Consider the following 143,100-nt stretch of genomic DNA (forward strand, 5'->3'; position numbering starts at 1 on the left):
CTTGGATTCTGTGTAAACTTACCATTCAACATCAAAATGAAAACTTTATGAATAAGAATTCTTCTAAAATATGTTCCATCTTATTACTTGGGGAAAGGATAAGTGGTATATAAAGTAGTGATAGCTTTATGCCTACCCCATGCGCATTTAAAATCCCTTATTGTGTCAGCGTCTACCACGTCTGATGGGAAGCTGTTCCATTTATCTACCATGTTCCCAGTAAAGTAAAACTTCCTTACATTACATCTAAACCGCTAACCCTCTAGCTTTAGAATACGACCTCTTGTTCTCCCCCTTTTTCAAAACAAAAACTATTTGAAATCAGGGCATATACCTCGTTTTTTCCCTTCAGTTTAACACGTTGCTGTCAATTAATCTCACATGTAAAAATTCTAATGTACGTGTGAGACGTTACTATACATACCTAGGTAACAAACACTGTACGATAAAGTAAAGAAGCCTTTGTTGGTTCATCAGAAGCACACTTTAACCATGGATGTGCCAGCCTTGTTTCATGCCCTTGTCAGCAGGAGGCTTGGAAACTCATGTGAATGTTTGGACCTCTGGAAACTAGAACTCCTTTTTAGCTGCACCTATTATCCTTAGCCAAACTCCAAATTACCGACTTTGGTCTGGTATATCCTATAACAGAAGGTAATGTGTTGTCTCAGACCCTGTAGATTTGATTACCATAGAAGTTTACATGGTATTTAAATGCTTAACTATACTATTAGCGTGATGGGAGTTGTAGTGTCACAACAGCTGCAGGACTGCCGGTCCCCTAACCAGCTCTAGAGAATACAGAGATGAATACAACTCAGTTTTACATCTCAGTATTTATAATCTTTCAACAGCTTTCAGGCCAACATAGGCTGTTCCTTGGGGGCTTTGATTGCAGGTTGGCCACAAGTGTTTCCTACACCTCACTGTTACTAGCAGCGCATGAGTGGGAACTGCTCCAGGACAGGTCTGCAGGTCATGCATAGCAAGCTGGAGGAACAACATCTGGAGAAGTGTTCTCTATTCCCGTCTGACATAAAGAGCACAAAAATTAGAACAGTTGGGCTGAGCAAACCTTGTGGACGGTGCAGTGGCATAAATCTCTTTCTTGGATTGTTCTTGCAGAGTAGATTTAATAGATTCACATGCTTATTCTGTAAGCAAACGCACACCTCCCGTTCTACCTCCAGTACTCTTGGGCACTCTACTAGAATTACTAACAGTATCCTTATTATGATGTGAACGGCAACAGCCATCTTTATTCTGTATCCAATGTAATCAAATGAAAATGTTGCTGTATGCTGTGGTAGCGCTGTGTATTTAATAAGGAAAGTATTGTTCTTTGATTACCTAACTAGTGTTTGGTGAAGTAGTGTGTTTGAAAACATACTTGAAGTTTTTCATGGGTGTCCTTGCTTCCTGGTTTAATCCATGTGCACAGCGATCCAGCATCGCCTCATCCATCCAGACCACAGACCAAACACCCTTCTAGAACGTCAGATGCCCCTTTTGTGAAGCTGTCGATTACCAAAAGTTAGGCTGAAGTTTGTAGCCGTTTTGGCAATATGTGGCTTCTGTGTGGGTCATCTTACACCGTTTCCATTCCCTTGTGTGTTAATTAATTGAATAACTTGGCTATGGCTTACGGCCGAATTCTGGATGAATTTCAGAGACATTGGAAGCAGGACACATTTATGGACTGTCACAATCTAACACTCCTCGAAATGCTGTGAAGCTGCATCTCGTGATGCATTCCTCATGATACTCAGCCATAGCCCAGTCTATTAGCATTACTGGATATCCAACTTCAAGTCTAGTGACTTTAAATACACCCAGTGAAGATAACGTAACCAGCGAGAGGAATGCCCTCCTGCATAAGTCATTTGTATAAGTAGCACCTGGAATGTTACTACCACTTCCTGCTTTAAACACAAATGACATTTCCCATCAGAAGGTAGGGGATTATCATACTCCAATACACAAAAGAAAACAACAATTAATCTTGATCTGATGGTCAAGTGCCTGCATAGTATATTCTGACAGTAGTACTAGACATCAAAGGTTCTTCACATTGAGGAGGACTACGCATGTTCCCCTACTAGGGATGATTTGGCCTAGAATTATGCATCAATCAGTGCAACTTTTTGAATGTCATTGCAACAATCCAATGAACCACCTGGGAACTCTCTCGATTTGACCCAGAGTCTCCAGGTGAAGCCATGTTTGCTTTGAATATCAAATGCAAAGCTGCAAGCTGTCACAATTTTGTAGGGACAGTCATGACAGTGGAATTTATGTCCCTAAGGCTGCCTGACCAGAGGTAGGCAAAGCATCTGAACATGGACACCAGTGTTGGCACAATGGATAGTGAAATTCATCAGTGCATATGTGCCCCTTAGGGGTGTCAGCCATAAAGCCTCTTGCTGTCCACCCCTGCTCAATCGGTGTCCCAACTGTGAGCCCAAACGTATACACACACTATGGGCTTTTATATTACAGTAAAAATTAATTTAATCCTTTCATGTAGTAAACCATTGATCTGTAATGATAATGAAAATCAGATCAGACCTGTTCTGTTAATTTTAAAATATTACATTTTTGCTACTACCATAACATACAAATAAAAATATAATGGCATTCACATGAACAGGCACATGATCGATTCTGCAAAATGTATCAGTTGGCTGATTTACAAGGAAACGGCCATTAATTTTATACAACTGCTATACTTAATACAGCATATTGTTGGTTGTTTAAGTAGTAGTAAATTGATATTGAGATATGTGTTCAGCAGCACCCCAAAGGAGGAAAAATTGCTCCTGCTCTCAGCACTCCCAGAGTGATTAATTACAGCTGGGAGTGCACTAAATACAAAAATTTAGCTTTACCAACATGCAATCAGTTTTAGTAGCTTGTCAGATCTAAGAGGGGTTAAAAGCACCCGGCTTTATATTTTCATTTTATTTGAAATTCCACTGAAACATTTTCTTTCCCAAATAAAGACTCATGACACTGTAGCGCTGATTGTATTTTTCTCCTAATGGTTACAGCAGATGCAATCTACTTGGCAGCTTTGAAAAGCACGTCCTTGAAAAGGTCTAGTCGCTCGCAGCTATCTCAGTAATTTGTACTGATGCCCACATGTGTCTTAACCAATCTCACAAATCTATATTATTTCAATCAGGTTAGTTACTTTAATCATAGGAGCCTTACTAGACAAGTGGATTGTGCTCAACGAATGAAGTGTAAAGAAGGCCCGTTCTGATTGTAATAAACTATATGATTAACGTAGGGTTCACCTCCAAGTCATGGCAGAACCTTATTGTACACTGGCATTAGAATATGAAATACTCCATGCTACTCATACCTTCCGGCTCTACGAACTGGAAACTAACTCAATACCATTTGACTTGGAATATCAAAGCTTGATAGCAGAAAACTACAAAAGGCTCTTCCTATTCACTACATTTTACAATGCTTCTAAACAAGACTTCTCAAAGATTGCCCTTGTCCTTTGAAATGCCCAAACTTGCTTCACCTCCAATAACTCCTCATTATCTAATAATTGTAAACGTCACTTCAGTATCTTCAGTTCCCTAGCACATCCCTTAACGACCATCCCTTCCACCAACATCACAGCTTCTGAATTTACAACCTACCTTAGGGATAAAATTGAGACATTAAGAAATGTCATTGCTTCCTCCAGTTCTCACTCTCTCTTTGACTCTACCTTCTCACACATCATCAACTCACCTTCTTCCTTTACATTAAGCTATTTCTCCTTTCTTCTCATCCAACCACCTGTCCCATTCTCTCATGCATGTACACAAGACTTCTCCTATTGTCTGTACATATGTCCATTAATGCTATTTATTTCATCAATGTTTAAGCTGAATGACATCACAGTGATGTCATTTAGTAGAAACTACAAACTACAGCTTTACTTTGTACTTCCACTTTAGTGACTAAATTGCTTTTAGGTGAGCAGAACTTTTTACAAATGCCAAATGTTTTTTTCCAATAGACGAAAGTCCCTCCATTATGTTGGGATATCGCAGAATGCACTTATGGAAACTAAGAGAACCTTATGATGTTGAGGAGCATTAGCTTCCAAGAAAGGTTGGTACCCACTTAGACTACTAGACTTGGGCGCTGGCAGAAAATGTGTTTGTTTTTAGGGGAAAACTTTTCTTAGTATTCAACGCAATACGTCCGTCTTCCTCTATGGACGGACTTCGTCCAAAATGTTCGTTTTTGGAAATCCAATACGTTTTTCCGGTTGCCATGGAAACAAGAAATAAATGCATAAAATGCATTAAAACGTTGAATAGGGAATTTGAGACGAATGGATGGAAGAATGAGGGTCAAAATTAGCTAAGCCCTATAACTCTAAGGTTAAGGATCGTAGTGGACTGGTAAATGATCTTAATTAAATAAAAACGTTAGAGTCTTAGACACAGTGAGATGACAGGCTGAGGCTCACCAAGTCTCACACAGAAGAATCTCCCTCTGTAAATGCTCAGATGCAGCACAGAAATGAATGGATCCCCTTCCTGCTCTGCTCTTATATAGGCTCTCTTCATTACTAGCCTGCTTTTTTTTGAAAGATGCAGCACAGCCATTGGACAAGCCCTCAGCATGATGTGACAGGAGTGAGCTGATTAGTGCTGACAAAACAAACGAACGGAGATTTTCTTATTATGCACATTAGTTTTCCGTTTCTTTCGTCCAATGTTGCATTCATTGGTTCGTTATTCGGACAAATGGACAAAGCGGTAAAATTCGTCATGAAAACGCATTTGTATGAAAATAAATCTGCATGCCTAATAACTTTACATTTCCTGAAGGAATAAGACACACATACTGAACATTTCACACATTCCCAGGTATCAGGTGCTGGTCAGCATGTGTAAAATACAGTATAAACAGTAACCCCCTGCAATGAGCATTGCTTTCCGTCTCTGCTGTAGATAGTGATACGCTAGGTGTCTGGTAATGTACGTGCAGCTGTATTTAGGACTGGTAGACCCACCCAGATGGTTTCTCATAATTTTGGGGGACTTCATAAAGAAAATTTCCATTAATGGGGTGAACGATTACTGATTTAATTAGATATGGGAGTGGGGATGCATAAATCACTTGCACTGCTGCCCCTTTGGGTAACTGTCAGATTTCTAAGTATAAAAGCAGATCGGGCTTACTTTATATATTTGGGTGTGAGCTGAAAAAACAAAATGGAGAGACAAGCTGCGCCACAAGCAGACTCTCCGGGTCAGTACGGGGAAACAAAGGGGTTGCAGCATGCCCCGCTCCTCCATTAACGATAGCGTGTCCCCTGACGCCAGCACAGCCTCCTACCCGCATCTCGCAGGTGTGGCTCCAGGTAGCCGGAGCCATAAAGTTCAGTCACGAACCTGAACCCGCATGTACATGTAAAATACCAGTAATGGCCGAAAAGCATGAATTGGTGATTTATTCAAGAATCATATCTGCAAGTGGGTTTTTAATTGGGGCTTTAACTCACTTTTTGATCAATAAAAACCATTATGTAGCAGCGTAAAGCATTTCATTTGTTTTATTTACACAATCCATAAGCATATTTTCTGCAGTTTTTATACTCTGTATATTGACTTTTGGGGATGCAGAGGATTGTGATAAATGTACATAGCGGGCATTATGAGCATCTTGGAAATGGGGACCTCGGAGGCACGAAATATCTGACAGCAACATAGCCGCCCCTACAAATCGTTTTCCATTAAAACTTTTAAGATTGCTGGGCAACCTGGTCTTTATGGTAGAAATGGCTATCCACAGGTACGCAGGCACTTCCTCACAGAGCACGCCGCCAGTGACAAACCAGATGTAAACAAGCGTTTGCTCCCATGCTACGAGAACCGGAAACACGTTAGAATTGGTTATAGAGCTATAAGCACCAGAGCCCGCGACTCTACATTCGACTTTCTTTTGGGTCTCCAAGTCAGCAGACATTTTAGTGGAGTATTTCCCCCATGTCCAGCGATTAATACTACGGAAATATGGCCGCTTACTTGCCCTTCTCTGAAGACATTTCTCACGGGTAGTTGTATCTCATGTGATTACACATGTGTTTCCAGTCACCAACTGGCGGCTCGATTCGCACCGCTTGGCTGGCACAACAGCAGATGGTCGGACATGGCGGGTAAGTTGCAATTTGGAGTGGTGATATTCGTGTCGTTCAAACATTAATAAGAGTAAGGTGACATGCTTATAGCTGTCTTAAGCGGAGAATGCGGGTAGCAGGCTGTCTCGTGTGGTCGAAGAGGGTTAAAGTTTCCCGCGACATCCTGTTCGTCTTACACCTTGTCCCAAAATTCCCGCCAAAATCCACGGAGCTTGATACGTGAGGCGGTAGAAGCTCTGCGCCCCTACATATTGTCAGCTATCAGGCCGTGCCTTGTGCTTGCTCTATACAGGGCTCAGGGCTGAAAGGCCAACCTGCTCGTGATTAATCGGGTCACAGAGGTTTCAGTTTCCTTTTGTCTGTATCTATTATTTGTAACCTGAGTTTCTAACATGATTTGATGTAATAATATGACAACCATAATAAATAAAACGTGGGGCAGGAATAGGCCATGGAAGTCAAATCATTTTCCTGGATGCGGTTCCCCGATTATATGATATTTATCCACCGGCCAACACAGGGCCCATGTATATAAAACGGATTCTGCTGCAATGTTTGATCAGTGGATTTATCACCATAGCAACCAATGGCACAATCCAATCACCAAGACCCCTTTTCATATATTGCACAAGAATCGCGGTTTATATCACCCCCTGCTGATACAAAGCTCTGCCTTCCAAGCCATATTTTCTAATATTTCATATTTTCTTAGGTCTCAGTGCTATGGAAAAGAAATTAGCGGAGTATAAGTGTGATACAAATGAAGCCATCAAACTAAAATTAGGTGAGTATATCTTGGTTTATGAACTTCCACACTGGCGCAATCGACAGCTTTATTTTTACCGTCTTTGCTTTCTTGTGGAACCTCTTCAACTATTACTGCCCTACATTGTTACATTTTATTTCCTCTGTTGGCCCCATTTTTAATCAAGTATATTAATTTAACCCCTTAATAACCAGTGACGTCATGAAAACTGGTCCTTGAGGACCAAAGCTGTATCTCCTACGTCATGGTTAAATCCACCCGGTGAACAGGAGATCAGGCTGTTAAATGGTCTGCCTTTTGACAGCGTGGGCCAAAATTTGTGGCCCCGAGCTGTCGGATCAAATGTGACAGCGCTCTAATTGAGCGCCATTACATTCTGCAGGGATTTAAATGCATGAACAGAAGGTCAGGCATTTCCTTCCAGAAAGATCTTCACTGATGTCGGCGAGGAGTCCTCTTGATGCGATCGGATCTCCTGTCACAGCATTTCGGTGACTGATCGTACAGTGTCCTAGCAGCTATGCAGTAAGCACTATGGATGCTATGATTGCTGTGCTAGGGAACCCTAACTGGTGACATCACAGGCTTTTCCATGGGCTAATAGAGATCCCCGGGGTCATTAAAGACCCTAAAGTGGATCTCTATACATTGTGTGCTGCTCTCTAATAGATGGTAAAATAAATGCCGTTTAAAAAAAAAAGTATACATATGAAAGAGTTGAAAAAATCCCATTGTACCTAGCTCTATAAAAAGTTTTTAAAAATCCCTTTATACTCCTTACAACACTCCTCGGTTACCTAAAATAAATAAATTTCAATACACTTGCTGTCTTCTTTTTAGGGGAAAATATGGGGATAATTTGAATTTGGGAGGGCAGCTAAACTAGCTTGGGGGATACATAAAGTCGCAAAGTTTCAAAGAGACTGGAGCTAAAGTTGCTGCCTGAAAAGTAACGTGTAGCTTTATGGGGTTGTTCCTGCTATGTTATTTCTGCAAGCACCTCTTTCATTACTTCTACTTGCATAATGTAAATCTTATCTCATACTTATCTTATTATTTGGAAACCATTTAAATAAGAACAGCTTTGCAGATATCAGACACATATGTCAGTAACAAAGATTCTGTGTAGCGACTCCCCTGTTGTGAAGACATCGCAACTGGATGCTAATTGGTGTTGTAATTTTGCCACCTTTCGGTAAAGCTCTTGGCTTACGTAAGGTAAGTGTGTCTGTTACTAAATTTCCGGACCAATTATAGCTATATAACAAGGTACCCAAACTATTGGTAACTAATGAATAGGTCTTCTTAAGATGTAAAGGTGATTGTTCCCTTTCTAACCTTGATGTGCATCAGTCTTGAAAGCTTCTATAGGCCTGTAACCTTCTTTCTTGTCAATTTAGTGCGCTTTCCAGAAGACATTGAAGATGACAGTGTGACCTTCAATCCAGAATACAGCCACCAGTTATTCGGGGATGAGTAAGTGACAGTTTTTTCTGTGTTTCATCCTAATGTTGTTGGGCAGCAGCAATGATGTGAAATGTAGCCATATTTAATAAATAAAGAAGGGCAAATTATTAGCAATGAAATTCAAGTCTGCAGATATATACTTTAAATAAGTGTAAGGCTTTAATACTGCATTTCAGGACATACGCTCATACGTTGGAGGTGAGTCCTAACTGAAATACAGTGTTACTAAGCTAAAACAAATGTGTCTGTGGTAGGAAAGAAAGTTTTATATGCCTTACATTTTGCATATGGAAGGTCGTACGAATTTTATAGTATTTAGTCTCCTGAATAAAACACTTATCTGATACCGAGTTATCGTTAAGAATACCAAAGTGCAACACATATTTGCAAATAGTAAGAAAAAATAGGACAGTTTTCCTCAATTACATTGTAGGTGTGTATTTTTTCAGTGGTAGTGTAGCTTCTTAGTTTGTGTTTGTTAGAAACTCGCACCTTAATCGTATCTTTATTTACTAATATTTCATCTTTTCAGTGAGGTGGCATTTGGATATAAAGGTCTAAAGATTCTGCTGTACTACAGTGCTGGAAGCCTGTCCACAATGTTTCGTGTCCAGTACAGTTCTAAAGTGAATGACAAGTTTGACTCTGTTCAGGTAATGTACTAACATGTGTTTTTACTAGTACATTTTATGTAAAGTTATAGAAAAGTGTATGTTGCCATGTTGCTCCCTAAGGGCATGGTCTTAAGAAGATTTGGATATCTTTTAGTGGCTAAGTGTTCATCTTCAAATGTAATAAGGTATTTCAGCAAATCTTCTGAACCTTGTGCAACCTTCAGCAAAATCTGTGACCTAATTTTGGCCTGAACACTAGCGTATAAATTTTTATACCTAAAAATTATTATTGCTGCTCAAATACGGTCATGTAGAAAGTACACCATCTTTGAATTCTATAGTTGTACATATCGGGATAAATAACAATCATCTGTTCCTTAGCAGGTCTAAAAATTAGGTAAACAGAACCTCAGATCAACAAGACATGACATGTTACACCATGTTATGATTTATTCAACAAAAATAAAGTCAAAATGGAGAAGCCATGTGTGAAAAACTAAGTAGCGGACAGGTGCTGCTAATGAAATGCCCTTGATTAATTGATCATCAGAAAATGTGACCACCTATATAAAAGCTGAATTTTTAGCAGTTTAGAGGAAAGACATCAGCAATGATCTTGGGGAAAATTATTGCTGCCCACCAATCTGGGAAGGGTAAAACCATAGAATTCAAAGAGATGTACTTTCTTTTTCACATGCCTCTACATTTCATCAAGCAGGAGCTTCACAACAAGGCCGCCTTTCTTTAGATTGGTTAAAATGTCCAAATATGGTTTAAATCCAAGGCTAGACTTATATATGCAAAGAGCAAACTTTCAGTTCTAAGAGGATTGTAAACAGTAGGAGAGAGAACCCTTAGAGATATGCAGGGTGGCATCCTAAAGGTGTCTTACAGTTATTGCTCGACAAAAGTTTCAGATAGAGCCCTGCGCGGGACTGCTTTTTACATCCGGCTGACTTTTTTTTGTCCAATCCCGGCCGCTCCCGCTACATGTGTGTCCAATCCTACCCACTCCCGCCACATATGTGGTCAATCACATCCCCACCGCCTTACCTGAACTGCAGATTTCCCACACAGTCCCGCAAGTCTTCCCTCGCGTTGCTCCCTCACAGCGTCTCATCTCTTCCCCCGCCCAGGAACAAGGCGGAGTCACGGGAAGTGACGTAAAATCACGTGACTCTGCTGTGTTCATGGACGGAGCAAGAGAAGAGACACTGTGAGGGAGCAACGCGAAGGCAGCCTTGCGGCACTGCGCGGGATTACTGGGACCCGCAGGTACAGTGCCTGACCGCCAGCAAGACCACCCGCGTCCGCAATACGGTCCTCTTGTTTGGGAGTGCAGGGTGATGTTAACCAGCTGTTGAGCAAAGGGCAGCCTTTTCTTACCTCCCAGTGCAAGTCTTGCCTATCTAAGTGTGCAGACGAGATGTCAGTTCAAGATGGATATCTTATGTTTATACTTAAATGCTAGTGGCTGGAGATGGGGAGACCCTCTAGGTACCAAAGTACAATATGGAATATATGTGTATATATATAATGTGTGTTTGTGTGTGTGTGTGTGTGTATATATATATATATATATATATATATATATACATACATACATACATACACTCACTGGCCACTTTATTAGGTACACCTTGCTTGGACTCCCTTTTGCCTTCAGAACTGCCTTCATTCTTTGTTGCATACTTTCTACAAGGTGCTGGAAACATTCCTCAGAGATTTTGGTCCATATGGACATGATGGCATCACGCAGTTGCTGCAGATCTGTTGGCTGCACATCCAATGATGCGAATTTTCCGTTCCACCACATCCCAAAGGTGCTCTATTGGATTGAGATCTGGTGGCTGCGGAGGCCATTGGAGTTCAGTAAACTCATTGTCATGTTCAAGAAACCAGTGTGAGATGATGTGAGCTTTCTGACATGCTGCATTATCCTGCTGGAAGTAGCCATCAGACGATGGGTACACTGTGGTCATAAAGGGATGGACATGGTCAGCAACAATACTCGGGTAGGCCATCGTGTTTATACGATGCTCAGTTGGAACTAAGGGGCCCAAAGTGTGCCAAGAAAATGTCACACCTTTTGATACCGTTGATACAAGGCAGGATGGATCCATGCTTTCATGTTGTTTACTACAAAGTCTGACTCTGCCATTTGAGTGTCGCAGACCAGGCAACGTTCTTCCAGTCTTCCATTGTCCAATTTTGGTGAGCCTGTGCGAATTGTAGCCTCAGTTTCCTGTTTTCAACTGATAGGAGTGGCACCTGCCACTTCTTCTGCTACCGTAACCCATCTGCTTCAAGTTTGACGTGTTGTGCGTTCAGAGATGGTATTCTGCATACCTTGGTTGTAATGAGTGGTTATTTGAGTTACTGTTGCCTTTCTGTCATCTCGAACTAGTCTGCCCATTCTCCTCTGAAGTCGCTTAAATCCCTTTTCTTCCCCATTCTGATGCTCGTTTTGAACTTCAGCAAGTTGTCTTCACCACGTCTACATGCCTAATTGCATTGAGTTGCTGCCATGTGATTGGCTGATTAGCTATTTGTGTTAACAAGCAATTAATAACTAATAAAGTGGCAAGTCAGTGTATATATAATGTGTGTGTGTGATAAAACCTCATAGCGGAGGGTCATGAATGTCACTTTTCCGGTCCTCTAGGGCAGTAACGCTCAGGAACAGCAGTATTCTAATAAGGTGTGCCCGGAAGCTGCAGAAGTTCATCGGGAAGTTTTTTTCAGGGCCGAGTCTCTGAGCACACTCTGTCCCCCCGATCCTCCACGAGACCGGGAAACACCATGCGAGGGTGAATGACAACAAATTTTGTTTATGAATGTCCCCTTCAACTTTCATCCGAAACGAAAGGGCAGGAAACGGAATTCGTTGTCCGAAAAAAGAATGGACCAAAAATGAAACTAATTTTATCGCACAGCTTTTCATATACCTGCTTGAATGCAGGTGACTTATTAAATGACAAGTCAAGGTCTCCATGAGGACAGTGTTAGCTATATAGACTCTTTACAACGGGCTATTAAAGAATTAATATTTCAAGAGTCTTGGGGTCAGCTCATTTAGAAAGTTCACATATGCGGGGTTCTGCAGCACCCCAGCATGCATTTGCAAAGTAAAAATTTTAAAGGACCTTTCAGCTGGATTCTCCCTTTCAAATGTTTTAATACACTAAGGAAATGGCTGGGGACCCCGACAGCTATTTATTTACCAACCAAAACTTTTTTCATTCATATTCATTGGATATGATTTACTTAGTCGTGTACAATCAGCGCTAGAACTCTAGCTGCAAGTCGATGAGCGTTTCCTTTCGACAATACTGAAAATAATTAAAATTAAGAGCATGTGAAGCATGGCATGGGTACACGCTGGAGAGTTTTACATTTATCAGGGCTGCTCAAATACCAGGAGAGATGTAACGCTAACACTTCTTACACTGACCTTTGGGGAAGCATTGCTACCTGATGCTGAATGTTATGTTGTTAAATAACAATTTTTGTATAAAAAGTTGGTGATCGTCTGATCGCTCTGAGCGCATCTATTTCCGGCTAATTTGTAAATTCCAAACTAGTGCTTGCGAGCATGTATACCAACACATCCGGATGCATTTGGGCCCTGTGGCTATCCTGATGTCTATGTTGGGGATATTTCATGACTCTGTTTACAATTTCACGTTTTCTGCAAGGTTTAGAAATGATGCGGTCTACCTCTGCGTTTTATACAAGGGCCGTATATCATCTCGTGTAACCTTTCCCCTATCTGAACTCTCGTCACTCCAGCCGTTTGTCTGGTTTTCTGCAGCACTTGCGTTCTCCGTCTATCAATTCGACATCACGCTTAATTGAAAGATCCCCTTTTTTGCAGAGTTTTCACACACGTCTGCATGTGGATACCTACAGTCCTGTAACACAACCCAACACTCCAAGGACCTGATCAGTCACGGGAATTAAGATAATTTACCGTGGATTAGATACAGTCAAGCCAAGAGAAAACTTTCATGGAAGAGACTCAGTTTACCCTTTCAGGTCGCATTGAAAAATTCTTCGTACATGTCACTTGCAAGGTTTCGTGAATCAGATGAGGGTTTGATAACAATTTGATTGCGGAACTAAAGAAGAAACAAAGCTCTATTTTGCTCACATTAGCTTGTACTCCATTGCACAAGTAACTGTTCTTTTCGTTCTCACCCTTAAATTTTTTTTTTCTACCGAATTTAAATAGTACTGCAAATTGCTGTGGAATATATATTTTATTTATTTGGTTTGTGGGGACATAACCAATGTGATACAAAGCAGGAGGTGATAACAATAGAACTGTGTATGTTCTTAATAGATATACTGATATATATCATGATATCCCCTTATTGTTAATATATCTTATAAAGACTTCTTAGTGTATTTTGTTTGCCTGTGTTATTCTTCCTATTTTTTTTGTAGAACCTAGACCCCGTACATTTTCAAATTCTCTAGCGGTTTCAGCACATCTCGCTGTAACAGGAGCTGTTATAAGAAAACGTGGCAATTCCTGTCATCACTTGTAATTTTCTAGATTTATTTCTGTCAGAATTAAATGAAAGCGTTTCGATCGATGGACATCATGGCGATTGAGCGATAAATAAAATCTTTTTTTTTGGAAAGAATGAGAAAGAGGACAGTTACTAGTGGTGTAATCTAATCGTATCAGTATATCTTCGAGGTCATACAGGTGAAGAAAATAAGTGAAAAGCCTTCCAAATGTACCAGCACGTGAAAAAATATGTGGTCAATGTCTGGCGGTCTGTTGGCTTTATTACTAATTTATAGGGCTGGGAAAATCTGTGTGTGTATGTATATATATATATATATGTCTATGTATGTATGTATATATATATATATATATATATATATATATATATATATATATATATATATATATATATATATATATATATATATATATAATATAAATTTTACTTTATCCAAACATTTGTTCCAAAACGCACGCGGTTAGCTGAATGTCGATTAAGTGCCATTCATCTGCAGGTGCATTGCTCCAGCTAGAGGGATAATGCTTGAAAGGACAGGAATTAGTAGCGTGTTGTATTAGCCTTTTGTAGCGTATTTTGTCCTAAGCATCTTAATTTCCCTGTTTTGAATGCCAAGTAGCGAGAGTCTTGGTTTTGAACTAATACTCATCATGCATGTAAACGGTGTGAAAGGGCTGCTTAGTAAGTTAACACAAAGTGTTCTTGTGTGAGCCCTTGTGGAAATAGATACAATACAAACATTCTAGCCGAACACACTGCAGACTCCATTGAGTAAAAACCTGGTTTTATTGTCTAGCCGCCCTCCCTACGCCAAGAGAAAGGAAGGCACTGAATGGGATGCAAGCGCGTTTTGTTGAATATGTTGCTTGGCTTTTATGGACTGTATTGAGGGGGGGCGCAGTTTTTTGTTAAGTAGAGACCAATTCATTACGTTTTATTGCCTGGTGAGAAGCAGTAATATGTTATTGTGAAAGTTCATCAAATATTCATGGCTAAAGACAAGTATTAAATGTAGTCATTCAAGTGGCCTTAAGGGATTTGAAAAGGAGCATGGAGTCTGCTCAGCTGACAGTCTGCGGGGTGACGGTGCTTGTTTAACAAGCTTACGTCTAATCTCCGATTATGGTTTGTCTGACAGGATTTCCTCTTTTATTGTTGGGAATCTGCATTAAAAAAAAAACTGTTCACAAAAGTTGTAATTCCTTGTAATCTTAAATTGAGAATCTTGACTGAGATCTTCAGCCTCCGTAATGCTTTTCTCTGTGTATTTTATGTGTAGGATTCTGCTGGATGCGCTGTTTTTACGTTATAATCCCTGTACTGTTATTTACGTCACCAGTCACGAAACGGGTGAAACGTCTCTGCTAAATGCTGCTTCATAATAAAGATCAAAGCATATATGACCCTATCCCCAAAAGTATTGTTGGTAATGGCCTCTATATATTATACATATTCTGAAAATGTTTCCTTGGCAGTCAGAACCGATTATTCATGTTATGATAATGTCGGACTGAGACCTGTACCATCTGTACCTTTTTTAGGTTGGCAAACTATGTTTAAAAGGATTTTACAAACTTATAACACCGCGTGTTATCCCTCGTTCTCTGGGATGTTTTGTCTATGTAGAGTGTAGTCTTGGGCAGAAACCTATTGATTGCACGGCATTAGCCTTCTTATGTATTAAAACAAAAAACATTTTTTTCTGGTATTTTTATTGTGATGCAGAAAGTCTTAGGGACTGTGTACAGTACAGCAGAACCTGAGAGCCAAGATGGCGGGATGGATGGTATTGGGTACCATATAGAGGCCCTTAGGGACCAAATGTAGCCCCCTGTTCCCAGTTGGATAACCCCTAATAACCTGCTTGTTCTCACCTCCTGTATAAGCTGAAGTTACTGGAACGTTACAGTATCTGATTGCTTTAATCTTTTGTCTGAAGTATGTGAAGCCCTACTTGTTGTGTCCCGTTTGCATATTTACATGGCTAAAGATGATATATTAAGTAAATACAAAACCACTGCAAAGGAGCATGTACCCTCATCAAAAATATATTTCAGCAGCTATGTCTACATGAAAAACAGGGGGATAAAGAGATTTCACCGATCTGTTCCGTTTTTGGTAACAGCGTCTTCTTAACAATCTTAATGTCATTTAATGTAGGATAGTTATATATCCATTTGAAAAATGCTCAAATAGGACGTGTGTGTTTATAGATAGATAGATATATAAATGTGTGTCATGGAATAAGTGCCCCCCCCTTTTTTTTTAGGCAGATGATGTGGAAAGCAAGGTTCGAGAGATAATACCTGCAGGTTTTTGTACCGGTACTGATGATTTCATATCTTTGCTGGAAAAAGAAGTGAATTTTAAAGCCTTTGGAACAATATTACACACATATACCGTACACAATGAAGACGCTGGTGAAGATATTACGTATCAGATATGTAAGGTATGGGAATGGTTACTGGCGTGTAAGTCCATAATTACATGAACTTCCCCAGTCCAAATAAAATCATTCATTCTTAATGCATGAAGATAACAAAATCCTGCTTTGTGTCACATGACATTTCAGAATTTCTGGCCCAAACTATGAATGAGACAAAATTTAAACAGGCATGATTAAATAATTTTTTCTTTGAAGAGTTTAGTTATTCAATACTATTAGGAATAGTCTGTCTAATTTGGTTACAATTTATACAATATACAAACAGTCCTGAAGTTGCATTAGTCGACACAACCCATCAAATAGATTCAAATTGCTTCACTTTGTCCATTTTGTTGTTTGTGTCAATACCAAAATGTGCACTTTAGTCCTCTCAATGAACAGAGTTGAAGCTGTAATCGGCTTTATATGTTCGTACAGTCCTAGACCCTAATTTGAGCCAATTTTTATTGAAATCACTTATCAGGGATGTCCGCACCCTATTTCCATTGCTGATGATCAAATCTTTGGCCCTTTTTAGACTGATATGACCTGTCCAGGCTTCCGGGACTACCATGAAAGACTCCAGACCTTTTTGATGTGGTTTATTGAAACCGCTAGCTTTATTGATGTGGACGATGAACGATGGGACTACTTTTTGGTGTAAGTACCATCCTATGTCAACCTTAGACCCTTCCCATTTCAGCAAAGCTTGAATTTTAATTGATGGTCACCAATTAATCTGCAACATTATAATATTTTTCCCAGGGAGAGCAAACTATTGTTTATAAGGTTCACCGTTTTCTCCTATTATGTTTCTGGAGACCTTCAGAATAGCACTGAATTAAATTCTGTTGTGCACTGGAACACTGAATACAAGCTTAAACAGTTAAATGAGCTTTGCCTGTGTTTCTTTTTACATGTCGTCCATTCATACAGACAATAGGCAAGTGCACTGAAGTGATGCAAAGAGGTCTGATTTACCCAAGTTGCAGCTCACCAATTAAGTGAATTGTACATTCAGAGTATAGCAGGTGTACCCATCGGGCCCTCGCCGAGGAGCTGGCTGACACTAGAAATTCACTCAGAGAATGGCTAAAGAAAATGGACCCTGCATGGGAGCGCGACTGTAATTGACCCACTTGGCTTTCTGTTTTATCTGCAGATTTGAGAAGTATAATAAGGACGGAGTTACGCTTTTCGCGACCGTGGGCTACATGACAGTCTATAATTACTACGTATACCCAGACAAAACCCGGCCACGTGTAAGGTAATTGCGGTGTAACACGTGCCCCTTTTTTTTTTCTTTCTCTTTTTCCCTTTTATTTCAGAAGTGAATCTTACTGAAGTTCCCAGTATTAGCTTTAATTGTGTTTAGCTTGTTGAAAGCTCCAAAAAAAGGGTCCTGTTAATTAGGGCAGCACTACTATTTCTTTTGGCACACTAAGCGCAGTGACGTCTTATTTTTGTAAGTGTAAGTAGCTGTCTTTACCTCAATAAAGGAAAAAAAACAACTTTATAAACAGATATTTTTGATGTATTTCTTGCTGTTCTGACGCCCTGAGGGTTAAACGGGTATCCCAAAATTGTTGTTGTTTTTATTTCGCAATAATGGTCTTTTCTAGCTCTTATTTAATGTGTTTTAATGAAAATAATTGGGAAAAAAAAATTCAATAATTTAATTGTAGAGAAATAATTTATAGAGTCTAAAAGGATACCTTTTATCTAAAATCTCAGTGATTCTCTGTCTGTAAAAGTAAAATTGTTTTATGTTGGAAATCTGTGCCCACTGGTTAGAAACTAATCTCTGCTATGCTTTCTTATTCAATTAAAACTGACATTAAATGCGTTTGATATCATGACAACACGTTTCCAGTAGACTTGCTGTCGTGGTGCCGACCAAACACTTGCTCATAGCCTGGCCTAATATATTACAGAATTACGTGGCGGAAATCATTATTGAGAATTATAAACGTTTATTGAGTATTGTAAACATATATTGGATTTTCCTTCATGCTCTCCCTCATCCTTAGGTTAAGTTAGCATTTACAAACAAAGAGAAAAGCTTATTGGCATTTTCATACATTTTCACTTATTTGATGTTTATGTAGATGCGTTTCTCTATTTTTTTTTTTTTTTCCGGGGGATTCTTTGAACATGCTCTTTTAAACAACACTCTCAATGTGCATGCATTAAAAAGAAAGCAATGTTTGATCCATGCATTGTTCAAACAAAATGTAGAGAATGTTACCGCAAAGCTTATATTAACTTTTCTACGACTCCAGCCGGCTGCCGTAAAGCTTCTAGGCTCAGCGGGCAGGCTAAGCGCTAGCAGTCAATGGAGAGCAATACTTTTAAAATGAAAACATCCCTGTGTGTAAGAAATCCACTTATCCCCAAAAAAGATTTGATGAATCCTAAATTCACGTGTATGACGGTATTTTTTTGTAGTTATACTTATGCATTCTCATATTGTTTTTGTCATGCTGTGGCAAGTTCTAATATCTGTGCGCTAATCTATGCTGTAACATTTGTTTTCTCTTCTCCCTTCGCAGCCAAATGCTGATTTTACCTCCGTTTCAAGGTGAAGGGCATGGGGCCCAGCTTCTGGAAACCGTTCACAGATACTACCTTTCCTCTCCAAACATCTTGGATATTACTGGTATTGTGGAATATTTTTGAATAACAAAAGATGTTGCCCCCCCCCACCCCTTTACCTAAAAATGTAAACATTCAGTGAGCTACTGCCACACTTTGACATGCGGTTTGCAAAGGCAGTTTTACAGGTTATCAACAAAAGGGAAACATTTTTTTTCAGGTTCTTGTGTTTGCCATAATCTAATTAGGTTAGAATTTCCCATTCTGCATTTAAATATTTAATACCCACCACCAAAGGTGTACATAAGTTATCTTAGAATGATCCTCTGACAGGCTGCACTATTATTTCTAGACCTATGTAAGTATGGCTTACTTTCTTAAACGCCAGAGATATTCGCCACCGATTGTTGTCCATGATGGCTTAGCATTGCCCGGATAGCATGGGAAACCTTGAATCGCTGTGAAGTGTAGAGATTTATAGTTTGTATAACTCTCTGTCATCTGCAAAAGAGGATCAGAGTTTTCAGCAGGGGAGAACATTAGCGAAGAGGAGTATGACATAAGCAAAGTCCTCTTGTATGTATCCTCACAAATGCTGGTCAGTGTTTTGGGTTTGCTGATGGGGTCTCTTCAGTACAGGAAGAACTTGCCAGAGAGTTGGGCTTCAACCCCTGGACTGCACATTATGAAGGTCAAAGCACAGTGGGCTTCTTCCGCAGGAAGAGTTTGGCTGGCCGTCTATAATGTCTTCAGTCTTCTTACCTATCAAGATATGCATTACGCAGGGTCAGCCCAGCCCTCCTTGCTTGAAAACAGTAACCAGTGTTGCCCTTTCACAATGAATATTAAAGTGGGGGCTTTAAAACTACTGCTTTCCATTTAGTCTAAAAACAGTGCCTACTCTGAGTCTTTGCTTCACTCACATGTTCGCTTATTTTCTCACGCTTTCTTTTGATTATATCTATTTCTCCAGATGTGAAACCTATCCATACTTAGTCCGGTTGTCTGGGTGAACACTCTGTTTGAAATACTGCTCGTCAAATGGCTATTTCTTTTTTTTTTTTTTGTTTTTTTTTTTTTTACTTTGCCCCTTTTTTTTTTCTTTTTTTTTTTTTAAACCTACGAAATATATAAATGCAAGTCCCGATAGCTGAGTTTAATTAACTTGATTTCTTGCTTTATAATTCTGCTTGTGAACTGACCAAATAATATAGGGCGTGTTATTGAAAGATGAACAGAAACGGTAGTATTGTGAGGTTCATTCAGTGCACTTAACTTTTCTACCAGTTTCAAGGTGGTCAGTTTCTCAGATGTGCTTTTTTAATCTGTTGAATGTTGCACGGTAACCTCTTCTGTTGAATAGAAGTCTATTATATGCAAGTGCAGCAGCCCATAGAGGGCTTTAATGTAATTAGAGGGTCTGTGAGGATTTCTAAGGACTTACTTTGGAAGGAGATTGAACTTTCTGTAGTGCAGGGTATTGAGGACATTGTGGCTGCACGCTTACAGACAATCGCTTGTTTCTTCATTCAGAATGAACCCAAAAACTGTAGTAGTGGCTGTGTACATTAATGCTATTGCTAAAGTGTCTAGTGACACTCATTGCTTTTAATCGCATCTCCTATTGTTTAATTGCCAGAGTAAAAGGATGCCTGAAAGCAGTTTTTCCAATGCACTTGTTTCTGTATGAGTGCCGTCGTATTTTCTTACTGCTCTGCCAGGCGCGTTTGGTACGTACGCTTTTTGTACGTGGTTTTGTCTTCTTGGACCCGTGTGTCTCAGGAAGGTTTTGAAGCGGTTTAACACTTTCATTGTAGTTTTTCCTGCCCTTTGACCGCAGCAGGGACTTGCGTTTTGGGGATCACCTTTCACGCTGCTGCTTCGTAGGGACTCCTGTTCTCATAGGATATCCTACTGTATAAAGTACTGGACCTCGGTGTATTTGTAACCCACGGGGCAGTAATTGGCAGTCAGGAGAAGCATCAGTGCAATAGCTTTCATTTTAGTTTTTCTGCATTTTTAAACACTGAAAATATTTTAATCAGAATTCACCTGGTATATGTGTTCTCTCTGCTGATTACTTGTTCCTCATAAGTTGAAGTTTAAAATGTATTATTATTTTAGTACATAGTTGAGTCAGTTTCCCACGGTGTTCCTAAGTCATTGGTATAAGAAAAGGAGACTGCAGTCTAGTTTACCTGATTCCCTGGCTGCCTTTATGGCGGTAGAGTGTACTTAAGTACACTTCCCGCTCATGCCCTGTAGCCCAAATCAATGGGAGTAGTGGCAGCCAATCACATGGAAGCTAGTTGAATGTAAAGATTCAGCTAGCGTACATATGATAGGCTGCTGGTACTCACCTTTATTTTGAATGGCAGCTCATCTACTATTGAAAGAGTAGTTAAGTATGCTTTTCTGTAGAAGCAGCGGGGGAGATGTTTAAACAAGGCAAAAACCTCATTTTCTAACTCCAGTTACTAGAGAGTAATACTAATACAGTAAAATGAATTCAAATTCATGCAAAATGGACTCTGATGTGCATTTTAATTGAAAATGGGGGTGAAATGTTCACTAAAGCAAGGAGTGCCACAGACATTGATTTGACTTATCTTGGCGCAGGCCAACTAGCTGGCAGGTCCAAGAGGACGGCATTCTCCGGTACAAATCCCCTTCCATAGATCAGACAATGTCAAATTGGATTTGTTGGCCTTTTTTTTTTTTTAAATGCATTTGATTTTATATCAGAAACACATTTTAGCAGTTAGCTTGAAATAGGATTCCGTGAATTTTTTTTTTTTTTTTTTCCCTTTCTTAGTTTTTACTCTTTAGTCCTTTACTAACCACAGCTTATAGAAATCGGCAGTAGCTTCCATGCACCTTCTGTGTTCTTCTCCTGTCTGTCTGAAATCTATCTGTCTCGTTAATCAGGAAAGCCTGCTTTAAGAAAATAAATGTTTTCCAGATCACATTTGAGTTCATTATACTATTACGGGTCCTCCCTTTGAAGTTTTGTTAGTCTCGTGTATCGGATGATCTTAAGTTTTTCACGTTTCTTTAGAGAAGTAAATTTACTTAAGGGTTTCGAAGATAAGATCTACCCCTACTGCTGGAGAACACGTATCGTTAAACGTAGACATGAAAGCTCATTTCCCTTTCGGCCTATATGTGTCTACATGATTCTGTTAGTTGATATACAGTGGTTGGATTAAGTGTTCTACCTTTAAAGAGTGCATTATTATTAGTTTCTACATTTCAGCAGAGCCACCTTGTACCTTCTGTCTCTAGAAGTCCAAGTTGGTTAAGACATTAAGAAGTGCATTGCATGTTTACCCATTGTACATCTCTGCAGACTATGACGGCGCTGTAACAATCAATCATTATGTATGTCAGCATGGGGAACACTTAAATACATTTTTACATTTTGAAAGGTGGAGGGTTTCTCCTCCAGTAAGTTTTCAGCCTACATTACTGTTCCGGAAGCCCCCACCCCAATAAATACCCCTTTCAAGATTGATTGAATTACCCTCCAAAAAGCACTTCCTGTTCTGAGTTAAAATTATTGATGTACGGAGGAGAATGTCTCTTACTGGGGTGGTCTTCCTTCTGTAGAACAGATGTGTTTTGTGTTGCTGTTTTAAAGAGATAGTAAGCCAGACCCCCGTTTCTAGCGACAGACTAATTTCTGAAAAGTGATCCATGAGGCTTTCAGTTGATAAGGGACTAAGTGCTGTTCCTTCATTAAGGAAGGCAGACATTGGTGCATGTTGTATGAAAGAAACATAAAGACATTTAGACCCTCACAGACATCCATACAGTCGGCCCCTACAGCAGTCCAGCTGCCAGATGAGATTTGTACCCATGTACTAGAACTGTAGGGTTGACTTTACTATCGCTGTTTATGAGTAAAGCCACCTAAGGCCTGAAACGTGTTAAGCTTTGTGTTACGGCGCGTTCTCGTTGGCACTTCATTGCACATTAAAGCACTTTACAATTACTTACCGGAGTGCGACGCTTGTGTATGTTTTCGTTCATGTTGGCTTTTCTATATGTTTAGGCAAGGCCTAATTGACACATTTAAGTTTGTGTGTGTGTGTATATATGTGTGTGTGTATATATATATATCTATATAGATATAGATATAGATATGTTTCCCAAAGGGGTTTTTCGAAATTTACACCACACGGTTCTTGCTCACATTGCAATTTTATGCCCCATGCGCTTTTTTACACGCCGTTTGGAGTATTATAATTTGCATCATGGTGTACTTGGGAAGTATATAAGTAGACTTGCTGTGTGACAGAATAAACTTAATTTGAACTGCAAACATTGGAATGTAATTTTTTGTTGGAAATACACTTGTTTTATTCTGCTACATTTATTATTTGAGTGAAGGCTTTGATTATCTCCCCCCCCCATACTGAGATTTAAAATGCATATATATCTTATGTACTAAAGAAGCTTTTATTTGAATGTTTAGTTTTCAGTATCTTGGTGCCACTTGTAATCATTACTTACCCAACCCGCGTGTACATCTCTGTCGGATCAAAGAGTACAGATTACTCGGACCGTCCCGCCACCTTAAGAGCTTTCTTTGCTTCAGCAGGGAAGAGATCTGTAGGTTAACATTGACAGAAACCTAGCTCTTTGACTTTCCGTGCAGAAACACCACGCTGAGCTGATGCTTTATGGCAATGCTAATGAAGTCTGTTCCTCCATAGACTTTCATTACACAGAATGTCTGGCTGGGTTAATAAGACTGAACCATTTTATTATTTACCACAGGCTGTATGATAAAGTCTCAGGGTTCATCACCTGAGCCGAATCGACTATACAGAGCAAGAACGCATACAAATAGCTATGATGCCCCAGTCTGAAAACACATTTTATAAACACTAGACTCTTAACTTTCCAAAACTAGGGTGCTGTTTTTTTTTGTTTTTTTTTTAATAGAAAGCTAATAATAGAAGTTGGTGGGAGTTTTGTAAAAACAAGTTAAGAAGCTTTGCTTTTTGGTCCATGCACAATTTTTAACATTGTTTCCTAATGTCTGTATATATGCCATCTGCACCAAGACACAAGCATAACCTATAGGTTTGAATGCACCAAGGTGACCATAAAACACACAGCTGTAGTTTTCTTTATGGCACCGCTTCATTTTCTGCTTGCGTCTTCCTAAAAGTGTTAATCCTTCCAGCTAATATTAGATGTGATGGTAATTAACATGGAGGTGAGTTTCTCCATTTCTATGAAATTCTATCGCAGCGCTAAATGCTTTGTCGTGGGCTCCGCGCTTTGGGTTGTAGGCTGGATTGTGCATTTCTTTTTGGTTACATCATGCTGCTGACGTGATATCCGTATGATGTAATCACACACATGGAAAAATAGCACTAGGATACGCAGGCGTTCGATCGCAGGATGAGATACACTCGGATTTTATAATAACATGAGCTGTGTGTGATTTCTGTTTAAATGTGACCTAAAGGTGATTTAAATAAAACATTTGAAAGGGCAAGAAACCTTTCTATAGACTTAGTTGAAGAATTATTTATGTAGAATAGATGCATGCAGTGGGCCTTACGAGGAGCTCTGTGCTTAAAACTGCTTCACTATATGTAATTTGTTTAATCTATTTATTTACCAGGGTATACTATTTTGGAGTTTATTCACTAAGGGCAGAGTTGTGTTTCAGCTTTTTATACATTATGAAGATCCAACCCCATTGAGCTTCTCCTGTAGGAAGAGCTTTAAATGGCCTTCATAATATAAACTTAAATCACGTCTTCAGTCTCCTTACATGTTAAGCTATGCATTATACGTAGATATATATATGTATATATATATATATATATCTAATATTTCTGTGCAGTCGTACATGAATATTTAGATGTTCTAGCACCTGCATGTCTGCCCCGAATACCTCCTCCCGACCAGCATGTTTTTTTTTTTCCTTGCACAATCAGAAAAGACTCTTGAAACCCTTCCCGTTCTCTTTGTGTATGGATCGGTTTGAATGGCTTTGTGGCAGCGTGCCCCCTATACTTTACAAAGTGGGGAGTGCCTGCACCTTTGGCCGCCAGCTTGAAATGCAAGGAAGGAGAAGAATAGCATGAAACACGTTGAAATTCTGCATATGCTTTGTTGCAAAGGTAGAACCTTTTTGGAGCGATTAACATGCATGAGCTATTTTTATGCACATTTTAAGTGCTACTTAAGTGTTTATTACATATCTGAATGGCCAAAAGTGGGGATTAGATGCATTGAAAGAGGAAGGCCTCAAACATTTAGCTTTACGTCTGAGATTTTTTTCTTTTCTCAGGGAAAGGATTTGTTTTACAGTTGTGATAATTGCATCCCCGTTTGCCCATCATAAAAAATACAGTATATGGGATGAAAAAAGGCAACCAAACGCTTCAAGTAGGCCTTTTCCTTAAGATACCAAACAGATCTATTTGTAATTCGTACATTTATATATAATACTTCCCAAATCACAGAACAAACACAGCAGCACAATGAGAATCAGACCCTTTCCAATACTTACAATTAAAGGGATGTTAAACATGTTAGTTTTGACACTGAGTTTGTTTTTTAATGATATGTATGTGTGAGTGTGTAGTAATTAATTACATGACCGCTATATTGATCAATAAATGTGTGTATATGTATGTATGTATGTATATATATGTTACTGTGAAAGACCGAAATTGGTGAATGTCGACTTTCACCGGTGAATGTCAACACATACCAAATACGTTGGTGAAAGATCGAATATTTCATTTCATGATATGATATTCGGACACTCACCGGTGAATGTCGACAATCACAGATATGCTCTGGTGGAGGTCGAAAAGAGTACATTCGGACCCTCACCGGTGTATGTCGGAGACAAATAGGCGACTGGCTTTCTCCCGCTGCTGTCAGTCCGTATGCCAAATCCTCTGTTCTGCTGTCAGTCCGTATGCAACTCCCGCCAAATCCTTTGCTCTGCTGTCAGTCCGTATGCCAAATCGTTTGTTCTGCTGTCAGTCCGTATGCAACTCCCGCCAAATCGTTTGTTCTGCTGTCAGTCCGTATGCCAAATCCTTTGTTCTGCTGTCAGTCCGTATGCAACGTTTGATGGTGCGAGTAACGTTTTCTACATTTTTTACGACACCCTTATTTATAATCAATGGATACCGCAGTGAATCGTGATCTTTTTCTTGAAAAGTTAAATGCATTAATTGCGGAAAAACGAGAAGACAATTGTTTTTATTTTTCTCAAGAAAAGTACTCTAAAATACTTTCTGAAGTGGTTTCTGCTAAAACTAAGTGCAATACACCTTTGGATTACAGACGATTAAAACGTTTTGATGTTTTAAAAATTAATGATGAAGAGAAGTTAATTGTACCATTAAAACAAGGAGACACGAATATCCAGTATTATGTTACCAATGAGGAATTGTTCAGTATACTATATGAAACTCACACCAGAATAGGCCACGGAGGAAGAACACGTATGCTGAAAGAATTGCAAGTTAAATACAAAAATATTACGTATGAAGTTGTCATGTTGTATTTAAATTTATGCAAACAGTGTCAAATGAAACACAGTGCACCTAAGAAAGGTATTGTTGTGAAACCAATGGTCAGTTCTGAGTTAAACTCAAGATGTCAAGTTGATCTGATAGATCTAATTCAGTAATCAAGTCACAACATTCACATAGTCGCTTGGTGTATGTCCAGTAATCCAGTATGTCCAGTATGTCCAGTATGTCCAGTATGTCCAGTAATCAAGTCACAACATTCACATAGTCGCTTGGTGTATGTCCAGTAATCCAGTATGTCCAGTATGTCCAGTATGTCCAGTATGTCCAGTAATCAAGTCACAACATTCACATAGTCGCTTGGTGTATGTCCAAAATAATTGCTAAATACCCTTATTTCTTACTTACACCGGCCAATGTCGACATTCACCAAGTACTAATGGTGAATGTCGGAGATTTCTATTTTCTTCTCCGTATTTCAGCGGCGATAAAATATCACAAGGGTGATAATAAAAGGATTCAATTATGTGATTAGAAACTTATTTATTGCAACAACTGAAACAATTATGACATTTTGAATTACACAGAAGTCCCTTGCTTTTGCAACTACATTAACTTATTTATTGCAACAACTGAAACTATTATGACATCTTGAATTACACAGAAGTCCCTTGCTTTTGCAACTACATTAACTTATTTATTGCAACAACTGAAACTATTATGACATTTTGAATTACACAGAAGTCCCTTGCTTTTGCAACTGCATTTATTTGTGGAACACTTCCTTTTGCAATGACAGCGTGTATAGCCTTGCCCGCCGCTTCTCGAATTAGCTGCAGCTGCTTCTCTCAGCGAAATTTCTTGAGCCGAAATCTCATTTATGGAAAGTAACTTTTCTTTACAAATTACGAACTGGTTACGTGTGTAAAGCTGCTTGAGGGTACCATTTTTATTTGCCAGTTTATAGAAGTCGGAGTCTTCTATCCCAACAACAACCGCTAACACATTTCGGCTATCTGTACGACCACGGTCGACATCAGGCACTTGTATTCGTACACTATCGCCAATTTGAGCAGGAGGAAATTGTTTTTGTGAGGTGCGTAACATTTTGTTTGCTTGCAGTACAAGATTCTCTTTCGCGGCCGCTCTTTTTCTTGAAATTAACTCGTGTTTTCCAGTTAGAGCTTGATGTGGAAACGTAGTAGAATGCAGGTCCTCTTCAATATTTTTCCTTGAAATATGGTTTTCCGAAAGACCACCGCACAAATTTTTTTCAGAAGTATCAACAGTTTCTTCATGCTGTTTTTCGGTTTCACAAGTATTGGCAATTTCTTTGAGTTGTTCTTCGGTTTCAATATTTGCGATTAGTTCGCTAGGCAAAAAAGACGATGCTATGCCTCTTTTAGCCTTAACGCCAAACATGGCTTCATAAGGACTTTGGCGTATTCCTTCGTGGTATGTAGTGTTCTTGGCAAATTGTACAAAGGGTAAACCATCTGACCATTTATTTGTATCGTTATCGTTCATCCATGCGGATAGCATATTCTGTATATCTTGATTGGCCCTTTCAACTGAGCCTTGTGTTTGACTGTGACGAGGCTTTCCATGGACTATCTTAACATCTTTCCACATAGCGCATAGTTCGGATATGACTTGATTACTGAATTCTCTACCATTATCTGATTGCAATATTGCTGGAGCACCAAATGTTAAAAATATTGAAAGAACGTGATGCGCTACTTCTTCAGCTCTCTTAGTTTTCAAAGGTCGTAGCTGGACAAACTTAGTTAAATGATCTTGGTAAACCATTATGAATTTATATTCGCCATCGCTGTTTGACTGTAGATCTATCAGATCAACTTGACATCTTGAGTTTAACTCAGAACTGACCATTGGTTTCACAACAATACCTTTCCTAGGTGCACTGTGTTTCATTTGACACTGTTTGCATAAATTTAAATACAACATGACAACTTCATACGTAATATTTTTGTATTTAACTTGCAATTCTTTCAGCATACGTGTTCTTCCTCCGTGGCCTATTCTGGTGTGAGTTTCATATAGTATACTGAACAATTCCTCATTGGTAACATAATACTGGATATTCGTGTCTCCTTGTTTTAATGGTACAATTAACTTCTCTTCATCATTAATTTTTAAAACATCAAAACGTTTTAATCGTCTGTAATCCAAAGGTGTATTGCACTTAGTTTTAGCAGAAACCACTTCAGAAAGTATTTTAGAGTACTTTTCTTGAGAAAAATAAAAACAATTGTCTTCTCGTTTTTCCGCAATTAATGCATTTAACTTTTCAAGAAAAAGATCACGATTCACTGCGGTATCCATTGATTATAAATAAGGGTGTCGTAAAAAATGTAGAAAACGTTACTCGCACCATCAAACGTTGCATACGGACTGACAGCAGAACAAAGGATTTGGCATACGGACTGACAGCAGAACAAACGATTTGGCGGGAGTTGCATACGGACTGACAGCAGAACAAACGATTTGGCATACGGACTGACAGCAGAGCAAAGGATTTGGCGGGAGTTGCATACGGACTGACAGCAGAACAGAGGATTTGGCATACGGACTGACAGCAGCGGGAGAAAGCCAGTCGCCTATTTGTCTCCGACATACACCGGTGAGGGTCCGAATGTACTCTTTTCGACCTCCACCAGAGCATATCTGTGATTGTCGACATTCACCGGTGAGTGTCCGAATATCATATCATGAAATGAAATATTCGATCTTTCACCAACGTATTTGGTATGTGTTGACATTCACCGGTGAAAGTCGACATTCACCAATTTCGGTCTTTCACAGTAACATATACATACATACATACATACATACATACATTATATAGAGATAATATATTACACATACATACATCAGGCCATTTTAGCATCTGGTCACCATACGTTTTCTTTAAACATAACTAGACACCGTAGTATAGAAGATGGATCTATATAAACAGGTTTTAATTTTTAAGACTGGATGTGTAACAAAGTATTTTAATAGATATGTAATCTATTAATGTTCATCCAGGGTGAGTGATACTGCTTTGGAGTAGAGAAGGAACCTTTTCCCATTTTGGGATGACATTACTGACTTTTGCCGCTTTCTGGATCAAATAATATGGGTTTGTGGAGTGGTTAAACCTGATGGACTATGTCTCCCCCCCCAGTCTATTTGACTATGTAATATATAGTACTATTTTAGTTGCTAAAATATTTTTTCCAATGAAAGAAATTTTAAGTAATAGAGATGACTTTGGCGCTATGTAAAACAATAATTAATAATATGTAACAGTAAATGTGAATGATATTTTTGGCCTCTATTAAGCAGTCAAATGATATAATTTTTTTAATAGGTTGCATGATACAGGTTGCATGTTTTTTTTTCTAGCTGTGCTTTGGTTGTAAACATATTTAGCCGGTGCTGTTAGTCAGCATTGATTTAAAAAGGTGTTGCAAGGGTTAAAATGTCCAAGAGGTCCATAATAACTTGGCAGTGAACAAGTTCGGGCTTTCTTTGAACAATTAAATCTTTTGTTTCCCTGCCTTTGAAATTGGGGGTATTTATGTGCTTACAGTACAATGGAGTGGCTAATGATTTGGAATAATGCTAGCCAGACTCGTTTTCCCAGGCAGCTGTGTCAGTGGGTCCTGCCTATTATGAAAGAGCCCATTACATATATTTAATGGGGTCTATTCTCATTTTTCAAAACTCTGCATCTATTAAAACACAGCCTTATTTTTCTATTTCACTTTTGATTTTGTATTTTTCTGGTTTCTCGAAAATGGCTTATAAAAAGTTGGAAGAGCTGTTAGAGCCGTAGACCAATAAGTTTACAATGTATAGGTATAAAATGCTGACGCCTATACGTATAAATATGTCTACCTAATTAACTCCATAAAACCTAAAGCAGGCAAAATGACTGCTCAGTGAAATTATTTTTTTTTCACCCAAATATATGGTGCACAATTGCGACTTTGAATGTTTAAAGGGATTATTTTATACCTTTTCAATTAGTAGACGATTTGTACATCTTACTAGTTCATATATTCCTCTAAACTGAAACGGGTGGGCTCATAATGTGTAACTGATGGCTGTTGCGGTCGGTACAGGTCCACTCCTGTGACCCCAGTTACCTAATAAAACAACCAAGGTAAGAGACTAATCGCCTAATCCCGTAATACTTACTGCCAAGGCAAACAAATAGTAAAATTAACTAAAATGCTCATATCATATACACTTCAGTGGCGAGTTGGACCATTAACTCATTGTCGCATCAGATATTACCTCCAGGTTGGAGGCCACTGGTCATTGTATACACCCCAGGAGGCTGATCCCTGACATCTCTGCTGCACGGCAGCCTATAGGCCGTTTTATGGCCCAGGGCTATTTGGAAAACCAAATAATTAGGCGTCAGACTCCCCACCAGCATTCATCAACAGGCAAATGAATGATTTCCAAACCCACAATTTATGACATATATTTGCAGAGGTGAAAAAGGAAATATTCTGGGGGACCGTAGCAGAAACGCTGGCCTTTGCCTTTAGTTTTTACTTTGCCGTTATTAGATGCTCGTACGTCTCACACCTGTCTCGATAGCAGGTAATATGATTCCACAGTATGTTCAGCACATGGGCAACAAAACATACCGCTAACCTGTTTCTGTAGATTTTGTTTTGGGCGTTATGGCCTCTAAAGATGAAAATGTACATATTGGTTTCCCATTTAATCTGCATGCGGTGTAAAACCACTCCATATGCTGCTGCTCTTTTAAAAGGCAGTGATTTTGGTTGGATACTATATCGAAGTCTGTTCGCCATCGTGCCCCCCCAATGCTTTAGGAACAAAAAAAATCACTCTTTTCAATAAATGCATTGCTGAGAAATTGATCACATCCTTCTATTAACTCAAAGTGTGACGGCCGATCCAAAACCTGCCATGAATCCAAATTGATTCATTGACTGGGCACTTTACAAAGAAAACGAATGATTTACCTCCAAAAAAAATCACTTTGCATTTGTGCCTTAGAGGCTATGAAAGAATTGGTTAACAGATTAGACAAGAGTGGAAGACGGTGAGCGTGTAATTTAAAAGCACATTTAAACCTATGTGTATTGTTTTATTTTGAAAAAGTAAAAGCACAATTTGTCCCTGTGCTCTTCGTTGCAGGTAAGACCGATTCAGCCCATCTAGTCGGCTCATTTTTCTTGCTGTAACGTCTCAGACCTAAATCAGTCCTTGGTCTTGTCTTAGATCAAGGATAGCTTTATGCCAATCCCATGCATGGGTAAATTCCTTCACTTCTGACGTACCTGAACGTCCTTAAAACCTGTCGGATAAAGACAGATGATAAGGAGCGACGGGCTGTCCCTGATTAGTTTTGCGGTATCTAAAGTGTTTGAAATAGAGGCTTTGTTTCCACAGCCATGCTTCATCTAAAATATTTTCCCAAAAACGTTAAAAATTACAAAAAGTAAAAATGTAATTTTTTTTTCCTTCGCCAGCTGAAGACCCTTCAGAGAACTTTGTCCGGCTCAGAGACTACGTCCTTGTTAAACTCTGCCAGAATCTGCCTTGTTTTTCCCCGGAACATCTTCAAAGTGGGTTTAGCCAAGAAATGGTGACTGAGGCTCAACAGAAACTCAAGATAAATAAGGTATTTTATTCTTGCTGTGATTGCCGAGGACACACTATAGTGCGTTTTATATCGCCATACTGCTGACTTGGATAAATTCCTTAACGCTTCTAGTTTTCCAGTATACCCCCGGACTATTTGGCTTTCATGGGAATTTGGTTCTCATTCCATGAAAAGTTTGATACTTAGTGGAAAAGACATAAACACACATTCAGGTGTATGTTAATATGTATTATGTTAAATATGTGTATGTAATCACATACTCTATATTTTAGTCAAGCTGAAGAATTCAAGCACATTATCGATACAGTATATAATATACTATAACCTGAGCAAGTAAATAAGTCGTGGCATCTCCCATAGAGCCTCTATAAATGCCACGCGATATAACCCACTCATGAACCAAAAGGAGACTTATTTGTGTTCCCTGCTGCTGTCTGAAAAGAGCTTCTATGTATAGAATATTTCACGTTCCACAGTGACAGCCCTTGGTATAACCCAAGGGTATTTACAGACACTTAGGATAACTTCCCAATGGCATACCACCTCATCCTTTATTTTGATCCAATTTTATTATATTTATTAATCCCCCCAATGATAATAAAAAGACCTCCTTACCCCATTGGTCTTTCCATCTCCAGTTTTCTTCGAGTTCCAAATTGGTGTCCCTGCTTTCCGTGTGCGGCGTATGGACATGTACAGATATGTTTTGCATGTTTGCAATCAGTGTAGAATGCTAATAGGGTTACATAATCACTCGTTTTATTGATTAAAATAATTAGGAAGCCCTGAGCCAGTTTCAGTTTCAAAACCGCTTTAAAACTCCAGGGCAATAAAGAAACAGATGCATATATTTCAATCCTGCAGTATGTTTGAGGAGATAATTTGGTAAAAATCTAGCATTTTCATGTTCCTAATTAGTCCTGTTAATGACCTACTAAAAGAAGCAAATTAAGGACCAGCACTTGCTCATCACATCTTGTCGTTTTGATTTCCTGTCTATAAAGGAAAACTATGTACAAAGAACACTCAATCAGAAAATCCACAACAAAACTTGACTAAAACATGCAGAATTACACAGAATTCTACCCAGCAGAAATATAGCCGCATTTCGCTTATCCTCTCTCAGGGGGACAGCCACCTTAACAACGTTTACACGGCATACGTTTAGCAGGTTTACGTGCAGCTTGCGTGTTATTTGTAATTGGCGAAAAAACATTATCCAGTCCGAGTGTTTCGATATTATGACAAACGGCTAGTTTGTGGCATTTTTGCTTCATAGATACTTGAACGCAACAGACACCCAGTTTTTTTTATATGTAATTTCTTGTTACAGTTTTAATCATTTACGGTACTAAGTGTGTCTGTTTGTTAACTTGTCCATCAGCTTGACCAACCCCAGGCACCAGGTTGCCATGGTGACAAGAAATCACTTCCTGGTGCCTAGGGTCTTGCAGGGGGGGTGCACTGTACTTTGTGTAACAGGGACCCCTGCCCAGAACCGCTGGCCCACGCTCCCTCAGTCCCCCCAAGCAGAATGAGTCTGAGCGTGAGGAGATGACGTTATTTCCCAGCACTCAGACGCAAGCAGCGTGTGAGCACCATGAGGGAGCGGGACCTGAGCCCACTAAGGGAGAGGTACCCTTATACCTACATATAAACCAAATGTGTCAACCCTGCAAATACCAAAATTGATGCCCCTGATCTTAAACTTTCTATTGGCTATTTGCACAACCAATAGGAAACTGCCATTCTCCCACTAACAAAGGAAATGCCAAGGCCTGTGTGTAATTGTCAATAAGATAAGGATATATACATTTTTGATTAATTTAGATGATGGAACCTCTTTTAGTATAACAACTAAATAAAAACTATTATTTTATTTTCAGCAACATGCAAGACGTGTTTATGAGATCCTCCGGTTACGTGCTACAGATATGAGTAATCCTGAAAAGTCCAGGGCATACAGACTCGAAATCAAAAAGAGACTTGTTGGGCCGTACAAGGTATAGTCCTGCGTTTTCAACCTGACACTTGTTTGCGCCATTTATATATATATATATATATATATATATATATATATCCTACAGGAAAAATAGCAAGTCTTAATACAGAAGATTGTTTTAAGATTTGAGAACACACACCTGCGCGTACTGTATCACACTCTTGTGCTTAGACCATGACCACCTCTGCTTTTGGATTCTCCAGCCTTTAAAATCTTTGCAATCTGTCTTGTAACTGGTATTGAAATTAGAAAACGAGGTCTGTCTGTGTGACCTAAATTTGATTTGGCGTAATGAGCAGAATTGAATAGTTTTAGAAATGGATTTAGTTATCTCCTTTTCCCAGAACACTTCAGAGGAATAGTAGTACAGGATAAGTGTTTTATCCAGTACATGCACAACCATCATGATGTGGTGTTTTTTTTACGTTTTACAATCTTCTTTAAAATTGTTTTCTTTTTGAGTACAGCCTGTGATGAGTTGCCATGCTAATACCGACACAGCAGTGTAGAGCTGAGATGCTCAGTGCTGGCGGTGGCTGAGTGTAACTGACTTACTGAGGCTGCAAACAGAAGAAAACAATATAGCCGTTTTAATAATCTGTAGATAGACCCTTTATGGCATTAAAGGCACAGCCGTCGTTGCAAGGGTAACTGGTTAGTCGCTCTTGGGCTGTTATGCTGAGCATCCCACCATGCTTCTCTTTGAAGGGTTTGCTGTAGTTCAGGAGATGAACGTTCCCCTCGTTGGTACTGATGCTGATGAGAATATAACAAAGATCTTACAACTTTCCTAAATGGTAAAGCGAAAACCACAATATTAGTCCATTAGGACATGGAAAACATTACAACCGCATCAAGTCTATGCCACAGTCATCAATCCAAATGGGCTCAAGATGTCTTTAGGAAGCCCTTTCTTTTATCTAAAGCAGAGAACCCTCCAAAGTTACACTCCTGTAGTTTTAAAATCCAGGTAGAACTCAGAAGCTACATAAATACCGGATCTCCAAGATCCAAATGTAACGGTGTCAGGACCAGCACCGGAGCTTTTGAAAATTCTCATACAAGCGGTCTTCAGATCTGAAACTCGGACAGGACTGATTTTTCCTATGTCTGTCTATTCCTCTGTAATCTGACCTTTAATGTTTAATAATCTCAATCTTTTTTTTTTTTCTTTTTTTTTTCTGTCGACAGAAAAATCAAAGGGAGATGGCCAAGATGAGAAGATGTCTAAAACCAGAGGAACTGACCAACCAGATGAACCAAATAGACCTAAATACTCAGCATGAACAACTAGAAGAAAGCTATCAGCAACTTCTTTCAGAATACAGACGGATAGTGGAACGGCTCGCTCAGTCATAACGCATTCCATCGCTCTGTACGAAAGTGTTCAGTATCTTTAATATTGCACTTCTACACAGTTTAGCCTTCAATTTACTACCAAATTTAAACGCATTCTCTTAATTCTGTTACAATTCTGTGGAAACTCTGAGACGCTGGTCGGAGATGTCCTTAGAGCACGCAGACTGGAAACCCAGCGCAAGGTGATGCCTCGATTTGGCTTAGAATTAGTGAGTACTCGGGAGGGGAAAGTAGTTTTCCTTTCAAACCACTAAGTGGTATTGTTGTTAAGATCTCTGATTAATCGTGTTTAGGCTATTTAAGTCATTTTATATTCCAGATGGATTGGACCATTACAGAAATGCTTGGAAGGGGAATTATATCTAACATAATATGTGGATCAGGGTAGTGTTTTAAAATGTAAACCAGGCCACCAAGGTATGCCAATCGCCATCTATTCCGTTGGCACTTTCTTTTGTACCGTTTCTTGGGTTTTCTTATATGGCCTCCTAAAGGGACACTCCACCCCATTGTATGTTTCAGTGCACATTGAATTTTATTGAATTCCAGTTGGTGCGGGTGCTTTTATTGCAGTGAAAGATACCTCTGTCCCATATTTCTCCTTCCTGTTTGCTTCTACGTAAGCAGGAAGCGTATGTACATGCGCGCGGCATACTTAAGTATGCTTTCTGGTTTTCGGTAAAAGCGGGCAGGTGAAGAGGAAGGTGAACACATGCGCAGATCTGCATGCAGTAAAATACAGTCCATCGTAAACGACAGAGATGTGCATTAGAAATGAGGGACTTGGGTGTCCCTTTAGCAGTCCTGATCCATAATGCATATATTTATTTAGCTGGTTTGTATTCGCGTTGAATCACACTTCTGTTTTCCATACATAGACGAAGCAGTTTGTATGCATCCAGTAGCACTTAACTAACGTGGAATAAACAGTAGTAAATTGTGTCTTGTGCATTTTATTCGGTTGCTGATATTTCTGTGAATTCTCGTCATGAACTATTGCTTTTTTTTCTGTCTCAATTACATTTTTAGAGGTTTTTTAATTTTTTTTAGGGAATTTTTACAGGGAGTAATGATACATTGCAGTAACAGATAAGGAATTTGGCATAATGCAATGAGGAACCTCCCAAAGATTCAAACTGCTGTTAAAGAGTTTTTGGGGTGGGGGGGCACGTTCTAAAAACATTTAGGGCTGCAGGACACCGAGATCCACTCACACCCAGCAAGCTCTTTGAAATTATGGGAAAATAGGGACACTTGGGAGGTACGCAATGGAAAGGTAAAAGGGGCTTCATAACATAATTGTTCTGTTAATTTTCGGTAGTGTTTGGCTCCTGTTGCTGAGATCCGTTTAAATTATAAGGTCAGGGGCCACAGATCAGTGTTACGGGTTCTTGTTATTCTGCGCGTGGTTGTTGGATAGATAAAAAAATAACAGATTATCTCCCCGTATATTAAAATGATTCAGACTCTGATCTGTAACGGCAGGTACTGCGTTCACTGAACTAATTTTGACTCCGTCCCTCTCCGTACTTCAGCAGCGCCAGAATCGGCTCGCCGCAACCCGTTTACTTCCGGCAGGCACATTCGGCCAATCACATTCTCGTTGTAGCGGTCACGTGAGCTCCAATGTGGCCGAACCCTCTCGCGATGCCGGGATTGAAAGTATTTAGCTGTTTGATACGGTCAGGTAAGAAGTGACGGGAAGGCTGTAACGGGGTGATCGGCGCTGTACGTGTGCTGACGCTTGTTAGTGCTCAGTTCTGACTTTCTGTGTTAATATACAGCTTCTCGGAAGTAACGGTGAACGTAACTCACAGAGCCGAGTATACCCCGTGTCACCGATATAGTGCGTTCTCAGTCGCAGGAGCGGATGGCAGGATTACTAATCGCTTGCCGTCTGTCACTCTGGATACATCTAGAAGTATCTGCTCCCTCGGGCATTGGATGTTTGCCTTGGCCAGTGAGCCTGGCACTCTTATCATTCTCAAACACATTAGTCCAATCAGCACACTGCTTTATTACCCAGCCGCTGTCTACCTGCTCTCCCTGTTCAATAAAAAGAATGAAAGGTATTGCCAGTTCTGGATTTTTCTGTTTTCTGCATATTCAATGAGTCCAGAAACCATCACGGTCATTGATTATACAGGTATAAAAGTACCTGTCCTCTCGGTAGCGTCCGGCTTTCCGGTTATCTGCAGCCATCACAACCTGGCAGCTTTCCATACCCATGGCAATTGTGAAGTGACGTGAAACCCATTGTACAGCTCTATGGAATATGATGGTGCTATATAAAACAAATAATAATACAGATGAGGGAAACCTCAGAACCAACACTAGTGGACTTATTTGAGAATTAGCATTAGGAAATACAAAAACATGATTCCACCATACTGATTAGCGCGAGATCACGTCTTACAGAAGTCCAAGGCTGTTTAATTATGTATGGCAGTGATTATATCCATGAAACTACATTGAAAATATCACACGTTTGTGGGATGCTGACTTATAATCAAATTTTATCCTACTTTTCTAAATTATTGATGTGGGTGACCTCTCCTCCATTGCTCTATTTGCTTCCAAGATTATACTTTCTTCAATACTGAAACAATACAAAAATTTCAAACAAAGCCTCCTTTGTTTTGTTCAGATAAAGAGTCTCAAGTCTGCTTGTTACTCTCATGACGTTTATTATAGGTGCTCCAGGAACGGGAGAGGAATATAGCGCCAGTACGTGATTGTGCTATCCAACATCTGTGCGAGTGTATGCGCGAGTCTGTGTGTCGGCGTGCGGGCATATGTACCTTCCACCATTTCCCAGGGCCACTTGTATTTGGGGGGTGTGGACAGGCGGTGGGGCTTTACCAAGGCATTTTGTGTCACTGTTACGTATTGATATATTGTTATTCATATAACCCAGGGGTGTAACTAGAAACCGCACGGCCTGGTGCAAAAATTGCCCCTTCCCGACTTTACTAAGCAAAGTGTCCCACAGTGCCAGATTTGCCACCAGTTTGTCAGCTCCCAGACAGCCCCAAATAGCCTGTCTTTGTCCCCAGCTAGCCTGAGCCATATTTGTCCCCAAGCAGCTTGGTTTTGCCATCTTAGCCTCTAAGCAGCTTGCCTGTGTCTCTCTCCCTCTGTGCAGACTGATCCAGTATTCAGGAAATGGATGTGATGTCACTTCCTGCATACTGGATGAGACAGTGTGCAGGGAGAGAGTGTGAGAGAATATCTTATTGGATGGTCACTACACTCTGTTACCTCCAGTAAGTGGCTTTTAAAGGGGTGGTCTCAGGACCCCCTAGAGTGCCGGGCTGGTCATAGTTGCGACCCCTGCGACCGTGATTGTTACACCCCTGATATAACCTATAGCGAGAATGTTAGCCTGTAACCATGGCAGCATTTAAAAGAAGAGTGATGTTTTATTTACACAACTTACCTTATAGACCCATGTTCTGCTATTTATATGCCCATTATTGTGGCTTTTAGGACTGTAGAACACGGTGATACCCTCATACCCAGCAAATTTTGCGTTACTGTCCCTGACTAAAGGGGACACTTGTGAGATATGTGTGTCACCATCTTCACCCAACTATTTTAATGTTCTGTGACCGGGAACAGGCAGCTGTAATTATGAGGGCGGTCAGAGTCCAGAGCAGCTGGAATTCCAGGGATTGCGCATGGTTCTCGCCCATCTGGTTGTTTATCTGTAGCTATAGCTTGCGGAATCTTTGCCGCCGGCTGTTTTAAAACTTTTTTTGGTATTTGTGACTGCAGCCAGTGCCATGGTCAGTCATGTCTAATTTAAATAAAAATACCCCCGGTAAAAGTTTAGTTTAATTCTCTGCAATTAATCTTATGATTATCTGTTGCTCGCAGTCAGGACACAGCTATAGAAGCCACCGTGCTGGAGATGTGCACCAATAATGTTTTAAGGAATACAACTAAATGGACACATTTGACCTCTTTTCCATAGGCGTGTCAACCTTAAACACAAGTGTTTGTTAAAATAATTATTGGGTTGTGCCCAAATAAAATAGCTTTGTGTTCTTCATACAAAGGAGAACAGGACGCTTTTTTCTCCATGAGCTATTCGTATGGATCTATAGATCCTCTCTCCTGTAGGTCCAACACGGAAAGCAAAGATTATGGGATATCCTAAATGCAACCCTTCCATTTTCCAGTAGATTTAAAAAGGAGACAGCCATTGCCTGATATCATTAAACCCCCCGCATTGTCCTTGAATGACCACCAACATTCTGCAAACCTAGAACTCTGAGGCTGTGTGTGATCCTCTAGCATTGCTTTATGCAACTGAGAACATTGTAAAAAAAAAAGTATGACCATGTTGAAACATCCTCTTTCATATCATGTACATGTCCAACAACGCCATGTGGGTCTGTCTCAGAGGGAAGTACACAGGGGGGACAGCCTCCCTGCAGAAGTGGTAAAGGCTAAAACAATAAGGGAGATTAAAAATGCATGGGATAGGTATATGTCTATCCTGAATCTAAGATGAGACCAATGACTGATTAAGATCTTTAAAGCCATCGAATTCTTTTTTTGCTCTTGTTTTGTTATCCCAGGCTGTACAATAGTTCTATTCTTCTCCATCTACCTTCCAGCAATATAATTGGTAAAAAGAGAATAAATTATTTGTCCACAAGCATTTAAAATAAAAGCACTGGACCAACCTGTGGATTTATTTTTTTTTTTTTTTGGGGGGGGGTATAAAAGGCTTCTAACTGTTGAGTATTGTCTCCTTAACCACTTTGCATATGCAGTTTGGACCTACCTTATATTTATGTTTAAATAATAACCATAATGGAAAGCGATAATATCCTAGATTTATTTTCTTGTATTTGAGTGCCCTTTTTCGGGCACCCATCGAAATAACGTGTAATATATTTGTAATTGTTGATGGATGTTTATATTTCTTATATCTTTTTTTCATCTATTTTGTAGCATAAACCATTATGTGCCCAAAGGGAATATGTTAAGCATTGCGTTGGAACATGACTACCAAACCCATATTGATTTTATCACAGTAATTGGTGACTTAATTGTTTGATTAAAACTTCAAACAATTCGTACAGCGCTGTCTCAACAATGAGTTACATACGATGGAAATTGCTCTCGTTTCATATATAATTTTAATTAAGATAATTGGTAATAGAAGCTGTTTTCATTTGCTAAAAGTAAAAGTTACCTCCACGTTTGTTGTAAATTCAGAGTTGATAAAACTTTCCCTCTCGTAAATGTTGATTATCAACAAATGTCAGATTTTGGCTTGGAGTAAATCATAGTCCTGTTTGGAATCTGTTTTTACATTTTTTTTTATTTTTTGTTTAGTTCCGTGGCTGCCAAAGGGTTTAATAGTAATGAGCATAACATTATCTCCCGGTTGTTAGGTTGATGGAGAGGGCATCATTTGGTTACCCAGTAGATGGATTTCGGTAGGGTCTGTGTCTGTCATCACAAGTCTAGTTCCGTCGATGATATTCTTCCTAAAGGGATTTATAGTGCTCGGTCAATCAGCAGCACAATCACTGTTACATGCCTGTTCCCATTTTGTTAGAGCTGCAGAGCTATAAATCTGGGGTCCTTTGTTTTGTTGAAGGGGTTAGAATTCCCAGATCACTTGGGTCATGACATTTCTTAAAGGACCCAATGTACTGGAGTGCCTGACCTCTCACGGGAGGTTTTTATTCTTTACCTAACATATAAATAGATAATAAATTTTGACCAGACATCAGGGTTAAGCACCCCACCTACAACACAGGTGCCCCCCTTAAGGGTTAAAAGGCATTGCAGTCCCACTGATTTAGCTCCATATTAAGCAATGCAGCCATGGGTTAGATAGGACTTATCAAAATTGGGGTACTTAGTGGTGGGCTAAGCAATATATGGCCATATAGTGTGATGAAATCCCCAATATTTATGTTTACGTATTTAAAAAAACAAACTTAATAAACACCAGACACACAAGACCCTGCTTTGCTCCGTTGCATATATATATATATGTTTGGGGACTGATTGTTGGATCTGAAGTTGCATATATATATATATATATATATATATATATATATATATATATATATATATATATATATATATATTACGGTTGGGTTTGTAGTCCCCGTCTCTTGAAATATTTCATTTTGGATCCTTTATAAGGAGAGCGGTCTTGTGTTCGGTTAGGGAGCGAGTAGGGAAATCTAAGAGCCCTCACTCTATATACATGGAATGGTCCCCGTGGGCTGCCTCCGGTCTGGATTATAACGTTTTCCAGTTTGAAATGATATGTGTGAGAAGATATTAAAAGTGTACAGGTAGCGTACTACATGTATACTTCATCAGGTTTACAGTTATTACAATCTGCAGAAAGAAGTGGCCTGGTTACCGTGGTATTTTAATATCATTTTTTCGTTTTGAGTTACACCTTACTGGCAGCCTCCCTGGCCACTACTGTTACCTGATGGCGCCTATGTTTCATCAAGCTTAGACAAGCAGACTACCTGGATCGTGGCCCAGCTGAACTGTTGATGCTGATAAACATGATCTCCCCTGTTAAGGAATTCTAGACCTTCTCTTGCAGGATTCCCAAGGGATTTCAAAGAAAGCTGTGTTCAGCCTCTGAGTCCTACTTCATGACAGTCCCCTCGACTGTGTTTCCACGTCTCCCGATGCCCCTACGGCTAAAACACCACCTAATCAGCAAAACCTCTTTGATTTAGCGGTAATTAGAATCAGATATTTTTTTAAGATAACATCCCTTAAACAGTATGGTAGCAGGGAATGTTACCCGTGGTTATTGCTGCTGCGTATGACAAAGACCAGCTGCAGTTATTCTAGAAAGCAAGAATACAAAAGGTGAGCATTCTGCAGTAAAAACTTGCTACTTCGCATTTGGACTTTCGCATTCAGATGTGTATTGGATTCACATAGAAACAGAAGATCTTTATCTGGTAGTTGTTTCGATGCCAGAGGAGTATGCAAGAAATTGTTGGTACCCTAAGGGTTAAAACAGCCAAGCCCAATACAACTATGTACAAGACACCAGGAGATACTCGGCAGTATTACGGATGCAATGCTTGCTAACATGCTATTCTGTGTATAAGACAAGTTTAAGTTATAAGTATAAGTTTGCTGCCCCTATAGTACATGTTTGAAAGCACCCATTTTTACTACACCCTAACTACATTTATACAGTAGCTTCTTATACATGAATCAATAAAGTGGCCGAAAAACTGCTTAATCCTTTTATTAACCCTCTGTGTGTCTTATATATATATATATATTTTGTTTTATCTTGCTGTCTGTTATTTCCCTGAAATTATTTAATGAACAATCCTTGCAATGCAAATAGTAAGATAAAACAGTATTATGTTATACATTTATATATATATATATATATATATATATATATATATACACACAGTATATTAATCATCGCAGGTTCTCTTTTTGTTTTATATCATTTTTGTCATAGATTTCTCTCCAGCCTTGAATACAGCCCAGTGTGTCATAAAAATGAAAGTACACCCTCTCTGAATTCTAGGGTTTTACATATCAGGGCATAACAGTCATCTGTTCCATAACAGGTCTAAAAATTAGGTAAATACAACCTCAGATAAAAATCTGCATATGACATATTACACAGTGTTACACAGTAAAGCCAAAATGGAGAAGCCATGTGTGAAAATGTTATGATTCAATAGCTTGTAGAACCACCTTTATCAACAACAACTTGAAGTAACTGTTCTCTGTATGAGTTTATCAATCTCTCACATTGTTGTGGAGGCATTTTGACCCACTCTTCTTTACACTGTTGCTTCAGTTCATAGAGGTTTGTGGGCATTGGTTTATGCACAGCTGTCTTAAGGTCCCGCCACAGCATTTCAATCGGATTGAGGTCTGGACTTTGACTGGGCCGTTTTCAGCCATTCTGTTGTAGATGTGTTGGTGTGCTTGGGATCATTGTCCTGTTGCACAACACAATTTCTGTCAGTCTTAGCTGTCGGACACATTTGACTCTAGAATACTTTGGTATAAAGAGGAGTTTATGTTCGACTCAATGAATGCAAGATTCCCAGGTCCTACGACTGCAAAACAAGGCCAAATCGTTACCCCTCCACCACCGTGCTTGACCGTTGGTATGAGGTGTTTGTGCTAATATACTGTGTTTGATTTTCGCCAAACACGGCCTTGTGCATTATGGCCAAACATCTCCACCTAATTTTTAGACCTGCTAAGGAACGGGATGACTGTCATTATGTCCTGATATGTAAAACCATAGAATTCAGAGAGGGTATATTCTCTTTTTTCACAACTGTAGAATTTAGGAAATCCCTATAAGTGCACATTTACATGGATGCCTTCTGTCCATGTAGGGAGAGTTTAGGTTTCCACCTACTAACAAATCCAGACCCGGACTGACCATCTGGCACACTGGGCAAATGCAGCCGTGCATATCCAGCCGTTGGACGCACCTGGATCATCAGTCATTCGCATGTGCAAAAATATTAATGGAAAGGTTACATTCAGCAATTATATGCATTAAACTGCATATCATGGCTCGGTGTGTACTTTATATTGGGTTAGAAATTGTTATTGTTGAAACCTTGTTGGTTTGATATAGTTGCACCCACCGAAAAATAGTATGAATAAATATAATTATTTTAAAAATAAATAATAATAAAAATAAAAATAATAAATCGTTGCCCATTTATTCCTTGTATTTTTTAAAATAAAGCCTATTTATTTACCTTCCAAATCCAGTGCAGATTCAGAAAGTGGAAGGGGCGTTAAACTGATCACACAATGGCACTGAGGAGCTGTGACAAGCTCTGTTATTAAACAAAATAGTGGAAAATAATTAAAGTAGTATATAAACTTATTACGCATTACTTAAAACGATACACAACCAGCAGCCATATGTTATGACAAAGTTAAGCTATTGAGTGATAATGTGCATTCATTTTCTATGCTTCTCGTAAGCCATTCCTAATCTAAATGTAATTGATAATATGGTTTTGTATTTTTTGTCATGACTATTAGATTTTATGATGTGGACTAAGTATTATCGATAATAAAAATGACTATAATTAGTATCTGTGTTTTTCCAGCACAAATCTCTTGTCACTTCCTTCCTTGAGGCACAAATAGAGCAGGGATTATGATGTCATGATCTGTCCTGGGGCAACACCAACCACTGATACATTGGCTCCCAAGGAATTCTTTACTGTTTCATGTTTAAGGATTATTAAAAATAACTGTAACTTCGTCGTCTCATTTTCCAGGTTTAACGGCTGCTCAGAACTGACTGTTGAGCTAGACTGAAGTATCAAATCAGATATATTGAATTGCTCCCATGATCTCTTCTGTATATATATATATATATATATATATATATATATATATAAAATTTATTTTTTAACAAAAAAAATACAGGTACGCAATATTCATAGTACTAACATGTACCTAAGTTATTTGAATTGCTTTCAATAATTGCTCCAGCTTTAATTTACACTAAAATTGCTTGTTATAGAATATTTTACCTGCTAGAAATTGTCTTGCATTTTCACTATTGTACTACTGATTTTTTGTAAAATTTTTCTCTCCCGCATGACCAAATAATACTTTTGACAGATTTTAATAATAGTCAAATTCACTGTTAATTTCCATAATGAGAGCCCTAAAGACCGCCACCGTTTAAGCAGAGAAATCAGTGAACTACAAATCAATGTTTTACACTATTAAATTATAAGTAACCGAGGAGGACATCAGCGATAATCATAGTATAATTTATTAAGATATGCAAATGTAATTGTCAACCAGTAAGAAATATAAATTTGAACACAGTGTTTGTAAAACAGACACTAATGAACTGCGAGGTTCAGACATGTAATAAGAAAATTCAACCTCCTGTTTATTAAGCATAAATGTTTTCCCTGAAAGTAATTAACTGCTTACAAGTTAATAAGGAGTTATCGCATTTCTTAATTCCAGCTTGAAGAAAATAAATTAATACCCCTGAGTTTGCCTCGCAGACAAATGGCTCAGAGTTCATTGAATTGTGCTGCTGAGAGGTAATAGTGTAAAATCACTGTCCAAATGATTGAGAATGGAGTCTTTACTTAAAGTGGATACCTTTTTGAGGACAAAATAGACTAATCTGTGATTGGCTTTTGGGACCTCAGAGGTCTCATCTATTAATGGAAGATGAACATACCTTATGTCCCAACCTTTGATCTCCCCGACCGGCCGACTTATGCCAAGGAGGCTGTGCTGGCTCAGCAGAAACTCCATTGGTTGCATTAAAAGGCGCTGTGTGCGTTAAAGACACAGGGCGCAGTCATATGATGGGGCCTTTTAATGCAATCAGGATGCCGGCTGCAGAGGGGGCAGCTGGGGACATTTCCCTTGGTTGGGCCTAGGGCAGCACCCAAGGGAAATACACCACTGAATAAATATACTCAGGGGGAGGCCTTTCTAGTCTCCCAGTGTATCCCCCTGTGGGACTAAAGCCCTCTGAAAGGCTATAAAGTATTAAAAGGTATAAGCCAGCTGGCTGTATGTTTTAAATTACTGCTCCATCCATGGATGTATTGTATGTGTGTGTATTTGATTGACTATAAGACAAGGTTTGCTCTGAAAAATACCCCTCATCTTATATTCGAGGTCGTCTTATAATCCGACCTTAAATAGAGGTCCAGGGGAGCTGGATCCTCCTCTGTGTCAGCTGGTGAACGTCTGCGCGATGCGTGTAGACAACCTCCGCTGCTGCCCAGCACTTCCCTCAGGGCTTCTATGAGTGCTGGTGTAACATGACCTTCCGGTGCTCTGTCATAGAAGCCTTGGGGCAGATGTGCATAACTGGGGAGCAGGTTGGCAAGTAAAAGGAAATAAAAACAAAAAATGCATGTAAAATTTTTTTACATGTGAATTAATATTTACCAGTAAAACTTTTTTTCCTGTAGGATAGTCTTATATTCAGGCTTTTTCTTTTTTTCCTAAATTAATATTAAAATTTTGGGGGGTCCTTATAAACGAGCAAATACGGTACTATGCTAGAAGCTCATGCACAGCCTGTAGGCGGCGAACAACAAGAATGTTACAACTTCCTGTCTGGCCTGACATCATCACTGATGGGTCATGGGAAATGGTTTAAAATTCGCATTAAGTGCCCCGGGTATTCCTTTGGCAGCAGCAGATGTAATGTGATACCTGGAAAATATATGTCAGAATAACTTAACATTTAAATACGAAGACACCTCATGGTTATAGCTCAGGTGTTGCAGTTCCTCTTTAAACATACAGGGTGTAGAGGATGACCTGCATTGCGTGGTTACGCATGTGGCAGTTGTTTGGTGACAGCATAAGCGAAGAGCAGAGGCCTTGATCTGAATGAATTACTTTAAAAAAACTAGCTTTTTTGTTGTTATTTTTCACGTGAAGCTGTCAGATTCCTCCATTGTGCATTCTGTGCATGTCGCTTCATAAGACTTCAGATATAAATCTGTGAGTCACTTGTAATTGCTTGTTTAGTTATTTATTATTCCAGTAATTCACTGTTTAGTTTAAGCCCTCCGCGTTTTACACTCCACTCGTTGGCTTATGTAGATTCCTCTGTGCGTGATTGGCAGTGATTGAGTAATTCTTTTGGAATGCTTATTTCTTTTTGTCATAAGTGATGTGTATTTCTGGTTCTGAATATGTAAACAAGCGCTTCCCTTATCACTGCGTGATAGCCATGCCTCGCACCCACTGAGAAGGGATAAGCATGTGAAGCTTGTGTAGATGCCAACGTGTTTAAATAATTTCCATGGGCATTTGCCTGCTGGGCAGTCACATCTCAGCTTGTCACTAGGTGTCCGTAGTATACAGTGCAGGATGAATATGGAGCTTCCCTTCTGTATCGCAATGGACAAGATACCCCCCCCAGCGCTACATGGTATATACAAATAACAGCATGATTCAGAATACAGTTACCCAAAGAAGTAGGTTTTAAGTTTGCTTTGTGGATTACTGGCACCATGGGTTGGTCCAGGATCAGAAGCCTTGCTTGAGATGATGAAATCATGTCATACCTCGTAACCTTTTTATTTGACCAAAATAAGGACACTTTTGTTTTTGTGGTGTGGTTTGAGGCAATGGCTAGAGAACAGGGCTTTTCCAAGACTTCTAATATAACATTGTGGCTTGTTGCTGTTATTTAGATGAAAAAATTGGAGATTTTTTACACACATTTGTATTTTTAAACAACTTTTCTATTCTTTACTATTTTGACTTTGGTATTACATTACAATAGTTTATACAGTGTGAGCAGATTCCGTAGTGCTTTTACAATCAGAGTCAATAGAATAATGTAAAGTCAAACCGTAACAAACTGGTACAAAAGGAGAAGAGGGCCATGTTCCTGCGAGCTTACAATCTATTCGGTGGTTGAGAAGGAAGTGAAACAGTAGGCGAGGACAGCTTGGATCAGGATCACTTGGTCGAGTCTGGATAAGCTGAAGACATTGTTGAACGTTCCAATGCTGAGGGACATCAGGGAAATACAGATTTGAACATCAGTTTATGACTGGCCTTCTAAAGAGCAATAATTGAGAGGCATGCATCTGATATTCAGAATAATGATTGGACCTGGAGTGGAAAGTGGACTTTTATAGGAGAAGAGTGGGCAAGTCTAGAAAGGGTGTAGTTTGTAGGTATCCTGACATGAGGTAGACATGATTACTGAGCCTGCCAGAATGTCAGGAAGATTCATTTTGGGATTAAAATCTAGTTTAATGTAAATTTTAATTCTGTTAGGAGGTGGTGGAAAGTAAATATAGGCTTGTAAGTTTGTAAATATATGGCCGTCTGGGTCGTGAAGTTGCAAATCAGTGGTACAAGGAATGCTGTGAAATATGATGTTTTAGCATAACTATAGCATAACACAGCATGATGTGTTCCCACAATTAAAATTCCAGATGAACTTAGTGTGAGAAACATCTTTTCTTTTAAATTGGACCATGCAACACTGCCATGCATTTAACCAACCCAATATAATTTGAGGATCCAAATGACAAAAATTTAGCTATTTAGTATAAAGATTTTGATATATAGTGGATTGATTCAATAACTTGTGGCAAGGGCCCACCAACATTAGGTAGGTGCTTTATCGGGTATCTGGAATATCTCTTTCCCTCGTAGAGGATACTAGAGAGTAAGAGGAAATTGGCTTGTGGTAACCGGTGAGTGGGAGATCTAAATGTGGAGTGGTCAAAGTCTGATGAGAAAACCTAGAATATTGTTTTCCATCTTGCGTGTGTGTATAGGACTATCACAGATTTAGTATCTGGAAAACACAACCACATCACACTGTTGTAAACCATCTGGACTGTCAAGCCAGCATTTTTCAGTGAAAAATTACCCTTCCCAATAAAAAAGCCCATATTAAAGCTTGCTACCTAGCGATCATCAATCATAATAACAGCAGTTAGTTCTACATTAACTATTTACTTTTTTAGGTATCACCATGGAGTTAGTGCAACAGATTGTTTCATATTTTCATTATTTCTAAGAGGTGAAACTAAGTGTATTGCAAAATTGGTCACAAACTTCCATCATACGATTAAAGTTTTCACTTCCAGGCATAGAGGATGCTGGGGGGGGGGCAGCTTTTATTGTGAAAGTGTCAGCCAGTGATTTGCTAACTGTGCATGAACAGTATTTTGTTTAAAGTCATCGTACACATGCCACCAGCTTCATCTACTGAGCGATCAGGCCAGTTGTGACAAGTCAGTCGAGCTGGGGGTAAGCTAGACAATAGACTCGACTCATGGAGCAGCATGTGAGCGTAGCTGGACTTGTCTTCTACATAAAGACACTCTATGGACATGCACAAGGACATAAACACTAAACGGGAAGAGACATTTGAGCCAGCTCAGCCCTGGTTGGCCATTCTGCAATCTCTTGTTGAGCCAGACGTGCTGTTTGCGCACACATAATTCCGACGTTTGGTTGTGCCACATTGTGATGCATTCACATAAACCAAACATACTGAGCTTCTAGAAAGGGACACCAGGGAGTAAAGATGGTCATCATGGATTTGGGATGGAATGTATGTGACCCATAGATGAATTGTCAGGTGCTGGGCTGAATGTTAGTGACATGAAAGTAGTTTTTATATATGTTAAAGGTTCCGCTAGTACTAACCACTTATATTAAAATGCAAACTAAATTTCCAAAATAAAAATTGCGTAGCTCTCAAGGAACTCTGTTTTTTTTACTTCCACGCTGGGTTAGTATTATTTCTATTAGCTGTTTTTCATTTTACTTAATTTTTAAATAAACAGTTATTACAGAATACTAATATATTCCAGGTACAAAACACAGTTTAACCCTAAACAAATTTCACTAACGCTGGTCACCAAAGCCTCTACATCTTTTCTTTTTAGATGGCAAGCTGATATTGTTTTCTGTTTCTTAATAGGTGACAATAATGACTTCTGACTTATCAGAAAGATCGGAGTTTCCAAAGTTTAAGCTACAATAATTTTAGATCAGTTTGGACAAATTGCTCCCTTATTTTGTTCTTCAAAAAAAAAATGAGAGAGCGAGAGATGGGAAAATGTATGTACAAAAAACTTTCAGTTCTAGTGGACTTTGGCTTCTGGTTTTGATTTAGATGTTTTTAGAAAAATTCATATATTTTCCTCATAGTAAAGTGTAGTAAGCAAATAGGAATGTTTCTTTTGCCAGTTTTCAGAAGTTGACATTTTCCAGACATAGTGTAGAAGCAAAGGGGCTTTATTCCCTTGGTGAAAAACTGTGTGAGAAACTCTTAGCACAGCAGTAACCAGGGCACGGGTCTGAACTCACTTTGTGCTGTTGTGCTCGAGCATTCCATATTCCGCTTTTTATGTTTTGTAGGTTTTTAAACTGCTTATTATTACCTTACAAAAAAAAAACTTTCAATGTTGTACTCGGATCTAAATGTACTTTCAGTAATTCCACCCATGTTGTACATAAGAGCTTTAGATGGACCTATAATAAGCAACACCAAAAGGTAGAAATAACAGAATTATTCTTTTATGGTTTTTGTTTTTCCTTGGAAATTAATCATCTAAAAGTATATTCCATGTACAAATGCTGTCTCCTCCTGAAATTGTGTTCATATATTCATAATAGATCTCCATTTTTTCATAAAATAAATACATTGTTTTTTGTAGTTATTTCTTCTGGGTTTAATATTGTTATATTACACAACACCTTTAAGTAAAACATCAACTTTATTCGTGTAGTAGTATGAAATCCTTAGTTGGCCTGAGATTATTTATCAGACCACTTTGCAGTTTAAGAATCTTCCTCTGGGTTTTAGATTAGAAAAGACATGTGTACCCTCCTTGTAGCATGGGGTTTTATTTATTAACCCATGAGTATTAGTTTCTGCTAGAGTTAAACACATAAAGGTTTGGGTCGTAGAAAACGGTCACCTTCAGAGCTTTAGGTATGACTAAATTCAGGGCCATTCTTAGTGCCAGGAAACTCAACAGTTGCCTGGAGCACCTACACTTGGGGGGGGTCAGGCTGTGAACCCCGAAAAAGTCTCTAATGTGTGGAAATAGGTTTGGAACACCCCAGGGGCACAATGTATTCTCAATGAAACTCACAGATACATAAAAGAGGTCTATGCCTACATTTTTGGTTTTTCGAAATGAAAAGGCATGGCTCGTGTGCGCAGGAGAAAGATGGGGTGCTATTTGGTCAGAGACGAGCCCTGGCTATATTAATTCCACAAGACTACCTATAGCCATACCTGGAAACAACCCAAACGCTGTGTCTTCTACTCCATATAGTGTGTGAGTTAATCAGGTGAGGCTAGCAACACATATGAGCACATCTAGAGTGGTTAGGAAGTGGGTGCAGATATCTTCCCTGTCCTGTTTTCAGGGATTGCCCCCAGTTTACTTTAATAGGAACAGGAATGCCCACAATGGACTCTCCACTGACTCTGTAGAAAACCCTACTGCCAGGGGATTACTTACAGTCCAAGTTCCAGGTTCAACCAAGTCACATAAATGAACCTTCCAAGCAGTGATAGTTAATTTGTTTTATATTTTTTATTCAGAGATTGGGCTAAAAGATTACAATTGATCACCAAGGTACAGAGGTGGGACAGAACATTATGTATAGTGTGTAACCAAACCTTTGTTATGGATAACCTTCTACCACAATTCTAAAAACAGCTTAGGTTACTTGGGTATTTCAATAGTGGTCAATGTATAAATATTAATTCCAAGAAAGGGCAAAGAGTAAAAATGTAACTATTTTATATACACTGTCTCTAGAGAGTCTGTATCCATCTGCATAAATTACATCACTTATTCTTCTCAAGTATTTGTTTAGTTTAAATTCCTGGGTTTCTTAAGATGTGATAGTTTTAACTGTAGTCCCTATTGGGGATTTCAGTAGAATATTCCCCTGTATTTATTCTTGTTTTTATCTTAACATAGTTGATTTATGCCGGAAATTTATTATCTTTTGCATTTTGATATTTTATTTCTTACAGACTGCTCTCTTGCTCTAAAAAGTGCATTAATCTTTGCAGACTGTTAGTCTGTATGTTTTGATTAAAGGGATATAGTATCCAAAATACATTTGGATTTAATTACCTTTTTAAAAATGTGTTTGTCTTTAATATACCATTCTTCTTAGAAGCGCATGGGTCAGCTAGATGATATTTGTAATGACATTGCATGAAACAGCATAGAGCGGATGATCTCTTAGCACTGAGGGTACATTACATGGTTTCTCTTAAGGGCTGTACTAATCTGTATTGGCACTTAATACAGGTCGGCTTACATAAAATAATTGGACAGAATAAATAAGTAATAAGGTTTTCTTTTCTAAAAATTACAGCCACTTTTTTTAAGTATTTCTATCATATTGAATAATTGAAGCAATCTCTGCTAAATGTTTGTGGAACTTCTAGAACAGAGTTTCTCAGTAAGTTTGAGTTTTCAGGATGTTCACAGATAAACACGGTGGATTAACCAGTGTTTTTTTTTATAGACCTGTGGTTATTGTATAGCCACCTGTGCTCATTTGAGTTAAAACAGAAATCCTACATTTCTGTGGGTAATTAAGGACCAGAATTTAATGTCCTGTTCTAGAGAATCCATGTGACTGCTCCCAGGAACCACCTTTTCTAACTTAAATCTTCAAATTATTAGAACTCCGCATGACAAAAAGACCAGTAAAATAGGATTTTAGTTGATCATTTTGAGAAATGCATTTATTTGTAAGGAAACGTTGATGAAACTTATTCTGGAAATCAAAACTTTCTGAGAAACCATTGCTAAGTCAAGTTATGAATTGCACATTATCGTTGTAAGTATTGGGATGATTAGGACAGATGGAAATTGGTGTTTCACTGCTCAGTATGACCAGACCTCTGCGCTCAGTTATTTATCAGATATCTAAATGATACCATGTTATCTCCACTAATAATCACCATATCCAACACAGTATCATAACTAAGATTCCACACTCTATCTACATCGTTGATTCAAATTAGACACCCTTGGTAAATATATATGAGCAAAGAAGATTGTGAAAATTTGTCTTTATAGTTAAACCTTTTGATCTTTTCTTAAAAAATACCCCAAAATACTGTATTTGCTTGAATATAAGACAAGATTTTTTTCAGAGCAAATGCCTGACTGCCTCTGCCAGAAAGCATACAATGTGTTGTGGTTGGATCTTCCAGCGAGGCAATGATCCAAAACATACATCAAAATCAACACAAAAATGGTTTACCGACCATAAATTAAAGTTCCTGCCATGGCCATCCCAGTCCAGTGACTTGAACCCCATAGAAAACCTGTGGGGTGAATTGAAGAGGAAAGTCCACCAGCATCAACCTTGACATTTTGAAGGATCTGGAGAGACTCTTTATGGAGGAATGGTCTCAGATCCCTCGCCATGTATTCTCCAACCTCATCTGACATTATAGGAGAAGACTCATGGCTGTTATCTTGGCAAAGGGAGGTACAGAAGATCAAAAGGTTAAAAAAAAAAGGTTTAAAGAAATAATGCTACAATGCTGTATGCATTATTTATCAAAATTAAAATATAATTTTAAATGAAAAAAGATGGATTTTATAACTTCATTTTGGATAGTAAATTTTCAGTCTAAGTTTTTAATGGGCAGCTGAGTGGCCCAAACAAGGGACCATGTTCCCTAGCTGTTCTATTTGTTTCCATTTTCTATATGCTCTCCTGAACCACCACTGAGAAAAAAATGAAACGGTTGAAAATGGTTCTCTAAAAACCTCTAGTAGCCGTGCCTAACACAGAAAGACAACAGGATTTTGCCTAATGGCACAGTAGCAACAGTTCTACTCTCCATGGTATGTTCACTAAGGTCAACAGCTAGTTTTTTTTTTCACTTCATGGAAGGAAATAAGTGCTTCATCAAGTTGAGGATAGAAAATAAGTTCAAAACATATTGGCCACATAAGGTCTGCCAACTACTGTTTTCTGAGTAGCTTGATGAACCTGTGATTCAGAAAAATAATAAAGAAAAAACCAACAACAATGAGCGGTATCATTGTGTTACATAACCTCTCTGGTTCAGTCCTTTTTTAATAAACTGTGATCATAAAAATCAATTTTCAGATCTGCTTCCGTAGTTGTATTGGGCTGGCCTTCTGTTAGATAAACACAAGCATTGATAGTGAACTGTAGGCTTGCTGGGTCAACTGAGTACATTGTGAGTTCTCTGTGGTCGCTCACAATACAATGTACATCACAATACGGTTCTCAGGTATACACATGACATCAGTTGTTACTCCAGAGATGGAAAGGGACTTGTACTGCAAATAAGGTGGGTTTCCAGAAGGAAGCTGCTTTACGTTCATTTTAATCCCCCTGTCCTTCTTCTGGGGACCTTTTATAAGTTAAATTAGTGTTAGTTCAGAAAATGAACATGTATCTCTACTCACTGAGAGAGTGTAATGTAGAATCTCTCCAACTATTAGCAAAATGTACCACATGACAATTTTAAGAGGCCACGCAGCTATCATATGCATTAACGTACATATGCTAGCTTGAGTGTCCTGTTAAAAGAGGATGGGGAGTTGGCAGAACTTTGACATGACTAAAATGTCACTCTATCCTCCTGGAGAGGACACCGAACCAAAGGCCCAGTCATTCGCTGTGATTTCTGGGCCTTTAATTAAGTCTTTCCTTAAATTAATGAGTTGGTGGCTAAATTCAATAAAGCATTCCACCTGTCTTTATTTTACCTAGCAAAACGACCACTAAATAAATAAATATGTTTTGCATGTCCAATGTGTTGCAGTCAAGTGTTCTTTGCCTACCCTTAAGTGTAACACACAGTGTGGTTATCTATATATACTGTATATAAATGTGTGTGTGTGTATATATATATATATATATATATATATATATACTATTTATATAATTAAGTTAAAAAATCTCAACTATAAATTAAAAAACTATTGTTTTGGATATCAATACTGATTTTCATCAAAATCTTACTCAATAGCTAGAAAAGCCTAAAAACTAATAAATTCTCGTCCTGAGAATGTTGACAATATTTTTTATAAGGTTTTTCAAATCAAAACAAAGAAGAATGATCTGTTAAGAGGCTATTGTATGTTGACAAATGTATCTTTTTTTATGCCTGCTACTACCCGTCTTCCCCTATGTGAATACCTGCTTGGGTAAGCAAGGTATCTTGGGTCAGATATACATAGTGGTCTAGTGGAGGAACTTAGAGATGCCTCCTTTCTACTCCAATGTAAAGATCCATGGAATTGGGTTATGATTGCCCAAATAGTGTGAGGTTTCTTTACACGTTTGGACCAGAAGCAGAACATATAGAGAAGCCGGTGTAAGTGGAGGCATGAATGTTGATGCTTCTCAGGTTCGCTACCAAGTCATGGGGTTGCAGAGTGGATGGGCAGCCAGTGTCTTGGATCCAGTCACAACTGTCACAAACACAACACTAGTGATAGATGATTTTGGAGGCAACAATGTTAGTGAGATTGCATTTGAAGCTTAAGGACAGGGATCAGTAGACTTCTCCCAAGACAAAACTTAAGGTGGAATTTTACTTGATGAGGAATAGTGACTGGGAAGATCTTCTCCCAACATCTACAGCAGGGCTGTATAACTCCAGTTCTCGGAGACTGCAAACAAGCCATAATGTTTGTGTATCCCATCTTGAGCGCGGGTATCTCAATTAAACTACTTGTTTTCTTGTATGACTAAACGTCATGACTTGGTGTGTTTTGCAGCCCCCAGGACAAGAGTTGGACAGCCTTGGTCTACTGGCAATATTTAATGATTGTTTAATGTGTGGTGCATGTGGTGTTTTGTAGGCGAGTGATAAGGTGCATGAATTGGAGGTGAGAGTTATTAAAGTCCTTTGGAATATTGGTATAGGCTGAAGATTCAGATCTTGTGTCCTGCAACACCATGCAATCAAACATGCGTTTGCACGAACACTCTGAGGCAAATAACTGAGTGTTCTTCAATATTATATCAAACCAAGTTATGTTTCTGTCATTTCTTTTCACACAAATTAATCTAATTTTCTCTAATCTCCCAAACGTGTTAAGAGCCCTCTAGTTGAAGTCTAGTTGTGGTAGACTGACATCCTGATCGCTGCCCTGAGCATTCCAAAGCATGCTTTCCACACTCAGAATGGTAGATCTGCACATTGTAAATTGTGTGGAAACTATTTGAGGGCGCATGGTTAATGACAGGACCACCAGGAAAGCCCACATGCTTGCCCAAATAAACCCACCCACTAGTAGTTGTTATTTCTTAAATGGAAACTAAAACAGGTCGGATAGCTGTGAAATGTCCATGTTACTCGAGACATACAATCGAGGTACTAATACATTTATTAAACAAGTAAACAAGCTTTATACTTCACACTTCAATACATATTTTCTTAATACTGATTTCTGAAGAATGTTTTTTTTAACACGTCACTGTAAAAAGAAATATGTTATCACAAATGGTCTTTGAGCTGGAAGTAACTCGCATCATGCTTCTTCCCATTCTTCAGTATTCTTTTATTTTTGGTATCTATGACGTTAATTTGGAGATAATACATACTTTAGATATATTTAATGGTCACAAAATCTTCTAGGTGGCATCTTTATAGATTATCTGTTTTTGTATTATATAAACTGTATATCTGTACATAGACTGTAAAACACCAATGCTAATTATTATGTTTATTTTGACCCAAAAGAAACTTCTAAAAGTAAGAAGGTCTAAACAGGAATGGAAATCTTCTCTCGATCAGTGGCTTACACTGAAAAAACAAGAGAGGTAAAAATAAATGTGATTTTCGATATGTTCAGCATTGAGTAACGAGGAACCTTTCCCTACTTACTAGTAAGGTGGCCAGTATTTAAAAAGATTACTTGGGCCTGACAAGAGGACCCTGAGGCTGCCTTGGCACTTTATGTCCAGCAGCTGTCTGATGACGTAGGTGCAGCCGATAGCTGGTTATGCGAGGCCGCATGCTATGTTTTTATGCTCCCGTTATATACATGTATATACACATTATATGTTTTATACTCCAATCTGTTGAGTATGGGGCACTGATGGCCAGCAGCCCACCGAGCGTAGCCGATGGTCAGTCTTGGCCTGTTTCCAAATAATTTCAGAACGTATGGCCCAAGTTAGGTAAAATGTGTGTATCGTGACTGTGACAGGGTTTACCCCTTGCTGTTACTGTATCCTTACCTAATATGACAATCGAATCCTCATTCTCTGCTGTGTACAGACATGCCCTGGTATCACCATTCACATGCACCCATAACAAAGAGCGCCACCACAAAATACAAAGGCAGTCAAGTGAACTGCGCCCTGCAACTTCCACAAATATAATTTTCATCCGTGATAGCTTTTGAACGAATCTCCTGCTGGCAAATGACATACCTTCATTTTATTTGGCAGGAAAAAGCTGTGAAGCACATATTTTGTCAAACTGATAATTTCAATTCTAAAATTGCATTTGTTTTAGTGCATAGTTCCTGTTTGTTGCAAAATAGTACTCCTCGTTCTTAATAGATTTGGGCAAACATTACTTATCTTTAATGGAAAGGCTGAAATTATTCCGGTGTTGTTTTTGATGCTGGATAAACCTGAGTCCTGTTAACTTGCGTTACCATCGGTTGCGTGTGTTCAGGTAGCTGCAAGTTGCTTAGTGCAACCTTTGTTAAATGTCGCAGCTTTGTGTGTATGCAGATTGTGTGTCCCCCCCCCCTCCATGGGATGAAAATCACTGATGTTATTTACAAGTGCCTTTTTTCCCTTCTCTTTGAAGACCCCTAAGTAAGCTTCAAAATTGAGTGTGTCCTTTCAGTGTCTGCATAATTATATGCTTTTCCGTGGATTTTATTTGGCTGTCTGAGCAATTAACCCCTGGTAGTAACGCTGGAGATAGTGTGTCCAGCACTGGAGCAAAGGCTTTGTAGATATAAATGCACCGTTGTTCTCAGTAAGTTTGTAGTTTAGAACTCGTGACACTATCGTTCAGCTGATCTTGAAAGCCCTTGCATGTTAGATGATGATTACAATTGCTTAAAGACATCTCCTATCCTAAATGTGCAGATGAAACAGGTACGGGTCACCTACAAAAAGAAAATTCTTTCATGTAATCAGCGTCTGTCAGTAGAATGAATTTGCTTTTGTTTCTTTTTGAAGGGCACTCGTCTGTCCATTTTGTTCAATCATTTGCTGCTCCAGCCCAAGGCATATCGCTGGATTCTATCATTTCAACCAATAAACAGGTTTTTGCCCTTAAGATGGGAGCTTTTCTGTACAAATCTGTTCTTAAGACATCTTACTCCTTACCCACCATCATCTGCGTTACGCAATCCCTATACAATTGTAGAATGGTTATTTTTAATCAGCCACACTTTGCTTGACTTTTTATTAATTTGCATATTGTTTTCCTCTTTAGAAAGCATGCATACATTGGTGTATAAAAATTCCCGTAGAAAGGCTCCCTACTGTGGATCAAGTGCTAGTTATCTGTTCTGAGAAAGCAGATCAATAAGTATTGGAGCAGTTAGACAGGGTTGGTTTATATACCAGAGCAGGTGGGCGCCACAGTCGTGGCAATTACCAAAACTTACTAGTGTTCGGCACCAGATAGCCTGCTGAGAGCCACAGTGCAACTCACAGCCAGCAACGAATTTGTGCAAACAGCTCCCCATGCAGGTGCTCCTAATGCGTTCTCCATATTATAATGGCTGTTCGTAGACAAAGAAACACCAGGCTGTGTATTCACTTCGGCAAATATAATGTAACTACCCAACAGCTGGCATCACTAATTATGGAGAAGATTCATATTGTTTTTAATGCACCATAAAAATCTACAAAATCACTAAATTCGGTCTGACATTTGAAAGGATTGGAGAATGTTTAATGTAAAATATGATTACATTGTTTCCCGTGATTGATAAGTTAAACCAATGTCCTCGATACTCGATCCTCGCATAATAGTCACAGTTTCTATATTAATATAAACTTTGGAGCAGAGGGGTGAGTTGCTTTATTTTATGTCAGGCTACCAGTCTATTTTTTTTTACCAAACCTGTCATTATTTTAATCAATGGCTATTCAGCTGGGTAAAAGAGAAGACCAGCTTTCCGAACAGAGATGTTGCCCAGTGAGCATGATGGCCGGTCCAGGCCTGGTTATGATATCACTCAAGAGGAAATGTTGTTAAACCAGATCTGTCACATTCCTATATCCTACATTCTATATTAGAACCCCCTTATGTTTGGGATCAAGCATCATAACCTCAAATTCTGCTGGACTATTCCTCCCTGTTATATTACTCTTCCCTATTTAATAAAATCATGCCCTACTTTGGTGGCTCCCATTTTGAGCAAAGATAAATGAGAAGACTTCAGAACAAAAAAACGATTTAATTTAGTTTCTTCTAGCCACCCTACATACCTTTACTAAATATGCTGCTTTACAGCTCTAGAAAGTTTTATTTTTGTAAAAGGGCTTTTTATCACATGTATACCTTGTTGTTCCCGTTAAATTTGATCTTGTAATATCGCCTGCATAAGATTGAGACGGTCATATTCTGTTCTGTCATATTCCAACGGATTAGTAAATAAGAGAAAACTTGCTAATTAGAAACCTGGAGATGATGCTGTCTGCTAAGGGATATGGTTGAATAGCTGGCCTTGGAGAAAACCTCAAATGGGTATGAGTTGGACACAGAGAAGATGAAGGGCTTTCATTAAAAAAAAGGGGACGCAAAGAACCGGATACATAAAATACATTTTATTAACAGTACAAATGCCAGACATGATGAAAAAACACTCTTGTGTATGATGCCATGGAGCCTTCTCTGAGGAAGAATAGGCTTATTCATGGTAATCGCTCCCATTCACCACTCCTATGACTGAAATATGTATCGCACCAAAGGATTGTACGAGGTTTCCGCTGAATCGCCTTGCGTACAACCTGTGTAGTGACAGCTGTTTTGTAGAAAAACATGTAAAATCATTTCTTGCCGTCCACAAAAGGCAATTTATTCATGTTTTTTTTGCCAAAACACAAATGTAGTTCTAAAATCCAATGCTTCAGATGCAGATCACCAAACAGAACGAAGATCATTGCAAGTGATGGCGTCCTGATTGTAAAATTCTAGACGTTGATCTTACATCAGTCGCTGCCTAATGCAAATGTACTGTAATCTCTAGATGACCTCATAGTTCTTTGTTTTTGTCCCGTAAATAACAAATCTTACACAAATCCGAGCTTTACGAGGAGGCTTTGCAGAGCAAAAGAATGTACATAAAGTATCCGCTCAAGTGATTTGCTTTGATTGGCCCCAATAAATAGATTTGTGCAGGGGGAAAAAAATTAGACGCAAGACATCCTTTACTCAATGAAAAATGAAATGTGTGTTCGCATAATACACTGGAAGATTTTTCAAGAACACTTCACTCTTATGAAAAGATTACCATAATGCTGCCTACTATGGTTTATCTGCATAGATTTTTTCCATCTTAAGTACTGGAAGCACAGATTGAAATTGCCAGGGGACGAATTTAATGGCTTCACCTGAGCACAATGGTATATATTTTTTTTTTGTTTCTGCTTGGGGGGGGGGAAATCCAACTTTCTGTTATATACTGTACCTTAGCAAACCATAGTGCCCAATTTCTGCTAATGTGTTTATACCCCAGTATGTGTTTCTAATTAATCAATGGGTAATGTATATGTAAAAATATGTTTATTGGAATTCTATTAAATAATGAAATTGTTTTGTTTAGCGAGCTAAAAAAATATTACGTGACAGAACAGTATTACAAATTTCCTTTTGTTTTAAACAATATTCTCTTAATTCCTGATTGGATCTGCTTCTTCTGAAACAGTTTCCTTAAGTATGAAAAAACATCTTTTTGTACTATTCTGTGCTAAGAAATGCAATGGGGCTAAAACGAGTAAAAAGAGATTATGTTTAAAGTGGTCTTGTCACCATAGCAACCAGTGGAATGTCCCTGCTGAATGGATCGTTTCACTGGTTGCTATAGTGATAAGAACACTTTTAATACTTTGCACCAGAACTGTTTTAAACATACAAACCCTATCTTGCTTTGGATATTAGGTGGGATTTACCCTCCAGGTGTCCTTAAACGCCAAGACCACCGCTATACCCAAACAAGCAAACATTACATAACAAATTCTGGTGGAGGGGCAAATGCATAAAAGGAGACGGTGTAAAATTATCAAACTACTGGCAGGAATTGTGTGTAGATCAGTTGAAATACAAAGGATCCAATAACCCCAAGCATTTTGCCTCCTGCAGCCCACTGACCCCGAAAATGCCTAATTTGTTCTGTGAGCATGTGGTGCAATTCTAAGTAGAATACTGTATCTTTCTTACACAATTTAATATCTAAACACATTTTCTGTGGTTTCTTAACATTATATTGTGAGTTTTAGGGCTGCGATACACTCAATGTCCATCCACATTCTGAGCTCCTAGAAAGAGGAACATCAAGAGAGGGAAGAGGGACTATCTCTCCTAAAGGCACCCAAAGAGTTACATGAGACTTTTTAGTAACTTGGGACCCACGTAGGCTTCTGTGATTGTATACGTAAACGCTGGCTTCTTTCCTGATGTGTACAAATATCCTATTCAAGGTATGGATTTTTTGGCCCACGCAATACCTTCCCTGAAACCCACTCTTGACGGCACAAAATAGTAAGTCTTTTCAGGCTTCTGGGAGTTCCGCTAACGATGAACCTAGCTTTAAACAGTTTAGACTTGATGATATCTGAGAAATGAAAAGGATTTATTAAGCGATATTTTTCTTTTCACATCTCTCCTTGCAGGTTATGTGACTGGCTGTCATAGAATGTTCTCTTCACCAATCAATCATATCTACTTACACAGGCAGTTAAGCATTCAACAAAGAAGATATTTATTTTTCCGGAGACAAAGAAGCAATGCTTATAGTATAGTTTGGCCAGGTACAGTTTCTCCGGCTCATCATGTTCCCGAGGTAACTGTCATTTTTATTATCTGATTCTTTTCCCAGTCAATATAAAGCATGACTGCACTACTGATCAAGTACATTCACCCACTGACAGCCGGGGACTGAAATCCTGGTCGTATAACCTGGTCTAGGATTCGGTCCCGAGCACCAGAGCCGCATGTTCCCAGCTTTCAGGGAGACAATGTTATGAAGAATAGATAATCAGATTTTACCTGAGCCAAACCTTCATTTAGATGGATACATGCAGTCTACGAAATGATCAGGGCACAGCCGGTGGGCATCAGCGCTAGAAAAGTGGCCAGCGAAGTCCCAAAATCTTCCATAATGTTTGTAAATGATTTAAGTAAATACGATGTTTTTCTGTTTGCTGTCTGCTGGTGCCTTGTTGTTAGACGCACTGTTGTGAATCTGATGACTCTACATTGTAGCTGATGTGGCTTCATTTGAAGAAAAGAATAAGCTACCGTAATACATTTTTTTACTTGGCTATTACTGTCTTCTTGAACTGGAAAAACAGCCTGCTTGTGATAATAATATACCTTGTTATATACTGCTGGCAGCAGGCGCTGCAATATACCTAACCCTACAGCAAGCATGCAATCATTACCCAGCGGCAAAAACTTCCAACGTAATTGTACATAAAAAGTTACAAAGGTTGTTTTTTTTAAAGGTTTTGGTTTTTTGGTAAAGTATATTAGAAAAAAAAACTTTTAAGTTCATATTGCAGAGCAAGCATACATTAAATTACTCTTTTGGGTTCCCTTTTCTGGGATAAACAACAGCCCATGCAGGGATCCATATTACATTGGCGCTGTTGTGATGTTAGCACACTCCACTGTATTACATGCCTAGTTTAAGCAATGCACAGGTTCTAGGCGTACTAAGGACTAGGACAGGTTAGGATAGCTGACTGGTTGTCAGGACTGTCCTGGCCAATTTGGGACAGTTGGAAGCTATGAAATCTCTCTATTATAAATGTGTAAGAGTTTGTCAATCTCCAGTGCGATGCAGTTTGCAGCAGTGTACCCATCCTTGGTTGATTTGGGTCACTTTTGTCACCGTGAATGTCCCCGCTGGGTCACTGTGATACACTCATGCGCACAAAACATTCTGAGCTCTTACAATGGAGTGAGATCAGGGTAAGAAAGAAGGGCACTGGCATTCGGATCAATAAAGTAAAGCAGCCCAGGGAACGCCACCACCTTGGACCTGCATCCCTATGAAAAACTATACATTTTCTCTATAGCACATAAAGAAACGTGCACTAATTTTAGAACCATTGAGTAATTGCAAATAGAATGGGCAGACGGGATGTCCCACAAACATGTCATGTGGTCTAACAAAGAATTAGCCTAGACTTTCTGGTTTTGTGGTTTAGTCATCTCTCTGACCTCGGGGGCCAATCTCCATGAGTTTCTCCTGCAAGAAAAGCCAACTCACTGATTGATTGTCTTGCAGGAGAAACTTGTCGGGTTTGGCCCTTCATAATGCATAGAGAAGTCTGGGAGGCTATACAAATTTAGAATGTATTATTATTATTATTATTTAATTATGCAGCGCTTCTTACGGTCTTACAGTACAATCTAGAGATGCAAGAAACCTTTCGAAGGTAAAGTAGGATGAAGCCAACACTGAAACCTTCCAACTAACAATCCCAGCGACAGCATTTCACTGCCTTCCCAAATAACAGGAATATTTATTTAATATGTTTTCCCTGATGGCAAGAATCTTGAATATTATAAGGAAAAAAAAAGTAGACAAAATACAAAATATACTTCAACAGCAATGACAGATTACAGCAGCCTGGCTATTACTGCAATCCTTTCAATAAATGTGCCCTTTTTGTTTATCTTTGACAATAAATGTCAATTTAATGCTTAAAAGGAAAAAACCTGTTTGTCATTGTTTTTTTTTTATTAACAGTTTCTGTTATTAAGATGCTGCCAAGCTGGATGCTGTTATTGTGGAGAGGGCGAAATCGGTGAAACGTATTTTTCGGGAATTTTTGTAATATTTTTAACTTTGCGACAGAGAACCTTTTTTTTTTTTTTTTTTTGTTTTTTGCTCTTCCCTGGTTCAAACACTTTGTATAAGTTGGTTGTAAAAGGCTGATGTTAAGTTCAAAAGGGCAATTGAAGGAATACTGAAGCAGCCTTGAGGGTTGGCTTGGTGGCTTATGGAGGTCGCTCTTAGAACTCAAAGGGCAAGATGCATGAAGCAGGAGGCACTGTCTGAGAAAAGGATCCCATTGTCATGCTGTTTTCTGATCTTCATTCCCAATCCTTTTTCTTCCAAGCACATAATGAAGCCAGACTATGTGACGACAGGCATTGTGCCTGACTGGGGAGACTACATTGAAATTAAAAACGAAGATCAGATTCAAGGGCTACGTCATGCTTGTCAGCTGGCCCGTCATATTTTGCTTATGGCTGGGAAGAGTCTAAAGGTAAAAAGCACTTAATGTACAATGAATAAGATTTATTTTTACACCAGTTTTTTTTTCGGGTTACATAACCTTCAAAATGGTTTATTTACAAAAACTGAAATCCTGAAGCAAGAAGGAACATTCTTTAAGTTTCCACAGTGACTGCTCCACAGTTAGCACTCTGTACCAGACTTGCTGTTGATAAATATGGGCCATTGAGTCATATTTACCTGAGCGTGGAGTAGTACAAAGCTCTAAATGTAGATCTTTGTACAGAACGTTGTTTAGAAACCTGAATTCGAGAATCCCTCAATGTACAGAAACACTCCCTTGGTTGTACTGGTTATTGCTCTAAATTTAGCACCAGGGTAAATATTGCCATCATTCCTGCAAACCAAGAGGCAAAATGAATAAAAACTGTGTTTTATCCCATTTGAGGTTAACTTTTAAACACATAACTAATCAAAAGAGGGCAGAATAGATTTTGTAGAAGGAACTCCATAGTCCTCACAAGAAAACCTCAACACTCAACAGTTAGAACTGATTATTTTTTTGGTATTTATTCTGTTTGAATTTTTCCCCCATTATAAGTAATTTGACATGCTGTAGATATGAACACAACACACTGTGTGAATTACGCATAATATGACATGTTTTCTTGCTGTTCTAGGTTGGCATGACAACGGAAGAAATAGATTCTTTTGTCCATCAGCAGATCATCAGCCACGATGCCTACCCATCTCCATTGGGCTATGGCGGGTTCCCCAAATCTGTTTGCACTTCTGTAAACAATGTTGTTTGCCACGGAATTCCAGACAGGTATTCACCTTTTATTGAGAATGTAGGTTGTGCTGGAAGTCCAACTATTTAAATAAAGAGAGCTTCACCATATTCAGCGCTACAGTCTATGGGGCAGATGTAAACGATGATGTAATAAAGTAAATACAATTCATCATCACCCATGGAGGTACCTTATGTATATATTTTCGGAAGGTGTGTCCTATATAGGCATGACAAACTATTTCGTCCCATGTCTGATTTTGAACTGATTATCTACTTAACTAATATCACTAAATGAATAAAACTGGGAAGGATGCTTTATGGCTGTCCCCAGCAGTGACCTCCACTTCAACTTTGCGTATTCCTTATTATCTTCAACCAGTTTTACTACATAAGCAAAGAAATATCTCTCCATAGCAAAACATGACATTTACAATCGGCCGCCTTAACATTTTTAATGAATTCCTTAAAACATTTAAAGTAAGTACTTTGTGTTGTTTGTAAATTATCTCATTTTTATTGATGAATGATTATTTCCCATTTGGCAGTGGTAATTTTAAAGATTTAAAGCGAATGAATGATCTAGTAACATCTATCTATCCCGATACATCTATATGTACGTGTGTATCTCTATCTATATTCACTACCATTTAGAAGGTTTTCATGAAAAACAAGGACATTTCTAGCTATAACATTATTGCAAAACGTTTTTTAATTAGCCTTTTAAACTTAAACTTGGATTAGTGAACACAATGTGTCGTTGGAACACAGGAGTGATGGGAGTGATGAAGGGCCTCTGTAATATGAAGATATTAAAAATCAGCCATTTCCGGCTACAAGAGTCATTAACAACATTAACACTGTGTGCGCTGGATTTCTGATCCATTATTATAATGGACAAAATTTGGACATTTCTAGCTGACCCCCAAACCTTTGAATGATTGTGTATATTGTAATAGTAATTACTTCATGGAGAGCATAACAAAATGTTGTTTCCATGGTAGATTTTAGTTGAAGCTGCCCTCAGCTTTCATAATTTTTAAAAATGTCAATACCAATAACGCTAAGCAATGGTTCTCAAATGCCAGTTTTTTTCAGTGTTAAATTACCCTTTCTGTTTCTTTTTTTAAAGCCGACCTCTTCAAGATGGAGACATTATCAACATAGATGTCACAGTAAGTCATTTATAGTTAAGTATGTTAATTGAATGTACGCCACACAGATTCGCGGGGTTATCTTCTGGCCCCTAAACATTTCGGTGACACTGACTACGCCTGGGTTTAAGCTTTTCTTTCCCTAAATATGAATATTTTTCTGTTATGTTTTCCATGAGCGGAATATCCGTGCTTATGGAAGAGGCTTTATAGGAATATTATACTGATTTGTTTTAAAGTCTGCAGCTATAGGACTCGGCATGAAAAAATCAATATTTACCTATATCAACCTGAAGCAGCAAGGCATTCTGGATCAATTGACTACCCTTTTCTTTGTATTTGCTAGAATATGTTTTTTCTCTTGCCAATTTATGGCATTTTATTGATTTCTGTATCAGGAAATAGACACTGCGTCTTCTTTTTAGTAGTTATTGTTCTGGTTAAAATTGATTCTCAGACTCACCAAGCCAGTGACTCACCTGTGCTAAAGCAGAGTCTTTCAGAACATGTTATCACTCGATGAACATAGAATTTTTAAGCACAAGCAGATCATTTTAATGAAAAACTCAGCAGCCGGAGATTGTGTTGGTTAGTTAAGCCCATTCTTAGTTGTTGAAAAAGTAAAGGTTTATGTATAGGAGTATTATTGGATATAAGCTGGTTTCTCGCCTAGTTGGCAGCTCCGTTAGTGAGTAGCTTCCAAAGATCAGCCTTGTTAAACAAATAGATGTTCTTAAGACCATAAGATCCTCGGTGCATGCAGCGACGAACAGCTGAAAGACGATTTGTGTTTATGTCTCGTGGCTGTTTTTCTAGTTTTGTTTTTGTGTGTTTACATCTTTTATTTATTATTTATTTTTCCTTTTTTTATTTTTTTTCTTTTATTTTTTTTGGGTTTATTCCAAGTCGAACCCGGGCCTGACATGAATTTATGGCTGGAATCAGAAAAACTGAGATCGATGTTGGCCTAAGTGAAATGTCAGCCCGATCCTGCTATGTGTCATGTTGTTGAGAAGGTGTAATTGTTATTGATCCTCCGTGTAGTTAATGCAGAGCGCTGCAGTACTGAGCAGCTGCCGAAGATAGATATGTATGAGATGAGCTAACGTGAAGAAAGCCAGCATTTTTCTTTCACTCTGCCGAGATTGATCTTCCTCTTCCTGCTGATTTTGAGTAGGGCCTGTCATTATGTTACTCTGTCATTAGAGGCTACATTGGCCTGTGTATGTCAGTCTATTTGGACAGCAACTCTTTTGCTAGCAGTGTTCCCTACATTTATTAAAATCTCCGAAGATAGTGTTGTGCTCCATTTACGGCATGAGAACGTTAACCCTTTGCTGCCGAACAAAACGTGGGACCAAAATACTCATCAAATTCGAATCCCTTCTCGTATCAAAAGGCGCCCCAATAATATCAGGCCAAACACCTGCAATTTAAAGTTTTCTCTACACTATGAACACAATTGAGGCCTCAGATGTGTTATGTTAAAAGGACTGATCAGTTTTGTGATCTGTGCTTTGAGATAATTGTCTTAATTATGGAGATCATTGCACATTTAGAGAACCCATCCAGACCCAATGGAAATCCAAAGGGACGGTTCTGAACCATAGCTTCTTTTATTCTGCTGTTGGATGAATATATACCAGCAATATTTTGGTGGTGTTGCATTTCTGTTACATAGTTTGAAAACCCTCTGATGGGACAGATACATGCTGGGATAAAATAAATTATTTTGTTTTGTATAGTATTAAATTATATGCAGAATTTCAAGAAATAATTTCTTTGGTCTATTAAGACCTCCCTATTAAGTTTTTAGTTTATATTTTGATCATCAGAAATCAGTAGTGGCTCACATCATGAAAAATCAACTTGGATGAGGTCACGTTGGTGTCATCCCATCAGAGCCAGCTTTGCATGTAGGGCACCGTGACTCTTTAGGGTACAGGATTCCGAAACTCATGCAGCACCAGCCTGGTGTATATATTATATATTATATCCCAGAGAGAAAAACTATTTAAAACATGTTATACATGTTATCCATGTATAATCCAAGTGCCACGCTAATTAGCAAGGACCTTGTGATAGTCTTCTTTAGTCCAGTTTGCAACCTGTTTTTTTTTAGAGGCAGATTGGGAGCATTGTTTGATATGAAGTGAACATTGTGCTGACATTCCGAAATGATTCTTTAGCATTATTACTTCTCTGCTATCTTATACATGTATGTATTTGACTTTTATTCCCAACCACATGTTAAATTAGCTCTTTCCCCCCCAAAAAAATATACTTGAATGTTGCATGACGCATCTTTTTACGCCAGCTATAATTAGTCTGATCATCATACTTGGCTATGTTGTGTGGTTTTCCACATCTGGTTCTTCGACCCCCCCCCCCCGTCCATGTGATCGCAAAAATAAAAAAATGCAAAGGACTCCAAAAAAAAATTCTTATTACATCACTGGGCAGAGGTCAGAGCGCTAGGCTACCTATTACACCACCAAAAATAAAATGGTTAAGAAAGATGGATTAGATTTTTTTTTTAACTTAAGGGGAAGCTGTGATTGCCTTGGTTTAAAATTCTCCAGCCCGTAGGTTGAATGGGATATTTCAGGCATCGGAAGTGATTTTGCCTTTGGTTTGATTAACAAACTTTGCCTGTGGCTACATTAACTCCGGCCCGGCTCGTACAAACAAAGCTTCCTTATATCATTGCGATGGGAAGGCTGCTCAGGATGTTTCCACATGTGCTGGCCTTGCTGGCCATTTGGATTTCTAAGTTAAAACGTACCCCCTAGACTTGATTTATGATCTGCAAATGGCTTTTAAACAACTGGATGTTTTATCTGGCTTTAGATTGATATTAGTCTGTCCTCTGATATATCCATATTATTAAATACATTGATCTTTGTAAGAACGTTTACTTTAGCAGACGAGTCACGTCTCTGAGTTAAAGATGTTTTTGTCTTGTTTACAATTTGTCCATGTGGCAAAATAAATTTCAATCCTACGTGAAGGTTTCCTTTGGTGTGGTTAGGCTTCAGGGCAACCGATGCCTTTCCTACTTAAGTATTTTCCAGCAAACATACTTTAGAAGACAAGCTATTAACAAATAAACAATTTATTTAAAAATGCCTCTACCTTCCTGATACGCACCGCCATACCCCACGGTGCTGTACAGTTGGAAGATAATTTGAAACAGAACGACACATGGAAACAAATTGTAAAGCTAGAAATGCATGCGGACCAAAAGCCTGGATTGCACTGATCATCGTAGAGGGTATTGGATGCTCTTCAGCCCCTTTACATTAAACTACCCCAAAACAAACTCTCCAGCGGGACAGACTACCCCATGTTAATTCATTTTGTTCTGTAGGATTGTGAATCTTTAATTATTAATTGAGCCTTGAAACAAAAACTTTTAAAGTTCTAAAAAGGCCAAAATAACTACTAATGTACACTACCTGACCACAGAAAGCAGGCTTGGAGTCCCAGGACAAATCCTGGTTTAACTGTCACTGGTTTAACAAATGCCTAAATTGCCCCATGGTGAGTCCTAACCCCCCGTGTAATTTGTTTCTTAGTTTTATTTGGACGAACGTCTTACAGAGTTAACTGCTGTGACGGTCACTCTCGTAGATTTTTCTGCTTTTCAACTGTGGTACCCTTGGCTGTCTGTCTGTTGTAACTATATTCATGTCCCAATGTTTCCTAAAGGAAAACATATCACAGACAGAGCCCATATTGTTCCCACCATGAACTAAGCATGACATTCTTAAATTACACCACCGCACTCATCCAAAATAGGCGTGTGCTGTATATCTCTCTGAAAAAAAAATATCAGAAAAGACAATTTTCTCTTACTTTGGAAGTATCACAAAATGTAGCCATTCTCCCAGCATTTTTCACCAGAAGTGATTCTACTGATCATGCACTTTTTAGTATCGTGTCCTTGTGCAGCTCTATTGTTAACGTAGATTTCTTTACTCACATCTGGTTTTCTAAGAAATTATGGAAAGTGTGGATATTTTATACAAGTTCCTGCAGGGAAAAACACACTTTGCACCCTATGTTGGCTTTGGACTGTAGCCCAAGTTGTTGACTTTGAGTCATCATTGATCGTCCTTCCTCATCTTTAGAGCATATATCCAATCGCAAACAATATTTTGTCCATTACATAATCTAAATGCTTCTGAAATATGAAGGCTTTTCATATAACATTCCACTATGATATTAGAAACCTCCTTGATGCCTCAAGCCAGACAGCGATTACCCGGACAGCTTTTCTTATGTTAGTATATTAGTATGTCATATCACATGTTAACTGGTGGAACATATTACGTCTACTCTTAAAGTCCTCTAAGTCTCTCTTCAAAACTTAGGACAACTCAAACCATTTGGAGAAAAAGATCTGTAGAGACTATTTTCACTCAAAACCAGTTCTTCTGAAAGACTTTACCTGTCCATTCACATCATTAGATACTTCTACTTTACTCACTTTTTTAATTACCGGTATTTTATTGTCCTCAGGACTATATGTTGGCATGTTGGCATTGATTGACTAGCTTTTCTTAGTAAAATGTTATGTATATAGTGCTGTGCGCTCTCTACGTATGTCCATGCTCCACAACAACCTCCAAAAGCGTCATAACTTTGGACCCTCAAGTATCTATTTTATAGAAACTTGGTCCTTTTCCATATAAAGCTCACTTCATCTGACTTTTGGCATACAGGGCTAGCAAGTTGGGTCTGGAGCTAAACATTGGGTCAGCTCCAAAGTCTCCATCGATACTCCCCTGTGTGCCAGAACGACATGTATGTAAATGTTTCATTAGATACAATCATTCTGACTTAACTTTGTTCCAGTGAGTGGGACGTGTCAGTCTACATAACAGGAAAAAACAACAATAATTATATTCATAGTAATGATGCGGACTTTGAGTGTAAAGTAAAATGTCCCAACAGAGAATAGCCGTGTTAGTTGGAGGAGAGGTTATGTATAGATGTTAGTTGGGAAGTTGCAGGCACATGTATAATTTATATAGGTTGTGCTTGCAGTGGCCAATGACGTTTGCAGTTCTCTTCCAGATTAATGTTGCTGGTCATGTCGTTTGTTAGGTTGATACAAGCACATAACAGATGGAAACATTTCTGATCCTCACTCAGACTCGGCATGATTGATATGTATTTTGTGTAGTTCACAAGTAAAATAGTGAATACAACTATTCAGGATGCTCCCGTTGCAATTGGATTCACAATCCGTTATCGTCACCATAACAAATAAAAACCCTTTTTGTCAGCCTTTAGTTTATTGAAAAAGTATAAATAAAAGTAAACATAACAAAAATAGTAAGAAGCGTTTTATGCCAATCTGCAACTCTCCATTGGTCGTACATCGGTGACTTTAGAGTTAATTACAGGGGCACCCGATTAGAAAAGCACCTAATCTAATATAGATTTGTCTTTTTCCGTGTGTTAAGAGGTTCCAAGATGCCCGTAAGAGATCCATATTAAATGGAATATCAAGGCTTTTCCTAAATTCTTAGATATCTAACCCCACCTTTAGCAGCGATATAATATAGCACCTCTAATAAAAATACATTCCCTCTTAATCGCTTTAACAAAACCATTTTATTTTTAAATGGATGCCTATCTTTTCTTGAGTGAAATTATTTGATAAAAAAATGTTTAAAATATTCTGGTACTGTAATTTTAATAAAAAAATATTATCCTATAATCCTGCGGCTTTATGTGTAATAATGTTTAATAGTCTGTATGCACAGTTCTTGTTTTACCTCTACTACCTTTTTTAATATTTTTTTTAAAGTTTGTTGGGAATCATTCTCTTTACGCAATCTGTTCTCGCCAGGTGTACAGCGGAGGCTTCCACGGGGATACCTCTGAAACCTTCCTGGTGGGGAACGTGGATGCAGCCGGTAGAAAGTTGGTGGAGATAGCGAGACGATGCAGGGATGAAGCGATAGCAAAGTGCCGACCGGGGGCTCCTGTCTCTGCAATTGGAAACACAATCAGGTAAGCGGTTGCAGCGACAAGCGAAGGAGCGGCTGGCAGGGAGGACAAAGGTTATTGGTGGTTTGGTGGAAAGCTGATGACATGTTTCATGGTACAGAGCCATCATTTGACTGATATCAGTACGTGAACCGGAGGGCTGGATTGCAGTGCTCTGGGTACGAAAAAGGGTTTTAAAAAGTAAATTACATTTGGGTCAGCAAAGATACCTGGATCAAGAGAGAGAGAGGTGGGAATGAAACAACTATCACTTACGTGCTAAGGCACTCCGAAAACAATTTCACACGGGTACGAAACCATAATATACAATCACGCATCCACCATAACAGTCTGACAGCTGCATTGTAACCGTTGTGCATCGCTAAATAAACCAGCTAAAGAAGGAGGACAACATAAAACGCAAGTGCTTTGTGAAACCAGAGTTTTCTTCTTTATAGCTATATTTCTTGGGCGTAATATATAATCGTGTGGAGATCTGTATTATTTACACACACACACATTTTTACTTTACCGAGGAGGTTGTAGATAAGTGGAACAGCTTTCCAGCAGAAGTGGTAGAGGCTAAAACAGTTGTGGGATAGGTATGTGGCTCCTGGATCTAAGATGGACCGATTAAGGACTGGGTCTTTACAGCAACAATGGGCAGGCCAGATGGGCCGAATGGGCCTGATTTGCTGTGTTTCACACCGTGTGTATATGTTGTGTATTTCGTATTTCTCTATACGCTCTGATTACAAAGAAAATTGATAAAATCCCCTCTAAACATATCTCCAGAGAATAAATACAAATATGTATTTCTGAGGGGGGGTTATTTTGGTGCTATGTGAAGCCTAGCCTTTTCTCAGAGGTTTAGCCCTTTTTTTCCCATTCCCTTTATGTATTTTAACCATTTCGATACCGCAGCAGCCGGCAATATGCATTTCCGACAATGGATGCGAGTGGTGGGATGGGCAGCATTAAATGCATCATTTATATGTATTTATTGCTATAGAAATGTTGTAACTGAATGCGAATCAAACTTTTGCAAAACCTCTTTGGGTTATATCTGGGAAGCTTTTATTGTAGACCTTGCACAAAATTGTGTTTTTGACAGTTTTAAATTATAGGCTAACTAGCATCGGAGAAAAAAAGGATAGTGTCTTTTCTCTTCTTTTATAGGAAATGTTGAATCAGACCCCTACTGGGAAAAGAAATTTAATGCATATCTCACTATCTTACTATCCACGACTATAATAGAATGGAATTCAAAATGCAGTTTTATTTTTGCAAAAGGGATGAGTCGATAGGTGCGCCTCGTATTTTCGAGCACCTAGGGTTCAAACAAATTTGCTGGTGGTGCTCTTGCATTTTAACAAAATTTATTCTTGTGTGGAAAAGGCCAGAGAGTACGAAATTCTTATTCAGGCATTGGAAGGCGCGCTGCATTCATAGCTGTGTCTAAAGGGCATGTCAGCCTTTGATTCTTTCTGAGAGGTAATTATCCTTTTCCTGTCACGAAACAACAAATGATAGCTAACTACACAGACACATTTGCGGTAGTCACATTCATCAACTACAGAAAAAAAAATTCAATTTAATTGTACAACCCAGCTGCACATGAGCTTTTCAACATATCTGTCGCTTTTTTTTTTCTTTTTTTCCCCCTATTTCTGCTCTGAGATCTGTATTTTTTCCCTCTATCTCCTCTCTAAACTTTTTTGTTTCCTCTCATCTTTTTTCTTTTTTTTCTGTTTTCTCTTTCCCTCCTTTTTTCTTGTTAAAGCGATTTTCCTTTGTGTGGCTTTTTTAAAAATATATATATATTTTTTTTTTTTCTTCCTTTTTTTTTTTGTTGCCTCTCCCCCCCCCCCATTGAAGGATATGAATGTAGAAAATTATCACAATTACTCATATAATTGAGCCTCTTTGTAGCAAGTGCAAATCCTGTAGCCTTTCTCCTTCAGGAAAATGGTTTCATTATAGGGTTTTTCATATTCCCTGACACCATCCACACAGAGGAACGGGCGTGCAGATGAGATGTACTCGGAACACTGCAGATCAGTAAGGTCACAGTAGGAATAATTAGCTCTGCTATGGAAAGAGCTTGTAGGCCTTTTTACCGCTACATAAATGTACTGTCCGTGGCTTTTAGTCACAGAAAAAAACTTACTAACAAATGGAACTCCCGCCTACTACTTTGAAAAAAAAATTTGTATCAACACTACAATTTTCTATCATTAAGACTAATAACACAGAGCCTGCTATACATCAAGAGGAATAAAAAGAAAAATCTTGCATTCAAGTGGCGGCTGGGTGCTGACCTTTGTTCCCTTTTTTTGTGGGTGTATGTGTGTACGAAAAAGAGGGACCCACACATGACGCCAACACCCAGCTGAACAGTAACTAATGGCATTATATACATAAATATATATATATACAATATATGTGTGTGTGTGCTGTGATGTTATTTTTATTATTTTGTTTTTATTATTTTTTTATATTTATTTTGTTATCTCTAGGATGACAATAGTATTAAATTAATATAATAATATATTATTATTATTATTTTATTTATAAAGTGCCAACAATTTACGAAGCGCTTCTTACAATGCATACAATCAAAGGGTATAACAAAGCAATCATTAATATATATATATATAAACCAATTGTAGAAAAAGCAATTGTAGAAAAAATAGCACCTCCAAAAAAAAGGTATCCAAACTAGCCCTCCCTTCAATTTGTATAGAATGGGTACAAACACAATGCATTTCTTTAATGTCATTGTCTTAAGAACCTAAATGTTTTTCTTGTGTCATCTAATTGGAGCATCTTTCTAATGAATACCATTTATCCCAATGAATTGTACATTTGGAAACACCAAAGCAAAGGACAAAAGTTTGCCTTCCCACTAGTTCATTGGTCTTTGTTATTATTCATTAATAACAGGTTAATTTCGATGCCACTTTTCAATGCAAAATCATAATCTTATGAAAATGTTCATGAAATTTGGATTCAAGCAGAAGACCATAGTGTTGTGTATAGTGCATATTACATAAAAATATATGATCTTGCACATAGCAGGGTATATATAATTTACATTGCTTGATTTTGTCTGGAGTAATGTATTTAAGCACTTAACTTTATTAACTATGATATATTAATTTAACTAATATTAACTTTTTCTTTCCCTTCTGTATGTTTATGTATAGCTTGACGTATCTATCAGGAGTGATACCTAGTTCATATCTATCTATCTATCTATCTATCTATCTATCTATCTATCTATCTATCTATCTATCTATCGATATATATATATATATATATATAGTTTTAGCTTGGTATAACACAATCTTATGTAGGCTATATTGATCAATAATAACGTTAGACAGGTTAGCAAAAATACAAGTAACCCCTGAATGAAACAAAAATAAAATTACATTAGTGACAAAAAATATATATCAAAATGTCCATTTAATTTAAAGCTGAGTGTTGTTCTTCATCTAGCTCGGGGAAGCAATTTTCCCTTGCACTTAGTGTCTTGAGCATTTTTTGAGCAGTAGTTATTATAGTAATGCATAGCAGGAAGTAAATGGTGCAAAAGACAATAGCTTCCCCTGAGCTTTCTAAGAAAAGTGCTCATGCAATTTGACATTTGCTATATTCAGTCAAAACATGGAAGCCTTTCCAAATTTATTTCAGAATGTTAACCAGTGAACTGCCATGGAAATTGGTTTCCTGTTCCTTTTAAACCCGGACTTGGTTAGTTACATTAAAGTATAAAACTTGAACGTAACGTACATTTCAAGACCCTAGTAATTTAGGTATATGCGAATGTATTTGTTTAATAACATGAACCATATTAACACCTTTAAAAAAACAGATAAAAAATGCGAATGTCACTTGAAAGTGTAGGGCAGTTTTGTTGATAAATACGTGTTTTTATGTTGATTTAGGACAATGTAAGGCAAGTCAAATATAACATTTTCTGTTATTTGATTTTAAACAATAAATCACACAAACAAATTAAGTCATTTTAATGTCATCCACGATACATTACAGTTGACAGTTACTATAAATCCCAATGACTACGCTTTTCACAGTACCTGAGAGTATGCAGCGCCAGAAATGAGCTTTTATTTCAATCCATCATTAAAAAAAGAGAACATGAGATAAAAGTTCGGCTCCTTTGCAGGGGAATCAGAGTGATTTATATTCTGTTTGTAAATCAAAAATGTCTCATTTAATTAACACATTTTGACTTTGAAGAAAATTTGAGTTATATTAAAAATAGATTTATCACAATTAGATCATTTTAGATTGTAATTCAATAAGGTAGATTTTTTTTAAGTTTAGTTCATTTAAGCTACTAACTGCAACTCTTGCTCGATCCACCCCTGGAGCCGGCTGGCAGTATATACCGTGCGTATATTCGGCTGAACTAATCTCCTGTAATAATTTATATTCAATAAGATTGATTTCTTTTATTAATTCAAGTTACTAACTAGTGTTAAAATACACAAGTCAAAGGAATACATGAAACAGCTTTAAATTCATTGTTACATTTTTCAATTAAATACGTGTTTGCTAAAACACTTAACAAAGCCAAAAAAAATATCAATAATAAAGGCGTGTAAGCAAAAAATATAGAATATATATATATATATAAAAGAATATAGTGGGCACAATAATTAGTGTTGTGGTGAATTGTGACCATGTCAGTTGGCAAAATTACGTTATTTATAACATTTAGATGACTGAGTTAATAGGAAAATGTTTTTATGTTTAGCTGTTAACTTGTGAGACTTAGTGAATCGTATAGACCCTTTTGTGTGCATTTGATTTAATTAATGAAATAATTGAATGAAATAATTTAACTCATCATAAGATGAAGGCCATAATGGGAAATGTATCTAATTAAAGTTAACGTATTTATATGCTGTGTGACTGTAGGTTCACTGCAGATGATTTTTCTGATAAGCTAACTGGCATTGGGAGGAAATTACATCAGAAAATCACATTGAAGGCAGCTGGTATCTATGTGGTTTATTCACTAAAGGGAGACTTGTCTGGAGCGTTGTGTTTCAGCTCCGATACGTGATGGAGGTCCAACCCAATGAGCTTCGGCTGCAGGAAGAACGTGGCTGGCCCTGTATAACATGACATTTCTTCATGTGACAAGTCTCCTCTCCCATTATGTTATGCATTATACAGGGCTAGCTCAGTGTTGGCCATTTACAGTATAATGAATAGTGAATTGAGGGAGCTGAGACCTCCATGTGTTTATCCATCTACCAACCTAAGGTCTGTTGTCTGTTGCTTGATCAGAAAGTAGGGTATAAAATTATGACGTTATACTACGGTCTTCCCTTTTCCCCATCTTGATTTTCCTTTTGCTCATTTTTTTTTTGTGATGGGACACAAATTTCCCATTAAAAATGCTAAAATTAGGGCCACGTTTGATTTTCTGACAAATGTATGAATTGTGGTGTTGGAATCTTCATTATTCCTGATTACCATATAAATCCTCTAGACAGTGATACAAATACATGCATCATGTTGGCACCTGTCATGGAGAACTTAATTATGGAACTATTCGCATTCCATTTTTTTTCCATTAATATTTACAAAGACCTTTTTTTGCAGCCACATACCAGGAATCTTATGTCACTTTAGATAAGTCCTACAAATTAAATGTATTATTATTTTATATAGAGCCTTCAGATTCTGCAGCGCTGTACAAATGGTAGACAGGACATAAAAAGTAGTAAATAGCATAACAAGATGACATACAGAAACAACAGGTGAGGAGGGCCCGGCTCAAATGAGCTTACAATCTACCTATTCAAATGTAAGTCAAGCTAATGCCTTTTGTGGCCACTTCATTATAGGACATATCCCGCGATGGATCGGGTTGACCGACATTAACTATAGACTACGCAGGGCAACTCGGTTTCTCTTGTAGGAGGTCACAGGGTTGTCCTTCATGATGAATAATGAGATTGGGGGGTTGAAATGTTCATCCTACCCAAAGCCCATAATTTAGTGAATACCCTAAGTAGGGTCATTGGGGCAAATTAAGTACTTTGGTTACTTGTGGTGTTTTGCACCCAAATTGCTCTAGTTTTCTATTTTTTTTTATAAGATTCTGTATTTGTTGGCAACATACATTTTTGTTAAATAACCATAACTAACTGTATTTTTATAAAACAGCTGAATAGTTTTCTAGGAAAATACATATTTTTTATGTCAGAACTATACATTTTTTTCAAGGCAAATCCTAAATTACAATTCATTTTTCAATGGATTAAAATAACGTCAGCGTAAAACAAAGCATAGGCATGTGGAAATATTTATTTGTTGCAGGTCTAAATACTACGTTTTGGTTGCTATGGGTAATTTTTCTCATACAGAAATGAAACAAATTCTTGCCTTTTTGGCATTTTTCTCATATGAACTGTAAATACTGAAATTAAGCCAAAAGCCGTCATCACAGACTCACCTGGAGAAAGTGTTATCGTCCTGATGAGGGAATGTCATGAAACTGGAAACTTATTATTGCTCCAGCGATGTGATCAATACCTGGTATTTTGTTGAATTATGGTGTGTGAGATCGTTCTTTCCGCTTATGATTCTAGATCTTGTGTTCAGTTCAATTCATAGTCCACATTCTTTTTTTCTGGTAGATTAACAACTTTGTAACAACTGCCACATCTGCCACTGATATAAAACGCTATCCTTTATGTTGCAGAATTATTTTAGTGTTTTAGTTTATTTGTAAATAAAAACATCCTCGCCCTTGCTTTTCTGTGCACATATAGGGACTTAGCATGAATGTATATTTTGTTTATTTTGTATAACTGGTTTAAACACATTAACGTTCATACCTAGCAAACGCCTTCTGCAGGAAGGGACATCTTTTCCTTTTATAATTCAAAGTTAAATACCTCCCAAGTGTCTCAGTTCGGGGGGGACAGTTTCTGGTGGCTCTTCAGGTATAGTGGCCCCGATCATCCCCCTCGCAGGTCTGGCTGTGCCCGTTCTGAGTCTATCCATACCCCCTCCCTGCCTCTACCCATACACCCCAACACAGATGTCCTGGATTGGACATCTAAAATGTTGGGAAGGGGTGTAGAGTTAAGATGGGGAGACTTCTTGAAAGTCATCTCACTGATTTAGTAGTTTTTGTAGTGGACAACTGTCTCGAACCTTTATATTTCATAGCGCTATCACAGCGTTAAAATGTTAAACTCCCAGAGAGAATACACCCTACTGTCTGCATCCAGTACAACTCTAAAAGACATTCCCACAGAACTCCTGCTGCACCTGTCCAAACACTGGGATATCGTACAGCATTCATCCTTAAAGAAACCCTATAGCTGGATGCGGAAAGTAATTTCACATGTGGAATTTAAGAAGCATTAATAGGAACGATTTAAGATATGCATAGTTCTTAAAAAGCAGTTTCTTCATTCAATGGTAGAGGAAAAACAGCAGCAGTTTCCAGGTAGCCTGACCGAACCCTACTAGATAGTAAGCTCCTATGAACAGGGCCCTCCTCAACTTTTGTTTCTGTTATGTGATTGTTATGTGATCCATTGCGTCTGGTCTATGTTATGTGATGCATTGCGTCTGGTTTATTGATTGTACAATGTTGTGGAATATTTTTGGTGTTATATAAATCAATAAAAAAAACAATGGACAATAATCCCAAAGAGAGGAGAATTCAAAGTTGAAAGGAACATTAAAGATGTTGGAGGTTCCTACACCTTTGCGTAACTCCCCTAGGTATAACTTTTAGATGAGACATTAAAAAATAATGTGTAATGAATGCAAGTCTGGATGATTCACCTGCTGAAAAACAAGTCAAGTACCTGTGTCTTTTTGGGGCATCTGTACCTTGCATGAGCCATGACACTTTGTCAGTAAGTAGCCAAAGTGGATTTGGCCTGATTCCAAAACAAGTTGTATCTCTACCCTCACTTTTGGTATTCTGTAGCCAGACCGCCACTAAGAATAGAAAAAGAAAAACTTCTGTTGCCTTTTGGGTGTAAACTCATCTTTGTGACATTAGATAAGTGGGAGTAGGAAATCTTCATCAACAGCGCAATGTAAACACAGCTGAGAGGTGTTCCGGCCCTCGCTATTGTATGTGCTGTGATATGTTGGTCCATTTCATTAACCAGTCACCAGTATCTTACATTATGTTTTATGCCTGTTTTGTGTGGCATCTGCATATATTTACTGCTATACCAGACAATGGTAACCGTCTGAAGCTAGGTGTAAAGATAACATTTTGAATTGTGTTCATCGACCTGGGAGTTTGCAGGAGAGTTCAACATTTCCATTCCCTGATTGTCCATTAGGAAAGGCCAACCTCAGCCAGCTTCTCTTCCAAGAATGACTGAGCCGGCCCTGCACAATGCATAGTTAATGTATGATTTCTTAAAACTCATCTAATTGATTTAACTATGCATTACCCAAGACCAGCTCATCCTTTTATGCAGAAGGAGCTCATGGGAGCTTGGCCTTCATAATGCGAAGTAAAGCCGGAGAGTTTAAATGCAAACACCCAGGTCATGGGTAAAGAGTGCATTGCAAACATGTTTCCATATTTATCATATAATCAACAATAATCTGTTTGCTTTTTATGGCACATGTTTGCTTAATATGGAGGCATCACCTTTCTCCAAAATGCTCAGTCATTTTTGTACAGAAGAATTATAAAACCCCTTGCCCACAAAATGCTTCTTTTTCAAAGTTTTAAAAATTATTATTATCATGGTTAATTTAAAATTAAGGTACTTTTTATGCTCCACTTTTGTTGTTACATCTATTATTCAAATGGCATTGTTTTAGCAGCATTACTTTACATATTGTATTTGGGATTCTTGTGGTGCTATATGGTATTCTGTAATGGAAGAGGAGTATGGCTTCTGGAGTCAATCAGCTGAGCAGCATTGGGCGGCATAACTACAGGAGACGCAGCAGCCGCAACTGCAAAGGGGCCTTCCTCTTTAGGCATGATGGCACAAACAAGCTATTTGTGGCAAAGATAAACTGGGGGCGCTGACAAGCTGGAGCAAACCATGTCACAGGCAGGCTGTTTGGGGGCACTGATAAGCTGCTTGGGGCAAATGTGGCACTGTGGGACATGTTACTTGTTGAAGTTGGGGGGGCCCTGGGCAATTTATGCACCAGCACTAGATACACAAAGCAGCACATGTACTCTCACACACAGTATGTAATATGCCAGTAAACTAAACAGTAAATATACATCTAAAAGATTTCTCTGGTTTAATCTAAATGTTGTTGCTCTGCTTTTGTAATATAGAAATAAAGGAAGAAGCTGGGCCCAGAATCTGTTAAATATTTAATTATAAAACACAATTTAATCTGTTTGTGTAGGGAGCCCTAGAGCTTTACAGAGCTATAAAGAGCTGAACCCACCATGTTGGTTATTAACTGGGCAACAATGGGTTAAAAGAACAGCACATGCATACTATTTTTGTTAAAGCCACGCCCACTTTTGTTCATAAAGCTCAGTGTATCATGATAGACTGGAGCCACACCCACATTACCTCATAAAGCTTGGCCGTGTCATAATAGGCTGGAGCTGTAAAAGCAGGAGCCGGCAGTGTGTGAGCTCAGTTAGGGCAAAAGAGTCCCGAGTTATTTAGACAACCAGCGACTGCAGTTAGTGTTTGGGGGATCCGTCCGTCTCGCTCTCGGGCAGCACAGCTCATTATCAGCTCTTGATGAATGTTTGTGAGGATCTGCGTTCCCTCTTCGATCCGGGGACATTTTTTGGTTACCATTTTATTCTGTTCTTTAGTGTGAAACGAGCCGATCGCCTATTCAAGGGGTCAGGAAGAAATGTTTTACTTGGAACAGAGACAACCTTTTGCCCCCAAGTTTTTTCACCTTCCTCTGGATCGCTAGGCAGGAAGTTTAGGATCAGGCTGTAGGTTAGTGGTGGGGTCTACAAGGATTTTTCCCATTAGGGCTGTTTGCCCTAAAGTTTTCTTATTCTCCGTTGTCAATATGCTGTTTTCTGTTATAACTTAAATAAACTTTTTTTTTTTTTTTTTTAAATGTAAACTCTTGTGTGTGTTCATTTGAATCTGTCCTTAACATATCAAAAAATGAGTGTGAATGGAACACAGGGCTAACATTTTTATGATGTCATAGCACTTTGGCATCAAAAAGAGAGATTGTCCAAATATTTTCACTGCTATGGGGAGGTAATACATAAAGAGTGTGAAGAACCATCAAACTGGTCGGATTCGAACAGCACAGAAGAAAGAAAAAAAAATGCCCCAGCGAGTTGGATGCGGGGTTAATGGGGAAGGTACTCCTGGCAGATACTAAACCAGCAAAGTGAGATAACTGCTGTGATGCAATCGGCACTCTCATCAAAGGAAGGGGTTCAATAAACCCAGCTAAAATCTAATATACACTTTTTGCTTGATCAAAAATGATGTTCATTTAATCCATTTAACTAAATGACATTAAATTCAGATTCTTAAATGTATTTAAATCACCCGGAATCAAGAAAAAGTGTTGTAGGCGGGACTAAGTCACCCTCCAATGAGATCAAAGCTAACACCTTTTATCAATATCATAAAACTAATGGCTGGGCTAGATTCAGGAACGTAACACCTCATGCAAGTCAAAAATGTTTAAAATACATTTATTAAAAGATCCTTAATACTTTCTTTATACTGATTTCTGAACTAAATAACAAAAAATATGAGGTCACCCCTCCTAATTATTGAATTTAGGTGTTTCCACCTATTGCTAAAAGGCGTATGAAATCAAGCACATAGGCAGCCTTATCCATAGACAAACATTGGCAGTAGAACGGGTCGTACTGAGGAACTTTAATCGTCATCGGATGCCACATCAGATGCCACATTTGCTATAAGTCCGTTCCTGAAATGCCCTGCTGGATCTGCCCCGGTCCACTGTAACTGCTATTACTGTGAAGTGGAAGCATCTAGAAGTAACAGCAGCTCAGTCACAAAGCGGTAGACGACGCTCCACACAAGCAGCAGCTGGAGGGGTGTAAAGCGGTGCGCCACTGGATTCTGGAGCAGAGGAGACGTGTTCTCTTGAGTGATGAATCCCACATTACTATCTGGAAGTCTGACGGATGAATCTGGGTTTGGCGGATGCCGGGAGAACACTACCTACCGGAATGCATAGTGCCAACTGTAAAGTTTGGTGGAGGAGTTCTTAAGGGTTTGACCTCACAAATGTTCTTTTGGATGAATGGGCCCAAATACCTGCAGACACACCCCAAAATCTTGTGTAAAGTCTTCCCAGAAGAGTTGAAGCTTTTATAGTTGCAAGGGATGGGGGGCAACTCCGTATTAATATCCATGGTTTTAGAATGGGTCATATAGATGTGTGGGTTAGGTTTTCTCATACTTTTGGTCATATAGTGTAATTTATGTGGCTTGCTGTGAGGAATACATCCATGCAGTGGGCATAACTACAGGGTTCGCAGCAATGGGAAGGGGCCTCAAAGCTGCCTGGAGTCCCCAGTGGCTTCACAGCCGACAACTTAGGCACATGGCCTGGGAACATGTAAAATCCAACTTCTCCCCGTTGGTGTCCTGTTGTCTGCAGTACCTAGTATTTCTTATATTTGCTGGATGTTTTGTTGCTGACCTCGGATAGTCTTTGATTTGCATGTTTGCCTGTGGCCCCTTGACCTTGGAACAGTGTTATCCTTTTTATGTTACCCTTGACCTCAGATTGCTCTAACCTTCACTTTACATATGTGTGCCATAGTGTATGTTGGGTGGGCAAAAGGCAATGATGGTAAAGACAAGCTGTTTGGGGCAGAGATGCACAGATAAACTGGGGGCACTGACAAACTGGAGCAAATATGACACAGGCAGACTGCTTGGGGGCACTGATAAGCTGCTTGGGGCAAATGTGACACTCACAAGTTGTTTCAGTGCAACGGAGATACTCACAAGCTGTTTGTCGGAAAAGGTGGCATTGTTGGACAGGTTGCTTGGGGAATGTGGGGGACAGGGCAATTTTCGCACCGGGGCCCTATCGTTTCTAGTTATGCCACTGGCAGCATTAGAAAACACCTCAGAATGGACAAGATGCAAGAAGCAGGCAAAGGTTGGGTGGGACTATAATGCAGTCATCCCAACCTCTGGAGCCACTGCTGTATTTCCATTAGGGATAAAATGCTATAACTGGAACCAGTCTACCATGGAATGAAGAATGCATGTTGTTTAGTTATGGTGATAATTTGGTCCCTTCCCTGTGTGCAGCTGTTAGACCAAGGCTGTTGGGTTAGACTAGGCCAAAAGCATAAACTGTATTAAAATATAACACAGGTGCAAAAAGAATATGTAATAAACCCATATGTAGGGTAGTATTTTGTTAGCATTTGCAAAATAGGAATTTTGATTATATCTGGTTACTGGTATCCCTAAACAGTAGGAGTTACATCTGGTATACTTGATGATGTCACACTTAGGATTAGAGTATCCTTATAATGGTACACACAGGAGGAATTAAATATTACAATGTATCCCTTTCATGCATTAGCCTTCAAGGTTTTTAAAGTTCTGTGCTCTGTCAGTAAAGAACAAGCCGTAGGTTGGTGTGACTTCTCCAACTCATTTTTAATTCCGCATAAATTATAGCCAGTGCCATTTATAGAAATGCTGTATTTAGTATAGCGTTATTTCCCCAAATTAATTTTAATAGATCCTAATGAATAGGGCATGCTTATGATAACAGCGCATCTGCATATGATTTGCATTACATTTGCAGTAATCTCTTTCTAATGCTGGGCTTTCAATGTGATGTTAACCTATGCTAAAGTGCATTACTTTCTGAGGTTGTAACATTTAATGGCCTATCGAACCTCAGTAAATCTGGCCGTAAATGTCTTCCCTTCCGTTTAAGTGTTAACAGCGTTCAGACTGTATGAGTGTCTGGTGCCAGAGATTGCAACATATCACAATTAAAGGAATATGTTCCAGACTCTGCGTTCAGTTGACCCATAATGCCTCCATAACTCATGATCTGTGCTAAATGTATTACTAGAGTTTCAAGCTTCTAGATTATGGGTTGAGCTATTTTATTTATAACATTTTAAGCTTTTTATTTGAATATTTTTAGTAGTTTCTTTAATGATATCATATTTTTATTTATACTCCATCCTTTCCATAAAGTTCAGGTACACATCATGTTTTTAGGGTTAAAGCGTTGCTTTTTAATGCACCGCATAATTCATTGCTGGAGACAAAACTTGGAGACCCTGATTAATAGGGAGAAATTGGAGAAACGGTTATGTCAAGTAGAAATAAAGTGACATTTTCTTTTATTCAGGTAATAGAGTATATGTGTACGTTCGCAGATTCAGCAGGCCATCACAAAAAATAAAACCTCTGCTTTCATAAAACTGTAATTTCCAGAATATCTGTTAGAATCATGTCAACTCAAAAAGTAACATGTAATGCAAATAAATGCTTCGGTTCCCAGCACTCACACTTTTCTTTATACCTGTGCATCTTCTCATTTATAAAGCCGGATTGCCGAAGAGAACGATTTACGAGTCTGCCCTCATTTTGTTGGTCACGGAATCGGTTCTTTTTTTCACGGCCATCCAGAGATTTGGCATCATGGTAAGTAAATATCATTGTAAAGTCAACCACTTCAATAACACAATGTGTGCTTAGAATGATTTCGGATTAGATCCAATTATTTCCCATTTTTTATCAGTGGTAACAGAAATTAGACGTCCTTTTTTATTATTTTCACAGTGCAGATAGATAAGTTTGATGAGTTTACATAAGTTTCTGTTTTCAGCGCCTATATATATGTTGTCAGATAACAAAGGTTAGATTAGAAGCTTGAATGAATATTATACTAATCTTTAGCATTTATAAAGATTTTTTTAATCATTTTTGTTTGTTTGTGCCTAACCTGAAAAAAATATGCAACATTGCTGACTATAGGTGAAGGGGAAGCACAGTGTATGGACTGTACAGATACCCAAGATGGATATCGGCAGGAACATGTATTGCAATGCAATAAGAATTGTTATAGTTCCTTTATAAAGCTCCATAGTCTAATTGTTTCTGTCCATTTAATTTTATTTGTGTACATGAAGAGCTCTCCGCTCCAGTTTGCACCAGATCACATTAATTTACAAAATTGTCGGCAAGTGTTCTTGGGGAGCGTTAGGCGTTGGTGGGCTCCCAAATGCCTATAGACTGCATTAAGGTAGATCTCAAGCTGGTCTGAAGTGACTGTGGTCACTACCCAGTTTTGGGGTTTTCACATAAGAATTTGAACATTCTGTTTCGATGTTGAATTTAGGAAACTATTGCCAAGATGTTTTGTAATGACCTTCATGAAAAACCGCTTTATTGTTCCATTAATCAGGATGGCAAGACCCAAATGCCCCCTCCAGGACCTACCTTGTTGAAGGTGATCCCCATGCACTCAGTGCCAGATTAAGACCCTTTGGGACCTCTAGGCAGATGGCTTTTGGGATCCCTTGGCAAGACATAAATGCACACTCGCACTAACCCTTCCCTCCCAGACACCTGACTTCTCCCCACAATGACTATAAGCTGCCATGCTAGTACTACAGACTCATGTTATACCCAGCCGAGTGCCCACCTCACCAATAGCCTGGCTGGTGGCACTGTGGCAACTGGATTATCCAGTAATGCACCAGGGGGCCACCAGATCTACCAGTGACAGAAGAATATGTTCTTCTTATTCTGTAAAATCTACAATAAGAGTGTATATTTTTTTAAATGCTCTAGAACCATCTTTTATTACTGCAATCTGATCTGAATGCCATTTCTTTATCATGCAGACCCTGCTCAGAATCAGCCGGCCTACTTCCCCTTCTCTTCTGCGTTAATTATGAAATTCCCCTCCTGCCATTCATAGCTTAACATTCTTCTGCCTGTACAAACTGCTCTAATCTTTCCTTGAACGCTTCTCACTTTTGCTATCTATAAAGATTTCCCTTTCTGCACCGTTTTTTCTTAATGCTCTCACGTGGCTGGGGCCATTTAATTATGGCTTCCCAGATCTAGCAGTCCTCGTGTCTGAGCCTCTCCCCGTGTTAATGGCTGATGTTTGTGTAGAAATGTTAAGTGATTCACTCATGCCGCTTCTGCACCTAAATCTACACCTTCCCTGGATCCGTCCCTGTAATTGTCTCTTGGGGTAATTGGACTTATTATCACTGTTTACATTTTAAAACAATTTCTTACTTGTGTACCCAATCCAGGTGTTTTATGAACGTTTTATGCACATCAATAATATAAATAATAAAAGCAAAAAATAACTAAAAATACACAAGGATCAAGAAGGATATCAAACAAAATCACATTAAATATAACCCGATATTTCCATATATGCGCTTTATTTTGGTGGGGTTTTTTGCACAAAAGACTTATACATTAGATGCCTCTTTTTTTTGGTCTTATTGTTGATTTTTTTGTACACAGATCTGTGTTTATTAATACTTTTTAGAATATGCAAACAGTCCATCATTCTATCATCTTCTAAGAATTATTATTATTTATTGTTTTATATAGCGCCATCATATTCTGTAGCGCTGTACAATGGGTAGACAGGATATAACATTATATAACATAACAATTTGACTTACAGAAGCATACTACCTGGAAACAACGTTATTGTACCCAAAGTTTACTCACATTAACAAAAATACAATACAGACGAGAATGCGTTCTTATTTTTATAAACAGTTTATTGGTTTTTAAGCTATACCATTCTGTCTACTGTCCTCTCACGCTTAGAACACTTTCCGTCCCATGACATTAACCCTGTGTGTGCATCGGTTTGACCGAGTCTGGAGGCAGAAGCATGATTTCTTTCCGCTGCCTATTAAAAAGGGCCAGAAAATGTTGTGTCTGTTGGACAAACTCATACCTTGCAACATTCCTTACTAAGATGAAGGTCGCCTCTGGCTTTTCGTTGCATCATCAATGCCATCCCATGACTGTAAATGAACTGGTGATGACATGCGCTTTAAAAGGTTCGATACTCATCTCTATTACAGTCCATTGGAGTTAATAACTCAATGGCCCCCATGCCTTGCTTTGACCATTCCTCCCCCTACTTTTCTAATTTAATCCAATATATTATTATAAGGTTTGGGCTCGCTGAGAACCTCCTCTCTCCGATCTATCTATGCATTATGAAGGACCTACAGTGGTGAGTTGAATCTTTGAGAAAAGTGAAGTTGGCCCCGCATAATGCATAGTTAAATGTATATAACCATCCCATCAGTTTAGCTATGCATTGTGCAGGCTTTGGGTAGGAGGATTTCTTCAGAGTGCGTTCTTCATAATACATTCTTAATTTGTTGAGATGAAATGTTTAAATTTATCTCAAATGCAACTCGCCCTTTAGTGAACAAACCTCATTACCTTCTCATACAACACATGCAAATGTTTTTTTATGAATATTCTAATTGGTACGTGTCCGTATTTTGTTGAAAATAATACAATAATGGCCTCTTGACTATTCTACTCAACCAGCAGTGTAGGATGCCACGTTCTAGGTGTGCCAGTCTCCTACCACCTTTAAGAAGAAGCACAATGAATAGCGCCAGTGTATATAATTATACTGGTTTTATAACGTTCAACATATCCTGGTGGCCAGTTGAAGACGACTCTTAGAACTTATTGTTGGGCCAAAGAGGAGGGCGACTAAAATGGTAAATTGCAAGATATACTAACAGATCTTGAGATTTATAGTTTGGAGGAGAGGAGAGAGACAGGGGGCATGTGATAGAAGCAGTTAAATACTTTAAATACTAGAGGGATTTAACAAAGTACAGGAGGGAGTTTTATTTCAGAGGCCATACTCTAAAACTGGAGGGTCGGAGGCTTAGATAAGGACCTTTTATTTTACAGAGAGACTGGTAGATAATGGTGGTAGAGGCAAATACAATGACTTGCATGGGCACATGACTATCCTGACTCTATGGATCTGAGTCTCTACATTGGGAAATATGGGCAGACTAGATGGACCGATTGGTTCTTGTTTGCCTTCAATTTTGTTTGTTTCTATGTTTCTTTTAGCCTCCAGTGCGCTTAACAAAGGTCCTTCTACAAGTAAAATATTGCATTTTGGTGGCGTGATGCATTAAACAGCTTCATTTCAGACTCAGTTAGATCACTCTTTGGTGCTCAGGAATGAGCTGTTTAATGATTGTTGGTTCGCCTAAACCTGATATTTGTTTCTGTTAATCAAGCTGATGTGTCTGGTGATGTATAGACTTGTTGATTTTTGCATTAGAAGACAACAGTCCCACGGTTGTAGACACTAATTTCTGCTTTCTGTGAGAATGCTATAATCAGCAGTGATAAGCCACACAGTATCTATAGATTTAGGGTTCCTATACCATCACAACATTTCCAGAATTCAGCGCCTCCTAATACAGTTTGCTTATGGCAATGCTTGCAGCCCAAAATATTTATCAGAAATTCCATTTCAAACGTATTCAAGTTTTTTGCTCTGATTGGGGGAGGGCGAACGTATTCATACATTTAATCCCCCTTCTGGCTTTGAAATAGTAAAGTTTCCTTTTGGGTCATTTTGGATACCCAGCGCGGCTATGTCTGACGCGAATGGCAGGAACGTCATATCACATTCTGACACGTTAACCCAACAACCCGATGGATATTTGCCTGGTCTGGGAGTTGCATCCTACTAGAGATAGCGCAACTTGATACACCATAGATGTTAGCATATAAGAAAATAAGGGGGTTATGTATAAATCTGCCCCAAGGAAAAACACATAAAATTGCAGTCCTGCCAATGTAAATAAAATTTTGAAGCAAAATGTTATAGATTGCAAATTCCATGCCAAAAAATGATTAAAAATGGTGACAAATAATAAACAGACTGCACTAACCACCAAATCCTAAACGGTAATCTCACATCACTATGTATAAAGGTCATTTACAGGCTTACCTTTTTTGACATAAAACTGCATTAGAATATTAAAACTAGCTAGAGCTTTGTGGTTTTACTTTGAAGTCAATATAATTGCTTTGGATATATTTAGTTTACATTTATTTTACTACAAGGAAACAGATCTGTGGCAAAACTAGCATATGAAACCTCTCCTTTCTCCTCCCTCACCCTTATAAAGGAATAAGGTAATGGGGAGGAATAATCCTGCAAATTCTTGAGAACATGAAGTGAAGGTTGCTGCTCCCATGGTATGCTTGGTTTGGAAACATCATTACATAGGTTAATAGTGTAATGTAAAGTAACACGTGGCTTCTCTGCCTTTTAAAGGTATCCACTTCTTATTTTCTTTCAGCCAATGATAATGATTTGCTCATGGAAGAAGGAATGGCGTTCACTATAGGTCAGTATAATTATTCAGCCAAGTGTTTTGTTTCCTTAATTATGCCTTGAGAAACTGTGATACATGGAAGCCAAACATACCATAGTCATGTGATGTGTTTACAAACATGGTTTCTAAAAATAATGCCAGACATGGGATCTCTGCATGAGAATAGCCATCCCAAAATACTTGGGGAAAGGGAGGAGGATGATGATGATGATGATGATGAAGTACACTCCACCTGCAGAATATCTGAATGCTTTCATTCTTTCTGCCTCACCCCCTTTGAGTATGAAAGGAGTTCCTGACCCATCTGGCATTCAGAGATGTAACACTTGGCCCACATTTTGCAGCAGGTATCTGGCCAAATGTGTTTGCCTTCAAAAGAAAGGCCAGCTTTAAACATTTAGCAGTGGAAGTCCCAAGACAATTTATCCCAACTAACCTTTGACTCTTCTGGGTTGGACCAAAATCAGGATACCCTTTCTACATTTTCTCCTCTCATCATATGTGGCTTGGTTATTCTGTTAACCCATACATTGCAGAACTCATACTGGATCAAAAACAAATTCAAATGAGGAGTGTCGGACAATCAAGGGCTGACAGCCTTTTCTAAAATGATGTAAAATGTATTATTATTGTTAGAATTATTATTGTTATTATTGCTGTAATAGTAATAATAACGATAACAACAATAATAAATATTACATTTAACATCTTTGGAAAAGAGGCTGCCAGCCCTTGAATGATTTTGATTAATTTGATCTATACATATTCTGCTGTTTGCTGTACAAAAAGTAAACAGGACATAAGTAGAACATCACATAAAAACTTGGGCTCACACAAAATGTGTGGAGGGTCCTGCCCCTAAGAGCTAACAATCTAGAAGCGTGGGTTATAGCACAAAAGTGTTTTAGTTTTTATTTTAAATTTAAAGTTAATATTGTTTATGTCCAACACCAAGTACACTGGTGGCCGGTATCTCTTTGACTAAGCATCCTGTGCAGTCTCCCTTCATTTCGAATCTGGTGTATTTTTCACGTGTAATTTCTCTCCAAAGCCTTAAGCTTTGCAGGGTTCAGATGCATTAACCCCGTGATCGCTGGCTTCGCTAAAATGGTTACGCTGATATTGCATTAAATGTCAGTCTGTATCCCAGAAGCGGTAACCGTAAATTGTCGGTGTCCGTTCCCGGTGTCCGCGCTACGGCAGCTTAGAAATTGGGAAAAACTTACTAACGATTACTGAGCCAGATCGCTTTTCTTTGTTCTGCGTACGGTCCGTGTCTGAGCAGCGGATTCGCGGTGTGCGCAGATATCCCGCCGGAGGATACCGGGGATTCTATATTCACACAAAATCACTGGCAAAAAAAATAAGATCGTTTCTCTTTTTTTTCTCAATCGCATTCCAGAACCTATTATAATGGAGGGGTCTCCCGGGTATAAAATCCTCAAGGACAAATGGACCGCAGTATCCACAGACGATAAAAGGTGACTACAGTAATATTCAGTATACAGTATATTATATATATATTATTATATATATTATTATATATATATATATACACACACAATATGTTCCCAGGTAAGGTTTGAGTATTTTTATTTTCCAATTAAATAAATAGGAGATTTCTAGACTTCTGTACTATCCACTTGCTGGACTGTTACCCCCAGTAACTATATAATGTATATTTCAGATCAGCTCAGTTTGAGCATACCATTGTAATTACATCAGAGGGAGCGGAAATCCTCACCAAACTGCCACATGAATCTTAAGGACTCGGAATCATCTTAAGGACTCCCTGATATTTCTTAGCAACGATTGGAAAAAAAAACGGGGAAAATCCCTGATCAGAACTTTGCTGACACCGGGGACAACGGTGCGACTATCCGGCAAGAGGAAGCCAAGGCTGGGCTCCCATAAGCCTTATGGATACCGAAATCACATATTACTCCGGAGTCTGCTCTGTTATTGCCCAGATCGCAGCCCTGGCTTTGCAGAAATGCCCCGGGTCAGGGGCCACAGAACCTGTGTATACATACAGAATGATTGCTGTGCACACCCTCTACAAACACTCTGATACTGATGAAGTCTCATATAATATCAAAACCTCTCTAGAAAACATTACACATAAGCACTGATTTACCCGAAGTGTAATAATGTGTCTATTATTTCTTAAATAAAGAGCAACGAATAATAAACTCGATTTTATTGGATCACACAATTATAAAGTGCACTATGTATATACATTGTAATGCGTGTGTGTGTGATATATATTGTCTGCAGGCATATGTAATAAAGTGTTAAGTATGGTATACATATAATATTACCATCACAAGTTAAACACGAATTATATATAAATATATATATATATGTCCCTTCCTGGGAGGAAGGTGTTATTTTTACGGCCGGACAGTGTATGCTATTTGAATAATCTACAAAATAATGTCATGATAGACAGAGAGATGTTCATACCAGAATAGATGGGGAGGAAAAAAAGTCGGTTCAAGACAGTGTTATTGTGGAGGGAACGCGTGTAATGTGTAATTAGGAAGCAGCTAATCAGCTGCCGGAATGTGAGCTTTTAATTTGGTTTTCAGACTGTGGATCCCCAGGCACTGGGCAGGCACTGGGCAGGCACTGGGCAGGCACTGGGCAGGCACTGGGATTCAGTCCAACAGCAGCAATGTGCAGGAGCGACACACATGCCCCAGGTCACAGTGATCAGCACATACACGGTAACCATCACCCTGACCACCTTCTGCTGGCTGCCATTCTCTCAAACTATCTCATCTTTACTGGGAAACAAATTAACCCTGTAGGGAAAATGTATTTTTAGATCTTGACTTCAGAATTTCTAATTTTGCTTTGTTTTGTCTGCATGGGGGAATCTAAAATTTGACATCTGCCTATTGTGGATCGTGGTTTATTCGTAAATTACAGACACTAGAAATGCATTGACAATAGTAAACAAGCCATTTTCAATACTTCTATTTTCTTTCCTGTGCACTAAACATTTATCCTTCTGATAAGACAGAAAAGCATGACTTCTCAAATTATAGTCCATAGATTAAAGGATTAAATACAATAAATTCAAATAAGATCACAACAATCCCCCTGCATTAGTTACTATAATTACTAATAATTATTTATTTGAGTTCCTTACGGGATAAACCAGAGATCCATACAAAAATTTTTTTAGCAAAAGAACATTTAAAATTTTAATAATAAAAGTAAAAACCGTGATATTATTTGACCTGGTTTAAATATTTTTCTGGGAAATTTATTTTAAACAGTATCAAAACCCTTACACATATATCAGAAAGGCAACATTTATATGATATATGCCAAGGCAAATATGTTTGATTATGTTGTGTAATCTGATTAATTCGGTAAAATCTTTAGGGTGTGTTTACAGAGGTTCATCAGCAATCATTTTATAAAGACTGCAGGTTTTTACCAACTGCTGAGGTAACAAGCTGTTTGTGGGGCAATTATAGTGAGGTTTTAGTATTTATTGTACTCATTTATAAGCTTAATTATGAACGTGGGTAATACATCAGGAAGCTTAGTTTTATTACAGCTAATAATAATTAATTACTGGGGTTTTATGAATGAAGAAACCAGTCCTGTCTCTTTAACCCTTCCTTCACCTACAAAAGGGATTTAAAACAATAATAATAATTAATAATACTAATAATACTATAGATTAATGTTTATACAGTTTAACCCTTTGCTCACATAGATACATGCAGTGAAATATTACCTCTAGCCGACAAGAGATTGATTGATTTGGATATTTCCCTAATGAGTCAACCCTCATTAATATAGTTACGGATATATCCGTGTATTCATATAAATAGATTTCATAGATCGCTTTTGAAAAGCGTTTCACTCTTTCCTTATCATATTCGTTTAATCCTCTTTTTTGTTAGTCATTTCAAGAAGCGACAGTCTAATAATTTCAGTCATTACATTGGGATTCTTTCAAACAAAAGAATAATGTCAGTATCACGTGTCAGCTGTCTTAAGTTTGTCAGGGAGGCACTTTAAACACAATTTGGGGGGTATAGACAGCATCCTAAAACAGCAATGCAAGAAGGTGCAGTGCCCTAATATACCCTCACCCTATGCCATTAACCCTTCAGGGCCATGCAAGGATTTATTGTTACACTTACTGAAGCATTACATCCAATTCACAAGACCACCTGTACAAAGTGCTATATCACAGGTTCCTGGCCTGTGCCTGTATGTATTAATGTGTCTTTTCTGGTGACACCCTGTCTTTACAATGCCATTTTATCCTTGAGAATTCCTACTATATTTATCTGCCAGCAACAGTATACTTAAATGTAAGGGTTGCATTATTAGGATATCAATAGCAGAGACACCTTGTAAATGGTTTATGTTTTTGGGGGTTTTTCTTTTTTTTTTTTTTTATTTCCCTTGTCCAAAATTTGGTTTATTACAAAGGTTTTAAGGGCAGTGTGATAAAATGTACAATGTAATAGAAAGGAATATTTAAAAACTCAGCTCAGGCCAGATCAAATCCCAGGCTGTTTAATAATAAAAGGCAGCATGTTGCTATTATTGTTAAATATATGTCTAATTATGCGTATGAAAATTAAACATCAGTGTTATGCTAATAAGGCTGCTTCAGCTGGGGATCAAGCACTTAGAGTAGCATTTAATCAAATGAATCCCTAATACAGCTGCACGTGTGAACTTTCACAAGATCAGTTTCCTTGTACAGTCACACCACTAAATTATGGAAGAAATAATTATGATCAGTTTCTAATTATCCAACAAAGTAATTTTAGGGGTTCTCTAGGCCATTTTTAAAACGTGGAGCAAAGCACAGCAAAGGGTCATAGTGATTCTATATTATTACACACTATAGGATGGAAATGTATAATCGGATGAATAATAATAATAATAATAATAATAATAATAATAATAATAATAATAAATTAGGTTGTGTGTATACGGAGGTACATTTAATGTTTGCTCCTATAGGGATATGTGCACAGAATCCACGTGATCTAAATGTTTACAAATTGGTCAATTCTATAGATTGTGGAACAAATGATTACTGCCACCTCGTCATTTTGCAATTAGCACGGGCCCACTGAAATAACACACGTGATTGTGGGGTCACTGCAATGATCACTGTGCTTATTTTTGGAGATGGGGGGTGGTCGTATTTACAGAATCCGACATATAGTCTCACTGCGGTCTAAGCAAGGATTTATTGGTGTCTGAAATCGCAAAATGAGTGGAAAAATACTGGGTGGGGGCTTCTTCATTTATTGTATTGAACCAAAACCTGTGCAATCGCACAAATAAGGGAGAGGGACGCAAATAAAGCATCTGCTCGATTATTAAAACAAACCCATGGAATTGTGTTACCTGCACTGATGTCACAGCTCGGTGTGTGTATATGTTCCTAAGTATTGTGTTGTTGTATATTACAGATCACAGGCCACTGGGAAGTCTTCCGCAGCTTCCTTTCACGCTCACTTTTGCAGTCAGGCACAGCCCGAGGCGCGCTTTAACCAATCCCCAAGCTTCGATTCAGCTCGCCGACCAATCAGCGACTCCGACTCATGAATATGCAAAGCGGGCTGAGTCAAAGCTCCTAGGCGAGTTTGTGTAGCTCTCCACAGCCTCACGCTTAGGAGTTTTTTTTCCTTTTTTCTCCCAAAAGAGACAAAACTCCATTTTCTCATGAATGGAAAGTGAAAAAATCCGATCCGCTTAATCCGGGATCCCTTCCTATAAACAGGAAAAAAAATCACAAGAAGGGGGAGATCTACCCTTAAAAAATCCCCCCCACCCAAAAAAAATAAAGGCAGAAAGAAGAGAGAAGCAATGACCATGACTACAATGCCAGAGAGTATTAACAGCCCGGTGTCAGGGAAAGCGGTGTTCATGGAGTTTGGGCCACCGAACCAGCAGATGCCACCTTCCCCCATGGCCCATGGGCACTATTCCATGCACTGCTTGCATTCCGCAGCTCACTCCCAGCACGACAGCTCGTACAGCGGCGCCTCATCCTTCTCCAGACCCCTGGGCTACCCCTATGTGAACTCGGTGAGCAGCCATTCCTCTAACCCCTACATCAGTACCGTGCAGTCCTACCCCAACAGCAGCAGCCTCAGCCAGACCCGCTTAGAGGAGACAGGTACAGTACGAGTAACAATGTATCAATCTATGCCCCTCATTGTATCCCTCACACCCCACCCCATGCCTACTGCCGCCTGGGGACCCCCGATGGAGGAGCCCCTTGTACCCGCTGGAGCAAGAAGCGAGCGATCAGAAGGAGCAGCAGCCAGCTCTGTGTACAAAGCGCCCGTTGCAACAGCAGCCCAGATGTGCACGCATTAGCCCCCCGTAATTATTTATTGCGTGGCGCTATAAACAATGTATGCAATTAAGGGTAATTAAACCTAAACTGCAGCATGCTGGAGGAAAAAAATAGGGCACAAAAAAAAAATAACATTGCATTGGCTGCTAGTGGATCCTTTGTTGTTTCTGAGATTTGATCTGTTTCTTGTTATTATTGTGTATAATTATTATTATTATTATTTATTATTATTTTGAATGTTGTTGTTGTTATTGGAATTACCTGATTTTTGTCTGGTGCACAGGGGCAGATTCTGAAAAGAGCACAGTGGTGGAAGGTGGAGAGGTTCGATTCAATGGCAAGGGCAAAAAGATTCGCAAGCCCAGGACTATATATTCCAGTCTGCAGCTTCAGGCTCTGAACAGGAGGTTCCAGCAGACCCAGTACCTGGCACTGCCAGAGAGAGCAGAGCTGGCGGCTTCACTGGGACTCACCCAGACACAGGTACTCTATGGCACAAGTTACCCTGCGAACCCGCCTCTAGAAGAGCCTAGGATCCTTTACATACCCCCAGAGCCCTGCTCACACAAGCCGAGGATCCTTCACATACCCCCAGAGCCCTGCTCACGCAAGCCCATGATCCTTTACATACCCCCAGAGCCCTGCTCACACAAACCTAGGATCATTTATATACCCCCAGATCCCTGCTCACACAAGCCCAGGATCCTTTGGTGCTCCGCTCATACAAGCCCAGGATTCTTTACTTACCCCTTGGTGCCCTGCTTACACAAGCCCGTGATCTTTCACATCCCTGGTTCCCTGCTCACATGTAGCACTGGTAATGAGCAATTCTGGCACCCTGATCACACACAATGCTGGCATGCGGATCTCACACAACTGCCCCTGATCACCATCGCTGTGGCGCTATGTCTTTTTCCAGTGGCAACATTGTCACTTTTTACCCCGGCACATAACTCACTCGCAAGTCAAATGCCCCCTTCCTTTGCAGCACTGCCATTTAGTACTAATTAGATTTAAAAAAACAAATTTTCCAACACAAACCCGTGCTGGGACATTAAAAACAATTACAAATCTTTTAAATCATAATTTTCTTCTGACAAAATATAAAATGCTAACATCAAAATTCCGTAAATAATTGTATACATCGCCAGGATTAATGCAGGGGCCCCCCACCCATCTGAATGTTTGAATATTAGATATATTTTACCAAATATATTTTGTTATTTTATAATTTTGTTATTTATAATTCGCATGACTCTTTGGTAGTTAAAGTACTGACAGGAGGGGTTTAAGAGAGCCTAAGAGAGTGACGGTATTTTAATCATCTCTTTGATTCTTTGATACAAAATTTTGCTAATTGTATGGTTTCCTTGTCTGCCAATCGAAATAAAAAGTACATAAAGCCCAAAAAAAGAAAATCTTTTTTTTTAACATTTTAATAGCATCACTATTTTCAGCAATATCTTAGTAAATTAACTAATGTCTCTCTTCTTTTTCGTCTTCTACTTATAACATAAAGGCAATTTAAGCCGTTTCCGTTAAATAGCATTATATATAAACCGCATGAACTGTTTGCACAACGGGTTTTATACAATGTATTACTTTAGCTGAAGTTAATTATATGTTCTCCGGACAACACTTAATCTATAAGTAATTTTTTTTTTAAAAAACCTATGGCATGTAGGTTTAAACGTCTTAAAAATGAAAATGATTTATTATTTTATCTTATATTATACAGGCCAATATTTTTATAAGTGTGGATGTAATCTACATAATATAATACAAAATATACTAGTTATATACTATTCTATATATAATTTAGAATTTGTCATGTTTATTAGCCTTTTCTTGATATATGTATATATATATATATATATATATATATATATATATATATATATTTGTTCATAAATTAAATATTTAACATTTGTTTTTCTTTCTTCTACCAGGTGAAAATCTGGTTTCAGAACAAAAGATCAAAATTCAAGAAATTAATGAAACAGGGAGGAGCGGCTTTGGAAAGCAGCGCATTGGCAAATGGTAGGGCGCTCTCTGGCAGTTCCCCACCAGTACCACCAGTATGGAACACCCCGACTTCTTCTGGTAAGACGTCTGGTACCCCAGGAGCCTACATTCCAAGTTATACTTCATGGTATCCATCAGCCCACCAAGAAGCTATGCAGCAACCTCAACTGATGTGATGCAGTCATCATTTGTTTTGGCCCACAAAAAAAAAAACTTATACAAAAAACAAGAAATTTTGAAGACATGAACATAGATAATAAGAGCTCTGTGCCTTTAAACCATGATCACTCCATGGCTGGCATGGTGGGGCATAGAGAAGCTCGGATCTAATGCGGGCTGGTACCCAGCTGTTGACTGCAGATCCTCTCACCAGGCACCAAGCAGCCTGGCAGCCAGAAGACAAGCAGGAACCAACCCTATACTGGGGACAAACTTGGATGAGGACACAAACAAGGATCCTCTCATGTCTGTCTTTGTCTTGGTAACATGTGGTCATTTATCCAACCTCTTTACTTAAACAATGACAGTTATTATTGGGAAATAGAATTTGGAACCATCTTCCTGCAACTTACATTTCCCTTTGTAATCCAAACTCCAAATCTTGTTCTGCCTCATTTTTTCTAGTTTGGACAAAAAAATGTAATGTTTTTATTTTTATGTTTGTGGGTTTAAGATATTTATTAGAAACAAAAAATGAACAAAAATAATAATAACAAAACGATATATAGGCTACCACTAAGGTTGCACAATACAATAAAATGACCTGGTTTGAAAAAAAATGCACTGATTTTAAAAAAAATCAAATTATTGCCGTTTACCGATATGCAGAATATGGGTATAATTTTAACTTTTACAGTAATTTTTCTACTTTTAATAAAGAGGTTGGGTCTGAGTGTTTTGCTCCATTCCCCATAATAAAAAGAATACATGTGTGTTGCTGTTTTTGCAAATTAGGGCCTGTTCTTTACTGTATTTTGGTACCCTTATAAAATAATTGTTATCTAGCAATTCCAAGACCCCATAGTAATGGGCTATACACAAGACAACAATATTTAACCCTTTGGAAATCAGATTGTGTGTAAACCATGTTGCTACACACTACAAAGGGTTAAGGTACAGAGTCTTGATTATGTATCTTAAATGCCAATTGATTGTTTTAATTATTATTGTTATTTTTTTAAAAAAATCTTGCATATACTAACCCCATCCATGCTGGAAACCATATAACCCATATTGCAGAACAGTATGTTGAATAGGCATCCAGTGAATGAGGGGTTAATCTCTGCAAGGCAGAGCCCTTGTACATAATGTTATTATTGTCCTGTAACATGTTGCACAGATTGAGCCCTCTTGTTTGTTCTGTGTGCCTGTAGCCACCATGCTTTGTGAAATGAAGATCTTCTTTGACATCTTTGTGAAATTTGAAATGTGATTACTGAAAACAGTTGTGTTTAGTGTTCATATATGTCGAAAGTTTAGTTTTATATTGAGAATGTTAACTTATTGCTTTGTATCTTACAAAAAACCTTTGTAAATAAGTTATAAAATTTCTTTAAGGCAGTAAAATATGGTTTTGAAAAAGACAATATGCGTGAAGTTTTGACAGAACTCTGTTTCGAATGTTATGAAGTTGGATTTTTTTATTACACTAAACATATACATTTATAAGTATTGCCCTACTATGATCATAAATAGAACATCGGGTTTAACGTTTTTGATTAACACGTATTCCGTTTATCACACACACACACACACTGTATTATATTATAATAATAGAGTAACTATGTATGCAATATATGTGTATATACACATAATAATACTCCAAAGTATATAATAAATATAAACATATATATATATATATATATATATATATTATTACATATGGGGAACAAATATTATATTATGAAATTGTTATTAAGTTGCAATTTTAAGGGAAAGAGAGTCTACACTAAATAAGGTTAATATGAGTGCTTTGGGAAATACAAAAGTAACGATGCAAATTTTATGCTAAAAAACTTGTTTAAAAATCTTATTTTTATATTATTGCTACTGTAAAATCTTAATAACAGTATCATATTTAGTTATAGCATGGGGTATAGGAAATGTAAGATTAATACATGATTGCAATAATTGCATTTAGACATCTGAGATACGTTATATAAAATGTACCGATGTAGAAAATGCAAAGATCCCAAATGTATTATTTTATAACCCTTATGTTAATATTTAAAAACAAGCTAAGTCTTAAATAATATTAATATATTCTGCTGTTAACTATCAGGTATAATTCATCTGAATGAAATTAGGTCTTAATTATACCTTTAATTAAGCAAAGCCACCAATGCAGTAAAGCAGGCCTCCAAATGCAAACACTGCTTTTGATGTGGCTTCCTTTAATGATTCCCATCAGCACATTCTGGACTCATAATGTCTCCTGAAATCCTGGACCTGTAATTTTAAATACCCCTTAAATTTATATCAGCCTGAATCAATGTGACTTACAGTGAAATATTGCGTAAGTGGATTGTATATTTTTGGAGGTTGGGATGTTTTCTGTTACCTAGAAATCTGAATTGAAAAAAACAGATTCTTGCCTTTTTAAGACCTAGATTTATACATTTTATCAGGCAGATGTGGTTTAAATATCCCACAGATGCTTTGTAATGCCTGTAGATTTTGTTCTGTGATTGGGGGTGACACTTCACCTGTGTGGGCTTACTATTGAGCTGTTGTCTCTTGAAACCCAGTTGGCCAGGTCAGGAAATAAAGCTTCAGGGGAAAGAAGCCATGCATCCCCCAACATCAGCTTCTTTGGAGAACACAATTGCTTCTTCCAAGATGTAACTTTTATTAAGTGTTCCTGTGAGTAGTGGATGAGTGAATGACTTAGGTGAAACCCAGATTGTTTGTTCTTCATTGTGATTTGGCTCTTTGGCTTTATAAGTATTTGGAAACACATAGATTTTTTTTCTCGTTTCAGAAATTCCAAAATTGCAATTGTTTTGTCAATAACCCCCTGTGGATTTCAAACCCTCTTTTTTATACTAAAATCAACAAACTTATGCCCCAGATTTTTCAGTACTGTGAATCAAAGTACTGTGATAGTAAATGAAGTTCGCTAAGATATTGTTAGAAACTGAAAAGATCACGCATTTATTTTTATAAAAGAGGGTATAAAGTCCGTTGTTCTGCTTTAGTCATTCTGGACACCGATGCCCTGGGTGCTTAAATCTGATTGAGGGCAAATTAAACTATATTTCACCTTCCTTATCTTATATCTCAATAGATTATTATTATTATTATATATATATATGTGTCTGTGTATGTCTATCAATCTATAAGATAAATCAGATTTAAGAAAATGTTTGCCTTTATTTTAAAAAAGGGTTTTTTTTTTATCACATGTTCCCTGCAAATGATACAACATAAATACTAATTTTAATTTTAGACACAAAAGACTCAAAGCAAAATACTGTAGCAATACGTCATCACGATGATTAAATCGTCAGATGTTTGCAAGTTTTTTTTTAGCAAAGTGCAGCTTCTCCATATATATATATATATATATATATATATATATATACATACATACATATACATGTATATATATATATATATATATAGATCTATAATGGCAAAATGTAATTTCTTTCTTTTTTTGTCTTATTCAAAAATGTGAACCTCATTTTAAAACACTTGTGAAATAGGTTACACACAGCTTAATGATCACCAAAATGACTCTGTTCTGCAAAAAAGGGACCTCAAAGTGAGGATTACAGCTGCAAACCAAAGAGGGTCAGCTTCATTTTCCAGTATTCTCTTCTTGATTACAAGTCGAGCCCATCAAACAAAACATAATTACAGTAATTTTGGGTTTATTTATTCTAATGCAGTTTCCCATCTCTCTGGTAATTATGAGCAATTTTTTCGCCCAGGGAATCTTTTTGCATTAACAAAAGAGATAACGCACTGAAAGCCAAATTTGCTATGTATTGAGAGAGGAAAAAAAGAAAAAAAATATATAAAATAGGTGAGCTTCCATCTCTCAGCAATTCTCCTATATTCAAGTTCAGCAAATTGCTTGCAGGTGTAGGGAGCAGCGTTATCAACAGGGAAGAGTTGCAGAATTAGCAAATGCCCAATGTTTAAATAATTCAGCCAGACTTGGCCATGCTGGCAAACAGTATTCCTTTTTCCTAATATCTTTTTTCTTTAAGTGAAAAAAAAAATATTTTCTCTACACTTATTTATAAAACAGTAAATGCCTTGATACTCTATATCATTCTTATTCATTCCATACAACAGGCTCTCTGCGGCAACTAATGCTTTTATATAGGTCCATCTAGTAGGATTTATTGTATCAAGCACCAAAAAAGCAAAGCAAAAATGTTTTTACATGTTATTTGTGTCTGTCAATAAACAAACAAAAAGGCAACTCAAAAACACAAGTGGGATTGTAAGCAAAGATTGATTGACAATGGCTTTGGAAAAGCAGAATTCTAGAATAGGCTATTTAAAAACTCTCTTTTATGTGCAACAATGTATTCAAACAGACACACATAATACTAGTGCACATATATAAATACTAGTGCATGCATCGTATGTAATTAATTCTATGCTACCTATGTACAGACAATCACCTTAGAGCAAGGTTCATCACCTGAGATTAGATACAAATACATACATTATTATGCAATCAATTCAAGGATGTGAAAGGTATTCTTCAGGCTGACAATGATCTCAAGGACAAATGTCACTTAAACACCAAAAAAAAGAATTTTATATCAGTAATTTTAGCACCATGTCTACCATCAAACTTATTCTTTTCATTAACCTGACATGAGGGACAAGGCTTTCTTGATGCAAGGCTAATCTTCTGAATGTTCCTCCACCTCCCCCCACACCTCCTACACCCAGAAAGTTAGATCCCTCACCCATGCCTTGAAAGCACAGGAGCTACCAAAAAAAAAAGAATCCATTCCTTACCATTCCCTTTCAGACCCCCAGGTAGATTTCATTATTTTCCTGGATTACAGAACCAGAAATAATACAGATTGAGATGAGTTCTGGAGTTATCTCACCATCCTGAGCTATCCAGAAAAGGAACCAGATATTTTTCAGCTCAAAGTGCCTCTCCTGCATTTGCCAGCACTGCTTGCAGAATATGACTGAAAATTTCTGTTATATACCCTCTGTCTTTATAGCTGATGAAAAAAATTGCAGATTATTAGCATAAATGTTTACTCTTCATTACGCTGATGACATTGTGCACTTGAGATCTTAGTAATCTTTGGGAAAATTATGAGTAATTTTTAAAAATTTTAAAGCAGAGGCTGTAACCATGCAATTCAAACTAATTCTGCGTAGGCTCCAAACGGATATAATTATCGAGAAGTCAAGATGTTATGCTAAAACTATGCGTTGATATTCCCATTTATTATGTACATACAACTTTGACAATGTTGATGCTTGAAATAGCAGGAAATTGTCTTGCGCAAAAATTACAGTCCATATTAGGACATGTGAAATTGCAAAGAATTATATAGTAATTGCAGGCTTTCAGATCGCAGAGCTACAATGCTCCAACTACTGCAAATGTGGATAAAATTACAGATCAGAGCAAAAATTAGGGGGGAAAAAAGGGGGTCTGGGATTTTTCAAGTTGGCTACAGGATTCCGGAAATGGCTAATGCCATATGATTGCAAATCCTTCAAACAAGTCATTGCCAGATCGCCTTTAACCCTTAACGGACCCCCTACTGGAGTTCACATTTCGGCAGCTAAGGAGTTAAACGCGTACATTCTTATTTTATTGCTCCAGTAAATAAGATGTATTTAGATGGCTTGACATCCCCTACAGCTCCCTGTGTTTATGTGTCTGTTTCCCACATTTTTACATCACTGCGGAGCAGGCTGCTTGATATCATTGCACCCGAATGACACGTTAGAAGCAGAGGAGGAAAAAGTTAATTATCCCAGAAAAACCACAAGTAACACAGAGCACCAGTTAGTGACTGGGGTGGGGAATCACAGGGCAGATGTCCCCAGGGGAGGAAAGGGGCTGGGGGGGGGATGAGCTGGGAAGCCTGCCTGGAGGATGCATGGAGGCATTGAGTTAGGGCAGAGGTCTGGGTGCAGGACTTAACCCCCTTCACTGGTAGCTGTATGTATGTGTCTGTCTATCCATCCATCTATCTCTCTATATATTCATCTATCTATATATCATCCATCTATCTATATATCATCTGTCTATCCATCCATAGGCACATTGTGTATGACACATTAACATGCACTCCACACACTCATGCAGTATATTCTTTAGATATTTAGCCCCCTGCAATCCCTTCTTTCCTGTCTGTTCTGATATATCTACAACGGCTTTTATCCTCCCTCATTTTTGTTACCTGCACAAAGAGGTTTATTTATTTAACATGGCTCCGGATTTTATTACAGGCTATTTGTCTTTATTTTATAGTTTACTGAGTATCTATTGCGGGATGTTAGAATACAGCTCAAAGGGTTAATTCGGTTTTAATGATTGTGGGTTTTGTTTTTCTCATTGAGATGGAGGTTAAGATACAGAGAATTTATTCACCCTATAGCAGACAAACCCACGTATACACATGCACCTCTACATGTAATATATAGATATATAAATATAATATATAAATATAATATATATATAAATAAATATATAATCTCCATGTCTATTATCTGTCCGTCACCTATAGTTCTATAGTTCATACACTGCACACATTTCCACGGCCCGCTAGCTCTGCCGTGTATTAAATATAATTTATTACAAATATATTTATTGTTAATATAAAGCAGGGGATGAATATAGGAGGTCTTTATTTATTATTCACGGCAGGATGCTTGAGATATATATATATCAATATATATATATATATATATATATATCAATATATATATATATATATATACAGTAAAAGCATGCATATACATAGAATTTAATATATACATATATATAGCAATCAGTCCTACGGAGCCGGTGCTGTTACCCAGCGGTTTCCCGGGCACATGAATTATTTATCCTGCAGTACACGGAAATGTGTTTGGGAAGTGATAGTGAAAGACCCGGCTCTTAAACCGTCAGGGATTCCGCGCCTCTGTAACTTTATTTGTTCCGTCAGAACAACGGCTGGAAAATAAAGCGATCGATCGCAGGGATGATAACAAAATGATTGTTGTCAGGGAATCGGCGGCCGCGCTTTCTGCAGCGATTACAGCCAAGCAGCCAGGTGCTTCGGGATGAAAGCGACAAACAGCGCACCGGTGGAAGTCACCCTACTTTCCTAACCCCGTGTAATACAGAACTTCCTTTGTCATTCTGTCGCTCCGGGCGGCCTGCGGGGATAACTAACTTTCTAACTAAACCGGGGTATGAGGAGCGCCCCGAGCGGGGATTCGAACCGGCGTCCACTCGCGTGTAAGGCGACACAGCTACCCGCTCGGCCAGGGCGCCAAAAGTCTCCTCCGCCCCTACAGACTCACCTACCCCGCATCCTCTCCCTCATCCCCAGGCCGCATCCCGGCCCCTCCCCTGGCCCTTCCCGGCCCACCCAGCTCAGCTCATCCCTGGTCGTCGCCACTTGGCTCTTGCTGAGGCCTGTTCAGTGCCTTCATCTGCTCGCATTCCCTGCCTGGGGCTCTCCGGTTTAGAACTCTTAATCATCTTGTCTGCCACGGATCCTCAGCAACACCCCTTTCTGGATCTCTCAGTGGCCTCTAAGTTCATAGCTCAGTTAACCCCTTCAAGCCTTTTGTGGCCCATGTGCGGAACATGTGTTTGTACCCTGCTTATAGCGGTAGCATTCAATTCCCGTATGTAATACATCACTTATTGCACAGGCTCAAAGATACAAACAGGACAGTCTGATAAATATTTATTTCCAACATCTCTGCCCCATAGAGGGGTTAATTCACCAGACTCATATTCACTCTGTGTCCCCTTTCCTTAGATATATTGGAATGATCACGTTTCCATGTATCCTGTAATTCATTATAAAACATTTTAATTGTACAATATAATATATTCCAAATAATACTTTATTTTCAATAATCCTTATTAGAAATTGCTTTCAGAATTGACTTGGCTGTTTTGCATCGGTCACCCTCAAGGGGTTAATGCGGCAAACGATTTACCGCAATCAAGGTCTTTCAGTGTCTCGAAAACTTCATATTAAACGATGTTCACCATTTTATTAGAATAGCACGTTTTAACTCTTCTCATGCCCTTTGTCTGTTGTAAAACCCGAGTCTTGAAGAAGACTCAAAGGGTTAAATAGATTGAAAAAGACATGTGGGTTGTCAGTCGGCGGGATGCAAATTCCGAGTATTTGGCACAATAACTTACCACCTAGGTGGGAATTATGAAATCCTCGGTACCCAGATAATTCCAGCCTATTTCTGAGTACTCTATACGTGCGCAAAGCCGTATGACGGCTGGGGTTTATGGGAATTGTAGTCCAACCTTTGCCGAATCTCCTGTTTTAGACTTTTTTTTTATTTGAAATCCATTATATAATGTTTGAATGATTATTCAAGTTTTGTGATTTCATCTAGATTTATGTGTTGACTTAACGTCGTAGACAGTAGAAGCTCTCTTGTCCGTGCCTAGATACATCCGCAGAATTTGACAGCAAATAAGAACCATTCTAGTCTACATGTAGTCTTGATGTAAAGACACAACCCTTAACCAGTCCTTGGTGTTGTTTTAGATTCAGATAGGTCTATCCCAGGCATGCTTAAATTCCCTTACTGGATTAACCTCTACCACCTCTGCTGGTTGGCTATTCCATTTATGAACCACCCTCTCTGTAAAGTATAACTTCCTTACACTGCATGAAAACCTCCTGACGCGTTTTAGGTGTTCACTGGTATGATGACATATTAGTTTAAGGCAATTCTTTTCATTTTTCATCTATCAGGGTGACAGCGCATCGGATTGGTCTCCCTGCCTGTAAATCCTGGGGACTGCTATATAATGTGTTTTGTATAAACAAGCCACGTGTAGCTGGGAAAAATCAAAGGCTCCTGATTATAATGATAAATATTTACACTCAACAGGCTGTCCTCGGGTATTTCAGCACCCAGGAGATGTTCTACATCAGGAAATACGAGCTTAGCATCCATTTTTACACCGAAAATGTTGATGTTTTTTAAGGTGTATTCTGAAATGTGACATGCAGACGGATTTACGGCCGTTTAATGGTGTAGACTAGGGTGCGTCCTACAGGAAAGTGACTGGGATTTGGAGATGTCAGTGGATCTGGGAGGAAATGGAAGAAAGAGACCCTTTGTGGCTCAGATCTCTGCCTTTTCCATTTCCCTTTTAACCGCATACGACTCCTGCAACAAAACCAAGCAAAAATCGCTAAAAAATGATAAAAGTTCTAACGATGATGCAAATACTTCTTTCAGGTTTGCCTCTGTATAGGGAAATGAAGCGGTAAAGGCTGGATGCAACGACCTTTGGGTTCGGATTTTAAGCAAAATCACATAAAATGATATTTATCTGATGGACGTGGCTGTTATTAAAGCAGTCATTCTTACAGCTGATCTGTCACTTTTCTCAAATTGGTGGTGTTTACGTATTAAACTACGCAAAATATCTGTACAAGTGGCCACCTTTGAGTATACCATGTGAAAAGCCATGTTAACTTCCTGCTCTTAGGATCTACACCATTATTCCTCCCCAGGAAGGTAACCTTTGTTGATCAGTTCAGACAGCCGTTGGTCGGAGAGTGTGTTGAAGAGGAAAACCTAAAAGCTATGAAATTGGTTGAAATGACTTTTAAAGATGAACTTTTAACTTAAATATCTCAAGCAACCCAAAAAAACAAAACACATGCTACAGGTACCAGTAGTTTAATAAATGACCTCAGTTTACTAAAAGCTGCGACGGTAAGCGTTCTTCTTTAGGTCTAGCCCTGCCGTGTTGGTAAAGGGTTAAACATATTTTAAAGATGGTACAGAGCATTTAGCAGGCTGGTGTGCCAATGGCACCAATGGGTCAGAGTTAGATTTTAAAGGCTGGAGGCAGTGGTTGGGAGCTTGTCTGTGCTTACAGTGTCACCGCTCCTGCCTATGTCAGTGACATAGGTCAGAAGATGAACCAAAGCCGTCTAGCTCACAGGAGCTGTGGTGCGGCAGGTTGCCATTTCTTAAGCCGTGCCCTGTATACCTTTAGTCTAGATTTCCCAGCCTTAGGCGCAGGAAGATAAAGGGATTTAACTAACACCCTAGGTAGACAACACAAGAATAGAAGTTTGCCTAATTACAGGCTGATTACCAGACATAATGTAGGCCGTGGCTCGGTTATACGGAAGGATAAGTCACTTTCATGCTAAGGATCTACTAGAGGCTTGTGGGAAAGCCTGGCTTCTTCATCAGAGCTAACGTCAAAGTATATGTCATGGGCCTTGTGACGTCTATGTCACATGACTGCTTATGACATCGCCACGCTGTGAGAAATAATCACCAGGCAAGAAGTGAACCTCTCTGTCCTTGTGGAATAAATAGCCCCTACCAGGGTAACCAGATTTCACCAGGCAAACTTTTTATGGGGAAAGTAAATCAGTATGGCGCTGCAGGATGTATTCCCCTGTCCTTAAATAGGATATCTGCTAATTGTGTGTGTTGGGGTAAAAATAATCCACAAAGAGACCTCTGGGCACCAAAAATCTTACTTGGCCCTTTTTGTAGGTTGGCTCTTTTTGTAGGTTGGCTCTTTTTGTAGGTTGGCCCATAAAATCACCTTTGACTGAAACCCCTTTTGGTAAAATGGAACAGAAGCGCAGTCCAGAAAAGTCCAAGACCCCCATGTAGGTAATATTCCTTTACCACTATTCTATAAATACAAGTGATTAACAGAAAAGCAAAAAAACCCTAAATATTAAAAAATAAATATTTGCAGTATTCTTCTTCTGCAAATAGACTTTTTCACTGTTGTGTTTCATGGTCTCTGCTTTCTGGAATACTAAGGGCCACTGGCCCCAACCAATGGGCTGTCAGGCTGCCTTGCCCAGGAGTGGTAGCTAATCTGCAGACACGGGCTCAGGAAGGATTATGACGGCGTTACACCGAAAGTACAAGTAGACGTAAGTCAGACATGGCAGTCGCCGCCTTCCCTATGGCACCGGTGGGAGAGAAGACGCTCGTCCAGATGAACCGGCTCCCTGTATCTCCAGGCTTACCGAGAGGGGTGTGTGAGGGGCGTGGCGCTGACGCCAGCAGCAGACTGTCCCAGACTAAAGCGTCTCTGGCGCCAGCTCCTCGGGATGGGCGTGGTTCAGTCTGGGACTCAAAGCCTCTTTTCTGATGGAATCGTGGCCAGCCACGCCCACTTCCGAAAGCACAATTTATGGGCAGGCAGGATCAAGGCATTGAGTCAGCAGACAGACAGGGATCTGTACACAGCGCTGTACACACGCCACAAGTATACACTCATTCATCCAAGGTTTGCAGCAAGTGTCCTCCACGTACTGGAGAAGCATCAGCAAACAATGATGAGAACAAAACGAAATTGCTCTTTAATCGAGTGCTGATTATTGTCTAATAAGGCCGGGGAGAAATGAATGAATGCAAAAGTATACGATCGAAACAATATTTTATTTTAAATAGACGAATCATAAAGAGAAACAATATGACAACAGGGACAGGAGGCGTCCAAAATAAATAACCAAAATAATCTTTTTTTGTTGAAAAATAAAATCAGTAGCATGGTAATATTGGTTGAAAAAAAATAAAATTACACAAAAGTGGGAATGTCTGACAATGTTTAGTATTTTATAATGAATATTTTTTCTGCATGTCAAAAATACAAATAACCTCAAGAAAACTGTACACAGACACATGGTATTTACAACCAGCCAATGCAGAGCAGCACTGCATGATTTTTTTTTTTACATTTTATTAAAAAAGATAATTTAAAACACGGGTTCCGTATATCTACATATAAAAAAAGTCATCTGTTAACATCAAAAAATGAGGTCATCCGAAAAGGCACAGAGATCCTTTAAAGTGATTAACCCTCTGAGTTCCAGAGAACTGTGTAACACATTGGACAATAAAGCCTGGCTCATCTCTTCTGTGGGTAAAGGGTTAAACCGTACTGGTGATATGATGATCGTGTAAGAAAACATACATTAATCATCTGATGAAATAAAGTTAAATGACCAGGTGAATAAATTACTTATTTTCGTTAAATGACAATCCATTCCGTTTTGCAAGGCAGAAAACGAATTTGTGTAAATATTGAAATCTTATTACAAAAAAAATAAAAAAAAATAAGAATTTACTGACTTTGGTTTTAAATCCTTCAATCAGGGTGCGAAAAAAATCTAAAAATAGCAGTATTAAAGGGTCAGGAAAACAAGTTTTAAAAAGACCTTAAAAATGAATGAATACAAATAAAAGTGAATTTTTTTCAAGACGGTAACTTTCAGTATCGATTTTTTTAAGGAAACCCAATAATATATTTTATTTGTGCTGATTATTATTTTCTTTTTGGGCTGTTATTTATCACCCAACTGAATCAAAACAATATAAATTATTCCTAATTATTTTTTTTAACCATTTGATGCCTGTAGTCCCATTAGGCCTGGGAAGAATTGATTTCACATAGTAAAATAATAATAATAATCATAGTATTAATAAAAGAAATCAGTACAGAAGTGACACCCATGGTTTCGTGTTTTTTTTTTTCATGGAGTGTCAGTGGGGTAAAATGATCATATCACCCGTGTGACTTGTGAACCTGCGGCTGCCCCCTCCCAGCTCTCCCTGTGATCAGTGACACAGAAAGCAGATCTCCCAGTAAAGAGGTCATTAGTTTTCCAACCTGTTGCTTATCAGTTCATGTGATCCCTTTACACGGGATTCAGAAGATAGTCCCAGCAGTGACCGCAGTGCTGTGGTGGTGGAGGTGATGCTGTTGCTGCTGTAATAATGGGTTAGACTGGAGGTGTGAGGCTGGGTTGGAGGTCTGATACCAGGAGTAGTTGCCCAGGAATGGGCTGGGGCTGGATCCGGAGTTGGGGGGCTGGAGAGACCCCGATCCCTGCAGCCTCTGGTGTGATGCAAAGTCCCAGCTCACTGCGGAGGAGGAGGGCGAGTTACACGTCGGAGACTCGCTGCCTACCGGGTTCTGATCGGTCGGTAACTCGCCGCTTTTCCACATCTTCTTAAACTTCGACCTCCGGTTCTGAAACCAGATTTTCACCTAAATTGATAGAATCGAAAATGGAATTGATTAAAATTCAATTAGAAAAAAAGAGGTAAAACGAACATACATGGGGATATAAAGGCACAGCATTTAAATTAACGCCCGTAACAAGTGTGACGTAATTATAATAGTAATTCCAGTTACGTAACATTATAACCATAGGGATTGCCAATTCACGCGTAACATGGGGTGGTGACCACATCATTTGTTATGTTTTAGTTATTACATGTAACAATGTATATATATATATATTTCACTGGGGGAAAACCTCAAATGCTTAAAATTCATGTATGTATGTATATATATATATATATATATATATATATATATATATATATATATATATATATAAATATATATATATATACACATATATGTTTGTGTGTGTTCAATTGTAAATATTTGATTTAAGTTTTAACTTAATTGTTCCTATATATTATACATATATAATTTAGATATGATTTAGCTATCTATGTACATATATATATTAAGGTTTCCTCAATAATCATAAAGTTCCGTCCAATTCTTTTTGATATCAAATGATGTTATTAATACTTAATGCTTTATCTAACCCCCCCGATAATTAGCAGTTAATAATTATACACGAGATGCGAACATTAATCACAAATAGATGTTTTTCACAGAACAGGAGTTTATAAACTTGGATATAAACTTTTTTCTTTCTTTTTGGAATTTTCTGAGTTTATAGAACGGGAAATATTCACACATCGCATATTAAAAAGCATTATTTTGGTTAAAAAAAAAACATAGTATGCGCATAAATATTAAAATACAGACATAGAAGGGTGACAAAGGATAATTACCCCGTTAAATACCCCCTACTCTCTCATTGCTCACCCCCTCTGCACCCCGGGTAAGAAGGCAGGGGGTAATAATTTCTGGCATCGGAACCCATAGATCTGGCCCAGGGGCAGCTCCTCACCTGTGTCTGGGTCAGGCCCAGGGATGCGGCCAGCTCGGCCCTCTCGGGCAGGGCCAGGTACTGGGTTTTCTGGAATCGCCTCTGCAGGGCAGCCAGCTGGAAGCTGGAGTAGATGGTTCTGGGCTTCCGGACTTTCTTTGGTTTGCCATTCACTATCCTGACTTCTGGCTCACCCTCTTCCTTCTCTGTAAATACATAACGATCAATTATTATAATCACAATCCGAATTAACAGGTAACACGGAACACATTAGCATAATCAGGCCGCAGCAGCCCAGAGCATCTCTCGGATCTGTCCATTCATCGCGCTGTATGTCAGGGCTGCAGCAGGTAATGAGCAGACAGTGACAGCTCACCTGGGTCATTGTGTGTAGGGGATGGGCTTGTTCCATAGGGTCCATATGTGCTGTAAGAACCATTATATGTCAGATCATAGGATTTGGCAGAGTAAGAGATCCCGTTGATGCCAGTGGCGTGGAACTGGTAAGATCCCAGCTGTCCATAAGGGGACCCCCCTCCGCAGTGTTGCTGCTGGTTGGTGTAATAGCTGCTGTCGGTAGCCGTGGACACTGGCAGAGTGGGGGATTCCTGCGATTTGTGGAGCCCGTGATAACTGCTGGAGGTCATTTGGTTTGAATGCATGTCTGACACTAAGCTGTCAAACACTCCGGTCATTGTCACCAAGTCTACCTAACGAAAACAAATGCAGGGGTCTGGGTGTGCAGGACGGTGCAGGGGACAAGCTGGTGCTTCGATGCAAAAGTGATGGAAAAGCGATCAGGAGAGTTCAACCAGGAGACCGGCCAGGGCTGCAGTCATGGTCCTCTCTTCAGATGGTCTCCGTTGGGGTAGATCGCAGGGGTGAAGGCGCCGCCGCTCGCTGAGCGCTGTAGAAGGTTGTCTGTGGCTCAATGCTTCAGCGCCAGGCATTTAACTCCGGTCATGTGACCGCCAGCGACGTCACCTAGCAACAGCCAATAAGGGCTAACGTGTTGTCCGGTTCTTAGGGTTCTGCCCCAGGACAGGAGCTCCCTCCGCCCACATGTTGCTCCTGTGAGCTCCGGGCTGCCTCCTACACAGCAGGGAGTAGGGGGTGGGGAGGCGAACTCACTGTCACCAGTAACTAAGATGCTGGCCCTTGTTCCTTTATGTAAAACTCCGCTGTGTCAGACAGCGCTCCGGCAACACTGGGAGAAAGGCTGGGAGCAGCACCGAGATACCGTCTCATAATTCGAATTAGTGCTTGAAATGAAATTCAGTTACACAGCGCAACTATCAGGGCTTTCCTCCAATCCTCTAATAAACGGCCTGCTTCGCATAGCCCTGGCCAGGCATGGAACAATCCGTGCATTAAATCGCTTCTATAGAGCTGTCTCTCTGGACACCCTGTCATCTTCATGATGCATCGCACTTATTCGAGGCTACTGCGGTTTCTCAAGTACTGCTTGGATTTGTGGCACTTCAAAGTTGATGCCCTGCTTGAACATAGGTAGACGAGTTCAAGTCTTTAGAATATCAAGATTTATTTTAGAACTGGTGTGATATCTTTCGGTATATCGTATATGGTAATACATCGCATGGGGTATTTTGTGCTGGGTTCCAATGGTCACCTTTTTACAAATCTCCAGTCTCTAGAGAAGTTCCTGGATTTGTGAGAAGAACGTCTAGGTAGGAAGGAGCCAGGTGTGAAGAAGCCATGGACAACCCAGTAGAGATAGTCCAAGGTTAAACTAACTAAACTAGAGCCATGTTTAAAATAGTGATGTATATTTCAGATAACATTCAAGTGTGGCCACCCGAATCCAACATACCAAGCATGACTTTAATCTTCCTAATACTTTAGAAGGACCCTAGTAGATATGTACAGAAGCATGGCTCAGTTTATCAGAGTCTGGCAGTGTGCATTCTCTTATGTCTAATTAACCCTTTTTAACCTGTTGGGACGATTCCACTGTTCTTCATTTTTTTTGGCAAACCTTCAGCAAGCACACTGATTTCAAATTAGATTGTGAGTTTGGATCATACACCTGAGTATATTCACCCTACACAGATAAGGAAAACTACTGATTTCATCAGTACATTTGAAGAATTAACTTGTCTTTGGCAAGTCACCCAGAATTCTATAATGTATACACGAAACCGATTTCATTGCTGAGTTTAATGGTGGACAATCCACTTACTTAACCATCATCAATAGCCAACTGAGAGCCTGGGAGTTTTACAGTGTTTTCCCGTTCTAAATGACAACCATTAGACAGCCAGGTGATTTTATAACACCTGAACTTCCCAGAATGTGGTCAATCTGGAGTCTGCACTCATGGTCTGATGGGATAAGGTGCACACAGACCACGCTATTATTCTATATAAATTGGCACAGAACTACCATGTTCATAATTCTAAGCCATCATCTGGTTGAAGATGAAGGAAGGTGGAGGCCAACAAAAAGTTGCTAGTTACCTTTTGACTACCTCTGCCTTTTCTAAAGGTGACACCAACATAAAGCATGACCACTGCCAAACTCTCTATAACAAGCATTGGCATGAATTTAAACAAGGATACACATGGATGGGGCACGCTGGTGAGTTGCTCCGCTTAAAACAAGGGTTTGTTCTGTGGATGTCACCAGTGGTGTATTTTAGCAGAATAATATCAGCACAGTTGAGGTACATTTGATATCTTTCATGGACCACCAAGCCTGGGATTGTTGAGTTCACCAGAAGAACCTAACCCTGAAGCCAAAATTCGGCCACCTTGAACATTTTGTTTAATAAAATCAAGCACCTCACCATAGCTGCACACACAGGTATTTTATAGAAATATGTAAAATTTGGTTTTTGTGTACATTCTATTTTTTTTATTCTGTTTTAGATCCACCTAGGCAACAAGTACTTCATTGAGTTTTTAATCTTTCTATGCCCTCTAAAGGAATATATATATATATTCCTTTAGAGGGCATAGAAAGATTAAAGACTTATTGCCCAGGTGGATCTATAACAGAATAAATAAATCATGGGGCAACTGGTCTGTTCTGAGATCTTCACAGTTATTATCTGTAACTAAAAGTATCAAACACTATTAGCATTATGTTTTCGTCTATAATTTGCAAATATTCTGGATTCTTATTTTTGAGAGTACATTTTATAATTTATTATTTTTCACATGACGTTTTAGTTGAAACTATTTACAAATCCTGCATGGTTAGCACCAATTTGTTTACATCTGTCTGAATTGCCCAACAAATAACGATCTTCTACAGCCTTTCATTACAGTCTCGATTAAATAATATAATTTAATAAACAAATTGAAGAAATTCAGCCGCAGGGAATTTGGAATAACTATAAATTAATGTAACAACATGTGTTCAAATTTGAATATTCTATTGATTCTTTAACCCATCATACTTGTAGCGTATGTCTGCCTTGAGACTGCCCGCCAGCGCCACCTCCTGGCGAACCACAGAATCCTAATTTCTACCATCTGTATTTAGAGGCTTTAATCTGTCATAGGCGCCAGTCTGCTCATACACCAGCTGGCCAAAATAATAATTAAAAGCCACAAAATTGTTTTCGTGCTCACTGTCTGATGGAATTCATACGAACATTACTTGCCCCTACAGGAGTGTTAACAAAAAATAAGCTGATCGTATAAAAACGTCTTCAACAGGGCAGCCACTGGAAATATCCGTAATTGGGCATTTTCAGGAAAAAGCAAAAAAGCACCAATTCCAAAGTTCTGAAATATCTATTATATGTTGCAAAACCTTTTCTCCAACTTATAGTTTCATAAGTTTACATATTAAAATGTGCTTGATAATAAATAATGATTCTTCAAATATCATCTCTTTTCACTAATTGACTGCTGGATCTTAATGGTCTGGATTAACCCTATGTTTTCAAAATAGAGATATCATCGGCAGCGAAAACCGTCAAGAACAACATAAGGACAAACCTAGAAACTGATACTCAATAGGTTTTATCCCAAATCTGAGACAAGGCCAAGGACCGATTAAGGCCTGGGTCTCTAAATCAGGAAATGCGGCATCCTAGATGGGCTGAATAGTTCTTATCTGCCATCAAAGTCTATGCTTCTACAAAGTGTTAAACGGGTTAATATTCAGAGGTTATTGATAAAGAACAGACCGTCCAACCATTATACATACCGTACCTTCTTTGCAGAGGGTGATGGTTTATTTTGTGGCACAAAAAAGAGAATAAAATATATAGTTATATGACGAATGTACCACATTTTATGGCGTGATTGTGCACGTTGTTGTGGATGTGACTGTAAAATTCATAAAATATGCATAAAACAAGCAAAGTGAAGCTGCCTATGATAACACAACAGCCAGATTCAGATATATAAAGGCGGTTGTGCTGCTTTCTTATGTTTTGGACAGAATTGTAAAACCGCCAAATCTCACTTGTTTTTCAGACTTTTTTTTTTATCTATATATATATATTCAGCCTGTTATGTGGTTACTGGCACAAAAATCTGACAGGTTTAGCAGGTTGGCGCATGTGTTGTTAACCTGCTAATTCTGTTGGATTTTAGTATTATAACTTGTTGTGAGAGCAAATTTGGGCTTGTGACTCAGTTATACATTAACCAATTGTGGCACAAATCCAGACGTCGTTTAATGCACTTTTTTACAGCATGATTGCGCGTATTTTCATAGCATTACTTTTTTTTGGTACTTTCAGATTCGAGATTTTTTTTTTTGTATTTTGACCTTGAGATCTATGCTTTGGCTCTGCTCCCTCATACTGTAAGACCAGGTCTTACATCTGGCACAGCGGGCATATGCCTGGTTGGCCTCTGACCAATACAGCCACACGCTCACTTGATCTGCTACTCCAGCGGCATATTGGGTGCTTCAGCGTGCGATCAGCCGCTGGAAATCTCCGGCCACATACTATGTGAGCATAAAAATATGGCTGCACATATCCAGCTGCCAGCCACACTTACATCTTCAGGCGGCCTCTGGCTTTAAAGTGCCCTGTCATTGCCGGTCCAGCCCTGTATAAGACAATGGGTTTATTGCTATTAAATGCATACTGGCTACTGTTCCTTTATTAATCCTAGACTTCCTCAAAAGAATGGTTATGTGAGAAGCCCTTAGATCACAAAGTATACACAATACTGATATAAGGCAAAAAGGCAGTGATATTTATTGTGAAAGAGTTGCATCAACAGGAATATCCAGCAAAATTATCTGTACATTGCATTTCAAAAAATGATGTCACAAATTGACAAAAAAAACAATTGCAAGTAGTCTTATTTTTCCCACATCTCTCTTTTGATCAGAATCGTATATAAAGAATTACCAATTATGTCTGTCTGATTCTTCTTTGTTTCTAATGCTGAATTGCCTCTGTGAAGCTTTCAGGCAGGTCTGTTAATTAGATTTGCTAAGATCTGAAATTATTGCTTGTTACGCGTTGGCTCTCTGAATTGATCTCAAGAGTTCTGTTTATCGCTAAGCATTAAAAATTAACCAGCTATTCTTTCTGTCATAACAATGTTTTTTTTTTTACATTTTATAAAGAAACAGAAATATAATGCAGATTCTGTAAAACAATGTAATAGACGCGGTGGTGCTCATTGGTACGCAGTTCACGAAGGCCTTGGATTGTTAAATAGTTTGTAGGCTAGTCGAGATAAAACATTCAAGTCACTGAATTGTCTAATGTCTGAATTGTCCGCATAACCTTATTATTAGATGTGTTTCCTTTTGCTTGGCCAGAAAATACTCATGTTTTCATCTCACCTCAACTCACCTATAAACACAGTTTAGTGAATAAACCCTAATGTTCGGTGATCTGAGCTGATCATGCTCTTGCTGTCACTTACATGCAATCCAACAAGAATAACCAAAAACAGAAATCGGTATTCCTTAAAGCAGAAATCGGATATCAAGGATCTCCCACTTCCTAAAATAACTCCCCAACTCACCAACATATGGGCTGACAAAAAAAAATCACAGTATAGTCAATCTAGTACTTAAATATACTTAACGGGAGAATAACAAGAAATATAGTTAGAAAAAACATTAGTTCCCTTTAAAACAAACTATTGTACACTATTTGTAACATTGTTTCTGCATGATAATATATACATATATATATATATATATATACACATACAGTATATATATATATATATATATATATATATATATATATACATTGTTATTTCTTTGTCTTTTCCTTCAGTAAATAGAACCGCTTCCCCAACCTCAATGTCTATTCTATTGAGAAGCCATAGTAGCTTGACTGTTGCCACTTGTGGGTTTTCAATGAAGGCAGCCATTGAAATGAAACAAACACTGTCTGGGAATCATTTTGTTTGGAGTGTTTTAGGGTAACAATGAATCATAAGATGACTTATAGTCTAACAATACATTTAGGATCTTAAAAAGGTGGGCTATTTATTACCTCCAGGACCCTCTTGTGTTTACTTTAGAAGTATCACACAAGGAAGGTGGCTGTTTAAAATGACACAATGCAACAGAAATCCTGGGTGGGAGGAATCTTTGTGGCATTATTATAAATAAAGAAAAAGAAGCAAAACAATGAAAAAAGGAAATGAGAAATCATATAAAATATTGGGGTCTCTAAGACACTTGACACAAAATGGAGTAAAATAGTCATGGGCTGGGATCAGGATTGGATAAAAGGCTGATGTGTTTTATTACATTTTATATTTAGTACATAATATAGAAATACAAATTGATATATTGGATATCATTTATCAGCTGAGGAATCTAGTTAGATGGAATATCCTTGCGCTTCTCCAAGAGAAAGACCAACATGTATTAATGTGAAGCTGCAATAAAAATGAGCTACCTTCTTTATGAAGGTGTTTGGAACAAAATAAATATACAGCATAGAACCAGAATTGAAACGCCTTACACTCTAGACCAAAGTGTTGCATCACAGGCAATGCAATGACATATTATATACCCCACATTATATTATATGCTGTATACCCCATATTATATTATATGTACCTCCTTATTATATACCCACACAATGCACATGCATAGGAAAATGTCATCACTGCAGCAATGTTATTGCATCATTTTAAACTGTTTTTTTTTCATGGATGCAAAATTTAGATACGGGTCATTTATGAAAAGGAAATATATCGATTTAATATTTAGACCTGTAAAAAAGTAGTCTACGGATGCTATGCCTTGCTAGCTTAGCTTTGATGTTTTGCGCATGAGGCAAACCAACAGTAGTTCCATCTATAATACTTGCTAATGCAGGCCTGTGGCTACTAAATATGAAAGATGAGACTTTTTGGAAAGCTGGGGGTTGTGATCAGCCATTAATTGTATAATTATTAATAACTTGATCTTCCTCTCTGTGTTGGGAAACCAGTCATCGTCACCCACCCCATAGTAAATAAAATTTCAACTGAACGTTAGTGACACCAAGATGCCTAGACATGATGATGTATCAGTGTTTCTTTCGACAGCCAGTGCTTCTCTCAAGTCTTCTTAGGTATCATAATAGCGCCAAGGCCGTTAATATGGTCAGGGGGAAAAAAACAGCAAATTATTCACCTTAAGTGAAATGCAGCTGCTATTTATTTTAGGGCTTTTATTGTGTGGGAAATATATGGGTTATATGGCTTAATTTTTGTTCTACATTACTAACAGCTAACAAGATAATTACTGTTTCAGTAGCAGCTCTTACTATTCTGGATGAGCTTATTTTTCATATTTTAGCTATATTCCTCAATGCACTGGAACTGCATTGAGCAGAGAACTAAGGAGCTCTGGCAATTCTTTGCCCAGAGGCAAACAGACCCAACTGGCCCAGTGATATGGCTTCTCAAAACATATTTGTCAGACAACAAAATCAGGGTGTACTATTCATGTCTGCTCAAAAGTTACATTCTGTCATGGTGTATGTTCTGTTTATAATCCTTGTTACTCCAGACACACTGATGTGTGGGGAAAAAACAAACAAAAAAGTGAAAAAATAGAAATGTATAAAATGCCTATTCTAGACCAGGGGCACAAATAGTATCCATGCTCCTCTAATCCATCAATAGTGTTTTTTTGTTTTGCAATTCTGCATATGGCATTAAGGTATGGTCTGCTATGAGAATGTGTGTTACTCTGTGGGAGATGGGCACTTTCATTCAGACTATCCTTACCAATTAATTCTAGGTCTTTGCATTGGAAAACTTAGATATAACATACCTTTTTAATGAATTTATTCATAGCCCCCATGCTTCTGCCTGTTTATGTATCAATCTGTATTAAGCATCTGTGGCTGGTTCACGATTTAATTGTTTGTATTGTGCATCTCTTAACAAGCAATTGCTAATTAAACCATTCTCGGGCCATAGATTAACCTGTAAATATTATATGCACTAACTCCACAAAGTATATAGAGTTGAACATAGCTATTACTGATGTTTTGCAATACACTCTCTAATATATAAGCAGAGCCGGCCTTAGGTGTTCCGGCGCCCTGTGCGAACTACTCCTCTGGCGCCCCCCCTCACTACCCCCCCTCTGCCCCTTCAAACTACCCCCCCTCTGCCCCTTCAAACTACCCCCCCTCTGCCCCTTCAAACTACCCCCCCCTCTGCCCCTTCAAACTACCCCCCCTCTGCCCCTTCAAACTACCCCCCCCCTCTGCCCCTTCAAACTACCCCCCCCTCTGCCCCTTCAAACTACCCCCCCCTCTGCCCCTTCAAACTACCCCCCCCCCTCTGCCCCTTCAAACTACCCCCCCCTCTGCCCCTTCAAACTACCCCCCCCTCTGCCCCTTCAAACCGCACAGGGCGCCACACTCCAGGGGGCGCCGCCGCCGCCGGGTCCTCCCCCGCCGCCACGGGGTCCTTCGCCGCCGCCACGGGGTCCTCCGCCGCCGCCGCGGGGTCCTCCTCCTCCGCCGCCCCCTCTGCACCTAAATGAAAACGTTTTTTTTGTTGTTGGTTTTTTTAACTTTATTTAACATCCTCCATGTTAAATAAAGTTAAAAAAACCAACAACAAAAAAAACAACGTTTTCATTTAGGTGCAGAGGGGGCGGCGGAGGAGGAGGACCCCGTGGCGGCGGCGGCGGCGGCGCCCCCTGGAGTGTGGCGCCCTGTGCGGTCGCACAGGTCGCACACCCCAAAGGCCGGCCCTGTATATAAGTATCCCTATTAACCATTGGTGTGCTAAAGAATCTGTCCAGAAACCCCCCCTTGTACAAGGAGAGAATTTCCCACACCTATAACTACATATGTGAACACAGCAAACCCAGTATACTCAGTAAAATAGACTTATACTCTTATCCCTTTCTTTTCAGTCCATCTATAACACATGAGCATCCATGAGACCTTCATGTGCATGGGTAATTGGGAAGAACTATAATATTAAATATAGCTTTTTATCACCTAAATTCCCCTAGTATATTTTCAGTACAATTTCAATTTTTTTTGTCAATGTTTCCTATAGTAAACAATCTCATGAAAAAGAATGGTGAATCTTCATTCTGAATGCATGCACTTTAGGCGCCCCCTGGTGGCAATATTGTCAATTCTATAATAAGAGGGAGGGTCTTGTCTAGGAGATGCTCTCTAATTATATGGTTGTGTTTAATTGTTCAGTCAGGTTGGGACATCTGCAAATGCAAGTGAAAACTCACCAGGCAGACAACCTAACTACCTGGTATGGCTCAATTCACAAATTTAAGCCTAATCTGTAGACTCATTAGAAGTCACCCCAAGGATGACTCTAGAAGAAAGGGGTGGTTCTGCTGAGACTGATGTTTGTGTCTTATAGCAAACCACACTTACCACCAGGGAGATGCCGAGGAGGCCACATGCCTTAAAGTGCCAAGGCTGCCTCTGCATCTCCAGTCTGGCCACATACTACAGCACCTGATCTGTTGCTGGAGAGTGTGGCGCTCTTACCAGGGGCTCAGTAGGCATTTGCCCAGTGTGCCAGATGGCTAGTCTGGGCCTACCCACCACTGTCTTCCTTGCATCATATTGGTACATGACATAAAAAAACCTCCAAAGTGTGTCTGCTACCTGTAAAACAATGGTGTCCTTTATGAAATAGTTTGGACCGGTTGCATGCCACCTGTCACCTGAAGACTCCACCAAAAAGTTTACCACACACACTGTCCAAAACACCCTTTCCCTTACCAAGGGGTCCAAAAAGGAAAAGCATGAACAAACTGATTACCATTGACTAGGTCAACATCTTTAAGGGCATTTCTATCTACACAAAACATTAATTAGCCATTTATCATGTTAGGCAAATAATCCTTAACCAATTTATAATTGTATTCTTTCCTGGCTCAAGGAAAGGGACCACCCAAAAACTAAAAATAGAAAAACTAAAAAGAAAAAAGAAATCAACTAGCGATGATCCACAAAGATCAGGTAGTGAACAGGATGGAGGAAGGGAGAAGGACCGCTTTGGGGTCCATGCCTGCCATAGAGGGTTTATAATTACACTTAGTGCTCCATCCCCCTGAGGTGGAGCCAGGCATGATGGCAGCTTTTTAACAAATGTATAATAAAACAAAAGGCATATCAACTTACCAATAAATGCACTTTAAAGTATTACATGGATTATATATATATATATATATATGTCCCCCCCAGACAATATCTAGCAGGTCATGTGTAAGCATGGACAGAGATGGCACTGTTTTGCTGTTTAGGGATAAACATGACAGCAACAAGCTGTCTGGGCACAAATATGGCCCTGTTAACCTGTTTGGGGATAAATATGGCACTTTTAAGATGTTTGGGGCAAATATGCCTGAGACAAGCTGTTTGGGCACAAATATGGCACCGTAAAGCAGTTTGCAGACAAATTATGTCAGAGACAAGCTGTTTGGGGAAAATATGGCACTGTTAAGCTTTTTGGGAACAATATGTCAGTCACAAGTGATTTGGGCACAGAGATGGCATTGTTCAGCTGTTTAGGGACAAATATGACTTTGTTAAGCTGTTTTGGGACAAAGATGTCATTGTTAACCTGTTTGGGGAAAATTTGTCAGGGACAAGCTGTTTAAGCCCAAAGATGGTACTGCTAACCTGTTTGGGGACAAAGGTGCCAGAGACAAACTGTTTGGGCACAAATATAACACTGTAAATCTGTTTGGCGATAAATATGGCACTATTAAGCTGTTTGGGGCAAATATGCCAGAGACAAGCTGTTTGGGGACAAATATGGCACTGTCAAGCTGTTTGTGCATAAGGATTGCACTGTTAAGCTGTTTGGGCACAAAGATGACAATATTAAGCTGTTTGTGCACAAATATGACACTGTAAAGCTGTTTGGGGACAAAAAGATGTCAGAGGCAAGCCGTTTGGGGAAAATAACGGCACTGTTAGTCTTTTTGGGAATAATATGTCAGTCACAAGTGATTTGGGCACAGAGATGGCATTGTTCAGCTGTTTGGGGACAAATATGACCCTGTTAAGCTGTTTTGGGACAAATATGGCATTGTTAACCTGTTTGGGGAAAATATTTCAGGGACAAGCTGTTTTAGCACATAGATGGCACTGTTGAGCTGTTTGGGGACAAATATAACACTGTTAAGCTGTTTGGGGACAAATATGTCTTTGGCACAAAGATGGCAGTTTGCTGTTTAGGCACAAAGATGACCCTATTAAGCTCTTTGGTGTCAGAGAAAAGCTGTTTGGGCACAAATGTGGCACTGTTAAACTATTTGGGCACAAAGATGGCACTTCAACAAATTTAAGCATCGTGATCTTTCTATTATAGTTGACATGGATGACTGATCTTGGTGAAAATGGTTGACTTTACACTCTTTTATTTTAATTAAAGGTTATTATCTATTAAAATAATAGATAAAACATTTGAAATGGTGCACAAAACAATAAACTATACCAGTAGGAACTCAGGATCCATGCTTAATATAGAGAGAGAGGAAGAGATGGAACTCAAAGAGGAAAAGGTGGAGCCTAATGAGAAGAGGTGAGACAAAACAGGGAAGGGGTGGGGTTTACAATGGAAGAGGTGTGGCCTGGACAGATTAGGGGACAGGTGAATTTAGCAGCACAAAACCTAAATACACCACTGGCTTTATTGGGTGTACGAGGACAAGAAAGCTCTAATGTGGAGCTGACAACCAGTTTAAAGATGTAGTGCCATTGATGTTCAATTATTGTTCAATTATGATAAAGGCTGTGGTGATTTGAAAAGAAAAGTGAGGTGACATTGGCCTACTTTACTTAAAGATAATGATTTAACTCTTGCCTATAACCGAAAGATAATATACTCATTCCGGTAATAAATATCTAATATGCTTATTACAGTACCCTTGTGCACTACAATATTTAGAATAGGCTGACACCCAGGGTGAGATCCCCCCGGCTGGGTTTCAGCCTATTCTGTCCTTGCTTTCTTCACACAGTAAACAATGTTTGTATCAACACATATGACTATATTTTTTCATTTTTCATGTGTTTTGAGTGCTAGCCTTTCTACATTGAATCTATGTACTGTAAGAAGTCCTGCATAAAATGTTGGTGCTATATGAATAAAGGATAATCTAATATATAATAGCCATGGCACTGTGGGAATTATCTGTCATTCTGGGTGGGGCTTATTTCACACCCAGTGTTTGAATTCCCAAGAGGACAAGTAGTTGTACACTTTCATTTTGCCTCCTGTGAGCTGACCCATCCCTGTGCTCTCTCCTCCAGTCCCCTCTGTTCCAACCTGGCCCCCGGCTCCCCTGCCCCCCGGCTCCCCTGGCTCCCCTCTTCTCTGACCCATCCCATTCCACTACCTCTGCCTTGAACCACCCCAGCTCCCTTCTCCTCTGCTTTGACTCTCTCACCCCTCCCACTCCTGCCCATTTAGCTCTGACCTGCCCCCACCAGCAGCCCCTCTGCTCTGGCCCATCTCCTCCACCCTGCTCTAACCTGCCCCCTCCAGTTTCCCTCTGCTCTACAACTTAAAATATGTAATTGAAATACATTATGATAAATATGCTACCCTGTGCAGATCATTGGGTTATTGTATGTCAGAATTAGGGAAAGATTGTGCCACTGAAATGGAACTAACATTGTTTCGAATTGTGAAATATTATTTCATTTTTCTCATTCAGGACTTATTTGATAATTTCCTGATTTCACACTATATTAGTTTGCTTTATATTGGATTAACAATTTGGCGAGGAGGGCCCTGCTCAAACGAGCTTAGAATAGACAAATATTGATATGATTACCCCTTCTTCTCCCTTATATTGTCTTTATAGCCTGCTCTCCGCCATCCCCTGCTCATGGGGATGGGGAGAGGGGTGGTAAATCTTAATAAAAAAAACTCTATGGGAGGAATGGATCACAAGCCATGCTTCACCCCCCCAACCCATTCCCAGTGGGGGCCAATTAGATGCAAAATAGTTGCCAACACATTCATGGGTTCATTGTTTACTTAAAGGGAAAAATGTAATAATATATGTTACTTTTACAAGTTTGGAAAACACATAAAAGTTTTACAATGTAGCGTTATGAAACTGGTCACAATTTCCCATTTTCTGATATAAAAAGCTTGAATATGCTGTACCTATTTTCCCCACTAGGAGGTGCTACTGCACAACTATCAGAGCAATTAAAGGTGTTTAGCAATTGTGAGAACTTTATTATTTCACAGGAGGCTTCTGTAAATGGTGTTTCATTTTTATTTCATTAATACACTGCCTGAACTGTCCTGTTATTTGAGGTAGTGGGATGACATCACATACTCGCAATGTGTGTTTTAAATAAAAACCAGCACAAACAATAATCTTTGTTCATCAAAGCGCCACGCGGGATACATTTGTTCCCAATTTCCTATGTGCATTTTAAATGACCAAAGTGTATAAATGGCAGGAAACTGATGGACGGCGACCACTCATCACAAGATGAAAAGGTGATTCAGAAAAACCTGGCAGCTTAATGCCTAGCTTGGCAGCACCCAAATGATAGCAGTGAATCCCACTGAGATTGCAGCAGACATCCTAGAGGAAACACCATATAAAGTAATGAGATAGCATTCAAGGCCACAAGAGTTACATGTTGGTACAGTCACTGCTTAAGTGAGAAATTCTGACTCATAAAAGAAAGCGTGTGATTGCCGGAAATCTATGAAATAGTTTATACACTCGTCATTTGCTTTTGTTTATTAACCATTTGGCTCTGCCCGCTACCTGCCTAGTTCTGCCCAACCAGTTCTTGATGTTATCGGGGCTAGCCACATTCACACATGGCTATCCCTACCTCTCTTATACAGCTACATCCTTTCCTGTCTCCCACATTAAGTTTTCTTATACCCATCCTGTGAAGTGATCACGTATGTAGACTTGTAATGATTAGTATGATGATTCAAGATAAGGAGCATATCTACAAACCACAGGGCTTCGGGGTGAAAATTGCCCCCGGCCCCCCCAACTTCACCAAGCAACATGTCCCACATTGGCACCTTTGCCATGAAACAGTATGCTAACCCACTGATACACTGCCTGTGTCATCTTTGCCCCAAGGATCTGGTGTGTGCGATCACTGCCCTCAAACAGCTGTTTTGTGCCATCATTCCTCCAAACAGCTTGTATGTGCCTTATTTTGCCCTTTGCAACCTACACCCTGGCACACATATGCAAACACAAACTTACACATACCAACATACATACACATGCTTACACGTACTATCAAAAATACCCCGCCCTTTCACATCAGTTATATATACATATTGATGCTCATACACAAACACAATACATACACACTCATGCTAACACATAATTACGTATACTCTTATACTAAAGCACACACTCCATCACACACAACTTACGCATACATGCTCACTCACAAACACTTAGAAACCTATGCTAACACAAACACTTACACATTCATGCTTGTACATACAACCACTTTTACATAGACTTTCATGTTCACATATAGTTATACATAGGCATCCATACTTAAATATATATTAATGCTCACATACAAACATACACCATCCCCAAAAATAAGAATGGCAGTTTTAAAAATTGGTGAAGCCCCATAGAAAATACAGGTGATTAATATGAATGACAAACATAGAAAGTGACGGCAGATAAGAACCCGTAGGCTCATCCAGTCTGCCCAACCGACCACTTTAATCTCTGTTTAATCACTTTAACCCTTAAGACCCCTCCGTGTTCCTGATTATTGATCAGATGTCTCTCTAGAAGTTCTGTTCTCTGATGATGATGTTGTAGGCAACTGTGTATCTATAGCTGCTCATGCACAGCAGCATTATCTGCTTATGGGGGATGGGAGTCTAGCGGGTCATGGAGTATAAAAGTGGCTTCAAGAATATCACTTTACATACATATATTCAATGCATTGAACTTGCTGGGGTCAAATAAAGGGATGTACAGAAAACATTTGAGACATGCGAAAGAAGATTTCAGAGTTGACATATGACAAATTTTAGCATCAGTGTGTAACCCATATCTTCCTTTTTCTCTGTGTCCGGGAATCCTCCATTAATATGGCGACCCTCAGGTTTTTGATACTGAGTCCACAAAAAGGGTGGTTGTAATAAAAAAAATAGTTTTTTTAGGAGCTCCTTGTTAATATTCACATATAATTTTAAAGGCTACATACACTTAACTAATATATTTGTGCACATGGTCCAAAAACTGATTTAGACAAATTTTTCGTTTTGTTTTTGGTCTGGAAGTACTCCAAGAAGCCAGAATAACGCATATTCAGAGAGAAAGAGAGGTGCAGAAACGCGTCTTTTAATACAGCAGACAGAAGAACAAGAAGAGGCAAGACAAGAAGCAAGGCTGCAGAAAAAGGAGGCAGGGATACAGAAATGGTTAGCGAAGAAGGCAGGGAGACATTGAGAGAGAGCATGAGGGAGGGAGAACGAGAGAGTGTGAGCGAGTGTGGCTTTGGGAGAGCGTGAGTGAAAATACCAACAAAATGCAAACAAAAATTGTGAGCTCTCCGCTTTGTTTTAATGAATTAATGAAATTGGCAAATTCTCTGAAATTTTAATTTGTACAAATCAGAATGCAAAAGTCTACTGAGTAATAACAGTCAAGCAATGCATTACTCGACGAACATCACAAGAATGTTTTGATTTCACAGGTTGATGTATAAGAAGGTACCCTGACTTTTTGGAATGCTCCGGAAAGATAGCATTTATCTCAGGGTAAGTAAGGGACGCACAGGTAAGTAATGTACCCACACGGCAACTCACACAGTTCTTCCAAAGACCAAACACCCATTTATTATGTGTATAGATTTGAAAGGAATCTCTGTAGACAGCATGTGTTGTACTCTCTTCAGGGCTGAGGGCCGGATCCTAGACTTGATTTACTTCATATTGGCTGCTTGCCACTTCATTTTTTTTAAGTTATTTCAAGCTTTAGGGCTAGTTTTTTTCTGATCACGCTACGACATGTCATATAGACTTGAAGATATGCATGTTTATTCTTGACTGAAATACCATATCAAAAAGAATATGCTTAACCCTTTGGTGGTGGAAGCTCATTGCAAAGTGTGCTGCACTACTTTGATTATCTCTTTAGTACAACAATTCATATTAAGCAATATAGGGGTATGCCTTAGGCGCTGAACAGTTGGTGGGTGTCTGGCTACACATTCAATGCTTAAACTTTCTCTTATTCTTAACACTTTGATGTATCCGCTATCTTAAAATGTGATTGTGAAAAAAATATTTTCAGTAATGATGATTTCTCTAATATAGAATGCTTCGGTGGTCATGCGTATGAGACACGAGGAGCTCTAGAAATCCTGGGTTTAGGTGCATGTATGAAATAAACCCAAATCTGACCATTTTACTGTTTGTTACCCAAGGCCACGTGATTCCATTGAGGCCATTGAGAATGTGATTCTCAATAATATTGTTCAAATCTTTATTTCACACATTTAATCTACCGCTACTTGGTACAGTGATCATACTTTATCTTTGCCGCTGTTTGTAATGTAATATGTACACATAAATCTTACACGTTCAGTATTCCAAAGACATAAGATGCTCACGCTGATGATGTCATTGCATAAACATACTTGGAAAGTTTGTTTTGGCTCCGCGTCTCTGGATACATCGCAGATTCTCAGGGTCACACAGTCTGCATCTGGCTAAATCATATTCATATTGTGTTCATGTATTCAGTTCAATGAAAATGATGCAGCTAGCTTTGTGTAAAGGGGCAATCCCCATTCCTTTACTTGATGGTCCTGAGGACACCCTTCTGAAACTTGCTAAATTTAAAGTTGGAAAAGAAAAAATGTCGGTGCGCTAAGCTAGTCTCAGGCTCAAATAATACAAATGTGTAATATGAGGCCTACCAAACAGGTGTAAGCATGCTGCAAGAAACAGTGTATTGGCTGTACAATGTATACAAAAAACAAAAACTGTCTGCGCTTCTTACCCTAATAACTTTATTAGGGTAAGAAGCGCAGACAGTTTTTGTTTTTTGTAAATTTAAAGTTGCATGCCCTTGCAAGCAATTGAATGATTATTGAATCTGAAAGTTGTTTGTGAGTGTTGGCATGTATGGGCACACAACCTCAGGCGAGCATGGTCAGTCAAGTTAAATATTAACACAACTGCCATCTTTTCAGTGATTAATCAGTGATATGAATTAATTGGTCCCTGAGAGATCCATTCAAATAAACACCGATCAGCCATAACATTATGACCACTGACAGGTGAAATTAATCACATTGATAATGTTGTTATCATGGCACATGTTAGTGGAATATATTACGCAGCAAGTGAACATTTCATCTTCAAAGTCCATGTGTTAGAAGCAGGAAAAATGGGCAAGCATAAGGATCTAAGTGACTTTGACAAGGGCTAAATTGTGATGGCTAGAAGACTGGGTCAGAGCCTCTCCAAACTGCAGCTCTTGTGGGGAGTTCCCGGTCTCCAGTGGTTGGTACCTATCAAAAGGGGTCTAAGGAAAGAAAAGCGACAGGGTCATGGGCGGCCAAGGCTCATTGATGCATGTGGGAGGAGAAGGCAGAATCCAACAATTGCTAAAAAAGTTAATGCTGGTTCTGATAGAAAGGTGTCAGAACACACAGAGCATCGCAGTTTGTTGCAGATGCTCTGCCAGTCAGGGTGCCCATGCTCACCCCTGTCCACTACCGAAAGTGCCTACACTGGAAGATGGTGATGTGCGTCGCACCAGGATGCACTATGGGAAGAAGGCATGTCAGCGGAGGCAGTGTGATGCTTTGTGTAATGTTCTGCTGGGAAACATTGGGTCCTGCCATTCATGTGGATGTTACTTTTACACGTACCACCAACCTAAGCATTGTTGCAGACCATGTACACCCTTTCATGGACACAGTATTCCCTCATCACATTTGCCTCTTTCAGCAGGATAACACGCCCTGCCACAAAGCAAAAATTGGTCGGGAAGGGTTTTAGGAACACAACAAGTTAAAGGTGTTGACTTGGCCTCCAAATTCCCCAGATCTCGAATCCAATCAAGCATCTGTGGGATGTGCTGGACAAACAAATCCGATCCATGGAGGCCGCACCTCGCAATTTACAGGATTTAAATCTTGCTGCCAGATACCAAAGCGCACCTTCAGAGGTCTAGTGGAGTCCATGCCTCGATGGGTCAGGGCTGTTTTGGCGGCAAAAGGGGACCTACACAATATTAGGCAGGTAGGGATAATGTTAAGCCTGATCGGTGAACATAGCAGCTTCAGTCAATCATCACAATCCGTTGAAAATAATTCCAGAAGCTTTTTGATGCATCTACTTATTTGTAATTTTAAACAAGTCGCTTTACATAGACCAGATCCATTTAACTACGTCTTATATTATCACTGCTTGGCCAGAAGGCAAAAAAATGAACAATACCAATAATGTATTGAGCTGTATGGATGGCTGTATGTTTTGAGTTTGCCAGAGACACATCATCCAGCATTCCTTTTCCATTAAATTCTGCCACGGGGTAGGGCATTTAGTGCCAGTATTCACAGCATGATGCATAAAGCTATTGGCATAGGACCCATCATGCAATTTCCTACACAAGCCTCTTTCTATCCAGCAATGTAATTACATGAGCTCTGAAGTCCTCTGGGTCAATGATTTATGTAAAGACCACAATAGAAATGCAAGTTGCTGTTTAAGAAGGAGGAATTAATCAAAGGCCCCTTGTTTTGAAATGCGAATTTTCTTGTTAACTGCTTCCTGTCTTCAAGCGGGTCACCTACACAAAGATTCTACACAATTTTATTTCAAAGTGGCAAGAACATCTAAGTAATATTTCCTCCTGTCTTTTTGTGCTTAATTATTGGCAGCATAACGTAATCAAATTCATATCAAATTCCTGAAAAAAATGGTTTGTCCAGATATCGTAAATATATATATTTGCCAGGAAATAGGTGGTAACGTACTGGTTATATAGTTGGGATTCCATGGGACAACTTCCATCACTATTGACATATTGCAAAGTCTTTGTAAAACCTCGTGTTAAATATCAAGTGTTCTCTGAAATGACATACTTTAACGTTATGAACAACTGCTGTTTTGGTAAAACAGGAAACTGTCCATTAAGGGGACTAAATAGCACATCGTATTTACAACACGATTTGTCAGGAGTATTGCATAATATCAGAATGTCTTTTATCACAGAGTTCCAGTTTAATTTTACACATGTAATGTATGTATATATATATATATATATATATATATATATATATATATATATATATACAGACCCACATGACCTTAGAGCATTACACAGATCAGCCACACATCCATGCTTACACGCACTTATACATTGACATCTATGCTTACACACACTAATACATCCACATCCATCAACACATACTTATACATAGGCATGCATGATCACATACACATATCTGTAAACGTGCATGATCACATACACTTATACACAGACATCCATGCTCACACGCACTTATACATACACTTGCATGCTAACATGCATACAAACATACATACCCCTCCCTCCTGCCCGCGCACTTCCTTACCGCTCCTGCGAGTTTTGCTCCACTGCTCACACACTGTGCCCAATTTTGTAGACAGGAACAAGTGGTTGCGAGGGTCGACCATGGCCCATCCCAGTTGCGACCGCTGCAACCCCTGTGGTTACCCCACTGTATGTGTGTATATATGTATATATATATATATATATATATATATATATATATATATATATATATATATATAATATGTGTGTGGGCTGCTGGCTGATCACTCAGTATGGGGCCATCAGGCGGCCCCCAGACCTAAAGTGTCAGAGATGGCCAATTATTGCTATTCCGCCCCTCAATCCAAGAGATTGAAACAGATGTATATAGGTGGAACACTGTGGCATTTCCATCCCTATGCCGTGTTCAAAGTCTAAAACAGCAGGGATATGCAAATGATGGAGCTCTTGTAACCACGGGTAAGGAATCAAAAAGTGACATAACTTGGGTCTTTGAGTGCGCACCTTAGTCTCAGACATGATAATATTGACACGTGTGTCTAACTGCTTGTTACAAATAAACCACAATAACAGAAAACGTGCCTCCAAAATAGCATCCGTTGGTAGTGAATTGCACAATGCAATGGCTTTACCTCGAAAAACATATACTTAAAACTTATATAAATATGATAAAAACGTAAGTATTTAGGCATGTATACAGGGTGCCCTCATTCTTATATTTTTATAGAGCAAACCGACCGAAAAAATGTGATTATAAAGATTTTAGGCAGGAAAAAAATAGTTGTCATACTTTACATTTTTCAATGTGGTTCTTGCTGCTGACAAAAAACAGCTTTGTTCTTTTTGTACTTTCTAATAAATTATTCTGCATGGAGGCCTGAACAGGAAACTCCGTTTTCTACATTAAATGTGTCAACTTTATGTTTGTGATGAGCCCAATGTCTGTGAAAAATAGCAAATCCAGCCAAAAATAATATGAAAAAAAAAAGAAAAAATAATAATTCAACAAAGTGTTACATTTGTCTCAACATTTATTTTCATTAGTCGTTAAAAAGAGATGGAGAATTTACGTAGGGAATTAAATTACAAAAATGTTATGATTTTACCATTAAGAGGTCCTTCATTTTTTTTTGACACCATACCTATTTCCAGGAGTCGTTTTCTTGCTCTTAAAGCTCTATAGGAGCAGTGTTTGCAGTATGTATCATCTCTGAAACATTTTTCTTAATACTAAAGTTAGCTGTCTTTTGTCTAGAGGCGCATGCTTATGGGGTGCTGAGGGAGGAGCAATGGGAGGGGTTGGATTGTAGCACCACCCATTTTCTTGCTTTTCTTTGTTTTCACACTTACCCACTCAAGCCCCACTCATTTATGCCTATGCCCCTCCCACAATGGGGGCCAATTTTTTATATGTATATTATATATATATTAAAGAGAGAGAAAGATGGTTTTTTTGTAACAAAATGTATTAGATTACAAATGATACTACAAACAAATAATCATTAATTATATAAGATATTATAGATGCTTGCAGAGTATATTTCAGATTATCCACATCTTTGACCAAAAGAGAGAGAGAGATTTTAGCACAGTCAGCATCTAAAAATCCTGATCCCTTCCCACCTTGAACACTGAATGGACTAGGGCATACATTTTATTAAGACCCCCACCAGAAACCTGTTGCAAGTCTATTTATTTTCTATCACCTCCTAATTGTTTTAAATCAAGATAGCTCTTACTTTACTTGGAATCGCTAGTTCATAATTGTTTTTTTAATATATTTGTATTTTATGTATTGTTTACCGCTATGTCAGATCAACAAGTAGATTTAAGGCGGCTCTTGGCAAACACTTCTCTTTCGCAATACTTGTATTCACCTCACATCTCCTGTGCATGAATAACACCTATAATATGCCAGTAGATGCACATGCTTAGTCTGTTTTATGGAGAATCCTGCTCTGTGGTTTCCTTAGTCGAGGATTAAGACTGTTAAGAGAGGCTACACCCAGCAAATTAACTGGAAACTACAAGTGCTGAACACTTCCTAGCACTATACTTTAGCCAGAAAAACCCAAAATGTATTTAACTGTTTCACATAATTTAATGGATGAGATCCAATTGGCTCATCTAGTCTGCCTGTTTTTTTTATACAAAGACATCAATCAGTCCTTGCTCTTAGGTTCAGGATAACTTTATGCCTATGCCTTTGTGTGGCCTTGCTGCCTTCTAGATGAGAGGGTAGACTGCTTTATTAAGGTCTGTCCATCTTTTCAACTAGCAACAACTGTGCAATGGTGACCTGGACCAAATCAAGGTCACTGGTCTTTGGGTGGCATGAGCTACCCAAAGCCCACCCTTGTGCAATGTGGGTAGGAGGCCCTGCTGACGTCGGTAGGCAGGGAATGCTGCAGCACCACCCCCGCAACCTGGAGTTTCCCTATACTGACCCAGAGACCTCGAGAAGTGGCGCTTCAACTGGAGTCTCCGAGAAAGACCTATAGAGTTCTCAAGAGTGGAGATCAGGAGAGGGCTTGCAGAGTTCAAGCCTTGGTGGCATCCTCAGCCAGCCATGAAGAACCCTGAAACACATTGCCTGCTTGAAAGAAAAAAGGTTGTTAGAGTCCCAAAATTATAAATATGAAACAGGTCCTACTGACATCCAGCTCAGGTAAAAATAAGACCCCACATAATCAGAAAAATTACTATTATTGAAACATGTTGACAATGCATTTATTATCAGTGAGATCTTTAGTTTTATTTTCTCTCACCTTTAGTTTAAATTGTTTTCATTCACAATGAGAACATTCTGTAGTTACACATTTTATATGGTTTGCTAATATTATGCAGATGTTAGAGGAACACGTGCGCCTCTGATGTTTTGTGGTTTGCTGAATCTTATTTTGAGAAGATCCTGTACTGTACAAAAGTGATCTTAAGTTGTTCCTGGTGCAGCTGTCTTTTGTCTTCATCATGACTCTTATCCGACACATTTTAAAAATGTCATTGAGTTCAAACTGTCACAAAAATAACAACTTAAGGAGCATATTGCCATATCAGCCATTTTTTGTACACATCAATGTTTTAAAAGTTGCTGACCAGTGTCTTAGAGCTCTTCCCTGCATCCACAGGGATAATAAACTGGATTAAATCATTGATCTCGTTAAATTAGTTTATACATCCCACATGCTGCAGAGGGGCACTATACATGGTGGCCAGCATCTTGTAACAAAACACGTCTTTAGTGGGAGAGCTTAGAAACATAAAATTTGACAGCACTCCAACCAGTTCAATGGGGTAACACAACGGACATGCACCATGTTCTACAATTTATGGAACGCTGTCACATCAGTCAAAGCATTCAACTTTAGGCAGATCATACTCTGCACTACTTTCTGTAAATGAGAAGACCTGTTTTACATCGACGGTATTGTGGCGGTAACATTAATAAATGAAAAATATCTATAACACCAATATATTGGGGATCCCCAATGCATGCGTCTCCTGTTTGCTCCTCTCTAAGGCAAAAGTCCATCTAACCCAACATTTTACATTTGCTTTATACTGTAACACCATGTTTCTTTACTCCTTCTTTTTCTATATATTTATGTAGTTTGAAAATATTAACTGTATTGAAAAATTTGCTAATATCCAGAGGGATCCTGTTTAAGGAAACTTTAACCTCTTTGTGTGCGCAAACACCAGAGTGACATTAATAAAATGCTGATAATTAACTATTTCAAACAGATAGAAAAAAGTTGTACCCTGAGAGCCATGACTTAGAGGGAGCAGCAAGTGCCAGGGATCCGAAAGGAAGCGGATCAGTTACTAATTACTATTTAATTGTACTTTTTTTTGACGTCAAACTATAAACGCACACACACACATACACACGCTCACATGTGTCAGAGTACACCCAGATCACTGTATATTTCTGTTCAGACATGGATTCCTCTGTCAAGCGTGTCGGTACACTTCTGCTTTCCCCTTTCCATTTCTCAGTAATATACAGAAGTTATGTAAACTATGTCAGAGGAGCCCTACCCTAAGGTTCCTTAGCAATGATTCACACCATAACTGTCAAGGGCATTTTCCAGTATTTTACATATGGTATGCGACACACACTATCACAATAAAAAAAAACATCTCAGAGGGACACCCCAGCCATCATATGCACTTTAATGCATATGATAGCTACATGCCCCTCTAAATTTTTGTGTTGCCCTTTTGCAATTGCATGGGGCTATTCTGTAGAACCTCCTCATATTCATTTGCCCTTTACACCGCTCCTTACCTAGTTGCCTCACAGGTGATGTGTTTGGCCAAATGCATCTTCCTGCATATGATATAATTACCACCAGTCAACTCCAGCATCGGCCCAGAGAACCCGATGGATGCGGTCTGTTCAGCCAATCAGTGCTCAGAATTGGAGGAGGGCAGCTGCAGGGCTGCAGGTTCTACACCAGATAAATGTGTTGTGTGTTTTCCCTTTTAGAAGGATGCATATTAAAGTTCCCACAGAGTACCTAAATATGCATTCTTCTTTGTAGACGGTGTCAGGGACAGTAAACTGCCCCATTAACTTTTTAAAAACATTTTTATAGCTGTTTAAGGCTTGCAGTGTCTTGTGTATCCCTTCCACAGAAACAAACACCCCAAGGAGTTAATTCATTAACCAGGAGGCGATAACAGTTGAGTTGTTGGCTGATATACACCATGTCGTGTGGCACCTGTGATGATCCATAAGAGTTTATAATCTAAAACTCGGTCAGGGTGAGGCTAGCCTGAAAGAAACGCGTTTAAAATAATAAAATTGTTTATTTGAAACATTTTGCAGACCCAATTAACAGGTGCAAGACGGAAAGAGAGCTTGTCACATGGAGCAGACGTCCACCCCCAACAGCTGGACCACAAAAGCAGGCAAGCCATGTTGCAATTATTGGAATGGAAGCAGAACACTGCATTTAATACAGAAGCGGCATGATAATTATTACATATAACATTTTATTTGGCAGCAAAAAGGAAATGCAAGTCATCTGATGCTGACACATACTATTTGATACAATTAAAACAGGCATTGGACTTTCTACATGAAAACAAAGAAATTTCTTTTAAATTTAGAGGCCGAAGTTGTTAAAATGAAACAACCAAAAAGGACAATATTACATTTATTAACCACTTAGCTGTGAATAAAAAAAATGTTTAAAATGTTACTATTTGGTACCGCATAACATTTGTGATTTACAGCGTTTATTAATAAGGGACAGCTCTCCACCACTGGATTGAAAGCTTAACTATAACTCAAACCCCATGCATTTTTCTATATGATCTTGCATTATATTCTTTACAGCTCTTCTTGAACGGGTCGGCGTGTAAAAAGGTCTGATTCAGCATCCGGCGTTGTGTCACAGGGTGGTGTAGTGAAAGTTAAAGGGTGTGGTTTCCTGCATCGAGAACTTCTCTGCGCTTAACCTTTGGTTTGAATGCACCTGGATTTCTTAAAAACGTAACCAAAGGGCTTGTGTGCGTAATGTGCTAGGTTGCTCTTAGATGTTTGCTCTCCTGTCCTTTCCTTTGCTCCCCTGAAGGGCTCCTTCTCTGCTGGCATGGTGACTTACCTCCAGCTGTGAAGATGCAGTTTGTGATGGCTGTGGGCAACATGACAGTCAGTAAGGTGTCTATAGCAGGACACAGGATCAATCCTCAAGCAAGTAGTTCCCCAGGCAAAGAAGCTCCTTTGTTGCCCACGCACAAGCCATGTTTTATGCCAATGTAAGCATAAATCTCTTGCGCTTGCATTGTGGATGCTTTGGTTGCAACCCTTGTCAGGTACCAGACCACTTTTACACATTAGGATGTTGTATGACGTAACTGTATGACGTCCGGTCACCCTAGGTAGCTGCCTGACCCACATGGCTCTAAGGCAAACCCTGCAAAGACATCCGTGTCAGTGAAAAGGCTTGTGGACACCTTTGATGCATATGAGCCCATTTAGTGAAGCTTCTCGCCCCCCCTACCCATGTGCCGCATATTTCTGTGACATCATGTATCCATGCTTCAAAAAAAACCCAAAAAGAAACCTGTGAATAGAGGATGTACCATTGAATCAGAAAACATCATTCTTAAATGTATTTTCATGAGAAGATAATTCCTTATTGTAATCATGGTCTTGGGACTCCTTATGAAATTAAATGGTAATTCTTTTTAGGCTGGTACCAAATGCCAGCAATCATTATCAAGATGTTATGCAGCTTCCATCGTCTGTAGCCTTAGGAAATGCAATAATGAAAAACAGCAGACATGCGTCTGTTTGTAAATTAAGTTTAGCATTGAAGATGTCCTAACGGGGTCATACTATTTAAATATTTAGCAAATGGATTGTAACTAGTGATAATTCTGCTTTCATGTGATGTATATTGAAGATGTCTCAAGATATGTGTGGCATATGGATGTAACCTGCCTTGCTATGAGAAATCTTGTTGCGTGCCACCGGTGTGATTAAGGTGGGTTGGAGTAAAATGTTTTGTAAATTCAACAATACACTTTGTAATGAACCCAGGTGTCACATATTTTCCACTTAAAACAGAATGGAGTCTTTAGCTGAAGGTCACACCTTTTATTCTGCCAATGTGAAAAAATATGTAGTCATATAAGCTGTTAGGATGACAGATTTCTCTCCTCCAGATGGAGATGGGGATGGTTCACACACTAAGTTGTCGGTGTTGTCACAAGATGATACATTAATTATATTTACTTTTATGTTAATTGCCATAATATCTTGTGTCCTGTTGTAATTGTAAAGAAATTCATCCAAAATGTCACAGAACCCAGGATTGCTTACGTAAAGTGCAGCTATCTAACGTTTGACCAACGTTGGCCACCTTTCTGATTTAACTTGAACAGTAATTTTAATGTTCCAAAAGTTTTTAACCCATGATATGTATCACCTGTGTATACCATAGGGAATGCTTGATTCATTTGGCACCCATGAGATGTTAGTTTACATTGGGCCATGCGTATCCAATCCTTAGCTCTAGATATCAACCTACACGCATGGCAGAGATGGTTTCCTCTATAAACTTGTTTATTTGTTTTATGGTGTTAAGCATCTGTGATTATTGGTGTCGACTTGTTTATGAAATTGTATGACTCTCTTGGTTGAAGAGTATTTCTATGGGTTATGGTTCTAGACATATAAGTACAGAAGCACTCAACATAAGTAATGGATAAAAACTGACATTTCCTGTTGCTAAAGTGGTCTTAAGAAAGATACATTACAAATACCGCCAAACAGGGAAATTTGACATCAATATGTTGTCAGGAAATGTTGTGGTACTAAAGTTCTATTTTATGTTTCATTGTATTTTGGAGTTTTAAAAAAGGAAATATATTTTAGTACACTGAATGTATTTTTTAAGTGAGGTTCATGTTTAAAGGTGAAGGTTTTTCCATTACAGCTATTTTGAAGGATACATTTCAGGATAACATTCAATGTTATTATATATATATATATATATATACTGTAGCTGCTGAGCAGAGTGTTTCATATATAAAAGCCCTGCAGGCTGGGCTCCACGCCATCGTCCTTACTGAAGGCATATCCCAGCGCTATGCCTTTAGGGACTGTGCCATATATGAAATATGGTGGCTCTGCCAACTCGGCACAGGCCTCCAGGGTGTTAGTGGCCAGTTGGTGAGATCAGTGAGCATGAATGCCCAAAAGGATGATTGGCATCGTGTTATGTAGCAGAGGGGCCTAGGCAAGAATACACCACTGCCTGCAGGACATTGGGTAACTGCAGGACTTAAATATTTGTTGGAGAGGACCAGATCAAGAAAAAGCGAATACAATTATGATAGGTATCTATGGTCACTTTGATGCACCTCCAATTTAAATCTCTTAATAAAAATGTCTCAGTGAATAAGGTTATAAAGACCTTATTGGAAAGAATGAAATTCCAGTAAAGTGAAGTTGCATTTAAGACGCTATCGACTCTTCCATTAATCAAATGTTGTAGGTGTTTGAGGTTAAAGGGTTGACCTCAATCAAGTTAATTGCCAATCTCACGTAAAGTTGGAGCACCACTTTCATTAACATTTCAGTAATTTTCATTACACAGCCGGATGCATTTGAAATGTTTTCTGGATGTCAAAGTCTGTCCTGCAATGTGAAGAATTTCTGTTGATCGCCAGTTACAGCATTTGATGAATAACTTGACATAATTCGGGAGAATAATCACCTTGGGCTTATTCAGAGGACATCCTGACACATTGTTAAGAAACAGACTTTCATTTAGACCTAAATGTATCATGTATCAGCAACAAAATGATCCTCAGCCTTTCTGGGAGATATTAATGTTATCATATAACACATTGCTATATATATATTTCTCTTAATAGGGACTAATATCTGCTAGGGGTTTTATTTTTCTGTACCACATGATGCATAATTAGTTGGGATTTATGATTGAATTTTTTACCACAATATTGGAATTCTTTTTTCATATATGAAAATAAGAAGTAACTCATTATTATTATTATTATCCTGCAAAAGTACGGTAATTCAAAAACATAAAATGAGGAGAAAAAGAAGAAGAAAATACATTGCATCTCTTTTTTGCTTTTTATTTTCCAAACTCATGGTCCATGTGATGATGAAATAGGCCATGTTGATCAAGAAAGTGCTTAGGCAAACGCCATACATTCAGACATAATCATTCATGTCCCTTCTCTCACTTTCCTTCTCCTATCTTCAGTGCAGTTCCTCTTCCCTCTCCCTCCACCCACCTCTCCCTGTTACCTTGCACCAAATGTTGTATTCATGTAGCTCATACAATCTTTGTGAGCTACCATGGTACTACAGAGCGGGCAAAGGCTGGGTGGCTTGATTATTGGGTGCAGAAAGGAGCAGGCCTAGAAGGGGGCTGAAAGAGAAATCAGCAGGCCTCAGAGTCCCCATTCGGGGCTGCTCATCAAAACACTTCAGCCCCTTTAGCCCGCTCCTGGAAAAGCTCCTGCTGTTTGTCTACTGTGAGGGTTTACTAATTTGTTTCTGTATTAACCACTTTGTGACTAGTAATTTACAAGGTATGTGATGAGAAAGTGTCCCACATCATTGTTACTGCTGCCGCTGTCTGCCCAGAAGTCCTGATAAAACCAGCAACAAACGAAGATAAAATACTGTTTTACCATTCCACTAATGTGTATTTTTTTTCTTTAAAAATATGTTTTTCTTTAAAATAGCACCAAACTTTAAGGGTGCGGCCTATAACCGATTGCGGCCTATATTCGAGCCAATACGCTATATTAAAAAACCAAAGCCTCACACGCATCTTTAGTTGCAAGTCATGTAGGTAAACACATGCACTCCTGGGGGATTACTTGCTGCGGCATTGAGTGTGTGCTCCTGGGAATGCCTGGAGGAAGTTTAGGAAACTCAGTGGTTTCCTTGAGTCGTAAAACTGCTTTTAGCAAGTTTTCCTTTTGTATTGAAATTAAAAGATTTGCTGGGTGAGGCTAGACTGGCCCCGTGACCCCTATGAGCACTAAACATTAAAACACCCACTGTTGTTTTAATTCAGATCCTAATCTGTACTCCCAATTAATCCCAAACAGTTTGGTGGTTTTGCATATGATTATATGGACTGGGGGGCTAGTGATATCTTGGTCAGGGACATGATTAGCATTAAAGATGCTCCTGTTTGATAGTTCTGCCTTTTGTAAGTTTCATTACTTCGTGATACATTTTTTTTTCCTTTTTAATACCAGGATTCGTACTATTTTTATACACTTATTCTTACTGGTCATCATGGAAATGACTACAACTTTAATTCTCGTTTACCAATCATTCACTAAAACCCATTACAATCATTATTTTTTATTCTTTTTTATTAACTTGGTTTCAAAACGGTCTTGTTTGCCACAAACCACTTACAAACTCTACAGGTTAAATAATATTATCAGTGGGCACAGATGCAGAATTTTTGGTTACTGGATGTAATGCACAATACAATGTTTATTTTTCTTAAAGGGACACTCCAGGCATCACTGATAGTTGAGGGGCCCTTTAAATTGATCAAGCTCATGTGCATTTGCCCCTTTGCTATTT

At 38.8% G+C, this 143,100-nt stretch overlaps 4 protein-coding genes and 1 non-coding gene across 6 annotated transcripts; 4 read left to right on the top strand and 1 right to left on the bottom strand.

The window, feature by feature from the left end:
- The first annotated feature begins 6,065 nt into the window (after positions 1-6,065).
- On the top strand, positions 6,066-36,047 carry HAT1 (histone acetyltransferase 1). The gene is made up of 11 exons (XM_053470500.1): positions 6,066-6,178; positions 6,873-6,944; positions 8,327-8,402; positions 8,926-9,046; positions 15,815-15,994; positions 16,509-16,630; positions 17,133-17,237; positions 18,523-18,629; positions 31,611-31,762; positions 33,631-33,747; positions 34,938-36,047. The coding sequence occupies exons 1-11, from the start codon at positions 6,172-6,174 to the stop codon at positions 35,103-35,105; spliced, it is 1,227 nt and encodes a 408-aa protein (XP_053326475.1). The 5' UTR covers positions 6,066-6,171; the 3' UTR covers positions 35,106-36,047.
- LOC128502494 (small nucleolar RNA U6-53/MBII-28) lies at positions 34,212-34,309 on the top strand. The gene has a single exon (XR_008355127.1). It is a non-coding gene; the product is annotated as a small nucleolar RNA U6-53/MBII-28 (small nucleolar RNA).
- Positions 36,048-36,712: 665 nt separating the features above from the next.
- METAP1D (methionyl aminopeptidase type 1D, mitochondrial) lies at positions 36,713-92,775 on the top strand. 2 transcript variants are annotated; one of them, XM_053470501.1, is made up of 10 exons: positions 36,713-36,792; positions 61,521-61,690; positions 63,981-64,130; positions 64,780-64,928; positions 66,022-66,064; positions 71,907-72,070; positions 85,610-85,707; positions 90,411-90,458; positions 91,849-91,927; positions 92,134-92,775. In XM_053470501.1, exons 1-10 carry the CDS (start codon positions 36,732-36,734, stop codon positions 92,210-92,212), a joined length of 1,041 nt encoding a protein of 346 aa, XP_053326476.1. In that variant the 5' UTR covers positions 36,713-36,731; the 3' UTR covers positions 92,213-92,775. The 2 variants fall into 2 exon arrangements, with proteins under 2 accessions (XP_053326476.1, XP_053326477.1); XM_053470502.1 differs by lacking the exon at positions 61,521-61,690.
- A 3,533-nt stretch (positions 92,776-96,308) lies between these two features.
- Positions 96,309-100,415, top strand: DLX1 (distal-less homeobox 1). Its single transcript, XM_053470504.1, has 3 exons — positions 96,309-96,621; positions 97,088-97,287; positions 98,754-100,415. Exons 1-3 carry the CDS (start codon positions 96,309-96,311, stop codon positions 99,003-99,005), a joined length of 765 nt encoding a protein of 254 aa, XP_053326479.1. The 3' UTR covers positions 99,006-100,415.
- Positions 100,416-111,547: 11,132 nt separating this feature from the next.
- DLX2 (distal-less homeobox 2) lies at positions 111,548-113,904 on the bottom strand. The gene is made up of 3 exons (XM_053470503.1): positions 113,377-113,904; positions 113,022-113,206; positions 111,548-112,075 (listed from the first exon to the last, which is right to left on the bottom strand). Exons 1-3 carry the CDS (start codon positions 113,693-113,695, stop codon positions 111,734-111,736), a joined length of 846 nt encoding a protein of 281 aa, XP_053326478.1. The 5' UTR covers positions 113,696-113,904; the 3' UTR covers positions 111,548-111,733.
- Positions 113,905-143,100: the final 29,196 nt, after the last annotated feature.

This window comes from Spea bombifrons, chromosome 7, assembly GCF_027358695.1.
Source record: "Spea bombifrons isolate aSpeBom1 chromosome 7, aSpeBom1.2.pri, whole genome shotgun sequence".
NCBI lineage: Eukaryota > Metazoa > Chordata > Amphibia > Anura > Pelobatidae > Spea > Spea bombifrons.

What these genes read in the sequence shown, in the direction of transcription:
- HAT1 (XM_053470500.1), top strand. An exon ending in CACCAGTTATTCGGGGATGA is followed by an intron (nt 8,403 to 8,925) that starts GTAAGTGACAGT and finishes TCATCTTTTCAG; the next exon opens with TGAGGTGGCATTTGGATATA. An exon ending in AGAAACTCAAGATAAATAAG is followed by an intron (nt 31,763 to 33,630) that starts GTATTTTATTCT and finishes TTTTATTTTCAG; the next exon opens with CAACATGCAAGACGTGTTTA.
- METAP1D (XM_053470501.1), top strand. Translation starts at nt 36,732, where the DNA reads ATGTGGCCGAACCCTCTCGCGATGCCGGGATTGAAAGTATTTAGCTGT. An exon ending in GCAATTGGAAACACAATCAG is followed by an intron (nt 72,071 to 85,609) that starts GTAAGCGGTTGC and finishes TCATTTATAAAG; the next exon opens with CCGGATTGCCGAAGAGAACG. An exon ending in TCCAGAGATTTGGCATCATG is followed by an intron (nt 85,708 to 90,410) that starts GTAAGTAAATAT and finishes ATTTTCTTTCAG; the next exon opens with CCAATGATAATGATTTGCTC.
- DLX1 (XM_053470504.1), top strand. Translation starts at nt 96,309, where the DNA reads ATGACCATGACTACAATGCCAGAGAGTATTAACAGCCCGGTGTCAGGG. An exon ending in GACCCGCTTAGAGGAGACAG is followed by an intron (nt 96,622 to 97,087) that starts GTACAGTACGAG and finishes TCTGGTGCACAG; the next exon opens with GGGCAGATTCTGAAAAGAGC. An exon ending in TGGGACTCACCCAGACACAG is followed by an intron (nt 97,288 to 98,753) that starts GTACTCTATGGC and finishes TTCTTCTACCAG; the next exon opens with GTGAAAATCTGGTTTCAGAA.
- DLX2 (XM_053470503.1), bottom strand. Translation starts at nt 113,695, where the DNA reads ATGACCGGAGTGTTTGACAGCTTAGTGTCAGACATGCATTCAAACCAA. An exon ending in CCCTACACACAATGACCCAG is followed by an intron (nt 113,207 to 113,376) that starts GTGAGCTGTCAC and finishes ATGTATTTACAG; the next exon opens with AGAAGGAAGAGGGTGAGCCA. An exon ending in TGGGCCTGACCCAGACACAG is followed by an intron (nt 112,076 to 113,021) that starts GTGAGGAGCTGC and finishes CTATCAATTTAG; the next exon opens with GTGAAAATCTGGTTTCAGAA.